General features: G+C 44.3%; 9 protein-coding genes and 1 long non-coding RNA gene across 25 annotated transcripts; 4 read left to right on the top strand and 6 right to left on the bottom strand.

Annotated features, from left to right (window-relative positions):
- Positions 1 to 12230: 12230 nt before the first annotated feature.
- LOC115934652 (uncharacterized) lies at positions 12231 to 19942 on the bottom strand. Of its 2 annotated transcripts, XR_010133949.1 has the most exons (4): positions 19722 to 19942; positions 16149 to 16226; positions 13798 to 13861; positions 12231 to 12876 (listed from the first exon to the last, which is right to left on the bottom strand). It is a non-coding gene; the product is annotated as an uncharacterized lncRNA (long non-coding RNA). The 2 variants fall into 2 exon arrangements; XR_008680319.2 differs by lacking the exons at positions 16149 to 16226; positions 19722 to 19942 and adding an exon at positions 18209 to 18321 and having other exon boundaries at positions 12235 to 12876.
- A 12021-nt stretch (positions 19943 to 31963) lies between these two features.
- Positions 31964 to 38527, bottom strand: ZMAT2 (zinc finger matrin-type 2). Its single transcript, XM_004042656.5, has 6 exons — positions 38146 to 38527; positions 37712 to 37805; positions 36494 to 36617; positions 34647 to 34720; positions 34055 to 34200; positions 31964 to 33013 (listed from the first exon to the last, which is right to left on the bottom strand). The coding sequence occupies exons 1-6, from the start codon at positions 38161 to 38163 to the stop codon at positions 32870 to 32872; spliced, it is 600 nt and encodes a 199-aa protein (XP_004042704.1). The 5' UTR covers positions 38164 to 38527; the 3' UTR covers positions 31964 to 32869.
- LOC101146509 (histidine--tRNA ligase, mitochondrial) lies at positions 37711 to 47141 on the bottom strand. Of its 9 annotated transcripts, XR_008680318.2 has the most exons (15): positions 46778 to 46885; positions 45128 to 45145; positions 44971 to 45045; positions 44582 to 44701; positions 44356 to 44451; positions 42988 to 43113; positions 42776 to 42883; positions 42420 to 42518; positions 42007 to 42100; positions 41549 to 41676; positions 41213 to 41455; positions 40934 to 41050; positions 40541 to 40687; positions 39787 to 40126; positions 37711 to 37805 (listed from the first exon to the last, which is right to left on the bottom strand). XR_008680318.2 is itself a non-coding variant. In XM_055389208.2 (14 exons), exons 1-14 carry the CDS (start codon positions 46883 to 46885, stop codon positions 40067 to 40069), a joined length of 1539 nt encoding a protein of 512 aa, XP_055245183.1. In that variant the 3' UTR covers positions 39313 to 40066. The 9 variants fall into 9 exon arrangements, 8 of the variants coding, with proteins under 8 accessions (XP_055245183.1, XP_004042692.1, XP_055245181.1 ...); XM_055389208.2 differs by lacking the exon at positions 37711 to 37805 and having other exon boundaries at positions 39313 to 40126; XM_004042644.3 differs by lacking the exons at positions 37711 to 37805; positions 45128 to 45145 and having other exon boundaries at positions 39313 to 40126; positions 46778 to 47141.
- Positions 47142 to 47169: 28 nt separating this feature from the next.
- Positions 47170 to 64629, top strand: HARS1 (histidyl-tRNA synthetase 1). 2 transcript variants are annotated; one of them, XM_004042640.5, is made up of 13 exons: positions 47170 to 47319; positions 47590 to 47679; positions 55302 to 55421; positions 58641 to 58736; positions 59397 to 59522; positions 60509 to 60616; positions 60771 to 60869; positions 61104 to 61197; positions 61408 to 61535; positions 61628 to 61870; positions 63405 to 63521; positions 63713 to 63859; positions 64210 to 64629. In XM_004042640.5, the coding sequence occupies exons 1-13, from the start codon at positions 47230 to 47232 to the stop codon at positions 64279 to 64281; spliced, it is 1530 nt and encodes a 509-aa protein (XP_004042688.1). In that variant the 5' UTR covers positions 47170 to 47229; the 3' UTR covers positions 64282 to 64629. The 2 variants fall into 2 exon arrangements, with proteins under 2 accessions (XP_004042688.1, XP_055245187.1); XM_055389212.1 differs by lacking the exons at positions 58641 to 58736; positions 59397 to 59522 and having other exon boundaries at positions 47176 to 47319.
- Positions 64630 to 64777: 148 nt separating this feature from the next.
- Positions 64778 to 67741, top strand: DND1 (DND microRNA-mediated repression inhibitor 1). Its single transcript, XM_004042651.5, has 4 exons — positions 64778 to 65015; positions 65146 to 65263; positions 65628 to 66089; positions 66786 to 67741. Exons 1-4 carry the CDS (start codon positions 64992 to 64994, stop codon positions 67241 to 67243), a joined length of 1062 nt encoding a protein of 353 aa, XP_004042699.1. The 5' UTR covers positions 64778 to 64991; the 3' UTR covers positions 67244 to 67741.
- Positions 67577 to 74135, bottom strand: WDR55 (WD repeat domain 55). The gene is made up of 7 exons (XM_019026790.4): positions 73478 to 74135; positions 70213 to 70313; positions 70045 to 70132; positions 69756 to 69935; positions 69556 to 69655; positions 69298 to 69467; positions 67577 to 69213 (listed from the first exon to the last, which is right to left on the bottom strand). Exons 1-7 carry the CDS (start codon positions 73666 to 73668, stop codon positions 68892 to 68894), a joined length of 1152 nt encoding a protein of 383 aa, XP_018882335.1. The 5' UTR covers positions 73669 to 74135; the 3' UTR covers positions 67577 to 68891.
- A 1993-nt stretch (positions 74136 to 76128) lies between these two features.
- IK (IK cytokine) lies at positions 76129 to 90830 on the bottom strand. The gene is made up of 20 exons (XM_004042650.5): positions 90719 to 90830; positions 90130 to 90196; positions 86832 to 86924; positions 86491 to 86550; positions 85495 to 85662; positions 84573 to 84687; positions 84035 to 84105; positions 83894 to 83940; positions 82631 to 82794; positions 80956 to 81064; positions 79820 to 79859; positions 79432 to 79657; positions 79263 to 79281; positions 78762 to 78840; positions 78403 to 78483; positions 77794 to 77851; positions 76901 to 76989; positions 76602 to 76710; positions 76396 to 76430; positions 76129 to 76307 (listed from the first exon to the last, which is right to left on the bottom strand). Exons 1-20 carry the CDS (start codon positions 90732 to 90734, stop codon positions 76280 to 76282), a joined length of 1674 nt encoding a protein of 557 aa, XP_004042698.1. The 5' UTR covers positions 90735 to 90830; the 3' UTR covers positions 76129 to 76279.
- A 190-nt stretch (positions 90831 to 91020) lies between these two features.
- Positions 91021 to 93169, top strand: NDUFA2 (NADH:ubiquinone oxidoreductase subunit A2). Of its 2 annotated transcripts, none has more exons than XM_019026119.4 (3): positions 91021 to 91160; positions 91281 to 91387; positions 92918 to 93169. In XM_019026119.4, exons 1-3 carry the CDS (start codon positions 91060 to 91062, stop codon positions 92938 to 92940), a joined length of 231 nt encoding a protein of 76 aa, XP_018881664.2. In that variant the 5' UTR covers positions 91021 to 91059; the 3' UTR covers positions 92941 to 93169.
- Positions 93170 to 93238: 69 nt separating this feature from the next.
- TMCO6 (transmembrane and coiled-coil domains 6) lies at positions 93239 to 139628 on the bottom strand. Of its 5 annotated transcripts, none has more exons than XM_031011548.3 (12): positions 139494 to 139628; positions 98777 to 98902; positions 96852 to 96967; positions 96583 to 96766; positions 96218 to 96322; positions 95966 to 96051; positions 95596 to 95730; positions 94965 to 95076; positions 94674 to 94860; positions 94446 to 94540; positions 93900 to 94067; positions 93239 to 93655 (listed from the first exon to the last, which is right to left on the bottom strand). In XM_031011548.3, exons 4-12 carry the CDS (start codon positions 96751 to 96753, stop codon positions 93542 to 93544), a joined length of 1173 nt encoding a protein of 390 aa, XP_030867408.1. In that variant the 5' UTR covers positions 96754 to 96766; positions 96852 to 96967; positions 98777 to 98902; positions 139494 to 139628; the 3' UTR covers positions 93239 to 93541. The 5 variants fall into 5 exon arrangements, with proteins under 5 accessions (XP_030867408.1, XP_030867406.1, XP_030867404.1 ...); XM_031011546.3 differs by lacking the exon at positions 139494 to 139628 and adding an exon at positions 99029 to 99236 and having other exon boundaries at positions 95596 to 95712; positions 98790 to 98902; XM_031011544.3 differs by lacking the exon at positions 139494 to 139628 and adding an exon at positions 99029 to 99209 and having other exon boundaries at positions 98790 to 98902.
- On the top strand, positions 104956 to 106894 carry CD14 (CD14 molecule). The gene is made up of 2 exons (XM_004042646.4): positions 104956 to 105557; positions 105646 to 106894. The coding sequence occupies exons 1-2, from the start codon at positions 105555 to 105557 to the stop codon at positions 106768 to 106770; spliced, it is 1128 nt and encodes a 375-aa protein (XP_004042694.1). The 5' UTR covers positions 104956 to 105554; the 3' UTR covers positions 106771 to 106894.
- Positions 139629 to 139898: the final 270 nt, after the last annotated feature.

The raw sequence follows: 139898 nt of genomic DNA, 5'->3' as shown, positions 1-139898 counted from the left end.
AATTGATATATTCCTGGATATATACACCCTCCCAAGAATGAACCAGGAAGAAACTGAATCCCTGAACAGACTAATAATGAGCTCTGAAATTGAATCAGTAATAAGTACCCTATCCAAAAACAATCCCAAGACCAGATGGATTCACAGCTGAACTCTACCAGAAGTACAAACAAGAGCTGGTACTATTCCTACTGAAACTATTCCAAAAAATTGAGGAGGAGGGATTTCTCCCTAATTCATTCTATGAGGCCAGCATCATTCTGATACCAAAACCTGGCAGAGACACACACACATACAAAGAAAACTTCAGCACAATATCTGTGATGAGCATCAGTGCAAAACTCCTCAACAAAATACTGGCAAACTGAATCCAGTAGCATATCAGAAAGTTTATCCACCATGACCAAATAGGCTTTACTCCTAGGGTGCAAGGTTGGTTCAACACATGCAAATCAATAAATGTGATTCATCACATAAACAGAACTAAAGACAAAAACCACATGATTATTTCAATAGATGCAAAAAAGGTGATAAATTTCAACTCAACTTTATGCTAAAAGTTCTCAGTAAACTAGGTAGTGAAGAAACATATCTCAAATAATAAGAGCCATCTATGACAAACCCACAGCCAACATCATACTGAATGGGCAAAATCTGGAAGCATTCCTCTTGAGAACTGGCACAAGACAAGGATGTCCTCTCTCCCCACTTCTTTTCAAAATAGTATTGGAAGTCCTGGCCAGGGCAATCAGGCAAGAGAAAGAAATAAAAGGCATCCAAATAGGAGGAGAAGAAGTCAAAACTGTCCCTGTTGCACATGACATGATTCAGTATCTAGAAAACCCCATAGTCTAGGCACAAAAGCTCCTTCAGCTGATAACTTCAGCAAAGTTTCAGGATACAAAATCAATGTACAAGAATCACTAGCATTCCTATACACCAACAACAGCCAAGCAAAGAGCCAAATCAGGAATGCAGTCCCATTCACAATTGCCACAAAAAGAATAAGATACCTAGAAATGCAGCTAACCAGTGAGGTGAAAGATCTCTACAAGGAGAACTATAAAACACTGCTCAAAGAAATCAGAGATGACACAAACAAATGGAAAAACATTCCATGGTCATGCTCATGGATAGGAAGAATCAATATCATTAAAATGGCCACACTGCCCAAAGCAATTTATAGACTGAATGCTATTTCTATCAACTACCAATGACATTGTTCACAGAACTAGAAAAAAACTATTTTAAAATTCATATGGAACCAAAAAAGAGGCTGAATAGCCAAGGCAATCCCAAGCAAAAAGAACAAAGCAGGAAGCATCACACTTCTTGACTTCAGACTATACTACAGGGCTATAGTAACCAAAACAGCATGGAACTGGTACAAAAACAGACACATAGACCGATGGAACATAACAGAGAGCACAGAAATAAGGCCACACACCTACAACCATCTGATATTCGACAAAGCTGACAAAAGCAAGCAATGGGAAAAGCTGACAAAAACAAGCAATTCAACAAATGATGCTGGGATAACTGGCTAGCCATATGCAAAAGATTGAAACTGGACCCCTTCCTTACATCATATACAAAAATCAACTCAAGATGGATTAAAGACTTAAATGTAAAACCCAAAACTATAAACTAGAAGATAACCTAGGAAAAATTATTCTGGATGGAGGAACTGGCAAAGATTTCATGACAAAGATGCCAAAAACATTCACAAAAAAAGCAAAACTTGGCCAATGGGATCTAATTAAAGAACCTCTGCACAGCAAAAGAAACTATTAACAGAGTAAACAGACAACATACAGGATGGCAGAAAATTTTTGCAAACTATACATCTGATAAAGGTCTAATATCCATCATCTATAAGGAACTTAAATTTACAAGAGAAAAAAACACCACCATTAAAAAGTGGACAAAGGACATGAATGGACACCTTTTAAAGGAAGATATACATATGGCCAGCAAGCATATGAAAAAAAGCTCAACATCACTGATCATTAGAGAAATGCAAATTAAAGCCACAATGAGATACCATCTCACACAAGTCAGAATGGTTATTACTAAAAAGTCAAACAATAGGCCAGGCGCAGTGGCTCATGCCTGTAATCCCAGCACTTTGGGAGGCCCCAAGGAGGGAGGATCACTTGAGCCCAGGAGTTTGAGACCAGCCTGGACAACATGGCAAGACCCCATCTGTATAAAAAAATACAAAAATTAGCCAGTGTGGTGGCACCTGCCTACAGTCCCAGCTACTCAGAAGGCTGAGGCAGGAGGATCACTTGAGCCTGGGAGGTCAAGGCTGCAGTGAGCTGTGATCATGCCACTGCACTCCAGCCTGGAAACAGAATGAGACCCTGTCTTAAAAAAAAAAAAAGTCAAAAAATAACAAATGCTGGTGAGATTGCAGAGAAGACAGAACACTTACACACTGTTGGTAGAAGTGTAAATTAGTTCAATCATTGTGGAAAACAGTGTAGTAATTCCTCAAAGAGCTAAAAACAAAACTACCATTTGACCCAGCAATCCCTTTACTGGGTATATACCCAAAGGAATATAAATTGTTCTATCATAAAGACACATGCATATTTACTGCAGAACTACTCACAATAGCAAAGACATGGAATCAACCTAAATGCTCATCAATGGTAGACTGGATAAAGAAAATGTAGTACATATACACACTATGGAATACTATGCAGCCATAAAAACAATGAAATCATATTTTTGCAGGAACATGGATGGAGCTGGAGCCCATTATCCTTAGCAAACTTATGCAGAAATGGAGAATCAAATACTGCATGTTCCTACTTCTAAGTGGGAGCTAAATGATGAGAACATATGGGCACACAGAGGTGAACAAAAGACACCGGGATTTACAGGAGGAGGGAGAGGATCAGGAAAATTAACTAATGAGTTCTAGGCTTAATATCTGGGTGATGAAATAGTCTGTACAATAAACCCCTGTGACAGAAGTTTGCCTACATAACAAACCTGCATTGTATCCCTGGACTTAAAATATAAGCTAAAAAAAGATGTTGTAAATTTATAGTATTGATAAATACAGTACAGTACTGTAAATGTATAAAACAAAAACAAAAAAGAGCTTTAAACATATTATAACTTGCTTAATTTCATCCATAACAAGAATACAAATTAAAACCACATTGAGACATCATTTTTCATCAATCCGATGAACAAACATTCAGAAAAACTGACAATAGGCTCTATTAATAAGGTTGTGGAAAAATAGGCATTCTCATATATTGTTTGTAGGAGTGAAAAACATGGTAGAACCACAATGGAGGGAATTTGGCAATATCTTCAAAGAACGATGAATGCATTTGTCTTTTGAACTAGCAATTCCATCTTTAAAAATTTAAATATACACCTTCACAAATATTAAACATTATATACACCAAGTTATTTATTGTGACATCATTTATAATAAAATAACTAGAAAACAACCCAATGGTAATCAGCTGAGACTGAATGAAATATGATGAATCTACTGAACAGTGTCAATGGTGTACAATATAATTGTTAAAAAAAAATGAGAGGCCAGGCGCGGTGGCTCACTCCTGTAAACCCAGCACTTTGGGAGGCCGAGGCAGGCAATCACGAGGTCAGGAGTTCAAGACCACACCAGCCTGACCAAGATGGTGAAACCCCGTCTCTACTAAAAATACAAAAATTAGCCGGGCATGGCGGTACGCATCTGTAGTCCCAGCTACTTGGGAGGCTGAGGCAGAAGAATCGCTTGAACCCGCGAGGCAGAGGTTGCAGTGAGCCGAGATCACACCACTGCACTCCAGCCAGGGTGACAGAGGGAAACTCCCTCTCAACAACCACAACAAAAAAAAGTCTTAGCCGGGCGCGGTGGCTCACACCAGTAATCCCAGCACTTTGGGAGGCCGAGGCAGGTGGATCACAACGTCAGGAGCTCGAGACAAGCCTGACCAACATGGTGATACCCCGTCTCTACTAAAAATACAAAAATTAGCCAGGCATGGTGGCGGGCGCCTGTAATCCCAGCTACTCAGGACGCTGAGGCAGGAGAATTGCTTGAACCCAGGAGGCGGAGGTTGCAGTGAGCCGAGATGGTGCCACTGCACTCCAGCCTGGGCGACAGAGCGAGACTCCCTCTAAAAAAAAAAAAAAAAAAAAAAAATACTTAGGCCAGGCACGGTGGCTCATGCCTATAATCCCAGCACTTTGGGAGGCCGAGGCAGGCAGATCACGAGGTCAGGAGTTCAAGACCAGCCTGGCCAACGTGGTGAAACCTTGTCTCTACTAAAGATACAAAAAATTAGCCAGGCATGGTGACGTGCACCTGTAATCCCAGCTACTCAGGAGGCTGAGGCAGGAGAGTTGCTTGATCCCGGGAGGTGGAGGTTGCAATGAGCCAAGGTCGCACCATTCCACTCCAGCGTGGGTGACAGGGCGAGATTCCATCTCAAAAAAAAAAAAAAAAAAGTCATCTGAGATTCTTTATGGAACAGAGTTCCATCAAAACCAATTAAAAGAAGCCTATGTGGCAAATAATTATTCTTGCTGCACTTTATACAAATAATCAGGCCAAGTATATTAAAGCAAATTGGTCTTACCATGATTTGTCTTTAGTAAAAATGCGAGACTGGAGAGAGAAAAAATATGTTTCAGGAACTATGGTACACCTTTTGTCAGATTTTAGTCTCCTCAGTTGTTTTTGAGTTTTTTGTCTGCAATTTAGACTGCTTATTCCTGTAAACCAACCAGTGGTGTCTGGCTGATACTCAGAAGAAACAAGAAGGATAGGTGATATAAAAATGTGGATCAATATTCTAATTCTGGGCATGTATTGAAATCAGCTAGTGACTCCATATTAGCTCAGTTCCAACAGTTGCCTAGCTCATGGAAAGCCTTCTTATTTAGTTTACTTGAGATAACTTTACTTATTTTGCTTTACTTTTGTGGAATATATTGGTGTTGTGCTCTTTGTGTAGGAATGCAGAATAAGCTTACTCAATGTTTTCCCAAATTAAACACTTATTAATCTTCCAGATGTCACCTTTTATCAGTACTCAGGGTTATGAATGGTGCTTGACATACTGATGCTTTCTGATTGAGCTACTCTCTACACTGAATACAAGAGACCCTAATAATTAGGCAGGAATATCATTGCCCCTATTCAGCCTGAAGAAGTTACAAAACATGGATCTTCATCCTGCTACAACCCTTAGGATTAAGAGTTTTCTTATAAAAGGGAGGGGGGGCCAGGTGCAGTGGCTCACACCTATAATCCCAACACTTTGGGAGGCCGAGGTAGGAGGATGGCTTGAGCCCAGGAGTTCGAGATCATCCCATGCAACACAGTGAGACCTCATCTCGACTAAAAATAAAAAATTAGCTGGGCGTGTGGTATGTGCCTGTGGTCCCAGATACTTGAGAGATTGAGGCAGGAGGATCGCTTGAGCCCAGGAGGTGGAAGTTGCAGTGAGCCATGATCGCACCACTGCATTCCAGCCTGGGTGACAGAGCAAGAGCCTGTCTCAATAAAAGAAAAAGAAAGAAAAGAAAAATTAAGTCATTTCAATCATATACAAACTATCCTAATTAATAAGAAGGAACACTTCCTAAATGATTTTCTAATGCTAAAATAACCTGATAGTGAATCCTATTTTAAAAAATACACACAAAAAAGGAAAAGCCCAGTCTAATGTCATTAATGTAAATAAATGAAAAAAAACCCATACTAATTATTAGAAAATTAAATCCAGTAGTACATAAAAAAGAATAATACAGCATAAGTAGAATTTCCCCAAGATATGAGGTTGACTTAACATTATAAAAGTAATTAGTATATATGCAAAGTTAATGAACTAAAGGGAAAATCATGATTATCTATGTACATGCAGAAAAATTACTTAATAAAATTCAACATCCTTTCATGATTTTAAAATAATCTTAATTAATCTTAAGATTTTTAGCAGATATTAGTTGTATCCCTAGGCATATAAGAGAATATTTTTAACTTGGTAAGGGTGTCCAGGGGGAAAAAAAAAAGCTAAAGCAAACATCATACTTAATGGTGAAATGATGAAAGCTTTCCCTTTGAAATCCAGAACAAGACAGGGATGTCTGCTATCATCACTTTAATCATCACTGTCATCATTGTTCCAAAGGGCCTAACCAGTGAATACAACAAGAGAAAAATATAAAGGTCTGAGGTGTTCATATGGCATTCTCCATGGTTAGAAAAAGAAGGGGAAAAGTATAAGGAGGTTATTCTGTAGGATTTTGGGGAACAGGTGGTATTTGGTTACGTGAGTAAGTTCTTTAGTGGTGATTTGTGAGATATTGGTGTACCCATCACCAGAGCAGTATACATTGAACTCAATTTGTAGTCTTTTATCCCTCACCCACTTCCCACCCTACACCCCTGAGTCCCCAAAGTGCACTGTATCATTCTTATGCCTTTGCAGCCTCATAGCTTAGCTCCCACTTATGAGTGAGAACATACACCTTCTTATATGAAACTTTTCTTATTTAGAGTTAAAACTCTCTATGTTTAGAGTTAATACGATTATAAAACTCTCCTTATTTAGAGTTAATATGATTATAAACATTATAATATCCAGAAAATTTACACAAAAACTAGTAGGTAATAAGAATAGCAAATTTTCTGAACATGGAAGTAAATATTCATGAAAGGTCATTTATAAGAAAAACAAACCTGGCGCTTCATTATAAAAACAAATATTAATTACATCTCATGGGTCAGAAGTAAAATTTTTAAAAATAAAATAGGTTTTAAAATTTAAAAATATTAAATTGGCAGTGAGGGAGCAACTCACAAATTATTTTATAACGACAAATGTTATCATAAAGGCCCATGCGTAAGAATCAGGCTGAAAGTTGCTTGTTCTGGGCCAGGGGTGGTGGCTCACACCTGTAATCCCAGCACTTTGGGAGGCCTAGGTGGGTGGATCACTTGAGGTCAGGCGTTCCAGACCAGCCTGGCCAACATGGTGAAACCCGTTTCTACTAAAAATATAAAAATTAGCCAGGCGTGGTGGCCCACACCTGTAAGCCCAGCTACTAGGGAGGCTGAGGCAGGAGAATTGCTTGAACCCTCCAGGCAGAGGTTTCAGTGAACCAAGATCACACCACTGCACTCCAGCCTGGGCAACAGAGTAAGACTTTGTCTCAAAAAAGAAAAAAAAAAGTTAATTATTTTGCAGAACTTGGAGGTGATCCCAGTGGTACCTCTGAGAAGCCACCCTGTCATTCTAAAAAGGTTGAATATGATTAAGAAACATGTTCACCAGCCTGGACAATATGGTGAAACTTTGTCTCTACTGATACAAAAATTAGCCGGGAGTGGTGGTGTGCACCTGTAATCCCACAAAACTGAGGCATGAGAATCGCTTGAACCTGGGAGACAGAGGTTGCAGTGAGCTGAGATCGCACCACTGTACTCCAGCCTGGGCAGCAGAGTGAGACTCTGTCTCAAAAAAAAGAAAAAAAAAGAGAGAGAGAGAGAAAGAAAGAAATATATTCAGAGGAATCCTATGAAGAAATAGAAAGTAAAACATCTAGTATTTCATCATTAATAGGTAATCATAGAGAAGAATAAAAAGAAGAATAAGGAAGGATATGAGGAGAATTGTTACTAAAGGAAATCTATGTTGTATTTTACTAACTGTTCATTTTGGGGCTTTTTTATTTTTATTTTTTTGTAGAGACGAGGTCTCACTATGTCACCCAAGATGGTCTCAAACTTCTAGCCTCAAGTGATCCTCCTACCTCGGCCTCCCAAAATGCTGGGATTATAGGTATGAGCCACTGCACCTGGCCTCCTGTTCATTTGGATTTTCACTTCTCTGTTTCATTCTTCGTGCCTTCATCTTACTTTAATATTTTCTAAAATTCTATTTTGAGTTAATACTATGTTTTTTAGTGCATCTCTTTGTATAACATGTTAGTGGTTGCTCTGTACATAACTTATCAAAGTCTATTCATTTTTTTCCATCTAATTTCTCTCTGTTGTTTAGGTTGGATAATTTTTATTATTCTATCTTCTAGTTCACTTGTTATTTTTTCTGCCCCCTCCATTATGCTGCTGAACCCACCCACCCCATCCACTGAGGTTTTTATTTCAGTTATTATATTTTTCAGTTCTAAAATTTCCATTTAGTTCTTCTTTTATCATCTATTTCTTTGCTTATGCATTCCATTTTTCATTCATTCCAAGAATGTTTATAATTGCTTGTTGAAGCATTTTTACAATGGCTAATTTAAAATTTCTGTCAGATAATTCTAATATCTCTGTCATCACAATGTTGGCATCTGTTGATTGTCATTTTTTCATTCTGTTTGAGATCTTCTGGTATGATAAGTAACTTTTCATTAAAACCTGGATATGTTCATATTATATTCTGCTACTCTGGATCCTATTTAAACCTTCTGTTTTAGTTGGATTTCTCTGATACCATTTAGGCAGAAGGAGGAACAGAGAAAGAAGGAGATGTCGCCTAATTACTGCCAGGTGCAGGCAGAAGTCCAGGTTCCCTACAGAGCCTCCATTGCCACCTGAAGAAGGGAGCTCATTGTTACTGCTGGGTAAGCATGGAAGTTCTGGCTCCCCTGACACCACAGTGAGGATGGCCACATTACCACTGGGTAGAGGTCTAAGTCCAGTCTTCTCATATAATCCCCCCTGCTGGGAAGGGAAGTATTAACAAAAGATCATGAGATTTGAGGAAGAAGAAAAAAGAGAGTTTTATTTCCTATAAAAGGTTACAATCTGCAGGTTGGGAAATGAAACATCCAGCCAAAACGAAAAGCATCTGCTTCAGAGACAAAAGGGAGAAGCTGGGATTTATGCCCAACAAGATGAGCTATATGTACATATTCAGTAGCTTATAGGAGAATCTATGAATATTTGAGAAAACCCTAATGCATGCAAAGAGAATAAACATATACGTTACATATGTTCCATGTTCATTTTGGGGTGGGGATTTAATAGTAAAGTGAAGTGGCACGTGGCTGTTTATATATAACAAGGTGAAACAGAACACAAAGGCATCTTGTGCACAGCCTCTGTGGACTAGGTGCAATCAGTCTGTGGTCGGTGGTAGTATAACAATGGAGTGTTTAATAAGGCTGGTCAGTAGTCATGGTGAAACCACGATAAAAGAGGGGAGGTCAGCCATGACATCAAGAGGTCTCTTGACGTTGAGGGAGAAATCTTCCAGACAGTTTTTTAGGAACTCGTTTCTGTTTAATTGTAGGAAAGAAAGTTTTGAGGCAGTTAACAAGGTAGGGGAGTGTTGAGGTGTGACTGACCTCTTGCCTTGCCAAAGCCATAGAATGCAGTTTTCAAAGTTTCTGGGGTCTCTTTTGCAACAAGAAGTCCATTCTGTTTCACCTAGGGGCTTAGGGACTTTAGTTTTATTTCACACTTTCCAGCTTTAGGCTGAAATCTACCATAGGCAGCATTGATGGCTAAATTTTCTAACATGTCCCATGTCGTTCCCAGGATGGTGTGGATACCTGCCCCAGGTCTATCTAGTCTGTCAGTGGAACTCATGTGGCTAGGAGACTTACAACCAATTGAATATTTTAGGCCAGGAAAGAAGGAGGCAGACAGCTGTTAAGACCCTTTGAACCTTTGAGACTAGAAAAACAGTAACAACAGAAAAGTTGAGAAGGTAAGTTTATGTTTGTTGTCTGTCATTTCTATGCATTATGCTACCATAACTTTGGTTTTAGTGACAGACTTGAAGTAGTTGGTTATAGATCTTATAAGTACTTTGATTATAAAAAATAGGAACAAGATAGTGATATGATAATGACAAGGGTTTGTAAGATGGATTGGAAGTAATTTCTAATACTGCAATGAGTCAGCTAAAAACGTCATTAAGGGGATCTGTGGTTTGTACCTCCTGTAACCAGGCAGCCTGTTGGGTGATCTTACCCACATGGGTTGTTAAATCTCCTATAATATTGATATAAGTGCAACAAGTGGTGTGGGCTATCATGCAAATTCCCCCTTGTTTAGCAATGAGAAAACCTGGTGCAATTTGATTGTCTAAAACCACTTGAGCGAGAGAATTTAAGGACTTCTACTGTGTCATAATACTTATTGCAGCATTTTCAACAATTTGTCCTATGGTGGCCGGCATTTTTTTTTATCATATCTCTGTTAGTGTATACTCCGTAGCTGAGAAGAATTATACCCCAAAGACTATGCTACCACATATCCTGATATCCGCTTGGTAGCTCTCTTTTAGCTTACTGGAAAGCAAGATTTTCTTTATGATTGAGATGGATGGAAAAGAGGGCAACATAATGACCTAGAAGTCAAAGTCCTTCAACTTGCCAGCTGTTTATGCATCTGTGTGCCTCTTCTTGAACTGGGGGATCTGACTCAATTCTATATAGGAAAGTGTATCCTCAAGGGGCACAAGTTATACCTCCAAGGGTATGCCCATTTATATGTTCATTTATGAACAAGATATCTATTATGTGAGTGAACCACGAACTGGTTTTGTTGCAAGCCTTCTAGAAGCCTGCAGAGCCATGATATCTAACAAACAGGAGCTGTTGTCAGTGTTTGATGTTTTTTCTTTGGGCATTCAGTGGTTATGTACAGTAGCAAGGGTGGGAGTCCCAGAATCTAAGGAGAAAGCTACATAGACATAAAAATCTTAATCTTTTTAAAACTCAGTTTTCGGGTTTGGTGCAGTGGCTCATACCTGTAATTCCAGCACTTTGGGAGGCTGAGGTGGGAGAATTGCTTGAGCCCAAGAGTTTGAGACCAGACTGGGCAATATACTGAGACCTAATCTCTACAAAAAACTTTTTAAAAAAATAGTAAAATTACCTTTTACTCAAAAGGGTAAGGGTTAAGGTGTGGGTTTGGTAACAGAAGTGGTCAATAAAACTAAAATTGTGAGGAGTGAAACAGAGGTGGCCATTTTAGTTATAAAAAAATTAAACCAAGGGAGAAATCATAAATTCCATACAAATTGCTGAGGGTCACTATCTAGAGTCTGGGGGTATTCTTTAAGGTAATGGAGTATTTGATTAACAAGGAGCATGGTAACTATGTTTTCTAAAGTGAGGATTATAGGCTCTGGGAAAGGGATTTTGGACTTGGAGGTGGATGAGAAATTTTAGAAGTATCTAAAAATGGAATACAAGGGTAAGCATTGTAGCGCAACATAGGATCTCCAGAATACATAATATTCCCAACGTCAGGGTAATCAGTCAATAACGCAGGTACCTGAGGCAATGGCAATGGTAATTTGTCTTAAGTCAAAAGTGGGCGAGTTAAAATACAGCCCTGGTCCAGCATCTTGGACAGGCAGTCCACCTCAGCTGTCATCTTCTTCTCAGCCATGAGGTGGAACCCTAGTCTAAGTCTGGTGTCAGATACTGGTGTTGAGGTCCAGTCTTCCGTGGAGGGAAGAACTTCGTTATTCCAAGTGAGAAATTGGTATTCAAATATGTTAAAGTCTTTTCGATAGAAAGCAATTTGGATTATAGCTTATTGCAAATGTTTTTAGAGAAGAATTAAAAACAGTAACTGTAGATGACAAAAACTTAGAATGGCTATGGTTAAAATCTAATGAAAGTTCTCAATTGACAAGAACATTTAGTTATTTACATTATATGTAGTATTTTAAGATAACAACCAAAATTATGACTGATAACACATTAGATCTTTCTGAATTTATATAAATTTTGAAACATTTATATCAACAACATATCATAGTGTAATTAAAAGAAGATCTAGTATTGCTTATTATTTGACAATGTTTTTATATAATTTACCAAATAAGCCTAATCATTTAAAATATCTCTATAAAATGAGAGATATATCTGTTGAAGCTTTTTAGGGGCCCAATTAGAAAATCTCAAAGTTAATTCTACGTAAAAAGACTTAATTTAGGATTGATTTTGAGGATGTTTGTCAAAGATGTTAAAAGGCCCAAAATATTTGATCAAAACAGGATCACGGGTCATTGTAAAATAATATTCATTTAACCGAAGTGACAATCAAAAGACTTTAAAAGTAATACAGAAAGCTACATAAACATAAAAATATTAATCTTCTTAAAACTCAGTTTTCTTACTTGGTGCAGTGGCTCACGCCTGTAATTCCAGCACTCTGGGAGGCCGAGATGGGAGAATTGCTTGAGCCCAAGAGTTTGAGACCAGCCTGGGCAATATACTGAGATCTCATCTCTACAAAAACCTTTAAAAAAAAATTAGCCTAGGATGGTGGCACACAACTGTAGTCCCAGGCGTTTAACTGTAGGAAAGAAAGTCTTGAAGCAGTTAATGAGGTAGGGGAGTTTTGAGGTGTGACCGAACTCTTACCTTGCCAAAGCCATAGAATCCAGCTTTTAAAGTTTTCTGGGGTCTCTTTTGCAACAAGGAGTCCATTTCATCTTGCCTGGGGACCTATGGGCTTTATTTTTATTTCACAGGGGGAAAAAGGGAACCTCATAACTGGTCAGTGTGGAAAAAAATCTTGTCCCCTATTTGGCCTTCTTTAACACCACGTTGGTGGGGTCTTGGGGTAACTTCTTACAGCCGCTCAGTGGTGGAAGTCTAGGCTCCTACTCAGCCTTTGCTGAAGTGGGTGGGGCCATAGTTGTTGGAGTGTGTGTGTGTATGTGTGTGTGTGTGTGTGTGTGTGTGTGTTTGGTGTTTGGCTGGGGTAGAACAGTTATTGTCTAAGAATTTTATGTCTTGCTAAGCTGTCCTCTTCCTGATCCTGGTCCTATGAATAGAGAAAGCAGACTTTTGCTGGGGCTTTTAAAATCTGCATCCATTGGCATTTCCAGATTGCCAGCTTCTTCAGTTCCAAGTCTGGAATACAAAAGGAAAAAAAAACTTACGACTGTGTTGTACCTTGAGTCTTGAGATCCCTAGCTGGTCTGCCTTTTGTCTGCCTTTCATTGTATTACATTTGTTTTATGTACAATGCTTTGGGGTTTTAGCGGGATGAATAGGGAATATTACATTTACTCCACCTTCCTGGAAGCAGAAGTATGTGTAATATTTTGAATAAATACCATAAACTATTCCATGCATTCATGAAATATGCAATTTCTCATTCACCAATGTAAATGGATTGATTCACCATTATAGAACCATACATAAGTACAACAAGGAAGTTTTATTTAAGGAAACTCAAGCAAAAATAAAAAGGCAATTTGTCAAATGTAAAAAGGTATTTGCCTGCAAATATAAGAAGTATAGACCAAGCGCAGTGGCTCACGCCTGTAATCCCTGCATTTTGGGAGGCCAAGGTGGATGGATCACCTGAGGTCAGAGTTCGAGACCAGCCTGGCTAACATGATGAAATCCCGTCTCTACTAAAAATACAAAAAATTAGCTGAGCGTGGTGGCACGCACCTGTAATCCCAGCTACTCAGGAGGCTGAGGCAGGAGAATCACTTGAACCTGGGAGGCAGAGGTTGCAGTGAGCCGAGATCCCGCCACTGCACTCCAGCCTGGGCAACAACAGCAAAACTCCGTCTCAAAAAAAAAAAAAAAAAAAAAAGAAGTATAATAAACACTTTCTATGTTCCAAACCTCTTGCTAAGCACTGTTGTAGCTCTCATAACCTATACTATATTGAGGAGCCCAAATTGCTTTCGAAAGTATTTCTACTTTCAAAAGTATTAAGTCTTTTGATTTAATTTCCATACAGCAATGCAAATAAGCAACTGCTACGCACAACAAAATAGATGAATCTAGAAACATAATGAGGGTCTTTGGCCATACCATCCTGAACGTGCCCGGTCTCCTCTGATCTCGGAAGCTAAGTAGGGTCAGGCCTGGTTAGTACCTGGATGGGAACATAAGGAGGAATGAGAAAATCAGTCACATATTATTCCATTAATACAAAGTTGAAAAAACAAAACAATCGTAGTATTAGAAATCACCTCAAGGCTTTCTTCTGAGGACAAGTGTGAGAGAAGTGACTACAGGAGGCTCTAGAAGGGCTTTATGGAACAGTCCTATTTATAGACATGTGGTGATTTCATGGTTTTCTTTACTTTGTATTAATTCATAGAGCTGTAAATTTATGATTTGGGTACTTTTTTGAAAATATACTATTTTATCTAAAGATGTATTTTTAAAAAAAGATGCACACTATTCAGCATTCAAGGTTAAATAAGAAAATACATTATGTGGGCCGGGTGCAGTGGCTCACGCCTTTAATCCCAGCACTTTGGGAGGCCGAGGTGGGCAGATCACGAGGTCAGGAGATCAAGCCCGTCCTGGCTAACACGGTGAAACCCCGTCTCTACTAAAAATACAAAAATTAGCCGGGCGTGGCGGTGTGCACCTGTAGTCCCAGCTGCTGGGGAGGCTGAGGCAGGAGAATGGCTTGAACCCGGGAGGCAGAGCTTGAAGTGAGCCGAGATCGCGCCACTGCACTCCAGCCTGGGCGACAGAGCAAGACTCCGTCTCAAAAAAAAAAAAAAAAGAAAAAGAAAAAGAAAATACATTATGTGAATTTATTCTATATACTTAAAATGAATATTTTGTCTTTTTTCATGAAAACACAATGAGGTACCAAATTACAGCCATAAAATTGACAAAAATTTTTAAAGTTGTACAATGCCAAATATTGGGGACATGATACACTGCTGGTAGATGTGTAAGCTGGTAGAAATACTTTGGAAAACCACTGGGCAAAACTATAAAACTGAAGACATGAATCCACTAAATACTTAGCAGTTTGACTCCTAGGTATGTACCCTGGAGAAATATATGCTGAAGTGCCGCAGGACATATGTATAAGATGGGAATATCTGTTTTTTCTGGGTTTCAGTTATTATGAACAATGAACCAAAACTAGAAATGCTACAAATATCCATCAATATTAAAATGAATAAATAAATCATCTTATATTCATTAAATGGAATAGTAAGCCACAACATAAACAAAATGGATAAATGTTACAAATGTATTATTGAACAAAAGAAGCAAAACAAAACAAACACTTCAATATAACTATATTTATGAAAGTAATCAAAATAGGAAAACTAAATTATAGCACCCAGGCATTCATATATAAGTGGTAAAGATATAAAGAAGAGTGAGAAAATTATTATTATAAAAATCAGGTAAATGGAGGGGGCGGGCACAGTGGCTCACGCCTGTAATTCCAGCACTTTGGGAAGCCGAGGTGGGCGGATCACTTGAGGTCAGGAGTTCGAGACAAGCCTGGCCAAAATATTGAAACCCTGTCTCTACTAAAAACACAAAAATTAGCTGGGCATGGTGGCACATGCCTGTAATCCCAGCTACTCAGGAGGCTGAGAGAGGAGAATCACTTGAGCCCAGGAGGCAGAGCTTGCAGTGAGCTGAGATACCCCCATTGCACTCTTGCCTGGGTGAAAGAGCAAGACTCTGTCTCAAAAATAATAATAATAGTAATAGAAATATTAATAAATAAATAAAAATCAGGTAAACAGACTGGGCACAATGGTGCATGCCTACAGTCTCAGCACTGGAGAGGTTGAGGCAAAAGGATCACTTGAGCCCAGGAATTCAAGGCTGTTGCCACTATGATTATACCTGTGAATGGCTACTGTACTGCAGCCTGGGCAACATAGCAAGACCCTCTTCTCTAAATACAATAAAAATAAATAAGATAAACAATCAGGTGAATGGTTAATTCCAAAAGAAAGTGAAGGGATTGTAAAAATCAAAAGAGAGAGAGGGTTTCTGGGATGTTGGCAATGTTTTCTTACCTTAGTAGTGATTATATGGATTCATTTTATAAGCATTTATTTAAATCTATGTATTTACCTCACGAATTTTCTGCATGTATGTTATATCTCACAGTTTAAAAATGTTTAATTAGTGAACAGTAGAAAATTGATACAGTCATCATAAGCATACATGCATCTACAATACAGTCTTGAACTACATCAAATAGGAAAAAATACATAAATCACCAATTGTAGTTGGAAATGTTTTAATATGCATCTCTAAGGACTGTAGATCACATAGACCTGAAAATAGTATGGATATGAATGAGCTGAAAAGAAAAACAATTTTAAAAATATGTAGATACAAAATAAATAGGCATTATTTTTGAATATATATATAACACTTACAACAACAGACCACGTGTTAGGCCATAAATTCCACAGATCTGATCCCATTCAGACAATATTCTCCTGTTACAATGCATCCTGGAATTAACATTTGTAAAAACAATAGCTAAAATAAAATCCCATGTGTTTGGAAACTAAATAACATATTACTAAATAAGATTCTGCTTAAAAAATACTTAGAAGTGAATGAAACACTACATGAAGAATTTGTGTACTACAACTAAAGCAGTACTTAAAGGCAAACTTGCAGTTTTAAATACACTAATGATTATGAAAGATTAAAATCAAATGAGCTGCCACAGGAGATACAACCTCACACCCTTCAGGATAGCTGCTATCAATCACACACACACACACACACACACACACACACACACACAGAGAGAATAAGTGTTAGTGAAGACGTGGAGAAATTGAAGCATTTCTGCACTATTGGTGGGAATGTAAAGTGATACAGCTGCTATGGAAAACAGTACAGCAGTCACTTAAATAATTAAAAGTACAATTACCATATAACCCAGCAATTCCACTTCTGGGTATATACCCAAAGGAATTGAAAGCAGAAACACAAACAGATATTTGTACACTCATGTTCATAGCAGCATTGTTCATAATAGGCAAGAGGTCAAAACAACCCAAATGTCCATCGATGGATAATGACTAAACAAAACATTCCATTTTAATAGTATTCCATTGTAGTATTCACATACAATAAAATAGTATTTATCCTTTTTCAAAAGGAATGAAATTGTAGTACATGATACAACATGGATGAACCTTAAGAACATTGTGCTGGCTGGGTGCGGTGGCTCATGCCTGTAATCCCAGGAGAATCATGGGGTCAGGAGATCGACACCATCCTGGCTAACACAGTGAAACCTAGTCTCTACTAAAACTACAAAAAATTAGCAGGACATGGTGGCAGGAGGCTGAAGTCCCAGCTACTTGGGAGGCTCAGGCAGGAGAATCGCTTGAACCCAGGAGGTGGAGGTTGCAGTAAGCCGAGATTGTGCCACTGCACTCCAGCCTGGGAGACTGAACCAGACTCCATCTCAAAACAAAACAAAATAAAACATTGTGCTAAGTGAAATAAACGAGTCACAAAAAGACAACTACTGTATGATTCCACTTCTATGAGATACCTAGAGTAGTCAAATTTATAGAGACGGAAAGAAGAATGGCAGTTGCCAGGGATTAGGGATAGAGGGAGGTGGAGAGTTATTAGTTAATGGGTATAGAGTTTCAGTTTTGAAAGATGAAGAGTTCTGGAGATGGATAGTGGTGATGGTTGCAAAACAGTGTGAATGTACCTACCACCACTGAGCTGAACATTTTAAAATGGTTCATATGCCAAATTTTATATTCTGTGTATTTTACTACAATTAAAATTTTTTATGGAAAACAAAAACAAATGTTCTGGCTTCCAGATTCCTATAGAACAACGCCAGTTACCTAAATTTGAATCTCTCCACACATCCTATAAACAAACAAAACTAAGGAGAACGAATAAAACCATCCATGGCTACAATATAATTTACAGACAGAGAAAATTATAAACCCCATTTTATATAAAAGCAGGTATATACATCCAAAACCAGCAGATCCAGTTACAGAGCCATGCTCTAGAAGAGAAGCCAAGATGGCACAGAAAGGCTAAACCACCACTAGAAAAAGAGAGTCCCATCTTGAGTGGAGAAATACTGACAATATGTCTGAGATCTGGTAGATGAAAGAACTGAGACGTATTTTAAAAGGGGGTGAAATTGTTTGAGACTGGCAATGGCAATGTTGCAAAGGCAGGAGGAAAGAGGCGACTTGAAGGGGAGGTACCCCTTCAGGGCTTGATGGTGAAGAAAAAGGAAGCAAGCAATGAGTAAGAGTCCCAGGCTGGGTGCGGTGGCTTACTCCTGTAAACCCAACATTATGGGATGCTGAGGAGGGCGGATATCTTAAGGTCAGGAACTCGAGACCAGCCTGGGCAACATGGCAAGATGCCTGTCTCTACAAAAATAATAAAATAAAATAAAATACAAAATTTAGCCAGGCGAGGTAGCGCGCACCTGTGGTCCCAGCTACTCAGGAGGAAGCTGAGGCAGGAGGATTGCTTGAGGCAGAGGTTCCAGTGAGCTGAGACGGCGCCACTGCACTCCAGTCTCGGAGAGAGAGATAGACCCTGTCTCAAAAAGAAAAAGAAAAAGAAAAGAAAATTAAGAGTCCCACAGAAATGAAAGAGAATCACAAAATCACAAGGCATCAGTCGGTGCTCCACTCTAAAAAAGGGCTATTTCAGGGGAAAATGCATTTTGTTCTACCAACAAAAGAGGGCACTCTTGAACTAAGAAAGCTGGTAAGGCACCCAAACTTCTGCCTCATTTGCAGTTGCTGTAACTGGAAAATAAAATATTACAAAATGCACAGAAAATTGCAGACATATTATATAGAAAATTTTTAAGTGAAAATCCATACTTTTTTTTTTTTTTTTTTTGAGACGGAGTCTCGCTCTGTCGCCCAGGCTGGAGTGCAGTGGCGCAGCCTCGGCTCACTGCAAGCTCCACCTCCCGGGTTCACGCCATTCTCCTGCCTCAGCCTCTCCGAGTAGCTGGGACTACAGGCGCCCGCCACCACGCCCGGCTAATTTTTTGTATTTTTAGTAGAGACGGGGTCGCACCGTAGTCTCGATCTCCTCCTGACCTCGTGATCCGCCCGCCTCGGCCTCCCAAAGTGCTGGGATTACAAGCGTGAGCCACCGAGCCCAGCCAAAAATCCATATTTTTTTTAAACTCACCATGAAACCGGAAAACTGAAACACAGTACTCCAACCTAAATTAGATAACCTTAAACAATCATTTGGTAACATGAAAAAAATGCCATGAATCAGAAAAATAACTCAGAAGAGAAATAGACAAAGAACAAAATAACCAAGAAAACAGTTTGTAAAAAAGCAGGAGAAATAGAAGGAAAAAAATCAGAAAAAAACTAAATTATAAGATGTCCAAAGGGAAGAGCTTTTACTGAAGATATAATAACTGGTATTGAGAAAAGGTATTAACACAGCCAATAAAAAAAAAAAGATATCTCTTAGAACATCCATTAGATTTGAAAGAAAAACTCCTCTGAGCCTCAGGCAAAAAGGATGAGAAGATACAAGTATACAAGTAACTTACAACAAACACATGAACATTACTGAACATTGAAAAATATTTTTAAAGTTCAGAGTTTGGTTGTTTTTGGTTTTCTTTTTCTTTTTTTTTTTTTTTTGTGATACGGAGTCTTGCTCTGTCGCCCAGGCTGGAGTGCAGTGGCGCGATCTCGGCTCACAGCAAGCTCCACCTCCCGAATGGCTCACGCCATTCTCCTGCCTCAGCCTCCCAAGTAGCTGGGGCTACAGGCGCCCGCCACCACACCCGGCTAATTTTTTTGTATTTTTAGTAGAGACGGGGTTTCACCAGGTTAGCGAGGATGTTCTCGATTTCCTGACCTCGTGATCCGCCCGCCTCGGCCTCCCAAAGTGCTGGGATTACAGGCATGAGCCACCGCGCCCGGCCTGTTTTTGGTTTTCAAGCACTTCCTTACTTTCTAGCACTGTGAGATGCACCCTGTCCATCTCTATATTTCCTGCCCAGTGCTAAAATCAGCCATTTCTCCATGGTTCCCCATGGAAAAGGAGCTGAACTTCAGCAGTAAAAGAGCTGGAAAGCACCCGCGGGTCTCGAACCACCCAGAGAGGTGGTTACAATGTACTCGAAGTAACCGCTGAGCTAAAGCCAGCCCGGAGGTTATCTTCGGATTATATTTTCTTGACTGGTGAGAAAGACCTACGTCACAAAGTGAGTCAAAACAACAGTGTTTTAGTATGACTCAGCAACCAGGACTGTCCAACACGCCACCGCCTCCAGACAATTGGAGTGTACAGCCGGGGACACACAGCAGTGACAAGGACACAGCCTTCCCCTAACCCTGGAGAGCTCTTCCGCAGTTGTGTACCTGGCTTATTTTCTGCTTCTCAGCAGTCACCTGGTCCGCAAGTCTCGACACACCCCCACCTCCTTCGCCTTCAGCCACCGCGCTCCCAAAACAACCAGGCAGGGTCACTTTGTGATCAAATCGACTTTTACAACTAGTGCTTGGGCCAGGGGAGTGGCGTCTTTACAAGGTGTAAATTGTATTTCAGACCTTATCTTAGAACTTCGCTGCTAAACTAGATAAACCTTCCAACCCCGGCCCAGGTGAAACTTCCTGTTATGCTTTTTAAATTTTTTTTGTTAGAGACAGACTCTCCCTCTGTCATCCAGTCTGGAGTGCAATGGCCCCATCTAGGTTTAACCCATACGCCCCTCTTAGCCTCTCGAGTGGCTAGGACTACAGGCATAGGCCACCATGCCTAACTAATTTTTTTTCTTTTCTTTTTATTTATTTATTTATTTAATTTATTTATTTGAGGTGGAGTCTCCACTCTGTTGCCCAAGCTGGATTGCAGTGGTACCACCTCAGCTCACTGCAGCCTCCGCCTCCCGGGTTGAAGTGATTCTCATGCCTCTCCCTCCCAAGTAGCTGAGACTACAGGCACGCGCCACCACACCTGTCTAATTTCTGTATTTTTTAATAGAGGCGAAGTTTCACCCTGTTGGACAGGCTGGTCTCGAACTCCTGACCTCAAGTGATCCACTTGACTTGGCCTTCCAAATGGCTGGGATTACAGGCTTCAGCCATTGGGCCCGGCCTTTTTTGTTGTTGTCGGAGACAGAGTCTTCCTATGTGGCCAAGGTTGACCTGGAACTGGCCTCAAAAGATCCTTCCACCTCAGCCACCCAAAGTGCTAGGATTACCCGTGTGAGCCTCCATGCCTGGCCTAAAAATTATTTCCATTTTTAATACCACAGGAACATCTATTCTTTTTATGTACACTGTAAACAGCTAATGTTTCTTCCCCAAATTCCTACTTTTCTCCAATTAACCACTGTTTATATTTCAATGTGTAGCCTTCCAGTCCTTTTCCTCAATCTGTATATTTAACTGTACACAGAACATAAGGTTTTTCTTGGCTTGCTGGGAATCTTGGTTGTTGGATATTGTTTACTTAACAGCATGTCTTGGCGATCCTTCCAGTCACTGCATATAAACCTAAATCACTTGTATTGTAACAGCTGCATTATATTCAAGTATAAATGTACTAGTTTTAAGTTTCACTATAATAAAGCTGCAGTAATACACATCCTGGTACATATATGTACACATACACAAGTATGTTGTTAGAATATATGCTGGATTAAAGAATCTGCACACATATTTGGAGAAAGTTATGGGAGAAATACAAGAGGCCTTGAGGGTGCCTGAAGCCACAGGTTCATCTTTAATAATAAGGATCATCTTTTGTTCCCCAGGTACTCTGAAGGGCAATTCCACCAGAATGTACATTCCATGACATCTGGGACTTTGATGCATTGCCCCAGACGATAATACCAGTACCTACAGCATGTTCACCTAAGCACTGGTCAAGTGGATATTCCTCAACCAGAATGCAAACATTTCCATTGGTTTTAGAAAGGGTTTTAGAAACCCCTGAAAGAAGCCTCTCTTTGAGATTTCTGAGTTATCTGGGATTGCTGTGGGCTCTTGAATTTCCATTCCATTTCCTTTCCCAAGACGCCAACTTGAGCACCTCCAAACACCCCATGACTTAGGTTCCTTTGAGACTCAAACCACTTACCAGTCCCAAGAGAGTTTAAAGATTCTGAAATTCAGAATTGCTTTTTTGAACTGACCAGAGGTAAAATCCCACTGTACCAAAAAGGGAAAAACATCCTTTGAAGCTAAATTGAAGCTAAATTGAACTAGATGTTTTCCTGAAGAATGAGACTGGGCGCAGTGGCTCACACCTATAATCCCAGCACTTTGGGAGGCCAAGGTGGGCAGATGATTTCAGGTCAGGAGTTCAAGACCAGCCTGGCCAACATGGTGAAACCCCATCTGTACTAAAAATACAAAAAAAATTAGCCGGGCTTAGTGGCGGGCAACTGTAATCCCAGCTACTCAGGAGGCTAAGGCAGGAGAATCACTTGAACCCAGGAGGCGGAGGTTGCAGTGAGCTGAGATACCTCCACTGCACTCCTGCCTGGGTGAAAGAGCAAGACTCTGTCTCAAAAATAATACCAGTAATAATAATAAATCAATAAAAATCAGGTAAATGGAGCTGGGCAGAATGGTGCATGCCTAAAGTCCCAGCAACTTGAGAGTCTGAGGCAGAAGGATCACTCGAGCCCAGGAGTTCAAGGCTGTTGCCCACTATGATTACACCTGTGAATGGCTACTGTACTGCAGCCTGGGCAACATAGCAAGACCCTCTTCTCTAAATAAAATAAAATAAATAAAATAAAAATCAGGTGAATGGTTAATTGCAAAAGTGAAGGGGTTGTGAAAATCAAAAGAGAGATACAGGGTTTCTGGAATGTTGGCAAAGTTTTTTTGTTTTGTTTTGTTTGTTTGTTTGTTTGTTTGTTTTTTAGACTGAATTTCTCTCTTGTTGCCCAGGCTGGAGTGCAATGGCGCGATCTCGGCTCACCGCAACCTCTGCCTCCCGGGTTCAAGTGATTCTCCTGCCTCAGCCTCCCGAGTGGGATTACTGGCATGCGCCACCACCGCAGCTAATTTTGTATTTTTACTAGAGACAGTGTTTTTCCATGTTGGTCAGGCTGGTCTTGAACTCCTGACCTCAGGTGATCCGCCCACCTCAGCCTCCCAAAGTGCTGGGATTACAGGTGTGAGCCACCGCGCCCGGTCGGCAACGTTTTCTTATCCTTAGTGGTGATTATATGGATTATATAGTAGTGAATATATGGATTCATTTTATAAGTATTTATTTAAATCTACATATATATCTTATAAACTTTCTGCATGTATGTTATGCCTCACAGTTTTAAAATGTTTAATTAGTAAACAGTAGAAAATTGATATAATCATCATAAGCGTACATGCATCCACAATACAATCTCCAACTATGTCAAATAAATAGGAAAAAATACATAAATCAACAATTGTAGTTGGAAATGTTTTAACATGCATCTCTAAGAACTGTAGATCACATAGACCTGAAAATAGTATGGATATGAATGAGCTAAGAAACAATTTTAAAAATATGTAGATCCAAAATAATCAGGCATTCTTTTTGAATATACATGTAACACTTACAACAATAGACCATGCATTAGGCCATAAAGGAAGCATCAATAAATTCCAAATATCCAATCCCATTCAGACAATGTTCTCCTACTACAATGCATCCTGGAATTAACATTTGTAAAAATGATAGCTAAAATAAAATCCCACTTGTTTGGAAACTAAATCACATATTACTAGATCAGACTCTGCTTAAAAAATACTTAGAAGTGAATGAAACACTACATGATAGAATTTGTGTACTACAACTAAGCAGTACGTAAAGGAAAATTTAGAGTTTTAAATACACTAACGATTAAGAAAGATTAAAATCAAATAAGCTGCCACAGGAGATACAACCTCACACTCTTCAGGATAGCTACTATCAATGACACACACACACCCAGAGAAAGAGAGAGGCAGAATAAATGTTAGTGAAGATGTGGAGAAATTGAAGCCCTTCTGAACTATTGGTAGAAATGTAAAATGATATAGCTGCTATGGGAAACCATATGGCAGTTACTTAAATAACTAAAAATAGAATTACCATATAACCCAGCAATTCCATTTCTGGTATATATCCAAAAGAATTGAAAGCAGAAACTAGGCCGGGCACAATGGCTCATGCCTGTAATTCCAGCATTTTGGGAAGCTGAGGTGGGTGGATCATGAGGTCAGAAGTTCGAGACCAGCCTGGCCAACACGGTGAAACCCCGTCTCTACTAAAAATACAAAAATTGACTGGGCTTGGTGTCACATGCCTGTAATCCCAGCTACTCAGGAGGCTGAGGCAGGAGAATCGCTTGAACCCAGAAGGTGGAGGTTGCAGTGAGCCTAGATCACACCAGTGTACTCCAGCCTGGGGGAGAGAGCAAGATTCCGTTTCAAAAAAAAAAAAAAAAGAAAACAGAAACTCAAACAGATATTTGTACACTTATGTTCTTAGCAGCATTGCTCATAATAGCCAAAATGTCAAAACAACCCAAATGTCCACTGACGGACAATGGCTAAACAAAATATTCCATTTTCATAATATTCCATTGTAGTATTCACATACAATAGAATATTATTTATCCTTTCTAAAAAGGAACAAAATTGTGGTACATGATACAATATGGATGAACCTTAATAACATTGTGCTGGCTGGGCGTGATGGCTCACACCTGCAATCCCAACACTTTGGGAGGTCGAGGCGAGCAGATCACCTGAGGTCAGGAGTTCGAAACCAGCCTGGTCAGCATGGTGAAACCCCATCTCTACTAAAAATACAAAAATTAGCCAGGCGTTGTGGTGGGTGCCTGTAATCCCAGCTACTTGGGAGGCTGAGGCAGGAGAATCACTTGAATCTGGGAGGTGGAGGTTGCAGTGAGCCGAGATCATGCCACTACACTCCAGCCTGGGTGACAGAATGAGACTCCCTCTAACAAAAAAAAAAAAAAAAAAAAAAAAGAACATTGTGCTAAGTGAAATAAATGAGTCACAAAAAGACAAATACTGTATGATTCCACTTCTATGAGATACCTAGAGTAGTCAAATTTATAGAGACTGAGGGCAGAATGGCAGTTGCCAGGGATTAGGGATGAAGGGAGATGGAGAGTTAGTGGGTATAGAGTTTCAATTTTGAAAGATGAAGAGTTCTGGAGATGGATAGTGGTGACGGTTGCATAATAGTGTGAATGTACCTACCACCACTGAACTGAACACTTCAAAATGGTTCATATGGGCTGGGGATGGTGGCTAACACCTGTAATCCCAGCTCTTAGGGAGGCAGAGGTGGGAGGATAGTTTGAGCCCAGGAGTTCGGGATCTGCCTGGGCAATATAGTGAGACCCCATTCTCCATAAAAAGGAAAAAAAAAGACCAAAAAAGGTGTAAAATGGTTCATATGCCAAATTTTATGTTCTGTGTATTTTACCGCAATTAAAAATTTTTATGGAAAACAAAAACAAATGTTCTGGCTCCCAGATTCCTATAGAATAACGCCAGTTACCTAAATTTGAATCTCTTCACACATCCTATAAACAAAAAAAACTAAGGAGAAAAAATAAAACCATCTATGGCTACAACATAATTTACAGACAGAGAAAATTATAAACCCCATTTTATATAAAAGCAGATATATACATCCAAAACCAGCAGATCCAGTTACAGAGCCATGCTCTAGAAGAGAAGCCAAGATGGCACAGAAAGGCTAAACCACCACCAGAAAAAGAGAGTCCCATCTTGAGTGGAGAAATGCTGACAGTATGTCTGATATCTGGTAGATGCAAGAACTGAGACGTATTTTAAAAGGGGGTGAAATTGTTTGAGACTGGAAATGGCAATGTTGCAAAGGCAGGAGGAAAGAGGTGACTTGAAGGGGAGGTACCCCTTCAGGGCTTCACGGTGAAGAGAAAGGAAGCAAGCAGTGAATAACAGTACCAGGCTAGGTGCGGTGGCTTACTCCTCTAAACCCAACATTATGTGAGGCCGAGGTGGGCGGATCTTGATCTCAGGAATTTGAGACCAGCCTGGGCAACATGTCGAGACCCCCATCTCTACAAAAATAAAATAAAATAAAAATAAAATAAAATACAAAGCTGGGTGAGGTAGTGCACACCTGTGGTCCCAGCTACTCTGGAGGAGGCTGAGGCAGGAGGATTGCTTGAGCCCAGGAGGAAGAGGTTGCAAAGCTAAGATGGTGCCACTGCACCCCAGCCTGGGAGACAGAGACAGACCCTGTCTCAAAAAGAAAAAGAAAATTAAGAGTCTCACAGATATAAAAGAAAATCACAAAATCACAAGATATCAGCCTGTGCTCCACTCTCCAAAAAAGGGCTTCCTATTTGGGGGAAAAATGCATTTTGTTCTACCAACAAAAGAGGGCACTCCAGCCAGGCGCAGTGGCTCATGTCTGTAATCCCAGCACTTTGGGAGGCCGACGTGGGTGGATCACCTGAGGTCAAGAGATCGAAACCAGCCTGGCCAACATGGTGAAACCCCGCCTCTACTAAAAATACAGAATTAGCCGGGCATGGTGGCGCATGCCTGTAGTCCCAGCTATTTGGGAAGCTGAGGCAGGAGAATCACTTGAACCGGGGATGCGGAGGTTGCATTGAGCCGAGATCGCGCCATTGCACTCCAGCCTGGGCAACAAGAGCGAAACTCTGTCTCAAAAAAAAAAAAAAAAAAAAAAAAAATGAAAACAAAAATAAGAGGGCACTCTTCAAATAAGAAAGCTGGTAAGGCACCCAAACTACTGCCTCATTTGTAATTGCTGAAACTGGAAAATAAAATATTTCAAAATGCACAGAAAATTGCAGACATGGTATATAGAAAAATGTTAAGTGAAAATCAATATTTTTTTGAAAACTAACCATGAAACCAGAAAACTGAAACACAGTACTTCAACCTAAATTAGATAACCTTAAGCAATCATTTGGTAACATGAAAAAAATGCCATGAATCAGAAAAATAACTCAGAACAGAAATGGACAAAGAACAAAATAAGCAGTTTGTAAAAAAGCAGGAGATATGGAAGAAAAAAAAATCTCTGAAAAGAAAACTAAATCATAAGGAAAGCTTTTCCAAAGAGGAAAAACTTTTACTTAAAATATAATAACTGGTATTGAGGAAAGGCATTAAAACAGCCAATAAAATAAAAATAAAATCAAGAAAGCAATTCAAAGGATCAGAGAGAAAGTGGTATAGAGGCAAAGATCCAACATACATTGCAGTCCCTGAAGAAGAATAAAATAATGGAACCGATGTAATCTTCAAAACTATAATAAAAGAAAATTTGGGTCTGCATATCGAAAGGAAACCTAGGAAAACTTATATGGAATGATCAAGTCTAAGGTATATCTTAGAACATCCATTAGATTTGAAAGAAAAAAATCCTGTGGGCATCAGTAAAAAAGGGCGAGAAGATACAAGTATACAGGCAACTGTTAGAACAAACACATGAACATACTAAACACTGAAAAACTTTAAAAGTTGAGTTTGGTTGTTCTTGGTTTTTAAGCATTTCCTTACTTTCTAGCTCTACGAGATGCTCCACGTCCATTTCTATATTTCCTGCCCAGTACTAAAATCAGCCATTTCTCCGAGGAGCCCTGGTTCCTTTTACCATGGAAAGGGAGCTGAACTTCAGCAGTGAAAAGGACTGGAGAGCTCCCGCGGGTCTCGAACCGCCCAGAGAGGTAAAAGGACTGGAGAGCGCCCGCGGGTCTCGAACAACCCAGACAGGTTGCTTGTTTCAATTGAAGAATTGTCGAAGTAACCGCTGAGCTAAAGCCAGCCCGGAGATTGCTTTCGGATTATATTTTCTTGACTGGTGAGAAAGACCTACGTCACAAAGAGTGAGTCAGAAAGAGAGTGCTTCAGCATGACTCAGCGACCAGGACTGTCCAACACGCCCCCGACCTCCAGACAATTGAGGAGTTGTCCACCTGGGGACACACAGCAGTGACAAGGACGTAGCCTTTCCTAATCCCTGAAGAGCTCTTCCGCAGGTGTGTCCCCGGTTTACTGTCTCCTTCTCAGCAGTCACCTGGTCCACAACTCTCGAAACGCCCCCACCTCCTTCGCTTCCAGACTCTGCGCTCCCAAAACAACCACGCAGGGTCACTTTGTGATCAAATCGACTTTTACAACTAGTGCTTGGGCCAGGGGAGTGGAGTCTTTACAAGGTGTAAATTGTATTTCAGACCTTATCTTAGAACTTCGCTGCTAAACTAGATAAACATTCCAACCCCCGCCCAGGTGAAACTTCCTGTTACTCTTTTTAATTTTTTTATAAACAGAATCTCCCTCTGTCACCCAGGCTGCAGTGCACTGGCTCCATCTAGGCTCAACCCATACGCCCCTCTTAGCCTCGCGAGTAGCCAGGACTACAGGCACAGGCCACTATGCCCAACTAATTTTTTTTTTTTTTTTTTTTTTGAGACGGAGTCGCTCTGTTGCCCAGGCTGGAGTGCAGTGGCACGATCTCGGCTCACTGCAACCTCCGCCTCCCGGGTTCAAGCGATTTTCCTGCTTCAGCCTCCCGAGTAGCTGGGACTACAGGCGCACGCCACCACGCCCAGCTAATTTTTGTATGTTTAGTAGAGATGGGGTTTCACCATGTTGGCCAGGATACTCTCGGTCTCTTGACCTCATGACCCACCTGCCTCAGTCTCGCAAAGTATTGGGATTACAGGCGTGAGGCACCGCACCTGGCCACATTTTTTTTCCTTTTTCTTTTTCTGGGTCGGAGTCTCCACTCTGTCGCCCAGGCTGGATTGCAGTGGCACTACCTCCGCTCACTGCAGCCTCCGCCTCCCGGGTTCAGGCGATTCTCGTGTCTCAGCCTCCCAAGTAGCTGGGACTACAGGCATGCGCCACCACACCCGGCTAATTTTTATATTTTTTAGTAGAGAAGAGGTTTCACCAAGTTGGCCAGGCTGGTCGCAAACTCCTGACTTCAAGTGATCCACTGCCCTCAGCCTCTCAAGGGGCGGGGATTACAGGTGTGAGCCACCGAGCCGGGCCTTTTTTATTTTTTATTTTCTGTAGAGACAGGATCTTGCTATGCCGCCCAGTTGACCTGGAACTGCCCTCAAGAGATCCTTCCACCTTGGCCACCCAAAGTGCTAGGATTACCCGTGTGAGCCTCCATGCCTGGCCTAAAAATTATTTCCATTTTTAATACTGCAGGAACATCTATTCCTTTTATGTACACTGTAAACAGCTAAACTTTCTTCCCTAAATTCCTACTTTTCTCCAATTAACCACTGTTTAATTTCAATGTGTATCCTTCCAGTCCTTTTCCTCAATCTGTATATTTAACTGTACACAAAATGTAATTTTCCTTGGCTTGCTGGGAATCCGGTTGTTGGATATTGTTTACCTAACAGCATGTCTTGGAGATCCTTCTGATCACTGCGTATAAATCTAATTCACTTGTATTGTAACAGCTGCATTATATTCAAGTATAAATGTACTAGTTTTAAGTTTCACTAAGATAAAGCTGCAGTAATACACATCTTGGTACATATATGTACACATACACAAGCATGTTGTTAGAATATATGCTGGATTAAAGAATCTGCACACATATTTGGAGAAAGTTATGGGGGAAATGCAAGAGGCCTTGAGGGTGCCTGAAGCCACAGGATCATCTTTAATAATAAGGATCATCTTTTGTTCCCCAGGTACTCTGAAGGGCAATTCCACCAGAATGTACATTCCATGACATCTGGGACTTTGATGCATTGCCCCAGAAGATAATACCAGTACTTACAGCATGTTCACCTAAGCACTGGTCAAGTGGATATTACTCAACCAGAATGCAAACATTTCTATTGGTTTTAGAAAGACCTGAAAGAGGCTGGGCACAGTGGCTCACGCCTGTAATCCCAGCAGTTTGGGAGGCTGAGGTGGGCGGATCATGAGGTCAGGAGATCAAGACCATCCTGGCTAACATGTGAAACCCCCTCTCTACTAAAAATACAATAAAAAAAAAAAAATAGCCGGGCGTGGTGGCGGGCGCCTGTAATCCCAGCTACTCGGGAGGCTGAGGCAGAATGGCATGAACCAGGAAGGTGGAGCTTGCAGTGAGCCGAGATAGCGCCACTGCACTTCAGCCTGGGCAACAGAGCGACTGTCTCAAAAAAGACCTGAAAGCAGCTTCTCTTTTGAGATTTCTGAGTTATCTGGGATTGCTGTGGGCTCTTGAATTTCCATTCCATTTACTTTTCCAAGACGCCACCCTGAGCACCTCCAGACACTCCATGACTTAGGTCCCTTTGAGACTCAAACCACTTAACCAGTCCCAAGAGTTTAAAGATTCTTAAATTCAGAATTGCTTTTTAGATGCGACCAGAGGTAAGATCCCACCGTACCAAAAAGGGAAAGACATTCTTTGAAGCTAAATTGAACTAGATGGTTTCCTGAAGAATGAGGCCAGGGGTGGTGGCTCATGCCTGTAATCCTAGCACTTGGGGAGGCCGAGGCGGGCTATCACTTGAGGTCAGGAGTTCAAGACCAGCTGGCCAACACGGTGAAACGCCATCTCTTCTAAAAATACAAAAAAAGTAGCTGGGGATAGTGGCGGCCACCTGTAATCCCAGCTATTCAGGACGCTGAGGCAGGAGAATCACTTGAACCTGGGAGGTGGAGGTTGCAGTGAGCTGAGATCTTGCCACCATACTCTAACCTGAGTGACAGTGACACTCAAAAAAAAAAAAAAAAAAAACTGAACCATGGAAGGAACTCACAAGCCTCCAGCCTGCCTTGAAAGGGGTAACAAAATACCTAGTCAACAAGAAGACTGTCACCCAAGGGACCTGAAGTGCACGTAATCCTGCCAAGGAAAGCACGCACCAATCTGCCCCCAGTTGCCCAATACTTACTGTATCTAAAACTGAGCCAGGCCTTCAGCCCATAGGTGAAGATACATTCAGTGTTCCCAGTGGCAAGATTCAGCATCAGAAATTAATTAGACAAAGGGCATGTCTTACAGTAAGGGAATTTTGTACAAAAGTCCAAAGGGAGGTGTATGGTGCTTTGTGGTTCAGATAATACAGAAAGGTGAGGAGCTTGATGGGGCAGAGAATGAAAACCAGCGATATGGTGGCAGCCTTGTTAACCCAAACAGATCCATTTACAGGTCCATTTTTTCAGGGTATAGAACCAGCAAGTCACAGGTTTCATCGGCTTGAAGTTAATGTGACTGTAGTTCTTCGTGTATGTATGGCTATTTTTTTCCTCTGCATCCCCTTGACTTGGCATAGTACTTGATCCAGTGGATATCAAAGTTTTGTGAGTTTCTGTTTTGAGTTTACCAGTCTGTGCCATCTAATTCTCAAATCAGACCAAGGTAGGGAAGACAGCTAGCTTCTTCTTAGTGGTTTTCAATGTGGGTAGGGAGGGATTTTGCCTTTCTCAGGGGCATAGACATTTTTAGTTGTCACAATTGTGGAAGAGGGTGCTACTGGCATCTAGCAGGTAGAGGCCAGGGATGAAGTTAATCCTAAATCAAAATCAAAATAATAAACATCCTACAATGCCAGCATTGGTTTCTACAACAAATGATAATCTGGCCCAAAATCTCAACAGTGCCAAAATTAAGTAATCCTGTGTCTAGCAGACAGTAAGAAAAACACTAAGGGCCGGGTGCAGTGGCTCACGCCTGTAATCCCAGCACTTTGGGAGGCTGAGGCAGGTGGATCACCTGAGGTCAGGAGTTTGAGACCAGCCTAGCCAACATGGTGAAACCCCATCTCTACTAAAAATACAATATTAGCCACTTGAAGCCAGGAGGCGGAGGTTGCAGTGAGCCAAGATTACGCCACTGCACTCCAGACTGGGAGATAGAGCAAGACTGTCTCAAAAAAAAGAAAAAAAAAAAGAAAAAAGAAAAACATTATGTTCAATCCTGAGCTCTGCTGTTCCAAAAACAAGATCAAAGGCGTCTGAAATGATAGGAATTGTTCAAAGGCGTCTGAAATGATAGGAATTGTTTTGGTTCAGACTTCTCTGGACATAGATCCCTTATCAGAAGAAAACATAACTCATGCTAAAAAAAACCTAGGCAAAAATAAGATTTAAAATGGAAGAATAAAATACTCTATATGGAAATCCTCAGCATGAGAAGGAAAAACAAATATTCACAGGCAAGATTATGGAATGTTCTCACCAAATGTAAAACAGGCCCAGTCAATGCCATTTATTATACATGTCGAACAGCTTCTAAGACCGAAGGGCTCCCATAATGTTTTGGGGATTTTTTGTTTTGTTTTTCATTTTCTTTTTTGCATCAAACAGGTTCTTCCAAAAGCCTGCTCACAAGGAAGACAAAAACACAAATCTTCAGGAAAATGAAACAAGAGAAGCTGAAACAATCTACACCTGAATGTTAAAAAACTCATCAGACACAAACCACACCAAACACTCATCCCATTTAATTTCCTGTTACATGCTCTGAGGAAGCCAAGAACATCAGGCCCCAGAGCAGCAATGCTCTAGGATTCCAGCTCGGACCCCCTCTATATGAGATTCATGCACACACATCCACACACCATAGAACCAGGCAGAAATACACATGCATGCACAGGTGGCTAGAGAACCATAGGGCGGGATGGGAAAAAGGGCTGATCAAGGATATGCAATCAACTGGAAACTGGGACCTAGAGAATGCTTCTGTTGCAGGATGAACATGAGTTAAAATTAAAACAAAGGCAGAACACAGGATAAAGGTGGGATGTTCAGACAAGAGGTTGGATAGATGAAGAGATAAAGATGCAGGGGGAGTTTTGGGAAAGCAGCCTCAGAAGGGGAGGTTTTTCTTCATTGGGAACTCAGGTGGGCAGGGGTCCTGTGACTCCAGTGATATACTGAGGCAGAAGCAATATGCCACAGCATTACCTCTGCAATCTGTGCCCTCTCCCAAAGTAGAGGGAAACCATGAGCCCCCCACCCTCTATCCCTCCCCATTGACACTCTTAAGAACTTTCCCATTACCCAAAAAGAAATGACCCCCCACTACACACACACACACGCAAAGTTAGGTCCAGCATAGGCCAAAGTCAGGCCAAGCATAGAAAGCCTCAGTAACTCTTCTTGGTGGAACCAAAGCCAGAGAAGCCCATCACAGCTGCCATCTCATCGTCCTCCTCAAATGTCAAGTCCTCCTCAGCCCTCCTTTTCTTCTCCTTCTGTTTCTCTTTCTTGTATGCTTTGGCCTTTTCCTCCTGGAGGGAAAAATCACTCAGAATCAGTTTAGACTCCTCAGCCAAATGTTGTTTGTAACAACAACTAACATTCTGGGGCACGCAGTACATGCCAGAAATTGCTCTGAGTACTTCATGTATATTAATATTAAGATCTCTAATATGGGGATACTGAGGCACAAAGAGGTTATATAACTTGCCCAAGATTCACAGCCAGTAAGTGGAAGAAACAGAATTTTGACCCAGTCAGCCTGATTTCATGGGTCTCTTTAGGACTAGGTACATTTAGTTAATTCCTCTTGTAGTTAAAAAAAAAAAAATTATGGGGGAGGCTATGCATGTTGTGGGGGACAGTGGGTATATGGGAAATCTTTATAACTCCCTCTCAATTTTGTTGCAAACCTAAACTCCTCTAAAAAAAGTTTTGTCTTTTAAAAAATTAAATCAAAGAATACAGATGAGACAGTCCTCAACTTAAGATGTTGACAAGATTTTTCAATTTTACAATGGTGAAAAACTGACATGCATTTGAAACTGTACTTCAAGTATCCATACAACCATTGTTTTTCACATTCAGTACAGTATTCAATAAATTAATGAGATGAATACTTTATTATAGAATAGGCTTTGTGTTAGATAATTTGGGTCAATTGTAGGCTAATGTGTTCTGAGCACATTAAGGTAGGCTAGGCTAAACTACAGTAGGTTAGGTGTATTATGCATTTTTGACTTATGATATTTTTAACTTGATGATAGGTTTATCAGTAGGTAACCCCATCAGAAGTTGAGAAATATCTGTATCACCAAAAAAAAAAAATTAAAAAAAAAATTACAAAAAAAAAATAAGGCCCAGAGAGTCTAGGAGGAAAAAGTAGTTTCGGAGCCATTTCCTTCAGATCACGAGAATCCTAAACAAAGGCAACAAATGTTTCCGCTAATATACAGAACTCAGGAGATACAACTCTGGGGGTGGGAGTAGGAGTGGGATGAGGACAGGGTCTCCCATGATTCATAACATAAAACTCAAATCTGGGGGAGAGGGGAAGGATAGGAGACCCTTACCTCTTCTCTGAGCTCCTTCATCCTTTCCTCAAAATCATAATCCTTCTGCTTCTCTTCCATCTTCTTCTTGTTGACCTCAAAACGTTTCTTCACCTGATCCAGGGTGGAACGTTCCACACGCATAGACATGCCCAGGTTTCTCTGATCTGGATGGGGTCAACAGTAAAGAAGGCAAGTTCATTACAACATCCTCAGCCCCTCAAAAATTATTTTCCTGACTTCTCTGACATCTCATATGACATCTCATAAAACACACAGCAAAAATAATTATGGCTAAAAGAAACTCCCTTGGCCAGCTGGGTCCAGGAGCAGCACATGGTTTGGGTGCTGTTGAAAGCCTCATGGCCTCCAGAATGAGGCCTCTTACCTCATGGCCTCCAGAAATATTACATAATGAAGTAAAAGATGGCCTGTGCTGAAACAACTGGAGAGTTCTAATAGGGGCATCAAAAAAGAGCCCAGTAGAAACTACCCTTCTTACTCCAGCCATCTTTTGATGAGTAAAAAGAAGAAAAAAAAAGCTACCCTTCCATTCCACCCCACCTCCAAAACCCAATTCCAGCCCTAGTCACAAGCTACCTCCAAGCCTTACGTTTCTTTCCATTAATGTGATCCAGAAAGTTGATGGAGTCCTTCACCACACAGTCACAGACATTGCAGTAATATCTAACAGGAAGAAACAGCACCTGAGTCAAATATGGTTTTAAGGATCTTATCATTTTCAACCAAGAAACTCAAATTTTTAGGTAAACTTCTTTTTAGAAGTGTTAAGCCTTCATTTCTATAAAGCCTTAGCTTTCGAGAGAGTATAGCAGTCATCTTCCAAGACAGCCCCAGGATAAGCCCCACCCTCCTGGTATTCCTACTCTGTGTAGTCTCTTCCCAATGTGTACCAGAGTTGGTCTGTTTGGCCAATAGAATATGTCAAAAGTAGTATCTTCCAAAATTAGGTTATTTTAAAAACCATGCCTTTTGTCTTTGTTTGGGTTACTTGCTCTGGGGAAGCCAGTTGCTTTATTGTGAGCAGTCTTATAGAGAGGTCTATGGGGTGGCCGGGCATGGTGGCTCACGCCTGTAATCCCAGCACTTTGGGAGGCCGAGGCGGGCGGATCACCTGAGGTCGGGAGTTCGAGACTAGCCTGACCAACACGGAGAAACCCTGTCTCTACTAAAAATACAAAAAATCAGGTGGTGCATGCCTGTAATCCCAGCTACTTGGGAGGCTGAGGCAGGAGAATCGCTTGAACCCAGGAGGCGAGGCTGTGGTGAGCCGAGATCATACCATTGCACTCCATCCTGGGCAAGAAGAGTGAAACTCTGTCTCAGAAAAAAAAAAAGAAAAAAGAAAGGTCTATGGGGCAAAGAACTTAGGCTTCCAAACCACAGACATGTGAGAGAGCTTGGAAGCAGATCCTCCAGCCCCACTTAAGATTCATATGAATGCAGACCTACCTTGCCAGCTCCTTGATTGCAGCTTCATGAAGACCCTGAGCCAGAACCACCTAGGTAAGCCACTCCCAGATTTCTTACCCAAAGAAACTGTGAGTGGTGTAGTTTATGCTGCTAAGCTTTAGGTTAATTTGTTAATTTACATAACAATAGATAACTAATACAGACAGGAATGGACAACAGTGGGTTTACTAAGCAGCTCAGAGAAGTGTCACTCATTGCTATCTGTGTTGCTCTCCTGCCAGAAAACCTAACTGGACAGAGAAGCAGTGGGGGGCAAAAGGGTGACAAGCTCTTGTGGGACCCTTCTTCCTATAGGTTATAGTCTTGGAAGAAGGTGTACAATCAGGCATCCATAACAACTACATACAGCCTTTGCAGCTAGTCAGGAACCTCAAACCCCTCTTCTTCACCATTAACAACTCCTAGGCTCTATTCTAGCTCCACCTAATTTCTCTCCTAGAAATCTCCTCAGTAGTCCTTTCCTTCATTTCTTCCTCTGACAGATCAAATAATCCCTTTTAAAATATTAATAGTAAATCAGAATTGATAACAAGTACAATGGCAATAAAAAATTTAAAAACTATATTGAGTAGTAGCTGTAGTGCTCATAGTATGATTTTTGTTTGTTTGTTTTGGTTTTTTTAATTGAGACAGGGTCTCACTGTGTTACCCAGGCTGGTCTTGAATTCCTGGGCTCAAGCAATCCTCCTGCCTTGGCCTCCCAAAGTGCTGGGAATACAGGCGTGAGCTACCGTGCCCAGCCAATGCTAATAACATGAAGAAACCCACTGAGTGACCACTCCTAGAGACACTATCATGTCAACTTGAGACCTTGGGAGACACAGAAAAACAAATATAAAGATAGAATTACAGGCAAGAAGGATGTAATCCTGGGGCCAAGGACCTTCCTCAACACTTCCTAAAACCAAAATAGGTGGCTTATTAGATGCATTCTTGGCTGCAGAGGAAAAATGATAAGCAACTCACCCTCCCATCTCAGATTGAGGGGTTGTCTTGGTAATGACAATTGTCTTCCCAAGCTTGGATTCCAAGTCCACCTTGTAGTCCCTATGCCGTAAAAGCTCTCGCTTGACAGGCTGCACTGGTTTTCCTGAAACATAATGGGGAAGGAAGTCCCTTCAATATTATAGTTCCTCAACCAGAAAGAAAAAAAAATGCATGAAATCCAAAATTCAGGTCTACTCATTTCAAAATCATTCCTGAAAGGACACAACAGACACTTAAAGTAGCAGCTGGGGAGAATCTCAACACAGGAAAAAATCATAAGCAATCCTCAACTCTCTACAGCTTTTCTCCACTTTAAAGCCAGCAAATCTAAAAACAGTATGTTTTATATTCATTGATTAACTGAATTGTGGGGGAGAATTTCTGAAGAATTACTAGAAGCAACTTTTTCAAAACAGGAGCAAGGACATTCAAGAATGCTTTCAGGCAGATACCCTAGGCATAACGGAAAGGAACCTTCTGAGAGCTGGGCAAATTTATAAAAGGGGACCAACATCTAGGAAATGCCTGTTACATGTCAAGCACTATTTATTTTACATGTTACATAAAAATTGAAAGAGTTAGTGAGTGCAAGGTGGCCTGGAGGTAAAGGGAAAGAAGAATGTACACGTTTGAAACAGATGACAAAATAAAACATTTCTTTATGCAATCTCTTCAACAGGAGAGAAGCACCAACTCCCTGATGTACAAGGCACAGAGAAACAGCACTACTAAGCTCTAGCTGAAACAATCACAGATCCTGCAAAGTTCCCCGGCTTTTCTCAGACTATATGGGAGGGTCTTGATTGGGCCAGGAACGTTCTCTCCCTTAAGAAATTTCAAGGGAAAGAGGGGGGTCACTGATAGCGGTAATGCACAGCAGCAAAATACTCTACTTAACTTCTCTGTCACTGCTAAGGATGCCGTTATCTTCTCTGTACTTCAGGAAAGCATTAAACGAGCCAAGCAAAGGGTGGGCAAGGAAGCAGAGTGAAACAGACCTGAAGAGCATCTCAAAACTACTTACTTCATCCCACCTCCTCGCTCTCATTTTGTAAATGCAGAAACCTAGGCCCAGGGAACCAGCACTCTGCCAGAGCTTACACCGCGTGGGAAGGCAGCGCACTTCAACTCCCACCCGCTCTCCATCATCGCATCGCCTCTGTGATACCCTTAGCCCTTGATGTAGTTAGCACCCACCATCTTTCTTTTCTCTCTCTTCCGTGAGCCTCTTCTCGGCGAGTTTCTCATATTCATCTTTGTCCCACTTTCGGCGAAAGTCCAAGTTTTTTGTCTGTGGGGGGGAAAAAGCGTCAAGATCCGTCGCCGTGTCTGGACACCTAGAGAAGCAGGGAACCGCGCCCTCGCGGTCCAGGCGTCTACAGGACGTTTTGAAAGCGAAGCCTCTTTGGACTGTACGAGAAGGCTGAGGTAGCCTCAAGACCCCAACCCGAGAAACCTCCGCGATTCTACTGACCCTCTGCCAAGGCCTATTACTGGGGAGTTCTTGAACCTGAACCCTGGGATCTCGAGGAGATATCGGGAAGCCAGTCGGGTGCAGGAGCTTGTCTCTATTCAGGTCTGAAAAACCATTCCCCACCCCGCAAAACCTCCTCCTCAGACACAACACCTACCCCGCTGCCCGACGCCATCTTCACAGCGAAGTGAATGGCGAGCTGAAAAACGCCGTAAAAAGCGGCTTGGAGCCGTAAGGCAAGATAGCCCTCCAATAAGCTTGGAGTCTTGTGTTCTAAACGAGCTAAGGACTGGAGGGTTTCTAAAACAGGCTTGTTGGCCCCGCCTCTGCTCCAAGGAGACAGCGCAGGCGCAAGAGGAGTATGAAGCAACACGGAAGTAAGGGCGCCTGCAATTGTTTTTTGCCTTGGATTTCAAAACAAGCATTAAAGGGTCAAGATTTAGTTCAGCTATTTTACAAACAAGGAAACTGAGGTTCGCAAAACAGTGGTCTCTGATCTAGTCTAGCAACTTTGCGTCCACTGCCAAGAATTTCTAAACCTTTTTTAAGGCCGAAGCGCCATTAGGGGGTCTAGATGCCTCTCATTCACCTGCATGCACTAGGGATATGACCCTAAACTACACTGAAACGTTTGCAACAGAGGCACCCTTCCCGACGCACATATAAAAAGCATGTTTTGCACTTGGGCTCTTTTCCTTGAAGCAATGCTACCACCCTTTGGTTCACTCATTTTTCCATCATCTGGGGAACTTTACAGTAGAACATAATCCAACATAATTGGATTTGGAAAGGCCAGTCATCAACAACACTCTAGAGTGAAGCACTGTGGCATACCGGCTCACTATATGTTGATTTTTAGCAACAAAATTACCTCTTGGCCCGGCGCAGTGGCTCATGCCTGTAATCCCAGCACTGTGGGAGGCTGAGGTGGGTGGATTATGAGGTCAGGAGTTTGAGACCAGCCTGGCCAAGATGGTGAAACCCTGTCTCTATTAAAAATACAAAAATTAGCTGGCTACTCCGGAGGCTGAAGCAGGAGAATCTCTTGAACCCGAGAGGCAGAGGTTGCAGTGAGCCGAGATCACGCCACTGCACTCTAGCCTGGGTGACAGAGCAAGACTCCGTCTAAAAACAAACGAACAAAAAAACTACCTCTTGAGGAGAGGGGGAAAGAGGGAGAAACTGTGGCTGCTCATCACTGAATACAGAAGCATCATCCCAGGGAGGTTACTTCTACCTCAGAATTCTCCAGTGTACACTCAAGCATTTTCTATGGTCTATGCAAACCAAGCCCTTGATAACAATAACAAATTACCCAAACTACTACACTTAATATTTTATTTAACGTGTTATCCAACCACTTCTAAAACAGCCTCCATGGCACGGCATGGAATAGAGCAGTGATTCTGGCACAGGAAATGGTCTCCAAAACCTCAAAATATCAGATCTCTACCTTGTCAAGTCATCTATTAAGTTCAATGTTCAAGATTATCAAGCATACAGCCCCACTCTTCTACTGTTAGCAATGGATGGGCTAGAGAGATGTCAAATCAACATGGGTACTGCCATGCCCTTAGGATAGCATCTGTCCTCAAAGCTGAAAGCAGCCATTGCCCCTCTTTGCTGTCTTCCAAAAACTCCCCAGACAGGCCAATGGCTGATTGTGGACAAATTCACCAGAATCTGGTTCCGTAGCTACAGTAGAAGGCTAAGTATCTGGTTTCTGATCTCAATGGTTCAGAATCCTCAGCCTGAGGTGACTCTCCCAGAGCCTTGCTCACAGCAACAATCTCAGTACCTCTTGACAACATTCCGTGGCACTTCAAATTTGCCTCTGCAGCTAGAGCATGTCTCTTTCACATACCAGCCATCTGCACCCATGCAGAATAGCTGCTCACACTAGCCCAGGAGTCCTCAGGGTCTTCTACAGTTCTGCACCCAGGAAGAATGGAGGAGGCAGAAGGTACTTGTCACCCTTCCTGGCTAGTTGTTGTGAAGTCCATCACTCAATTCCAGAGGAATTCAGTTCTAGAGGAAACCTTTTCTACAAAGAGCAGCAGATGGGAATCAGGCAAGGATCAAGACTCAGACAGTCGCTTCTGAATTTCAGCCACAAAATTTTCCCGTTTAATGGCCACCTGAAACATAAGAGAATCCTCATGTGATAAACTAGAAAGTGATACTAACTCCTTAGCCACTGTTTTTCCAGATTTGTTTTACTCTGCATCTGCTCCCATTACTTTTACAACCAGAAGGGAGTAGTGTGGGTTGACCTGAAGAATGTATACCCTCAAGATGAAAGGGATTCAAACACCTGATCTACGTCTATTATGTTGATTAGTCTCAAAATACCCATTCGGATTTCATTTGTCTTTCTTCTGGCCACCCAGTCAATACTCACAGGCAGCAATGGTCATCTGGAATGGGTGTTTGTTCATCTCTACCACTATTAACCATGAAGATAATTTCTCAGCCAGAAGATGCATATTTCTTACAGAATCTGGGAAAGGCAGAAACACTTCGTCCCTTCTATTTCTGCCGCCGCCACTCACCTCCTCTCTGCTGGCCACTGAACGGATCTTGATGACCCCTTCTTTCAGTTCTTGCTCACCAATAATGACCACCAGTGGAATGCCCGTGCTCTCACAATAGTGCAGCTGGGTTAATAGTTTGGGGTTGTTCTTGTATAGCATCTCTGCCTGAAAAGGATCAAGACAGAGTAAGGGACTTCGAAGTGAACACAGCAACAAACCTCAGGAACATGGATATCCAAGAAAGCCAGAGATAAGTGGCTAGTCCTCCTACCCTAAAAAGCCAATCTAGTAGCCAGTAGTAGCTAGCAGACTAAAAAGGTTTTGAGTTCCACCCTAGACATAAGGTAGATATAGCCCTGGGTCCTAAATTCCACACATACCCAGATGGCTCAGGTATCAGCTCCACCATACCTTGATTCCAGAATCCCAAAGCTCTGCAATAAGCTTCAACCGTTCTTGGAGAAAGTTCTTCTGTGGTGTGGCCACAAACACTTGAGTCTCTGTAGTCCGCACCTTCTCACCTTTGGTCTAATAAGAGAGAAGAAAGTAAAACTAATAAAAACCTCCTTTCCACCAGCAATTCCAAAAATCAAGACAAAAAGAATCATCAGAAAACCACTCCAACTACACCTCCAGAAACAGGAGGGTTTTTAGGCCTCCAGCCCCACCTCACACCTATCTAGGACCTACCTTCATCCTCTGCTCCACAATGTAGAAGATTCGCTCAACCCCAATGCTGAGTCCCACACATGGCACCTTGTGGCCCTTGGGGTCAAACATGCCCACCAGCCCATCATAGCGCCCACCAGCAGCCACACTGCCCACATTCAGGGGCTCCTCCCCAGCCTGAGTTGGGGTCTGCAGCAGCATTGCTTCATAGATCACTCCTGTATAGTAGTCTAGGCCCCGAGCCAGGCTGAGGTCAAAGGAGATCTGTGGGGACAAGATTACAGTCAGTCCCAAACTAGACTCGGGACCCTGAGAGCCCTAGAGCTCAGCAGGAGGTCCATTTGCAATTCAGCTTACCTTATCAGCAATTCCAAATAAAGTCAGGTATTCAAATAGCAGCTTTAGGTCTCCCAGGCCCTCCAGGGCCTGCTTGTTCTGGGATAGTCTGGGATCCTGAAACATTTGCTCTACTAGGGATACCCCACCTGGAGAGAAATAAAGTCTCTGCTGTTCACTCACATGTGTTTCATTCAAAATTATCCCTGATGTGCTCTAGCTAGTCTTCCTCATTTTCTTTAAAAAAAAAAAAAAAAAAAAAAAAAATCCCAGTCTCACATGACAAGACCCTCCTCCTTTGCCTCTAGCTTTGCCATCTGAAGACACAAAGTCGTTACAATAAGTAAAACAGAAATTAAATTCAGGACAGGCCCTGGAGCTTAGCATATCTACAGAAAAGAGTTGTTTCAGAGGTAGAATTTGAGCACATGTCACCTTCAGCCTGGTTCTATCACAGCTCTGAAAACCCTGGTTCTTACCATGACACTGGACATAGTCCCCAATTCGATCAGCCACCTCAGGAGCCAGGCCTTTCTTCACCACCATCTCATGTCTCACATCTTTCCAAGCCATCTGCATAAACACCCAAACATTAGCCCAGCCCCAAGATCTTTCTTTCTTAAACTGAAAAAGGACAACTCAACTTCCATTCAGTATATACATCACAAGTAGCTAACTGTATACTCAGCAAAGTCAGAGACAGCTTAAGAAATCCAGTCACAATCCCCACTGTATAGCATGACTCAGATCTTCCTTCAGAGTATGCCTCCTTACCTTCCACCCCAAAATAGCCCACTTCCAGCCACAATCTCCTTATTTTTCACTAGTGGTATGGATTTGAGGGCAGGGCAGAAGCTAGATAGGGTCTACTGAAGTATGTCTTCTTTGTTACCTTGTCTAGTTTATCTATGGAGGAGCAGATGGCACGGAACTTGCTTTCAGGAACACCACAGACAGCAAACATCCCATCCACAATCCGCCGGTCATTTACCTGAGAACTCAATGTTAGTGACCCAAGTGCTTGTCAATGCCCTTCCACTCAAAACAATGGCAGTACCTACTTTCCTGACATACAAAAAGGATGGAAATTTCACAGGAAGAGTACAGACATATAGGAAATACAACAGCTTTACTAGGAAAGTCCTAGAGTTGCAGGCTTAAGGGTTGGAGTCACCCAAGTTTGGGACTTGCATAAACAGTATTAGGCCAAATCCAGACTTCTCCCACAGTTCTCAGCCCTGGCCTCACCTTAATGAGAAAGTCTCCCAACTGCAATCCACTTAGGATTTCACACATGATCTTCAAACACTCTGCATCAGGGATCATAGGGTCAAACTGACCAGCAATGTCAAAATCCTACAGCAAAGAAAAAGATGGGAAAAAACATCCATTATCCAGCCAGTTTCAAGGTTGTGGCCCCTAGAACTATCAAACTGTGCTGCTCCCATCAGGTCACTTACACACTGGCAGAACTCCCTATAACGGCCTTGGACTATGGTTGGGCTCTCTCGCCGCCACACCTTTCCAACATGATAACGTTTCATCTTCTTCACCTTATTCATGGCCAGATAACGAGCAAAGGGAACCTCACATAAATGGGTTAAGGAAGAGGGATACTGCATCCAAAGATTAGGCCCAGTATACAGACATTAGGGAGGACTGGGCCTATATCAACTGGATCTCATCCACTAGGGTAAGAACAAGGACCTTCCCTTTTTTCCACTATCCCCAAGGCCTATCAGTGCTTGGAATTCAATATATATTGAATAGTGTCAAATGAAGGAATCTCACCTAGCAAAACTAAAAGTTCAGCAGAAAGCAAGGGAAGTAGAGATAGAAGTGACCCAAGAACTAACTTCAGGTCTGGGCCATTTCTGCCCATTCAGATCAATTCCGAACCATCTCAAAATAGTCAAGCTTCAGAACTTGGATTTGCCTAACAACTTCTAAGCTACTGGTTCTGAAAGTGCAGGAAAAGGACTACATGCATCTTAATTACCCACGATGCTTGTTTAAAATGCAGATTGTAGGCCAGATGCAGTGGCTCACACCCATAACCCCAGCACTTTAGGAGGCCAAGATGTGAGGATCACTCGAAACGATGAGTTTACGACCAGCCTGGGCAACAAAGACACCCATCTCCACAAAAATTTTTTTTTTTTTGAGGCAGAGTTTTGCTCTTGTCACCCAGGCTGGAGTGCAATGGCGCAATCTCAGCTCACTGCAACCTCTGCCTCCTGGGTTCAAGTGATTCTCCTGCCTCAGCCTCCCTAGTAGCTGGGATTACAGGTGCCTGCCACCACGGCCAGCTAACTTTTTAGGTCAAAAGAGTTCTGTGGGGACAAGGTGACAGTCAGTCCCAAACTAGACTCAGAACCTGAGAGCCCCAGAGCTCAGCAGGAGCTGAGTAGAGATGGGGTTTCACTATATTGGCCAGGGTGGTCTTGAACTCCTGACCTCAGGTGATCCACCTGCCTCAGCCTCCCAAAGGGCGGGGATTACAGGCGTGAGCCACGTGCCTGGCCAAAAAGAACAATTTTTTAATACAAATTATTGAGCCCCATTCCAGCTACAGAATTAGCTAAGAATTTCTGGGACTGCAGCCAATGTCTGTGCTTCTGCAAGCTCCCCCAAAGGATTATGATACACACTAGAGTTAAATGACAGGGCTCCAGGCCAGGCTCCCGTAGCAGAACTGCCTTCTGGGAGAAACTAGAAGTATAGGCAATGGACCTCTAAGATCCCAAAGTCACGTTCTCCACTTTTGTCAGAGAAAGCCCTCTGGATTTGGAAAGAGACAGGTCAGGCTCCAGTACTCAAAAGGATACAGTAAGGTCATAGCGGAGGGACAACAGCTCTCCACCTTGATCCTTCAGATCATACATGAGCCCAGAGTCCTCTCCATACTTCTCAGTCAGCGTTTCCTATAGAGGTCAAACAGAATGAGCCACAGTTGAAAGCATGACTCCAAAACACAGATGAGAAGCCCTTTGGGACACTGAACGCCAGTGAAGAAGTGAGTGAGGTTGCACATACTCTTTCTTCTCCCCTTACCTTCAGCTCAAATGCTGGGGTGTCCATCCCCTTTGCTCCATGACGTTTAAAGCAGCTGATAACCAAATCAAGAATTTTCTCCCTCACAACCATATGCTGAGGACTAAGATCCCTGGTACCCTGGAAACCAAAAGCAGCCATAGTGAAAACAAAAACAAAAAATAAGTCCATTTCAGACAAGGAGTTAAACTACACTTATTATGTAATCTCAGGTCTGGAGCTGAAATCTACTGAGTTCAAATGACTCTGAGCCCCACCTAGTATCTCAAGAATAGTATATATTTTTAAAATTTACTGTAAAGGACATTAAAAGGGGTCAGAGAGACATGCAAGGCAGAGGTCAGTCCTCCAAGGCACTCTAATGGGATAGGGTAGGCAAAAAGTATTACCTTTGGGGTCTTGATAATAAAATTTGGTTTCTCTTGATGTGCTTTCAGTTGGGATGTTAACACTGCCTCTGCAACCTGGCAGAAGAATGAATGTGAAATGTGGCTCCTCTGGACACTGGCCAGACCTGTGGCATCTCTGACCCTGTTGACCACCAACCTGCAAAGACTCTTCACCCTGAGCAACAGGAAGCCAAAGCACCATTTCATCTATCCCAAGCTCAGTCCCACCCCAAAGAATCCATGTTGTATTTACAATTACACGTGTAATATATATGAGGTCAGGTCTTCACCACACAAGCTTCCTCACTGTATATGGATTTTTTTTTTTTTTTTTTTGAGACAGAGTCTCGGTCTGTTGCCCAGGCTGGAGTACAGTGGCACAATCTCGGCTCACTGCAACCTCTGCCTCCTGGTTCAAGCAATTCTCCTGCCTTAGCCTCCCGAGTAGCTGGGACTACAGGCGCGCCACCACCACGCCCAGCTAATTTTTGTATTTTTAGTAGAGATGGGGTTTCACCATGTTGGCCAGGCTGGTCTTGAACTCCTGACCTCGTGATCCAACTGCCTCAGCCTCCCAAAGTGCTGGGATTACAGACATGAGCCACCGAGCTCAGCCGCATTTTTAATATTCTCAAATACTTTAAGAATCTGAGAATAATGAAGGCACTGAACAACCCACCACTACCAACACCAACCATTCAGGGGTAGGGATTATGGTGATCTTGCTCCTGCAACCTCCGCCTCCCGGGTTCAAGTGATTCTCCTGTCTCAGCCTCCCGAGTAGCTGGGATTACAGGCACATGCCACCACGCCCGGCTAATTTTTGTACTTTTAGTAGATACGGGGTTTCGCCATATAGGTCAGGCTGGTCTCAAACGCCTGACCTCAGGTGATCCACCCCCCTTGGCCTCCCAAAGTGATGGGATTACAGGCATGAGCCACTGTGCCCGGACAAAAAAATAATAATTTTTAATAAGGTAGCACTGGTTATCAGGTTTAGAGAGAGGAAAACTGTAACTTGAAGACAAGGGAACCAGCTCAAGGACACAGAACAAGCCTGTGGAATGATAAGATATGGATTTCTTGAATGAACTAAAAAACTCAGACTGGTAAGATGCTGTGATTGAATATCAATAAAAGATCTGTGCCCTATTGTTCACGATAGCACAAAGCATCTGCTAAGAGAGCATTAGAATCTTTCCGAAGTAAGGCAAAACTTAATCAGTGACATTACCAGCACGCTGTATGCCCTTCCAAAAATAGAGGATGTGGTAGTTCCATACTATGGCGATTATCTGCCCTAAGAGAAGTCCAAGTTCAAGTCCACAATCCCTTATCTGCAATTCCAAAATCCAAAACTCTCTGACATCTGAAAATGTTTTTCTGAGATTCATTTTGAGGTAAATTCTAAGATGAACTCAGTCTACTTCTGATCTTTAGTCATCTCATTTACTAGGAATATTCATACATTTCGCTTAAAAATGTTACTGTTTGAGTCCAAGAGTTTCAGGAAAAAGTGTGGATATGAATTAAAATACTCCCTTACTACATATCCATGTATAAGTCATTCATTTAATCTTGCAGCCTCCGTTTCCTCAACTGCAGAATGGAAATAAAAACTCCAACCTCTCAAGATTGCTCCAAGGATTAAATGACCAGGCATCCAAATCGCTTAGTTCAGTGTCAGTACATAGTGGGCACTCGATAAAAACCGACTGTAACACTACCGGAATACAGGCCGCGAGGCTATGCTTTCAGATCTGGAGACCCTGCTGGGACAGACCAGAGATAATTATGTCTCGCTCACCTGGCTTTGGCAACGGACCGCCCCGGTGCACGAAGCGCAGGGCGGTCGCAGGAGCTGGCTGAGCAGCGAAGCCCAGGCCCTCCTGGGAAGAAGTCCGAGCAGGGGCATCGCGCGGCAGGACGCCGGCTTTCCGGGACAGGAACAAAAGGCCCGGGAAGGAGGCGGGTCAGACACCAGGAAGGGTGGAGGGCACTGCAAAGGCGGAACCCGCGCACCAGGGAAAACTCTGGCGTTTGCGCACCTCACTAGTCACGAAGGCTGAGGTGGGATCCTCCCAAGTTCCCTTAGTAGCCAGCTTCGGCACTTCCGGGAGGAGCCGGAAATAATTTTTGTGCTCGGCGGAGGCTCTCTAGGCGTGCGACCCAGGGACTCGATAGCCGGAAGTCATCCTTGCTGAGGCTGGGGCAACCACCGCAGGTCGAGACAGCAGGCGGCTCAAGTGGACAGCCGGGATGGCAGAGCGTGCGGCGCTGGAGGAGCTGGTGAAACTTCAGGGAGAGCGCGTGCGAGGCCTCAAGCAGCAGAAGGCCAGCGCCGAGCTGGTGAGATTTAGGCAGTAGGGGAGAGGGCCAAGGCAAAGCCTAGGAGGACGTAAAGCCAGGGAGTTCGGGACATAGGGTAGAGATGTGAGGGAAGCGACCAGTCTTGTAGGGAGGAGAGTGGGCTGCGTGGGGAGACATCCGGGGTGGGTCCCGAGAGAAACAAAGCTAGGCCTGAGCAGAGAGATGTGATGAGGGAGGAATATTGAATGAATGGCGGGGGAGGGAGGAGAGTGACAGATGGATAGCTCAGCGCCTTCTTTCCCTTCACAGATCGAGGAGGAGGTGGCAAAACTCCTGAAACTGAAGGCACAGCTGGGTCCTGATGAAAGCAAACAGAAATTTGTGCTCAAAACCCCCAAGGTAATATCATTCCTGTAGGGAGCCACTGAGAAAGTCTCTAACTCTACTCACGGGGCGCTTATGTCTGCCTCCCTAAACCAGGTCATTGAGGAGGATCTGAAATGCTGCAGAGGAGAGGACAGTCGCTCTGGGCGCTGGGCTGGACTGGACTCTACCTGAGTCATTCTGGGATGGCAAAGTGATGGCAGAAACTAGGCCAGCTGGGTGATCAGGGGAGTCAGCCTGCTGCTGCTACTCCTTCGTTCATTCAATAAATGTGTATTTAGCGCTATGTCTCTAGCACTATACAAAGCACTGAATATATACCATGGTGGACAATATAGCCTACCCTCATGGAGCTTACATTCTACTGAAGGAGAGAGACTTAGAACAAATAATCCCACACAGGTTTTTTTTTGTTTTTTTTGAAACGGAGTATCCTCTATTGCACAGGCTGGAGTGCAGTGGCACATCTTGGCTCACTGCAGCCGCTGCCTCCTGGGTTCAAGCGATTCTCCTGCTTCAGCCTCCTGAGTAGCTGGGACTACAGGTGCCCACCACCATGCCCAGCTAATTTTTGTATTTTTAGTAGAGACGGGGTTTCACTATATTGGCCAGGATGGTCTTGAACTTCTGACCTCAAGTGATCTGCCCGCCTCAGTCTCCCAAAGTGCTGGGATTACAGACGTGTGCCACCGCACCCGGCCACCACACATGGTTATGTAATTACATATTGTGAAAAATGATATAAAGAAATTAAGGTTGCTCTGAGAAAAATAAGGGAGAACTGGGGAGTCTGAGAAAGGCTAACTGCGGAAGTGATATACTAACTGATCTAATGAATGAGTAGGAGATAGCCAGAGGACAAGTGTGACAAAGATAGGTCCAGGTAGAGTATGGAAACCCTAAAGTGGGAAAGAACTTTGGTAGTTTTGAGGAACTAGAGGATGATCTACATGGCTAGAACTAAGTTAAGGAGAGTAGAGTGGAATGAGGTTGGAGATTCTGAGCTCATCCTCCAGTTCAGTTCCACTTTCTGTAAGTTCTATAAACAGAACTGTTTACCCCTTCATCTAGGTGCTCTTGGCACTTCATACATATTTGTTATTACACCAACTTTAAGTAGTTATTTATGTCGTTTATTTACCTTGAGACTGAGACTAGATGCCTAAATAGGTATAGTCAGCCCTCCATATCCCAAGGTCCCACATTCACAGATTCAACCAACTGTGGATCAAAACCATTCAGGGGAAAAGAAACAATTAAGAAAAAAAATCTGGCTGAGTGTGGTGGCTTACACCTGTAATCCCAGCACTTTGGGAGGCCACAAGGGAAGGATCATTTGAGCCCAGGAGCTTGAGACCAGCCTGAGCAACATAGTGAGTCCCTATCTCTAAAAACAAACAAACAAAAACCTTTTGAAATCTAACAATAAAAATTTCAAATAAAAAATATAGCAACTATTTACATAGGCTTTACGTTGTCTAAAGCATTATAAACACTCTAGAGACTATTTAAAGTATATAGGAGGATGTGCATATAATTTTATGTCAAGGGCTTGAGCATCCATGGATTTTTGGTATCCACATGGGGCCCAGAACAAATCTCCTGTGGATACTGAGGGATGATTCTATTTAATACATGTATTTGAAATTGAATTCCAAAGGAGAGGGGAGATGGTCTGTTTTCCTTGTGTTAAGGTTAATTCTTTGGGCTCCAAAATTCATTGAGCTGTTTCTTTCTACATGTAACTAATTTTTGAAGGTTAAAGAGACAGTGTAAAATCCCAAAGTGGTGATCATCAGTGATTTTTCAAACTATTAGATGAAAAGCTTACCGTGGAATTTATGATGGATCAGTCTGTCCTTACCAGTGATCAGTTTTAACATCACTAAAAGTAGGACAACTAGACATTATGTTCCTGCTGATGTGATGCAATAAGAAGTACACAGCACCACCTGTGAAGTATTCTTGCCAAGTAAATTGAACTTGAATCTAATCAGATCTTTGGACTAACTATCAGTTTACAGGAAATACTAGAGATGGAGGAACATGTTAGATGGCACATCAAGCATATTGTTCACCAAATCTAGAATGTGAAAATTTTTTTTTAGGACAAATGGCCCAATTTCCTCAGTTAATAAATGACCTTTTTAAAATAAAAAAAAAAAAAGTTGGGGAGGGAAGGAAACTATTGTAGATTAAATAGATATATCAGCTGATTACAATGCATAGACTTCATTCTGAAGCTGATTCAAATACATCAACCATAAAAAGATATTATTGAGGCAACTGGGGAAAACTGACCATGGCTTAGCATTAGATAATATTAAGGAGTTGCTGTTAGTTTTGTTAGTTATAATAAAGATAGAGTCTTTGGGGTTTTTTAAATGTCCGTATGAGTTAGAGATTCATACTGAAGTATTTATGGATGAAATGGTATGACGTCTGGGATTTATTTAAAAATATGTAAGAAAAACATGTCAGGGCTTAAATGAAATAAGAATAGCAGATGTTAATGGTTGTTGAAGCTGGGTAATGGATAAATGGTGACCTGTAATACTATTCTCTATATTGTGTCTTTGAAAATTTCCATACTATAGTGTTAAGATTATGCTAGAGAGTTAATATCCATTTTAGTATTAACAATAGAAAACTCAGTATTGTGGGGACAAGACTCTTTCAAGGGATCTTCATGGTCAAAACTATTTCTATAATAATTCTTTTGTTTTGTTTTGTTTGAGACGGAGTCTTGCTCTGTCGCCCAGGCTGGAGTGCAGTGGCGTGATCTCAGCTCACTGCAACCTCCGCCTCCCGGGTTCAAGCGATTGTCCTGCCTCAGCCTTCCGAGTAGCTGGGACTACAGGGGTGTGCCACTGCACCCGGCTAATTTTTTGTATTTTTAGTACAGATGGGGTTTCACTGTGTTGGCTGCGCTGGTCTTGAATTCCTGGCCTCAAGTGATCCTCCCACCTCGGCCTCCTAAAGTGCTGGGATTACAGGCGTGAGCCACTGCGCCCGGCCCTTCTATAATAATTCTAAGACATTATCTGCCTTTTTCGTTGTGTTAACATTTGCACTGAAGGCACAAAAGCGCTGGTGAGTAGAACTGATGGTGCCTTAGCATACATTAAGACAGTGACACTAAACCGTACTAATAGCCAGTATGTTCTTCACTGCCATGCACTCACAGTAAGTAAGTAAATAAATAAATAAATTAATTAATTAATTTAAAAAATTCAGTTTTACTTAAAAATGTCATTGATAAAATGGTAAAACTTTGTTTGTTTGTTTTGGGGTTTCTTTGGAGACAGAATCTCACTCTGTTGCCCAGGCTGGAGTTCAGTGTCACAATCTTGGCTCACTGCAGCCTCCACTTCCCAGGTTCAAGCAATTATTGTGCCTCAGCCTCCTGAGTATCTGGGATTACAGGCGGGTACCACCACACACAGCTAATTTTTTGTATTTTTACAGAAATACAAAAAACATACAAGAAACCTACAACATGTTTCACCATGTTGCCCAGGCTGGTTTGGAACTCTTGAGCTCAGGCAATCTGCCCACCTTGGCCTCCCAAAGTGCTAGGCTGAGCCACCATGCCTGGCCAAAAACTTACTAATTTTATTGAATCTTGACCCTTGAGGACCCTATTTTTAAATATTTGCTATGACAAAATGGGAAGTACATATAAAGCACTTCTGCACTCCAAGGTAGGGAAAATGCTTATGCCATTGTTCAAGTTGCAAGCTGATCTAGCTACTTTTTTCATATAACATCTTGTTTTATTTGAATTAAAAACTGAAAGATAAATTATGGTTTTTCAAACTTAAATATTTGGCAGACATTTTTACAACAATAAACGAAGTGAGCCTTGTCACCTCAAGGAAGACATCTGACAATACTTGTAGGCAGTGAAAAAATTCAAGTATTCAGGTGAAAGTTAGAATTTTAGAAAACTTAGTCAGGGCATGGTGGCTCAAGCCTATAATCCCAGCACTTTGGGAGGCCAAGGCGGGCGGATCACCTGAGGTCGGGAGTTTGAGACCAACCTGACCAACATAGAGAAACCCCATCTCTACTAAAAATTAGCTGGGCGTGGTGGCGCATGCTTGTAATGCCAGCTACTAGGGAGGCTAAGGCACAAGAATCTCTTGAACCTGGGAAGCAGAGGTTGTGGTGAGCCGAGATCACGTCATTGCACTCCAGCCTAGGCAACAAGAGTGAAACATCTCAAAAAAAAAAAAAAAAAGAATTTTAGAAAACTTGCATCTTCCATCATAAGCTTGACAGCTTCCCAATAATTAAAGAGTTTTCTACTGGGTGTGGTGGCTTATGCCTGTAATCCCAGCACTTTGAGAGACCAAGGTGGGCGGATCACCTGAGGTCAGGAGTTTGAGACCAGCCTAGCCAACATGGTGAAACGCTGTCTCTACTAAAAATACAAAAATTAGCCAGGTATGGTAGCGCATGTCTGTAATCCCAGCTCCTCGGGAGGCTGAGGCAGGAGAATCGTTTGAACCTGGGAGGTGGAGGTTGCAATGAGCCGAGAACACGCCACTGTACTCCAGCCTGGGTGACAGAGTGAGACTCCATCTCAGAAACAAACACACAAATAAAAACAGGCCAGGCAAGGTGGCTCACGCCTGTAATCCAAGCACTTTGGGAAGCAGAGGCAAGCGGATCATGAGGTCAGGAGATCAAGACCATCCTGGCTAACATGGTGGAACCCCGTCTCTACTAAAAATACAAAAAATTTGCCGGGCGTGGTGGCATGCGCCTGTATGTAGTCCCAGCTACTCAGGAGGCTGAGGCAGGAGAATTATTTGAACCCGGGAGGTGGAGGTTGCAGTGAGCCGAGATCACACCACTGCACTTCAGCCTGGGTGAGAGAGCGAGACTCCATCTCAAAAAAAAAAGACTTTCTTGATGAGATCTGAAGTGATGTAAATAAATAAGGCTTCCTGATATTGTATAATGAAGTGTATCAACATTTGAAAGACCTGTTATGAAATCATGCACAGGCAAAGGATCCATTCATTCAAAGTACAAAATACAGTAGTGGATTTTTTTTTTTTGTAGGAAAATATACGTAACATAAAATTTACCATTTTAATGATTTTTTTTTTTTTTTTTTTTTGAGACAGAGTCTCACTCTGTCACCAGGCTGGAGTGCAGTGGCATGACCTTGGCTCACTGCAGCCTCCACCTCCTGGGTTCAAGCAATTCTCCTGCCTCAGCCTCCCAGGTAGCTGGGACTACAGGTGCGTGCCACTACGCCCAGCTAATTTTTGTATTTTTTAGTAGAGACAGGGTTTCACCATGTTGGCCAGGATAGTCTCGATCTCTTGACCCCGTGATCCACCTGCCTTGGCCTCTCAAAGTGCTGGGATTACAGGTGTGAGCCACCACGCCCAGCCCATTTTAATGATTTTTAAGTGTACAGTTCAGTAACATGAAGTACATTCATACTCATAACCATCACCATTATCCACCTCCAGAATTTTTTCATCATCCCCAACTGAAACTCTGTACCCATTAAACAATAACTCCCCACTTCACCCTCCCTCCAGCCCCTGGTAACTGCTGTCCTACTTTCTACTTTCTGTCTCTATGAATTTGACTATTCTAGGTACTAGATAAGTGAGAGACTAATTGTTCTTTTTATTTTTTTTTAAGTTCATTGATCTAGCTTTCAAATTCCACATTGCAACCAATCTTTAAGAAACAACCACTTGTTGGATTCTGATGTAGTACCAAAGAAAAATATCCACAGTTAGCTGAAAAGTTTGTTAAAATACTCTTCCTTTTACAACTACATATCTGTGTAAGGTTAGATTTTCTTTATATACTTCAACCAGCACGACATATCACGACAGATTGAATGCAAAAATCACATATGAGAATCCTGCTGTCTTCTATTCAGTCAGACATTAAAGATTTGCAAAGATGTAAATCAGTGCCACTCTTCTCACTAAATTGTTTTGGAAAACAGTTACCTTTTTCTAAAATATTATTTGCGTTAACATATAATAGATATATTATTTGTGTTAACATATATTATTTGTTAAATGAATAAATATTTTAAAATTTTTGCAGTTCTAATTCTAATACAGTAAATATTGATAGGTATAATCCACTTTGGGGTCTTGAATACATAGTAAGAGTGTAAAGAGGTCCTGAAACCAAAGACTGTGGAGTAGGGTATAAAAGCCCGATTGGAAGCTCTGACCTGGAAGAGAACACAGTTCTAGTCCTGACTGCCACAAACATGCTGAATGGCCTTAAGAAATGACTTCACTTCTCAACATCCTGTACTTCATCTGTAAAATTTATCTGCCTAGCCTATGTCATAGAGTTGTTACCAGAAACAAATTAGAGAACAAACAGTTGTAACTAAGATTTAAAAGAAAAGTTATATTGGGAGAGAAACGTTGCTTATAAAATTTGGAATTCAATTAGTTGAGCCAGTTTGAGTTGGTTATATTGCCTATAATCATGTAGGTTTTTTTTGTTGTTATTATTTTTGTTTGGTTGGTTGGTTTTGTTTTGTTTTGTTTTTGACAGAGTCTTGCTCTGTCTCCCAGGCTGGAGCACAGTGGCGCGATCTCAGCTCACTGCAAGCTCCGCCTGCCGGGTTCACGCCATTCTCCTGCCTCAGCCTCCCAAGTAGCTGGGACTACAGGCACCTGCCACCACACCCGGCTAATTTTTTTTGTATTTTTAGTAGAGACGGGGTTTCACAGTGTTCACCAGGATGGTCTTGATCTCCTGACTTCGTGATCCGCCCGCCTCGGCCTCCCCAAGTGCTGGGATTACAGGTGTGAGCCACCGCGCCTGGCTGGTTGGTTTGTTTTGTTTTATTTTGTTTTGTTTTTGAGACAGAGTCTCGCTCTGTCTCTCAGTCTGGAGTGCAGTGGCGCAATCTTGGCTCACTGCAACCTCCGCCTCCCAGGTTCAAGTGATTCTCCCTGCCTTGAGCCTCCTGAGTAGCTGGGATTACAGGCACCTGCCACCACCATTTGTTTGTTTTATTGAGACAGTCTCACTCTGTTGCCCAGGCTGGAGTGCAGTGGCACAATCTCGGCTCACTGCAACCTCCACCTCCCAGGTTCAAGGATCCTCATGCATCAGCCTCCCAAGTAGCTGGGACTACAAGGGGCATGCCGTCGCACCCGGCTAATTTCTGTATTTTTAGTAGAGACGAGGTTTCACCATGTTGGCCAGGCTGGTCTCGAACCCCTGACCTCAGGCAATCCATCTGCCTCGGCCTCCCGAAGTGCTGGGATTACAGGCGTGAGCCACTGTGCCTGGCCTCAGGTAGGTGTTTGTTATTAGGCCAGGAAATGTTCTGTTATCCGAGAGAGAGTGTTTAGAAAAATGGCTTAAAGAAAAGAGTTCTAAGAATTTTAGAAAATAGACCCAAACTTAAAAGGGAATGGAGTTTGGAAGGCAGATAGCAAATGGGTGTGGGAATTAATAGGGAATTATTTGTACTTGTTTTAAAACTCAGTGGCCTGTAGGAAAATCTGTTTAGAGCAGGATTTGCGTTTTCATTATTGAGGTCATCCTTTTATATTTCCAAAACATATTGTTCTTGGTTTTCAAACCTCATTTCTGGTTCTCTGGCTGATTTCAACTCCAAGGGCACAAGAGACTATAGTCCCCGGCAGATGGCAGTTCGCGAGAAGGTGTTTGACGTAATCATCCGTTGCTTCAAGCGCCACGGTGCAGAAGTCATTGATACACCTGTATTTGAACTAAAGGTGAGGAATGGGCAAGAAGAAACTACATGGTAGATGAGTGGGCATTTGAATAACAAAGAAGATGACAACAAGAGAGTGAGGGTCCAAAGGGCCCACTCCTGTTGTGGACACAGACCAGTCTTTGCTCCAATAAGAAGAGGGACAAGAATGGCTTGGAGGGAGAGGCCCTGTCTTTTATTATCTTGGTTGTGGCCAGCAGATTCCAAAAGAGAGCCATTCTTTGGAGTGGTAATTGTTCTGGGTCCTCTCTACATTGTATTGTGTGGCATCTGTACTTGGAATGTTTTCTAGATTCATGCAAACCATACGTACATAAATATGCAACCACTCTCCTATTAATGGACTCTGAAGTTGTTAGTAGTTCTTTGCTATTAAAAACTAGATTGCAACTGGGCACATCTGTAGTTCCTGCTTCTCAGGAGGCTGAAGCAGAAAGATCACTGGATCTGAGGAGTTCAAGGCTGTAGTGTGCTACGATGGTGCCTGTGAATAGCCACCATACTCCAGTCTGGGCAATGTAGCAAGCCCCTGTCTCTAAAACAAACCAGCCAACCCAGATTGCATTACTATCTGCTTCAAACCCAGTGATTCCCACTGCACTTATAGTACAACCCAAACTCTTTACTCAGGTTTACAGAGCCCTAGGTGATCTGGCCACTGCCTCACCTACCTCATCTCATGCTATTTTTCCTCTTGCCCACTATGCTACTCTGGTCTTCCTACTCTTGGAACATAGTCAGTGTGTTTGTACCTCCACACCTTTGTTCTTGCTCTTCCCCTTTCCTGAACTCCCTTTCCTTAGCTCTTTGCATGATTTATTTCAGATTATACTAGAGACTGCAGATTTTAATTCCTTTTTTCAAAAAAAAAAAATACAAATAGAGACAGAGGTCTTGCTATGTTGCCCAGGCTGCTTGCGAACGAACCCCTGGCCTCAAGTGGTCCTCCTTCCTCAGCCTCCCAAAGTGCTGACATTACAGGCATGAACCACCACGTCCAGCCAGCCAGATTTTAATTTCAGAGCTCAGCTAAAATGCCACTCCTCAAGTAATCTTCTCCAACTACCTTCTTTAAAGTAGCTGTTCTCTCTCTTATCACAATGAGCTAGTTTATTGCCTTTAGGCTATAAAACTGTCTGAAATTATCTGTTGTTTCCTTCATCAATGTCTCTTTTTATTGATATTTAATTGTACATATTTATGAGACTGTTTTTACCTACTGTATTAGTTTGCTAGGGCTACCATAACAAAGTACCATAGACTGGGTAGCCTAAACAACAGAAATTTATTTTCTCACAGTTCCAGAGGCTGGAAGTTGGCATAACATGTTGGCAGGCCTAGTTCTTTCTGAAGGCCATAAGGAAGGATCTGTTCCAGGCCTCTCTCCATGGCTTGTAGATGGCCATCATCTCCCTTTGTTTTTTTTTTAATTGAGACAGAGTCTCACTCTGTTGCCTGGGCTGGAGTGCAGTGGCACCATCTCATCTCACTGCAACCTCCACCTCCCAGGTTCAAGCGATTCTCCTGCCTCAGTCTCCTAAGTAGCTGGGATTACACACGTGTGCCACCACACCTGGCTAATTTTTCTATTTTTAGTAGAGACGAGGTTTCACCATGTTGACCAGGTTGGTGGTCTTGAATTCCTGGCCTCCAGTGATTCGCCCACCCCAGCCTCCCAAAGTGCTGGAATTACAGGCATGAGCCACCGCGCCCAGCCTCCCTTTGTCTTTACATCGTCTTCCCTCTGTCCCTATCTAAATTTTCTCTTCTTACAACAACATATTGGATTAGAGCCCAACTTGGAGACCTCATGTTAGCTTAATCATCTCTTTAAAGACCCTATCACCAAATATAGACATGTTCAGAGGTTACTGGGAGTTAGGACTTAAACAAATGAATTGGGGAGGGTGGGGCCAGGGGGACACAGTTCAGCCTGTAACACTAGTGTGTGACTGTTTCTGATACTGCATACTGGGAAGTTTCAGGCTTTTTAATCTTTGCCAACCTGGTAAGTGAAATATGCTATTACCGATGATAGACATCACAGGGCAAGGACTGCTGTAATGCCCTTAAGACATTCCCCAGTTTTTACTTTTGACATTATTCGAATCTCAGGCATCAAAAAACATTTATGTTTGTTGGTCTAATAACCTATTCCTAGTAGTTTATCATCAAGAGAAATACTTTTTTTTAAAAAAAAAGAGCTATATACCTAAATATTAGATATTGAAATGTTATGGGGAATTTTTTTTTTTTTTTTTGAGACAGAGTTTCACTCTTGTCACCCAGGCTGGAGTGCAATGGTGCGTTCTCTGCTCACTGCACCCTCTGCCTCCCGGGTTCAAGCGATTCTCCTGCCTAAGCCTCCGAATAGCTGGGATTAGATGCCTACCAGCTCCCCCAGCTAATTTTTGTATTTTTAGTAGAGACAGGGTTTCACCATGTTGGCCAGGCTGGTCACGAACTCCTGACCTCAGGTGATCCATCCGCCTTGGCCTCCCAAAGTGCTGGGATTACAGGCGTGAGCCGCTATGCCTGGCCTAAAAAAAATTTTTTTTTAATTAGAATAACCTAAACACCTAACAGTATAACATGAGGGAGGAAGTAAGTACAGAGTTTCTTCTCACTGGAATTTATGCATCTTTTAAAAACACTTCAGGCCGGGCGCTGTGGCTCGCGCCTGTAATCCCAGTACTTTAGGAGGCTGAAGCGGGCAGATCACAAGGTCAAGAGATTGAGACCATCCTGGCCAACATGGTGAAACCCTGTCTCTACTAAAAATACAAAACTTAGCCGGGCATGGTGGCACCCGCCTGTAGTCCCAGCCACTCTGGAGGCTGAGGCAGGAGAATCTCTTGAACCCCGGAGTCAGAGGTTGCAGTGAGCCGAGATCACGCCACTGCACTCCAGCCTGGTGACAGAGCGAGACTCCATTTCAAAAAAAAAAAAAAAAAACTTCATGCTGAGAAGTCTGAAGAAAAAAAAGATTTTTAAGAGGAAAATGTGTAAGAAAAATACTTCAGCTCTGTTACAAAATCAAAATAGAAAAAACACAAAATTGGTGTTTCCTTTTAATGATAACTACATCAGACACCTAAGAATTGGGATAAAGAGCAGAGGGAAATGTAGACAAGTTGGAATCAGTCATGTTTGTTTTCAAAACTTCCTTTTAAATTGTTATGTTTATTATTATGACCACATTTATTTATGTTTTCTCCAGGAAACACTGATGGGAAAGTATGGGGAAGACTCCAAGCTTATCTATGACCTGAAGGACCAGGGCGGGGAGCTCCTGTCCCTTCGCTATGACCTCACTGTATCTTTCTAAACTTGGGCTCTTGAGACTTTGGATGAATTGGCACTCACTTGGCTCAGGTTTAAGAATGGTAGAGTAGGTAGGATCAAATATGAGGCCTTTGGCGATTAGGGGAATTATTTCTCTAAACCAGGAGTGGAACTTTGGCTAAACAGAGCATACACATCCTTAGAAATCTTCTGAATCCTGAGTGAGACCTCAGCTTGATGTCAGGGCCCAGTTCCAACTCTACAGTCATCCCCTGGCTCCAGAATATCTCTCCCCTGCCTTGTCCAGTGAACAAAATTCTTCTTAATGGACTAGCAACACATTTCCCTTGTCTTCAAGCTACACAGAGAATCATCTGCTTAGAAATCCCATATGGGGGCCTTTTTCTGGTCGCCTTTTTCTGGTCTGTGGCCAACCTGCCCAGCCCCTTGCCATGCTCAAAAAAGTCCAGTCAACACTACAAAAGGGAAAGGTGCCTTAATCTTTTTTGAGCCTTCAGCTACCTCATGTGGTAGCACAGCTGATGCTTTCTGATGTTTGTAAGTGCTATTAATCTTATGGGTGGCAGTTTTACCCACATAGGGAGGGGTTAGACCCCAGCTTCTGCTGGTGATGATAATCAACTTGCAGACAGTGATAGGAGGGGCTTTCTCCTTAACTCTTTGTCATCAGGTTCCTTTTGCTCGGTATTTGGCAATGAATAAACTGACCAACATTAAACGCTACCACATAGCAAAGGTATATCGGCGGGATAACCCAGCCATGACCCGTGGCCGATACCGGGAATTCTACCAGTGTGTGAGTGTTGGGAAACCGTGGGGCAGGATGAGTTACTTGGGGCTTTCTCAAGCCAGCAGAATCTATTGAGTACTCACGGTGTCCTGAGCAAATTGGATGACCCAGATAATGCTCTTAGGGTTTCTATGGTGGTTTTTTTGTTTGTTTTTTGTTTTTTTGAGACGGAGTCTCGCTCTGTTGCCCAAGCTGGAGTGCAGTGGTGCAGTCTTGGCTCACTGCAACCTCTGCCTCCTGGGTTCAAACGATTCTTCTGCCTCAGCCACCTGAGTAGCTGGGATTACAGGCGCCTGCCACTATGCCTGGCTAATTTTTTGTATTTTTAGTAGAGACGGGGTTTCACCATGTTGGCCAGGCTGGTCTCGAACTCCTGGTCTCGTGATCCGCCTGCCTCGGCCTCCCAAAGTGCTGGGATTACAGGCGTGAGCCACCGCACCCAGCCTCTTCTATGGTGTTTTCATGCAGATTTCACAAAATCCCTGTGGTGGGGGAGGAGAATAAAGTCTCTCCATTTTACATATGAGTAAACTTGATACCCAGCAGATGAAGAGATCATAGGGATAAGAAAGGCAAAGTCAGAACTAGAACTCTTGGTCCAGTGCTCTTTATTTTAAACCACAGTGATAGGATCACAGCAGAGAATAAGGAAATTAGCTTTGATACATCAAATCATCCAGACTGATGCCAGGGCTTCTGGATGATTAGGGAAAATGGCTAAGCACTAAAGCCATATAATCACCCCACCCAGTAGGAGGAGTTAAGAAGATGATGAAGTAGAAAATGAAGGAATAGCCCAGTACATGGAAAGGAAACCAAAACTGGTGAGAAGCCCAAAGATGCCGGGGTTTTCCTCTGGGCTGATGATCAGAAAATGAAAGAGAAATTCTAAGCTTGAGTGCAACCAGGCCTTCCTAGAGGACAGAGCTCCCAGAGTCCCCCCTTCAGAAAGGTGAATCCCTGAAAACCGCTGGCTAACCCTCTCCCTGCAGGATTTTGACATTGCTGGGAACTTTGATCCCATGATCCCTGATGCAGAGTGCCTGAAGATCATGTGCGAGATCCTGAGTTCACTTCAGATAGGCGACTTCCTGGTCAAGGTCAGAGCTGACAAGGCTGGGAGGGCAAAGTTGGGCCTGGCCTCTCACAAGAGAAGATCCTTGTGCAGAGGGACCAGTAGCCCAAGTGACCATGACTATTGCAGGTCATGTAAGAAAAGAGATTCCCCCCTCACTATGCATTGGTTCCTTGCAGGTAAACGATCGACGCATTCTAGATGGGATGTTTGCTATCTGTGGTGTTTCTGACAGCAAGTTCCGTACCATCTGCTCCTCAGTAGACAAGCTGGACAAGGTAACAACTCAAGTACTTGACTTCTTTTCCCAGATCCCACCCTGCCTTGGGAAATGGAAAAAAAGATTGAGAGAGAGAGAGGTGCATGCCTCTATACCCACCAGAGGAAGGTTAGCCCCAGGATGTAGGCTCATGGGCAGCTACTGCTCCAAAACAGTTCACTGAGGACAGTACACACTTGCTCTGTGGTGCAGAAGCTGCCCAGGGGTCCCTGACTGGTGTCTGTCTGCCTAGGTGTCCTGGGAAGAGGTGAAGAATGAGATGGTGGGAGAGAAGGGCCTTGCACCCGAGGTGGCTGACCGCATTGGGGACTACGTCCAGCAACATGGTGAGGAACAGAACCAAGCCTCCCCAGCAGCCGTCCCACTGCCCTCAGTCCTAAAGTTGAAACTGTTCTGTGTTATGTATGTAGGGGAGTGAGTGTGTCTATGCATATGTACACACACATGCATGGGCTACTAGAGTCCAGGCAAGAAGGTCAACCCCCCTTACCTTTTTTGTTTCCTTGTCAGCCTCACTCACAAGTCTGTCTCCCCAGGTGGGGTATCCCTGGTGGAACAGCTGCTCCAGGATCCTAAACTATCCCAAAACAAGCAGGCCTTGGAGGGCCTGGGAGACCTGAAGTTGCTCTTTGAGTACCTGACCCTATTTGGCATTGATGACAAAGTGAGTCAAGTTGGGGACGGGATCCCTTCTGAGCTCTGGGGCTTCAGGTCCCTGATCTTAATCTGGCACTGACCATCTTCTTATCTCCACAGATCTCCTTTGACCTGAGCCTTGCTCGAGGGCTGGATTACTACACTGGGGTGATCTATGAGGCCGTGCTGCTACAGACCCCAGCCCAGGCAGGGGAAGAGCCCCTGGGTGTGGGCAGTGTGGCTGCTGGAGGACGCTATGATGGGCTAGTGGGCATGTTCGACCCCAAAGGGCGCAAGGTGCCATGTGTGGGGCTCAGCATTGGGGTGGAGCGGATTTTCTCCATCGTGGAACAGAGACTAGAGGTAGGTCCTAGGAGGTGGGTAGAAGATAGTCTGAGCAGGTGGTGGCACCTAAGCTATCTGATCTCCAAGGGAGCAAGTGGTGCTGCTTTGGGCAGGGAGCATCTCACAGAAATGGAGAAAAGATTATTGCTCTTTTTCACAGATTTCTACCCCATTATATGTAAGTTTCATGGATCTTTAATCCATAATCTTTCTGCACTCAATCCTCTGCTCTGGGTCTCTACTTCCTTCAGGGCTGTCACAAACCTGGGCTGGTGTATCCAAGACTTAGATCTTCCTCATGATACAGAATACTTAACATTTTACTGCCTTGTGCCAGGCACTGTGCTTGGTGCTTTTCATGCATTATCAAAATATAATTGTTACTACAGCCCTGTGAGAGTAGCTAATTTTATTAATTGCATTTTCCAGATGAGAACACTGAAGCATTATAGATCAAATAATTTGCTTAAGGCCATGAAACTTGTAAGTGGTAGAGTCAGAATTTGAATCCAGGCAGTCTGACTCCAAAGTCTTGCCACTAACCACACTGCAATACTGTCTCTAAATGGGAAGCATGTGTCTGAGGCCCTGGGATCCCTCAGATGGCTACCGTGACTCTCTAGCACCTAGAGTAACACCAAGGAAGCCTCTTGTAGCCTCAAGCCCTCCTTTGTTGCTGCTGGTCTTAAGTGGCTGGTTGCATTTCATCTTCTGGGAAATGCTCTGGCAACCTCCCCACGGTCCTATGCCTTTTCTCTAGGGTGGAAACCACCCATTTCCCAGTTGAGATCATTTTTCCAGTAGGCATCTTACATTCTAAGAACTATGAAAATAGTTTGCCTGAAAAAGACAAGGGAAGCAGCAGCAGCATTCTCCTTTCCCCACACCCATATACACGCCTGTGCCCTGTAACTGAAGTGTGAGAGGCACAGTGTCATAAATGGGTAGATAGTAAGTGGGGACTAAAACTGCCAAGGGTGATCTAATTGGGGTGGGCTCATAGTAGTACTTCTGTGTGAATGCTTTGGTGGACCCTTAAGGTACTACATGGACCAGCCTAGGCAACATGATGAGACCCTGTCTCTACAGATTAAAAAAAAAAAAAAATTTTTTTTTTTTTTTTTTTTTAATTAGCTGAGTATGGTGGTGTGTGCCTGTAGTCAGGAGGCTGAGGTGGGAAGATCACTTGAGCTTGGGAGGTCGAAGCTGCAGTGATCACACCACGGCACTTCAGCCTGGATGACAGAGACCCTGTCTCAAAAAAAAAAAAAAAGGTATTACATGGAGATAAGCTTGAAGTTACTGTAAAAAAGCTACCTTTACTCTTGCCCTAAGTTATTTATTCTGATACGTTCTATGTACAAGTCAGTCAGTTCAGTCCTCATATCTACTAAAAGCTACCTTTATGCCCAAGGTGCTAGATGAGAAGACAGGGCCCCTGCCCTGGTAGAGCTGAGTTGGGCCTGGTCTCAAAATCCCGACTAGAGCCTGCTTTGTTTGCTCCTTGAAGGTGTTAGCCCAGCTCTCTGACTTTTATCTGCCCCTTCCCCAGGCTTTGGAGGAGAAGGTACGGACCACGGAGACACAGGTGCTTGTGGCATCTGCACAGAAGAAGCTGCTAGAGGAAAGACTAAAGCTTGTCTCAGAACTGTGGGATGCTGGGATCAAGGTACGGGAGGCAAGCCCCAGGGTGGCAGCAAACTTAGGTGTGCTGGACACAAAGTGAATAAAAGCTCGCCCATAATGGATCCTGCCATTACTTCTCAAAAGTAGAGCTAAGAACAGGGTGCCAGCTTGGACACCCTCTGTCCCTGAGGACAGCAGAAGCCAGCCTTCATCTTCTGCTCTTGTCCCCTGCAGGCTGAGCTGCTGTACAAGAAGAACCCAAAGCTACTGAACCAGTTGCAGTACTGTGAGGAGGCAGGCATCCCACTGGTGGCTATCATCGGCGAGCAGGAACTCAAGGATGGGGTCATCAAGCTCCGTTCAGTGACTAGCAGGGAAGAGGTGAGGGAGGTGGGCAGGAAGGCTAAGGGACAGAGAATGTATGCCATTTTGGCAGGCCCATGCCCATTCAAGACCTGAGAAAAAGCCTGGCACTGATATTAGTACAACTCATAAAAGCCTTGAGGGCTTAACCTATTATTGTGGTCTTAGTAGGGTGAGATCTCCATCCCTGCATATACCTTATGGTTTGTTGGCTCCCCCAAGAGGCACACTCTAGCCTGAGGTGTTTAATTAGGTTCCTGCTCCCAGCTGAGACAAGCCTGATGCCTAGAGGGCTAGAGGAAACTAGGCACTCGGGGAGCAGTGGAATGGAAGATGCTTATACCACCTTCTTCTCCCATCCTGGCCAGGTGGATGTCCGAAGAGAAGACCTTGTGGAGGAAATCAAAAGGAGAACAGGCCAGCCCCTCTGCATCTGCTGAACTGAACAAACTATCAGAGGAAAGGAAGTGGGACTGGCACTATTTGAGGTTAAGACAAACTGCATATGTACTTCAACTGCTTTGCACTTTTCCGTTTCAGCGGAAGACCTGAAGAGTGGTCAGAACAGAGACTTTAATTTTTATTATGGTTATTTTATTATTACTGGCAAAAACGGCCAGGTACAACACCTTTTTCATACAAGGCCCAGGAGGCTTAGTCCAGTCTGTGCTCCTGGGCTACAAGGACCCAGCCTGAGATGGTCCCATCTGCAGGGCCCCGCACCAGTTGGAGCAGATGCCTCCCCACCACCAATTGCCAAAGGTCCAATAAAATGCCTCAACCATGGAGTCTGCGTGTGTCAGTGATGCCTAGCCCCGCCTTCCCCAGCAGACCAATGTAGGGATGGAAAAGGGAGAAAAACAGTAAACTTGTGACCCTGAGGTTCTTGTCTCCAGCGTCCACCCTGCGGCTTGGGAGCTCCTCCTCGGGAGGCAGTCCCCGTACATACGCACCCGCGACTTTGCAGCTTTCACCTGAAGGTCTGAGCGAAGCCCGGGCGGCGCACGTGCAGTGGATACCTCCACCCCCCTGGGAGGCGGGGTCGCGCTCAGAGCCAATGAGAGCTTGCGGGGTGGAGGGGTAGGGAAGCTTCCAGAGGCCGGTGGGGAGGAAGTTATAAAGAGGGTACGAGGGGGCCAGCTGGAGAGCCATGCAGTCCAAGCGGGATTGTGAGGTAAGCGGCTGGCGACTTGGGGGCCGGCGAGCCCCGCCGGAGCGGGTGTCGGCTTTAGGGACCCCAGTACCACAGGAGAGGTGGGGGCGCGCTTGGCGATCCGCCATTCCAAGCTTCCTTTCCCTCTCAGCTGTGGTGTGAGAGGGTGAATCCAGAGAACAAGGCGGCGCTGGAGGCGTGGGTCAGGGAGACAGGCATCCGCCTGGTGCAGGTGAACGGGCAGAGGAAGTATGGCGGGCCACCCCCAGGTACGGTAGTCCCAGCCCCTCCGCCTGTCCGGCTACACCAGCCCCCTTTGGGGGAGGGGCTGCTCCGAGCCTTCACTGTCAGAAACTGCGAACTACCCGGATTTATACCCCCCAGCAAAGGAGGAACTGTGGCTCCACGTCCACCCGCCCCGTCGAGGGAGGGGGCCAATCTCAAGGTGTACCTACTCTGTGCCAGCCCCCTCGTTAGCGCAGTCACCTAATTATGCCAACCACCCAGGGTACGGGTGTAAACCCATTTCACAGACCTTTGTTCACATCGCCTCCCACCCCCGCGCGCTGGGTCCGTGGGCTCAGTATTCGAAAGCGTCGCCTGACGGTGGCCTTGCATACCCCCTTCCCACAGGCTGGGTGGGCAGCCCGCCGCCAGCTGGGTCAGAGGTGTTCATCGGGCGGCTGCCTCAGGACGTGTACGAGCACCAGCTTATCCCGCTGTTCCAGCGCGTGGGCCGCCTCTACGAGTTCCGCCTGATGATGACCTTCAGCGGCCTGAACCGCGGCTTCGCCTATGCCCGCTACAGCTCGCGGCGCGGCGCGCAGGCCGCCATCGCCACGCTGCACAACCACCCGCTGCGGCCGTCCTGCCCGCTGCTCGTGTGCCGCAGCACCGAGAAGTGTGAGCTGAGCGTTGACGGCCTGCCGCCGAATCTGACCCGCAGCGCGCTGCTGCTCGCGCTGCAGCCGCTGGGTCCCGGCTTGCAGGAGGCGCGGCTGCTGCCCAGCCCCGGACCGGCGCCCGGGCAGATCGCTCTGCTCAAATTCAGCTCGCACCGGGCCGCTGCCATGGCCAAAAAGGCCCTGGTGGAAGGTAGGCTGGGGCGGGGGTGCTGGCTGGGGCCAAACGCGTTCTGCCCGGCACTTTATATTGAGCATAGCTGTTAAAGTTACAAGATCTTAGAGTCAAACATGCCAGAATTTGCAACCTTTTACTACTTGATCTCAGATTTTTAAAACTTCCAATGGTGCTACCACCACCGCTTACCTGAATTTGTGACACTTCCCGAGCATTACCTCCTGACTTAATTCTCAACCTTCCCCCACCCCCACACCGCAAAATAGGCACAGGACCCTCAAGCTATGAGGAAACTGTTAGAGAAATTGATTTGCTCAAGGGAATCCAACTGAGCTTTTTACTACTATAGAATCTGTTTCCTCAGACTGTTATGAGAATTAAGTAACATAATGGGTGTACGGTACTTAGCACACTGACTGACTTACAGCAAGTTTTCCCAGTAAAGATTAGCCATTATGATGGTTATGAGGCAGACAAAGCCTGCAATTAACCAGTACTTCTCCAAGGAAACTTGTAAGGTAGCAGTGTGTTATATACTCCCTTTGCAAATAATGGAGGCTGAAGGCTTCATTGTCTTTTCTTACCCATGGTCACACTACCAGGAAATGGGAAGGCTACAAATTACAGGACTGTGTAGCTCCAAAGGGCTCACAACCTGGAGGCTTGGGCCCAGGGTTTAGACCTGCCCTTGTCTTTGCATTTTTCCTACAGGGCAGTCACACCTCTGTGGAGAGCAGGTGGCTGTGGAGTGGCTCAAGCCAGACCTGAAGCAGCGACTTCGCCAGCAGCTTGTGGGTCCCTTCTTGCGGTCCCCACAGCCAGAGGGCAGCCAGTTGGCTTTGGCAAGGGACAAGTTAGGGTTCCAAGGGGCTCGGGCTACCCTGCAGTTGCTGTGCCAACGAATGAAGCTGGGCAGCCCTGTGTTCCTCACCAAGTGTTTGGGCATAGGACCTGCTGGCTGGCACCGCTTCTGGTACCAGGTGGTGATTCCTGGGCATCCGGTGCCCTTCAGCGGCCTCATCTGGGTTGTGCTGACCCTAGATGGCCGGGATGGGCATGAGGTGGCCAAGGATGCTGTGTCTGTACGGCTGCTGCAGACACTCAGTGAGTCTGGGGCCAACCTCCTGTGGTCTGCTGGGGCTGAGGCAGGTACCATGGTTAAACAGTGACTCCATTCTCTCTCCACAGGCACCCTGAATGGGCATGCAGAGCCTGTGTCAGGCCCCAACCCAGCAGGCCTGGGTGGCCACTTTCTGACCCCCAAAGGTGGGGAGGGGCATGGGCCCAGGCCCATCAGCCTCCCTGCTGGGACAGGGACCTATGGCACCTGGGGGCAGCTTAGGTTTGGGTTAAGTTGTGGTGAGGGGCCTTGCCCTCCCCCTCCCAGCCCAGGGTCCAACCTGACCCAGTGATCTTCCATGGCCGTTCCTTGTCCCACCCCCACCCGATCATACCTTCCCCCCTCTGCCACAGCTTAGCATGAATCTTCTTTATTGTCCTGATTTGTTCTCTTTGTTGGTTTTTATTTGTGGGGAAGGGCAGCTGAGCCAAAGGGGTCAGAAATTCTGCCCTTTGCCTCCACCACATGGCATTCTGGTTTTGGTTTCTGTATAGTTTTGGGTCTTTCTATGCTGGTTGTATTTATATTAAACCCCTGGTTAGTATATACTTGTGTCTGTGCTGTCTTGCCCTAGCTTAGAGTTTGTTTACACTGGTAGAGTGAATAGCTGCTACGGGGCAAGTACTTCCTCACATCAGTGCTTTGAGTGCATCTTCTTGTGCTGCACTGTAGGGTATTATGAATTCATATCCAGGCCGGGTGTGTTGGCTTTTGCCTGTAATCCCAGCACTTTGGGAGGCTGAGGTGGGTGGATCACCTGAGGTCAGGAGTTCGAGACCAGCCTGGCCAGCATGGAGAAACCCCGTCTCTACTGAAAATATAAAAATTAGCCTGGCATGGTGGCAGACACCTGTAATCCCAGCTACTTGGGAGGCTGAGGCAGGAGAATTGCTTGAACCCGGGAGGCGGAGGTTGCAGTGAGCCAAGATCACGCCATTGCACTCCAGCCCTGGCAACAAGAGCGAAACCCCGTCTCAAAAAAAAAAAAAAAAAAATTTCATATCCAGCCAGGCACAGTGGCTCATGCCTGTAATCCCAGCATTTTGGGAGGCCAAGGCAGGAGGATCACTTGAGCCCAGGAGTTCAAGACCAGCTTGGTCAACATAGTGAAACCCCTGGTCTCTACCAAAAAAAAAAAATAATAATCACAAAAATTAGTCAAGCATGGTGGCAGATGCCTGTTAAGTCTCAGCTACCAGGCAGGAGGTGGATCACTTGAGCCCAGGAAGTCAAGGATGCAGTGAGCCATGATCGACCCACTGTACTCCAGCCTGGGTGACAGAGTGAGACCTTGTCTCAAAAAATATAAATTTTTTTGGCCAGGTGTGGTGGCTCGTGCCTGTAATCCCAGCACTTTGGGAAGCAGAGGCAGGTGGATCATTTGAGTCCAGGAGTTGAAGACCAGCCTGGGCAACACAGACCCCTGTTTCTACCAAAAAAAAAAAAAAAAAAAATTGGCCTGGTGTGGTAGTGCACACCTGTAGTCCCAGCTACTCCAGAGGCTAAGGTGGAAGGACAACCTGAGCCTGGGGACACTGAGGCTGCAGTGAGGCAAGATCAAGCCAGCGCACTCCAGCCTGGACGACGGCAAAACCCTGTCTTTTCAAAAAATAATAATTCATATCCTCTCTGGGATGCAGCCCAATAAGCAAGACTCTTGCCTGGTGAGGACCCGTCTCAAGATTCAATTCATTCCTTCAGTCACTGTCATCCCCAGTCTCCTCCTTTTCTTCCTGAGCCATGGAGTCTTCTCCCTCTTCCCTCAGTCCTGCGAAGAAGTCATCGGTGCTCCAAGTCTTGCTGCTCAAAGCCCGCAGTGGTCCTCCCTTTTTTTTGCGCCGACGGTAGTCATCCACCACCACAGCTCGCAGCTGGGCCATGTCCCAAAACTTGAGGTGCTGGTCATGGCCACTACTGGCCAGGAAGCGGCCACAGTGGGAGAGGGCCAGCTCCTCCACAGGCTCCCCAGTGTGCTGGCCCACACTGCCCACCACTCGGTTCGGTAGGATGTTCACAGCCCTGGGCAGGGAAAGAACAGTGTTGAGTACTGGCTAGCTGGGTCTGCCCTTCCTGTGACCTAAGGGCTGTCCAGGCTTCCCTCACCTGATGACTCCATCAGTGGAGCCAGTACACAGCAGACTCTCGGTGACTGGAACCATGCAGTCGATAGATTCAGCTCTCAGGGCAAAGCGGTCACTTGTGGCCCCAAAGCCATTCCAATTGAAGAGGTAGATGGTACCTTCACTGGAGCCACAGGCCACCTTCTTCCCCCACTGCAGGGAAATAGGGAAAACAATGTGGAAGCTGCCTTAGACTAAGCCCCCAGCACACACCCCTCCATCCCACCATAACCAGCTGTACTTTCATGAGAGTGACAGAGGTCAGGTCCCCAGACTGAGGTTCTGAGAGCAGCTCAAACCGACGCCTCTTAATGTTGAAGACGCCAAGGCAGCCATCCCCGCTGTAGAGAGTAGAGCAGTAGGCTCAGACACAAGGTCCATTTGAGGAAGACATTTCACACAGGGACGTGGGGGGGAGGCAAGGCAGCTTTGAAGTTGTACCTGGCTGTCAGCAGCAGCTTTTTGGCTGGATCCAGAGCCATGTCTGCGATGTACTCTTCATGTTGCCTCATATCCATTAAGGGGCCCTCCTTCCGCTGGTCCCAGAGACGGATACCACCTGTGTCATCCCCAGTGGCCAGAACATTCTCATCCACCAGCAGAAGACTGTTGATGGGGGCACTAGAGACACAGATGTAGAACTTCTTGGAGCATCTCTGTCCCAGTGGGGACCTCCTGGTCCTTACCCTTCACCTCCATGCACATACACAGAATTGGCTGCTCTCCTTACCCATGAGCCTTGGAAACACGTCTTTCCAGTCGGCCCTGCTCCACATCTAGAACGTGGATGGCTTTGTCCTTGGAGACAGTAATGAGCTCTGGGGAAAAGGTGCCCAGGTCATGGTGCTGCTCACTGCTCCCTTCCACCACATTGCTGGTTGTCTTCCCCAGTACTCACTCTGCCCATCTTCAGAGAAGGCCACAGCTCGGCAGGCCTTGAGATGGTGACCCGATGACCAGAGCTCCTTGGTTTCTCCCTCTTGGCAAGAGTAGGAAAAGCTGGGGAGAGGGGAAGGAGGGTAAATGACTCCAGACCCAGCCTGGGTTGCATTGAGTGCAGACACCAAATAGACAGAGCAGCCTTCCCACCTACCTAAGAGTTCCTGCTTCTATACCTCTAAGCCCAAAAAGTTTACCATCTCATTTCTCCATTTTCAGTGAGTTTGAAATGTTAGGTCTTGCTTTTTTCAATATATATTAGTTCAAGGTATATTTGCGCAAGATTTCTTTGTGATCCCACCCAACCCCTCTTTATCATCTTTGAAAGCCCCAGCCTGGACAAAGATTGGGTCTGGACCACTGTGGAGGAGATATTTGTTACATCAATGACAAAAGACCAGCCCCAGAAGTTAGAAATCTAAAAATCAGTAAGGTAGAGCAGGCTCTTGCACTTCAGGTCTGCAGGAGCTAGAGAAAGCCACAATTAATTACAGTACATTGAGAGTACGTGCTGAAAAAGAGGCAAGATCAAAATGGAGGTGGGGGAGAGGCACCAGCCTGTAAACAACTTTGAGGTGAGTACTGTTTACGGAATACCCCCAAGTGCCTGCCTCAGAGCAGATCCTCAAAAAGGGCAGAATGAATAATGCTTAATTGCCAGTGAGTTCCAGGTAGGCAGAACTGAGCCTGCTCATTTTCTCTGTCCCAGTGCTGAACATGAAAAAGTAGCTTAATAAACATTCACAAATTGAATGAATACTTGGGAAGGGAGAAGAGAGCCCTGGAAAGCTAAGGTGGTGACATGTGGGTTGGATCATACAAGAGTAGAATTTGCCTGGCGGAGAGCAAGGGCCAGATACTGGAGGCAGCAGAGATAAGGAATGAGGAGGGTTCCTTGTAGCAGGAGAGTAGCATGACTGAATCTAGAAAGATGGGCTGGGGTGGGCATGAGACCACATGAGCCAAGCAGAAGTTTGAATTTAATCCTCGGAAAAGGAACCTTTTCACAATAGTCATGGCTGAGGGTGGGGAAGGGGAGAACCAAGAATTTTCCTCCAGAACCTTTTTTAAGACAAGGGAAGCAACAAAGTTGTGTGGAATGTGAAGAAAGGTGGATGTCTGGGGCAACTCCCAAGTGCCTGGCACCATAAATATGGATAGTAGTAGAAGGGAACCTACATTTGTTGAAGAGCTGCTTAGGCGCTGTACTGCAAACCTGTCCCCTCTGCAAGGGTAGGTATAATTCCCCCTTTCAAAGATGAAAATACAGAAGTTAACACGCTCAAGGCCATTACAGCTAATGAGGGGTTGAGGTTTAAATTCATTAAGTAAATCTGATAAGCATAACATCTTCAACTTTTCCACTGCCTCTAACCTGTATCTTTTGTTCAAAATCAAACATGTATTGAGCATCTACCCTAGACTAGAGGTTGGAGATAAAATAGAGAACAAAACCGATGACAGATTACACTCCAGAACAGTGTTTTTTCACATTCTAGTCATATAACGGACTAGTAAGCTACAATCAGCATTTTGTGTACATGTACACAATAATAGAATAAAATCAGAAATTGTATCACAGAGCATCATATATAATGTAAAAGGTATTTCCCTGTGAGGCAAGGTCAAAGACGTTTGAAAAACATTAGTGAAGGAGACAGCATTCAAATAATTACACAAATGGACATATGGTTACCAACCATTCATTAGTAAGGGAAAGGTACCATGGCACCTGGTGCCATGGCAGCATCTAACAGGTAACCAATTTTAGTCTGGGGAGAGAGGAAGAGGGAAGAGATCCTGGAAACTCAGAGATAGTAGGTAAAAGTGAGGGGAAAGGAGTTTTCCGGGCAGAATAGCACATGCAAATGGGCTGAGGTTTCGAGATTTTTTTTTTTTTTTTTTGAGATGGAGTTTTGCTCTTGTTGCCCAGGCTGGAGTGCAATGGCACGATCTCGGCTCACTGCCACCTCCGCCTCCCAGGTTCAAGCGATTCTCCTGCCTCAGCCTCCCGAGAAGCTGGGATTACAGGTGCCCGCCACCACACCCAGCTAATTTTTCTATTTTTAGTAGAGACAGGATTTCACCATGTTGGCCAGGCTGGTCTCCAACTCCTGACCTCAGGTGATACCCCACCTTGGTCTCCCAAAGTGCTGGGATTACAGGCATGAGCCACCACGCCCGGCCCAAGATGTATTTTTAAAAGGTATGGATGAATGAGCACAGATGGTCAGGGCGTTGAAGGCGGGATTGAGAAATGTGTACTAAATCCTAGAAGGCGGGATTGAGAAATTTGTACTAAACCCTAAAAGCAGACCATTGAAGGGTTTTAATAACGGAGTGTCTCACTCTATTGTCCAAGCTGGAGTGCAGTGGCACGATCTTGGCTCACTGCAACCTCCACCGCCCGAGTCCAAGTGATTCTTCTGCCTCATCCTCCCGTGTAGCTGGGATTACAGGCCCGCGCCACCACACCAGGCTAATTTTTGTATTTTTAGTAGAGACGGGGTTTCACCATGTTGAACAGGCTGGTCTCGAGCTCCAACCTCAGGTGACCCGCCCACCTCGGCCTCCCAAAGTGCGGGTATTACAGGCGTGAGCCAAGATTTGTGGTTTGAAAAATCACTTAAAGGGGCCTGCTGAGCCTGTCTCGGGCACAATATAATAATCCGGTAGGAGTCCGGGCGCGGTGGTTTACGCCTGTAATCCCAGCACTCTGGGAGGAAGGCAGGTGGATCACGAGGTCAGGAGTTCAAGACCAGCCTGGCCAAGATGGTGAAACCCCGTCTCTACTACAAATACAAAAAAAATTAGCCGGGCGTGGTGGCGGGCGCTTATAATCCCAGCTACTCGGGAGGCTGAGGAAGAGAACTGCTTGAACCCGGAAGGGGGAGGTTGCAGTGAGCCCAGATCGCGCCACTGCACTCCAGCCTCGGCGACAGAGCGAGACTCCGTCTCAAATAGGTAAGTAAATAAATAATAATCGGTGGGAAATAACAAGGCCTTAACGGGCTTTTTGTCCTACTACGGTATCTGGGCTGTCACGACATTCCAGTTCTTTCAACAGATTGGTGTGATAGAAGAGCCGAATGTTATTGAATGAATTGGACCCAAAGAATCTTGCAAAATTTGTCTCCCTGCAACTTTCTCTCCTCTCTCCTGTTCCCAGGTCCACCCCCGGGAAGCTTCCAGACCCGGCGCCCCCGGCCCTGCCCCGCTCTCACACGAACACGTCCCCGTCCACGTCCCCTGCAGCCAGTAGGTCACGGGCCGGATGGAACGCCAGCCCACTAGCCGGAGCTTCCAGCACGATGTCTTCCGGAGTGTCCCGGATCCGGGTTGGGGCTTCCATGGAGTCTGGGTCCTCCTCGTCGCTCCCATCCTCAGCGGGCCTCTCCTCACAAGTGCGGTCCATGCCAAGAAGGACTGCGAGCCGCGCCGCCGCAGGGTAGTCAGCCTCGAAACCACCCACACTGCGGGAGGAGTAGCCTGGCACTCCGCTTCCGCCTCGGGGGGCGGGGCCGGAAGTGTCTCCGGGACGTTCTTCCTCTTACAGGAGAGGTGGGTGGGCCGCTGCTGGTGCGGGTGGAGCGGAGCGGAGCGAAGAGACCGCATCTGGGAGATCTGCTACTTCCTTGTCCGGCTGTGACCCCGTTTGGGCTAGGTAGACGGTGCGACCGTCAATTCCCTCCCTAGTCACGTCACGTAAAGTTGGGAACTGCGTGTAAATCTTTCCTCTCCTACTTCATCCAGACAGGCTTAATGCCCTTGGGATAGGAGAGAGGGACGCTAGTCCTTCGTGGCTTGGTGAAACCCAAGATCAAGTCAAGCGACAGCCTGGGCTGTCAGGAAGCCGCAAAATCCCACGCTGCGCGATGACATACGGGAGTCTTGGACAGCAGGCAGCTCAAGCAGCTGCTGTCCACGCCCCTAACGTCTTTGTGGCCAGTTTGCTGTGCCAGTTCCTACAGTTTGTCTACAGAAACTCAATGGGCTGGACAAGCAGTGCTCAGTTACCAAGAATTTTTTTTTCTTTTTTGTTTTGCTTTGTTTTGAGACAGGGTCTTGCGCTGTCGCGCAGGCTGGAGTGCAGTGGCACGATCACCGCTCGGCTCAAGCGATCCTCCCGAGTAGCTGGAACTACAGGCACGCGGCACCACGCCTGGCTAATTTTTATTTATTTGTTTGTTTATTTATTTATTGAGACGGAGTCTCGCCCTGGCTGGAGTGCAATGGTGCGATCTCGGCTCACTGCAACCTCCGTCTCCCGGGTTCAAGAGATTTTCCTGCCTCAGTCTACTGAGTAGATGGGACTACAGGCGCATGCCACCACGCCCAGCTAATTTTTTGTATCTTTAGTAGAAACAGAGTTTCACCATGTTGGCCAGGCTGGTCTCAAACTCCTGACCTCGTGATCCGCCCGCCTTGGCCTCCCAAAGTGCTGGGACTACAGGCGTGAGCCACCGCACCTGGCCAATTTTTGTATTTATTTTGTAGAAACGAGGACTCAGTATGTTGCCCAGGCTGGCCTTGAACTCTTGACCTGTCTTCCCACCTCAGCCTCCCAAAGTGCTAGGATTATAGGTGTGAGCCACGGCGCCCGGCCCCTGAATTTCTTTTTTTAAATCAAGGTCTTGCTCTGTCACCCAGGCTCAGAATGCAGTGGTGTGATCATAGCTCACTACAGCCTTGAACTCTTCGGTTCGATCCTCCTGCATAGCTATAGGCTCACGAACTCCTGGCCTCAAGAGACTCTCCTGCTTTGGCCTCCCAAAGCACTGAGACTGTGGGCATGAGCCATCGAGCCTGGCCTCAGAAACTGAATTTCAAACCAACAATCTCCAGGTCTTGCTTTTAGTGACTCTCCAGATGTCTTCACCTGTGCCATGTCTCTGTGACCATTTTTAATAATTGGGACTGCTGCCTACCTACATCCATAGAACCATGGTGTCATTTGTCTGAAATTAGCCATTCTAGGTGCTATTGCAGCAAGGCCCAATTTCAGCCTCTTACATGCCATGCACAATACTGGCTTCCTCACAAAAACCTGTCCTACCAAGGTGAATATAATCAAAGACAAGGTAATGGCTAAGGTGACTTTCTAGCTTTCTTGGATCTGGTGAGGCCACAAATCTTGGGCTCAGGGTAGACAGTGGCAGCGTGGCATCCAGCCAGGAAGCAGTAGTGACACCTAATGATGAGCACCACACCAAAGTGCTGGTAATGAGCAGAAGGGAAGAAAAGGGAAGGGAATGGTGTGATTCAAAGGTCAACAGACCTATTCTGGGCCTTGGCAAATGTTTCAGGGTGATGAAGGGCACCAAACCCTTCTGGTCTAGGATAGGAATTCCTGTACCTGCAGGGCCACACTATATCAGCTCTAAACCCGAAGCACTTCCCTAAGGTTACACCTTTAGCCAAGGAGACAGTGATTTGTACTCAACATTAATAAAGCTCATAGGACATAAACTCATAAAAGGTTTTGGTTCCCACCCATAAGTGATTTTCATTAGATGCCTTCATCCAGAGCCCAGTCCTTCATAGCCTGGAGATCAGATTAGCAGCCCATCAGGTTGACAGCAATCCCCAGGAAATCTTTCCCCAGGGACTAGGCCTGAAGATGGGCCTGAATGAGTCTGACATTTGAGACCAATCATCCTTACATTCCTCTATCCACCTCTTGCCCATCAGTGAGGATCATTATTCTTCTTCTCTACTGGGCACACTGGCTAGAGAGCATCCTTACTGTCTAGGAATCTAGAACCACAGCTCAGGAAAGGACTGATGACTTTCTGCATGTGATTTTACACAACCAGTGGAATTAGTGTTCTTGGTGCTTCAAGGGCACTGGAGGGGACATGCTCAACAAAGAAAATAACAAGTTAACCAATTTTAATGGAACCAAGTAATTACACAATAAAATTTTATATTCATCCACAAAAAAACATCTTGCAACCTTTGGAAATTGTAGAAAGAAAACAGTGGGGAGCATATCCTTGTGGAGCATCTCTGGTTGTAAGTAGTGATTAGTATTTTGGTCTTTTGACTTCAACCCTGCAATGGAAGGAGAAATGGGTCAGTATAAGATCAATACACTAAGCAATTCCCACCAGTCCCACAGAGGAAGAATAATGCCGCTCACCCATCAGCTTCCATCTTCTTCCTCTTCTCAATGATCTGCAAAAACAACAGGATAGTCTATCACCAAGCTGCCCATCTAAGCTCACCTGAGGCCCAAGGCTGACCTCTCATTTCCATGGCTCTCCAGCCCCTTGCCTGTTCCTGAATCTGCAGGCTAATGTCTTCTCCCAGCTGAAACCCTCCCACCCAAGGGGCCATCCTACTTACTGCACTAATCTTCTTCCACTGGCGATCAAGCTCTGCTTTGTCATTGGTTTCCTTGAAGCGCCTGGTTTTCCGCCCTTCAGACATTTTGATACCATACTGGAATGCAGCCCTGAAAAAAGCAGTTGGGAAAGAATGCATCAGAGATTGCATAGCAGTGGCGAGGTTTTCCCGGAGTCCTGTGGGCAAAGAACTTAGTTGGGAATATCTCAGCCAGACCACACCCTCTAACCTTATATGCACTATTCCACCAAATCCCCACACCCCTCCTCACACCCTGCCCATATTCAGTACCGACTCACTTGGGCAAAGCCTCTTTGTTGTTCATATACTCGCTGTATTCTTCCTGGGTATCAAAGTCCCAACGGCCTAAGGGCCCCTTCTTGTTACCCTGTTGCAGGACAGAATGGGGGGATGGGGAAGGAAGAGATGTCAGTGGAAATGGAATTTCAGCCCTTGATTGAAGCCAGACTCTCCCATAATCCCAGGTTCCACAATTCATAAATCATACCCTGATAAGTAATAATAAATGCTTATTACATACTTACTATGTGACAGGCATTATTCTGTACACTAAATGCATATCTCATTTAATTCTCATAAAATCTATGAAGAGGGAACTATATTTCTCTCCATTTTCCTGATGAGGAAACTGAGGCATAAACAGTGAAAGAACTTGGCAAGTTCACAAAACTATTAAACAGTAGAGGCAGGATTAAACAAGGCTCCAAGATTAAACCACGCTATTTCAATACAGTGAACTCAGGGGAAGAACAGAGACTTCTTCACTATTAGTGGCATTAGTGGTTTTTTTCTTTTTAATTTTGCTTAAGACTTAGAGGAAAACTTCAATCCTGGCTAGAATAAAATTTAGTTATTTTCCAAAGACTGCAATTTTTTCTGCCCTTTCTACTTATGCATTGATGCTTGCTTACTGCCTACCATGGGAATCAAAGCCTGGCACTTTGCTATAGGAAATAAAAAATAGATTTTTGACCCTATGTCATTTGATCTTGTGCAAAGACTCTGAAATAGTTAAGCTGCTCATGACCCTCAATGCTGCTGTTTCTACTGCTGCAGCTAAAGGAGGGTGGGGCCCAGTAAATGAGATAGATTTTTTAGGAGTGGGGAAGGAGATACATGTAAAACAAATAATAACTGCCCAAAGGCGCCCACCATCCTTCTAACTACATACCTGGTCCATTTTGCTATAATCCACCTCCTCATCACTATCCACAGCCATGTCATCCATCCTAAGGAGAAGCAAGAGTTAAACAGATGTTGCATACCCTGACCCTATGCTTCATCTGGAAACCTACCCGACTAAGAGGTTATCTGCATAGGAATGACCACCCCCTAGACCTCCCACTTAGAGCCTAATGAAATAGTTCATCCAAGTAAGAAGTAGCCTTGGGCCAGGCGCAGTGGCTCACTCCTGTAATCCCCGCACTTTTGGAGGCTGAGGTGGGCAGATTACCTGAGGTCAGGAGTTCAAGACCAGCCTCACCAACATGGTGAAACCTCATCTCTACTAAAAATACAAAAACTAGCCAGGTGTGGTGATGCATGCCTATAATCCCAGCTACTTGGGAGGGTGAGGCAGGAGAATCGCTTGAACCCGGGAGATGGAGATTGCAGCGAGCAGAGATTATACCATTGCATTCCAGCCTGGGTGACAGAGTGAGACTCTGTCTCAAAAAAAAAAAAGAAGTAGCCCTGGGACTTAGCAAATCAAATTTCCATTTCACCCCCAACTTGTTTCCCAATCATCCCAGCCTCCCTTCCTTAACCAGGTTTCACATACGTGGCTGGGTAGCACTCTGCATAACTGTTGGACATGCCAAAGAAATCTCCCAGCTGCTTTTTGTCTTCTGGCTTCTTCAGCATATGCTATGTTAAAGAAAACACTAGACAGGATTCTACCTATTGCTGTAAAGCTTCAGCCAGGAGGGGGCCAAGGGCTAGAAGCCCCAACATGAAAATTCTGAGAGGGCTGTGAGCTGTTATGGGTGCTCTGGGAAGGAACAAGGGATGGTTTCATTCTGTCAAAATTCAGCATAAAAGGGAAGGAGTGGGGCAGGGTAGGAGGGAGCGGGGAGGCAGGTGGGGGTGGAATAGAGACCAGTTCTCTGGAACCCAGGAATGTATTAAAATAAAGGATATGATTCTGTGCCTTCCCAGCCAGCAGACCCAGCAAACTTTTCATTGATGGACTTGATCAACTCCTTGGTAGACCCAGGTCCTAGGAGAAAAGAGAACTCTGCCCAGACCTTGAACTGAGGCTCTCACAACCTCCTCCCCACAACACACTTAAAAAACATTTTTAAGGCATAGAACCCTTTTGTCTAACAAAGTTTTAAACAAACTCCGATTAATGAGTTACTCTGGTTGAGATGAGGGTAGGGTATCCAGAACATTCTATACTCGACCTCTACCTCACCTCCTCAGAACCCCAGGGCCACAGGAATTATATCTAAGAGCAAATATGCCCTGCCATGGCCCAGGAAGGTGGAGGGAACTCCACCTATTCAATAAAGCAAGACACAGTTCTTACAAGAACCCAGAACCAGGAGGTCCCCCAATCCCACCGTTGCCAGCTCTGAGCCCTACCAGGGGAAAGCAGGACTGCTAGAGCAACTGTGAGATGCTGTGTGTACAACTCACCTTTGTCAACGTCCATGGGCTGGAAAGAACGCAAAATGTGAAGTTAGTGTTACCATGAGAGATTCCTACTCATCCCTCCCCCAAGTTTGAAACAATTCCTTACCCAACCTTGCTCACATTTCCAGAGAGGGGCAACTCCATTACCTGGTACTAAGGGCCCACATCTCACCTCATCATCTACTTTTGGCTTCTCAAAGTAGCTGTGTCTCTTCTTTTCCTCTTCTCTCTCTCGGTCCCGCTCTCGCTCTCGTTCCCGATCTCGTTCTCGCTCTCGCTCTCGGTCACGGTCTCTGTCTCTCTCCCGATCACGCTCCCGTTCCCGATATCTCTCCCGCTCCTTGTCCCGAGGTGTCTTGGTTGTGGAGGGTACGTAATCCCCAATGTCTTCAAAAATACTGGGAAAATGGAGATCACTAGGTAGCCAAATTCACACTTACACCTTCACTCCCCCTGACCATTTCTCCAGATTCTCATGTCAGCACCTCCCCAAAATGCCAGACACAAGAAATGTACAGACCCCCTCCCTCTGATCAGATGCCAGGGGCTAGGATACATACTTCATGTCAGCCTCAGGAGGTTTCTTCTCTTCCAGCTTCCCTGAAATTTAAAGAGGGGAGTCAGGAACATACTCCTCAGTTAATTTCCACTGAACTTCACCATCCTCTCCAGCTCTTAATGCCCTTTTAAACATCTTCTGTTTAAAATGTGGGTCAAGGCTGGGTGCAGTGGCTCACGCCTGTAATCCCAGCACTTCGGGAGGCCAAGGCGGGCGGATCACTTGAGGTCAGGAGTTTTGAGACCAGCCTGGCTAACATGGTGAAACCCCATCTCTACTAAAAGTACAAAAAAATTAGCTGGGTGTGATGGCAGGTGCCTGTAATCCCAGCTACTCAGGAGGCTGAGGCAAGAGAATTGCTTAAACCCAGGAGGCAGAGGTTGCAGTGAGCCGAGATGGCATCACTGCACTCCAGCCTGGGCGACAAAACGAGACTCGTCTCAAAATAAATAAATAAATAAAAATAATAAAATAAGGCCAGGAACAGTGGCTCATGCCTGTAATCCCAGCACTTTGGGAGGCCGAGGTGGGCACATCATAAGGTCAGGAGTTCGAGGCCAGCCAGGCCAATACAGTGAAACCCCGTCTCTACTGAAAATACAAAAATTAGCCAGGCGTGGTGATGCATGCCTATAGTCCCATAGTGCCCTATAGTGCCTATAGTGCCTACTTGGGAGGCTGAGGCAGAAGAATCGCTTGACCCCGGGAGGCAGAGTTTGCAGTGAGCAGACATCGCACCACTGTACTCCAGCCTGGGTGACAGAGCGAGACTCCGTCTCAAAAAATAAATAAATAAAATAAAATAAAATAAAATGTCGGTCAAGTGTTAGAGCCTTTTTAGAATCTGTCTAGGTTTTCTGGTTTTCACCAAAAAATCTCTTTTAAAAAAAATAAATAAATGGGACATAAGCTACCCACTCTCCATCCCTCATGCTTCAGACCTGACCACTGCTTCTTAGGTAGGTTAAGGAGACAGAATCTGGCTGTAACTGTCTCCTTGCCAATGCTCCAGTACTCCCATTTTTCTCTGCTTCTCAGGAGCCTCTCAATATTCTGGAAAGAAAGCTCCAGGAGACCTTGGTTTTATCCCCAAACGTCCTCTGTGGGTAAGGTTTCTCTCTCTAACCCTCCAGGTACCTTTATCCTTCTTCTTAAGCTTCTTGTTACGGGTTCCCTGCCTCAGGTATGAAAGGATCTGGGTCAGCTTGCTAATGACAATGTCATTTGTGGTCAGTGTGGTCTGGGCCTGAAAATACCAAGAAACAAGAATGTTAAACCACTGAGCAGGAATCTCTTCATTTATTCATTCATTCACTTAACAAACTAAAGACTGAATTACAATACAGTAGGTGAAGGGAGGGAAAGGAAGTGCTGTGAAAGGATATTCCAGAGATAAAACAGCCTGCACAAAAGCCCTGCGTCAAAATCAATCAAGACCATTCAAGAAAGTCAGGAGTCTAGAACATTCTAGAAAGGCCAGATGTTGCAGAGGCTCAAAGTCATGGTAAAGATTTTGCTCTTTATCCTAAGAATGAGATACTACTAAAAGCTTCTAAACTGTAGTGAGACAAAAATTTACATTTTATTTATTTATTTGGAGACAGAGTCTCATTCTGTCGCCCAGGCTAGAATGCAGTGGCATGATCTTGGCTCACTGCAACCTCCACCTTCTGGGTTCAAGCAATTCTCATGCCTCAGCCTTCCGAGTAACTGGGATTACGGGCACATGCCGCCACGCCTGGCTAATTTTTAGTAGAGATCGGGTTTTACAATGTTGGCCCACCTGGTATTGAACTCCTAACCTCAAGTGATCCTCACACCTCAGCCTCCCAAAGTGCTGGGATTACAGGCGTGAGCCACTGCACCCAGCCAAACTGTATATTTTAGAAGGGTAGGTAGGGGTGGTTAATAGGTACCAAAAAAAATAGAAAGAATGAATAAGGCCTACTACATGATAGCACAACAGGGTGACTATAGGCAGTAATAATTTATACATTCTAAAACAACTAAAGGAGTATAAATGGATTGTTTGTAACACAAAAGATAAATGTTTAACGGGATGGATACCCCATTTTCCATGATGTGATTATTATGCATTATATGCCTGTATCAAAACATCTCATGTACCTCATAAATATATATACCTACTATATATCCACAAAAATTTTAAAAAAATTCTTTTTAAAGGATGAATTATATGGCATGTGAATAACACCTCAATAAAAAGATATAATAACAAATCAGAGTGGAAGTGCGGAAACCAATTAGAGTGGAAGTGGAAGTGCGGAAACCAATTAGAAGCCTTTTTAATAGTTCCAGAGGCCTGGCGCAGTGGCTCATGCCTGTAATCCCAGTACTTTGGAAGGCCAAGGCGGATGGATCACTTGAGGTCAGGAATAGCCTAGCCAACATGGTAAAACCCAATCTCTACTAAAAATAAAAAAATTAACCAGGTGTGGTGATGAATGCCTGTAGTCCCAGCTACTTGGAAGGCTGCGGCAGGAGAATCGTTTGAACCTGGGAGGCGGAGTTTGCAGTGAGCCAAGATAGCACCACTGCACTCCATCCTGAATGACAGAGTGAGACTTGGTCTCTAAAAAAATAGTAAGTTAATAGTTCCAGCAAATGATTATAGCTTAGACTGGAATGTTATTGGTGAACAAGTGGAAAAGTGAATGGATTCAGTTGAGATTTAGGAGGTAAAAGTGAACAGGACTTGGTGACATGGTGGATAAGGGACACGGGGCAGAGGCCAGGCTGATTCCCAGGCTTGAGGCTCACATGATAGGCTCTCAGGATTCCATTCACTCACCTCCATGGTGGGGCAATCAGCCTTGCTGCGGATAAGAGTGGTGGGGATATCTGTGTCAGCATACTCATCATCCAGGTCTACCACATAGGCCATGCGGCCCGGCAGGAACAACTCATTCCGCTCATATGCTTTGCTCTTAAAAAGCATTCGGTAAACATTGCGGCCTACAATAAGGAGAAGAGCAGCAAGTAGCCAGGATCTACAAGAACAGCTGTCACTTATGTGCTTACTCTGTGCTAGCCACCATGCCAAGTGCTATGCAAGCTTTGCGTCATTTAATCTTTGCAACAGCCCTATGAAGTGGATATTATTATCCTTTTTACTGATAAGAATACCATGGCTGAGATTTAAGTAATTTACCTAAAGTCATGTATCTACTAAGTAATGGAGCAAAGAATGGAACCAGGCCATGTAACTCCAAGGCCTGGGCTCCTGTCCACTCTTCTACATTGCCTCTTCAAGGGCACTATGCACCTGTATTGTATTAAGTCCTGTGAGGAAGAAGGATGAAGTTTAAGGTAATATTGATGATGATGGAAAAAACAGCTATACTACCTGCTCAATATGATAGGCATGTTATAGATTTCATTTTTCTTCATCCCTACAATAAAGTCATGTGGTAAATAGTAACCCAATTTTTACAGATGAACAAACAGCAAAGTCAGTTGCCTAAAATCACACACTTTGTGCTGTTTCATCATCAAGGTTTAAACTCAGGTCTCTCTGACTCCAAATTTTGAACTTTTAATCACTAACCATGTTACTTCTTTTAACTCATAAGCCCCAAACTGAAAAATCTTTCAATCTACCTGAGGAGACATAAATGACATATGAAATAATTAAATCTATGTGTGAGTCTTATTAGAGTATTTTATGGGAGTTAGTTGTTTTGGGGGCAAGAAAGAATCCCAGCTCTTTGGGAGGTCAAGGCAGGAGGATCACTTGAGCCCAGGAGTTTGAGACCGGCCTGGGCAATACACAGAGAACCCCATCTCTGCAAAAAATAAAAAAAAATTAGCTAGGTATGGTGGCACATGCCTGTGGTGCCAGCTACACAAGAGGCTGAGTCCAGGAGGTCAAGATTGCACTGAGCCATGATCACACCACTGCACTCCAGCCTGGGCGATTAAGTGAGACACTGTCTCAAAAAGAAAGAAAGAAGAAAGGAGGTTGGGGGAAAGGAGAAGCATATCCTTCCCAGAGCATTAAATTCCCTACAATTCATCCAGAATGCATAGTCACTAGTATAGAAACTGTACTCACCCAGACGTGTTTTAAATTCAATTTTATTTTCAGGATCCTCATCTTTCCTGAAAAGACAAAAAAGTTTTATTTTTGCTAAATGTGCTCTAACTTTAGGTCCCACCTTTCTAAATTCTCAACCTTTCCATAATATTTACTTACTTGGTTTCTTTCTGGGGCTTTTCCATCAGTTCCTCTTCCTCTTTCTCTTTGCTGGCAATCTCAGCTCGTACCTAACAGGAAAGCAAGCAGGGTTAGGACACTCATTTTATATATTTATTGAACATCCACTACACCACACTGTACCAGGAACTAAGAATATAATATTAAACATGACAGATATTGTTCTTACTCTAATGGAGCTTATAGCAGATGAGACAGACAAATTAAACAATTTCAACAAAGTACAATAACTGCTGTGGTAAATGAAACAGAAGGGCTACCTATGCAAAGGTACAGGAAGCAGGAGGTGAAGGGAAGTGCTTAACCACACCTGGGTGATCAGGGAAGGTTTCTCCAAGGAAATAAAATTTGGCCTGATACTTGAAGGATGAGTAGCAATCAGCTTTTCAGAGGGGCCATCTTTAGCCCTTCTTCTACTCAGTCTGAACTCTCAGGAATCTCCCTCCTCATCTTGCCAGACCAATACAAGAGCATTCAGCACGACAGTATTACTCCCCACCTGACCACCAGGACTCACCTTTTGAAGCAGAGCAAAATCCAAGCCTTTCACCAAATGGGTGTGTTCCATGTCACCACCCAAGAATTTGGACTCCTGGATCAACTGTCTTCTCTTCTCTGCAGCTGATTTGTCCCTGTATAATGAAAGAGGCCACATAAGAACAGTACTGCCCAGGCGTGGTGGCTCACGCCTGTAATCCCAGTACTCTGGGAGGTCAAGGCGGGCAGATCACAAGGTCAGGAGTTTGAGACCAGCCTGGTGGATATGGTGAAACCCCATCTCTACTAAAAATACAAAAATTAGCTGGGCATGGTGGTGGGCGCCTGTAGTCCCAGCTACTCGGGAGGCTGAGGCAAGAGAATCGCCTGAACATGGGAGGCGGAGGCTGCAGTGAGCTGAGATCGCGCTACTGCACTCCAGCCTGGGCAACAAGAGCAAGACTCTGTCTCCAAAAAAAAAAAAAAAAGGCGGGGAGGGGGGGAAGGGGGTTGGGGGGCCAGGTGCCGTGGCTCACGCCTGTAATCCCAGCACTTCAGCAGGCCGAGGCGGGTGGATCATGAGGTCAGGAGATCGAGACCAGCCCGGCTAACATGGTGAAACCCTGTCTCTACTAAAAATACAAAAAATTAGCCGGGCGTGGTGGCGGGCGCCTATAGTCCCAGCTACTCGGGAGGCTGAGGCAGAAGAATGGCATGAACCCGGGAGGCGGAGCTTGCTGTGAGCCAAGATCGCGCCACTGCACTCCAGCCTGGGTGACAGAGCGAGACTCCATCTCAAAAAAAAAAAAAAAAAAAAAAAGAACAGCCCTTTGTGGGTGGCAAATGCCTCTGAAATCGCTTATTGTAGGCTCCAGGGCAGGAAAGTAAGAGGAAGAGTTCACATTGTAGTTGCATGACTCTCGGATGCTGAGGGAACCATGCCCTGTTCCCTCAATACTCACGCCTCAGCAGTGGGGCCAACAGCCCTATAGTTAGCTGTGGTGCTGATAAGCTCGGTTTCTTCATAATCTTTGTTCACTCCATCTCTCCGTTCCTTGGCACGATCCCGGTACTTCTCTGCTAGCTCTCTCTCTCTCTCAATTTCTTGTTGGCGTAGCTTGGCATAATAACTGTGACCAGAGAAAGGCAAATGTGTAAGGCTCATCAGCTGCTACCTCAAGGTCAACAGAACTGTTCCTGCTTGCTTCCCTACATCTCCAACCTACTCTCTATGGGGAAAAGCTCATGTCTGTCCTGATAGAACTGCTGGCCACCTCTTCGTAGTTACTCAAAATCAGAACTACAACTTCTTCCAGCTTATAGATATACTTTTCCAGTGCCAACTTGGGACACTCCATCTGTCACTTCAGAACTTTTTAATACCACCCAACTCTACCAATTCTCTATAGATATAAGACTTTTCCACACAAAAATCAGAAAATCTTCTGAATTTTTACCACCTTCTAAATTTCAGCTGAAAAGAACGTATTATTTGCTGGTCCACTCTCAGAATAAAGGAAAAGCCAAGTACTAGGTCCTGAAACTTTTGTATCATATAAATAACGGTGATGATATAATAATGATGATGGCCGTCAAGATTTATTGGGTGGTTACCATATGCCAGGCATTGGTGCTAAATGCCTACATGTACTTTCACAGCTGATCCTCATGACATCCTGATAAAAGTTATTATTGCTACTGTATCTCCATTCTATCTGTGGATTAGAGAGGCTAAGCAAATGTCTAGGTTATCCACCAAAAAACTAGTGAAGATGAGATTAAAATATAGATAGCCTATTCCAAAGCCCTCTACTGCCACTCTAAGTATCACTCTGTTTCATTAAGAAAGTAGAGAGCCTCAAGACAAAATCTTAGTTTCTAGCTTCATAATTAGCCCCTACTTCTTTCCCCTAAACACTATCCACCTTAAAATCTAAAACCCTTCACCCTTCCTTCACCTTTTCTTTTTCCTCCTTCGTGCAGCTGGGTCTTCATCCTCATTGTACTCCCTTGGCATCCTAGAAGAGACGAGAAATTCACTGATAGCAAAATATTGCCACAGCCCCAGAAACCCCAAGAAGTCTCCTTGAGGATTTTTAGAAAGACCTAGAATACTGACCAAAGTAACACGTTCAATCAAGCAGAAATCCACATCAATATTTGTAGGTGGGCAGTTCTCAAACTTTAGAGAGCATCATAAATACCTGAGGGACTATTAAAAGTCATTCTACTTAGTAGAAAGAAATAGGAAGGAGCAAGAAACAAGTTGGGAAACAGGTTGGATCACCCAAAGACTTACTCATGGTGACGTGACTTAGAAGGTGGTGCAGAGGTAGGTGCAGCCCTGGGGGTCATGAGAAGTTTCCTGAAGTCTTCATTGGTGAGTTTTGATCTAGAAGAAAAGGCAAAGATTTTAAATATTAGGACTCAATAAGAAATGAAAAAGGAACAAGCAAAAATCATGATTAAATTAACAGAAATCAGGGAAATACAAATTAAAACAAAGATATGACTTTTTTTTTTTTTTTTTTGAGACGGAGTCTCACTGTCACCCACATTGGCCAGGCTGGTCTTGAACTCCTGACCTTGTGATCCACCCACCTCGGCCTCCCAAAGTGCTGGGATTATAGGGATGAGCCACCGCACCCGGCTTTTTTTTTTTTTTTTTTAAGACAGTCTCCCTCTGTTGCCCCGGCTGGAGTGCAGTGGCATGATCTCAGCCCACTGCAACCTCTGCCTCCTGGGTTCAAGTAATTCTCCTGCCTCAGCCTCACAAGTAGCTGGGAATACAGGTGCCCGCCAACACACCCGGCTAATTTTTGTATTTTTATTAGAGGTGTTGGCCAGGCTGGTCTCAAACTTCTGACCTCAGGTGATCTGCCCACCTCAGCCTCCCAAAGTGCTGGGATTATAGGTGTGAGCCACCACGCCCGACCAGATATGCCATGCCACTTTTAATGCATCAGAGTGTTAACTACCAAAAAGTTTGATAAATCAAGTGTGAGTGAGAATTTGGGAAGGGGACTCTCTCATATAATGCTGATGAGAATGTAAACCAGTATAACCAATTTGAAGGGCAATTTTGCAGTATTTGTTAAAATTTAAGTATATATATCCTATGAGCCAGCAACTCCATTTATTTATATTTAGCCTGGCCCATTACTGACATATGTATATAAGAAGGCCTGTAAATGAAATTCAGTTATAGCCTTGAAAATAATCAGTCTGGCCGGGTGCAGTGGCTCACACCTATAATCACCGCACTTTGGGAGGCTGAGGCAGGCAGATCACCCGAGGTCAGGAGTTCAAGACCAGCATGGCCAACATGGTGATATCCCATCTCTACTAAAAATACAAAAAAATTAGCTGGGCGTTGTGGTGGGCGCCTGTAATCCTAGCTACTCAGGAGGCTGAGGCAGGAAAATCGCTTGAACCTGGGAGGCGGAGATTGCAGTGAGCCGAGATCTAGGTATTACACTCCAGCCTGGGCAAAAAGAGCAAGACTCTGTCTCAAAAAAATAAAAAAAAGAAAAGAATCAGTCTGAAACAGACTAAGCGTTTATTAGCTGGAGACTGACTAAACTATGATGGTGTTTCCCAAAGAGGGAAAGACAGCACTAATGGTACAAGAGATTATTTTAATTGGTACACTAACAAAGACTCCTCTCTTGATCAAATTAAAGTCAGACTCCTTTAAAGCTCTCTTCTGACTAGGGCTCTTCCTTGGCCTGCTGACCTCAGTTTTAAAAAGGAATCCTAAGTCAGTTCACAGAAAGTTTTCCCACTCTTGATATCCAATCCAGCTCCTCTTCTCCCACCCTTGATAGCTAATCAAGTTCCTCTTCTCCCCAAGGAAGACTTTATTGAAGACTACTGTAACAGGAGTCAAGACCATTGTAACAGAGTAGAGAGACTGAACTTAATTCCAAATACAACAGGGACAAGTGAGAATTTATAGAAAATTACTAAAAGCAACTTGGTTAGGTATGGGGGTGGAGCGGCGGTTGATTTCTTTGTTAAAACTGTGCTCAGCAGGCCACGGATGAGTCCTGCTAAAAAATGGGACTCTTTGGGGAACCTGACTAAAGTTTAGCCAAGGAGGGAATGCTTGTCACTGCTCTGAAAGATAATCTCAGAAACACTGAGCAGGGTTTAAAAAGAAGCAAGTTGCAAAAATGATATATACAGCATAATATCATTTAACTCAAATTTAAATCACAAAGCAATGTTGTGTTTTCCTCAGATATGCATGTATGTGTATAAATGCATTTAAAAAAGAGTAGGAGGGCCAGGAGCAGTGGCTCACGCCTGTAATCCCAGCACTTTGGGCCGCCGAGACGGGCAGATCATTTGAGGTCAGGAGTTCAAGACCAGCCTGGCCAACATGGCGAAACCCTGTCTCTGCTAATACAAAAATTAGCCAAGCATGGTGGGGCATGCCTGTAATCCCAGCTACTGGGGAAACTGAGGCAGAAGAATTGCTTGAGCCCAGGAAGCAAAGGTTGCAGTGAGCAGAAATAATGCCATTGAACTCCAGCCTGGGCAACAGGAGGAAAAGATACGCCAAAAAAGGTAACTGTGGTTACTTCTAAGAAAAGGACTGAGCCTGGGCACGGTGGTTCACGCCTGTAATGCCAGCACTTTAGGAGGCTGAGGCGGGTGGATCACTTCAGGCCAGGAGTTCAAGACTAGCCTGACGAACACAGTGAAACCCTGTCTTTACTAAAAATACAAAAAAAAAAAAAATCAGTCGTGCATGGTGGCACATGCCTGTAGTCCCAGCTACTTGGGAGGCTGAGGCAGGAGAACCGCTTGAACTCAGGAGGCAGAGGTTGCAGTGAGCCAAGATTGCATCACTGCACTCCAGCCTGGGTAACAGTGAGACTCCGTCTCAAAAAAAAAAAAAAAAAAAAAAAAAAAAAGAAAGAAAAGAAAAGAAAAGAAAAAAAAAGAAATGGACTGGAATTGGGGATGTTATCAAAGATGATTTTACCGGGGGCCGGGCACGGTGGCTCACGCCTGTACTCCCACCACTTTGGGAGGCAGAGGCGGGTGGATCACCTGAAGTCGGGATTTCAAGACCAGCCTGATCAACATGGAGAAACCCCATCTCTACTAAAAATACAAAATTGGCCGGGCGTAGTGGAACATGCCTGTAATCCCAGCTACTCGGGAGGCTGAGGCAGGAGAATTGCTTGAACCCGGGAGGCGGAGGTTGTGGTGAGCCGAAATCGCACCACTGCATTCCAGCCTGAGCAACAAGAGCGAAACTCAGTCTCAAAAAAAAATAAAAAGATGATTTTACCCTTATTTCCTATGGTTTAATTTGCTATTGGAAGAAGTAATTCCTATATAATGTGTAATTACACAACACGTATTAAAAAAAAAACAAACTTAACACCTTTCCTGCAGGAATTTCCCTTCTAATACCCTTATGCACTTGGCCTGATCCAGTTAAGGCTCACAGAGATAAAGGGCCAGCGGGTATAATTTTTTACCATCCTTGATGACAAGACATTCAGAATTCTTTCACCATCACCACCACTTTTCTATTCATTGCCCAACTCATTTCCATGGTCCTAGCACAAAATACTCACTGGTGGAAGGAGTGAGGATCATCCACATCGTGGCCATCGGGGGCCAAAGGGTTGGAGAACGGCTCACCTGACAAAAAAAATTGACGTTAATTTAATCAGTCTCTTACGTGTCAGATCCTATGCAAAAATTTGAGATACAGTAGTGAACAATACAGAACAAAAGTTAGAACAGCGGCAGTGTCAACACAATGTAATAAGTGCTGAAATAGGAAACTACAAGAAGCTGTGGGAGCACAAAGCAGAGGACCCTCATCCTGCGCTGGAGGATCAGAGAAGACTTCCGGAAGATCACGTCTAAAATACTACGTAAAAGATGAATACGCGCAACCCAGGATTAAGTATGGTGACAGGACTGGGGGAAAGCGATCCACGCACAAAAGCCGCCCATCATCACTTGGAGTAGGAGTAAGGATTGGGGACGGAGTTTGGAGCTGTCGGCCTCACTTAGGACCCTATGGCTTCTCCGGGCTCAAGCGTCACACATACACACACACACACACACACACCCGGCTTAAGCTCAGAAGCTACAATAATGCGCCAAGTGCCCCAAGTGCCATGGGGAAGAAATAACGGATGGCCTGAGCCTTACTATCTCGCTCCGGCATTTTGTTATCGTTCTTCCGCTGTCACCAACAATCGAGTCTCCAACAGCAACACCGCAGCGACAAGCTCTTTCCCACAGTGCACCTCAGAATCAACCCACACTGCTTTGCGTTCGCAGCCTTTCCGCTTCCTGTTTTTCCCTCCGACCAACCCCGAGCGCAAAGAAATTGACCTCGCAGCGGTCCTACAATACTTTTATATCATTGGCCAAGCTTTACCCCGCCCCTGCCTCATGCAGCCTATGGCCTAGGCTTTAGGGTCCGTGGTTGGTCAGACCGGAGCACTTGGTCTGAAGACCTGGAATTGGCGACTTCGATATTAGCAAGGATGGCGGCGGCCGCAGCAAGTCGAGGAATCGGGGCAAAGCTGGGCCTGCGTGAGATTCGCATCCACTTATGTCAGCGCTCGCCCGGCAGCCAGGGCGTCAGGTGAGGCGCGGCGTGGTGAGGCGGGCGGGCTTCGGGACGCCGGGGTCACGACCTCGACCTCCCTGAAGTTGAGGGAAGCCCACGCCCACAGCACGCGCGGCGCTCTCTCCGGCCCCGCAGGGACTTCATTGAGAAACGCTATGTGGAGCTGAAGAAGGCGAATTCCGACCTACCCATCCTAATCCGCGAATGCTCCGATGTGCAGCCCAAGCTCTGGGCCCGCTACGGTGAGTGCGGGACGCCAGGGGTCTGGGGCTCCGGTAGGGGAACAAGGGTTTGAGAAGAGAAGGGACCGCCCAAGGTCGTGCAGAAACCCGTGGAGAAACTAGAACTCAGACTTTAGCCTTGCTGTTGATCTTGTTTCCATGAAGAAATTTATATTCGCAGGGTTATATGATGCGTTGTATTCCGGGCAACATAAGTATGGAGGCTGACCGAATCCTGCGTAGGGACCAGGAGCTGACGTTTTTGTAGTTAAGAATGGGCTTCAGACAGGAGAGAAGTTAGTCAATATAGTTTCTCCAAATAACGTGTAGCCAGTGTCAGTCCAGGTAGTGTGTGAGAATCTCAGTAATTTTGAGCACATAGAGCTGGGCCCTGTGCTGAGTGCTTCCCTGCCTAACTCATTTAATCTTCATTAGTTAGGAAGCGTGTTCTTCTTTTCTCATTGTAGAGATTAGAAAACGGAATCAAAACTTTGTTTTGCACTATTGTTAAACTCTAGCTGCATCTAAAGTAATGCAGCTAGAGTTTAACAGGATTGAGCCTTTACATTTATTCCCCTTTCCTAGAATGCACTTACCCCTCTGAGACTGGCATGGCAATGTATTGCAAAATGAAATTTTCCTATCATGTTGCCTAACACATTGTAGGTATGCAATAAATGTTTATACATACTGAATAACAGGATTTTAATCACAGCTTTTAACTATATGGTGCCCTGGGAATGACGGGAGGAGGTGGAGGAGAGTGACCACCTTAAGCAGATTGGTTCTCAGAGTAGATATCTGTGAGACACAGTAGACATTAGACATGCACTAATAATTGGAGAAGGAAAAAAGCTTCTCCTTCCAAAAGCCAGTAGACTACAGGAGGAGACAGACACGAGTAACTTTAGTGTATTGTGCTGGGTATTATGTTAGATAGCCTATGGGAGCCTAGAGAATGGGTACCCAGCCGGGTGCGGTGGTTCACGCCTGTAATCCCAGCACTTTGGGAGGCTGAAGCAGGTGGATCACCTGTCAGGAGTTCAAGACCAGCCTGGCCAACATGGTAAAACCCCGTCTCTACTAAACATACAAAAAGTAGCCGGGTGTGGTGGCGGGCGCCTGTAATCCCAGCTACTCAGGAGGCTGAGGCAGGAGAATTGCTTGAACCCAGGAGGTGGAGGTTGCAGTGAGTGGAGATCGTGCCACCACACTCCAGCCTGGGTGACAGAGCGAGACTCCATCTCAAAAAAAAAAAAAAAAAAAAAAGAGAGATTGGGCACCCAGCTGAGGCTGGACCCATGCAATACATTGCTCACCGTAGTTAATAATAAATGCCTACAGTGCCCCCGAAAGCTTCCCTGAAACAACCCATTGTGGCCATCCAGAATCAGCCAAAATTCTATTTGGACTTGGGCTTCCTAGATGTGTTTGAGACCTATTGTATTAATTCTAGGCATACCAAATGTATTTTGATCATATCTCTTTAATACTCTTCCCGTCTTAACAAGACTAAGATAAAGACAAAGATCTTTTATTTTACTTTGGTAGCCTCCACGGTGCAGAATAGTTAAAGACACCTCCCTCTCTCTCTTCAGCATTTGGCCAAGAGACGAATGTCCCTTTGAACAACTTCAGTGCTGATCAGGTAACCAGAGCCCTGGAGAACGTGCTAAGTGGTAAAGCCTGAAGCCTCCACTGAGGATTAAGAGCAACAGCCCCAGAGCCTGGGCTCTGCTGGACTTAGTATAATGTGAAAAAAATGTGTTCTCCTATTCCTCATAAAGCTTGTGCTGTAAAATACTTTCTCAGGGTGTTCTTGTCCTCATCTACCCTCTACCCCTTACTGTGCAACCACTGAGGCAAAGTAGCTTAATATAAAAATAAAACTTTATTCTGTCTCATCAAAAGCTACCAGCTGCTGAAGCAAAAATGAAGGGTGGCGGGGGGCAGGGATTCTAGGGCCCCAGAGTAAGTAGACCACACTGAGTCCCTTTTGGTCCTCCTGCCTAGATAGTGCTGAGTGGAAGAGGAGGAGCTGGGACCCAAAGGTCTTGGCTTACGTGTGGGAGCAGAGAACATGAGACCTCATTATGGTCCTAAATCTCCAAAGGCTCTACTGGACAAACAAGCTTGATGTTAAGAGAGGGGAATGAGTGACACTGAGAAACAAGATCACCCTTGAAGAGCTGTCTGCTGGAGAGCATACACACGATCCTGGAGCTGGGCCTCTTCCTGATGCCTTTCCAGGGCCTGCAGCCCTGACTGCTGCAGGAAGACCTGAACAGCCTAGGGGCAGGGAAGAAAATTCAACACACCTGGTCTCTGTGTCCTAAGACTCAATTCCCACAGCCTCATGGGTCAGCCCACTTTAGAGGGTGCATTCCCCCACAAGAGGATGAAGTTTCTGACATGGAACCTATATAGGTTAGCCAGGCCCAGAGAAACAACTATAGTTAGGACTGGATGGGAAGGGAGCCACTGTGTGGCTTCAGAACAGGGGTGACTGAGGATGTGGGCCAGAAACCTATACCTCTGGCTGATACAGGAACAGCAGATGCAGCAGCTCCAAACTCTGGCCTACTACTTCAGTGTCAGAAAAGGCTAGTGTGTGCAGCAAGGCGGGAAGCAAGGGCCCTGGCCACAGCCGCTGGCAGTAAGCAGGACCCTTTTCTGCAACATTGCACAGAACTGTGAGCACCTGGAGATAGACACATATATAGTCTACAAAGAATGAAACACAAAGATCATAACAATAGCTAAAATATATGACATGGTGACCACATGCCCAGGCACCATGCCAAGCTCTTCTACATGCATGTTCTCATACTCCTACAACTACCCTGTGATGCAAGATTATCCCCAGTTATAAGTGAGGAGACTGAAGCTTAAGGTGGTTAGTTGATTTGTCCAAGGATAAATAATCCAGTTTAAGGGACACACACCTAGATTGGTTGGGCTCTGAGGCCACACACCACCACCTGCTGGCTCTCAACTAAGGGTACATCTGAGGGCTCAGGACTGCTGTCCCATATAATCCGACTACCAGATCTTGGATTCAAGTAACCCCAATACATACCATTACGCTCACCACGTTAGATACTGGCAACAGCTGTAAGAGAGGCTCAATCAGATCCAGGGAGAGCAAGGAGGTACAGAAACTAGGACTGTTTGCTGGAAGAGAAGTACCAGGGTGAAAAACTGCTTTCCCCCACCACCCCTGTCAATACTACCCACCTCAGCCTAGGCCATGAGGAAATATCCCCATTATCCAAATGTCCAGGCCTGGGCAGATTATGGTGTGTACCAGTGAGGTTGTTGAGGAGCCAAAGGCCCTCAGGGAGCAGACTGGGCTGTTTCTGGAAAAAGAACTGCAGAAGGATAAATAAGGCTGCCACAACACGCTCATCTCTGAGCTGCATTTGCCCTCCCACAGTCTCCACTGCTGCCTCAGTTAGCAGGTTGCTTAGACATCGAAGCACGGGGCATGCCAGCTGCAAAGACAAATTGGGGGGTCAGGTTTAAGAAGGAAGAGGTTACCTGCATTCCAGAGTATCAGGAAACATCTCCCAGAATTTCACCTGACATCTTCACCTACCAGCTCCAGTCCTGCGTCCTCGGTTTTCTGGACAGCCCCAGCCAAGTCCAACAGCAGCAACCCCAGAGTAGACAGAGCCCCATGGCCAATGAGCAGAGGATTGCTGACCTGGCTAGGCAACAGGAAGCAAGCAGTCCCTATGTATATAGTCAATTCCACCTTTAAGAAGAGAAGCAATTGGCTAGGCATGGTGGCTTATGCCTGTAATCCCAGCACTTTGGGAGGCTGAGGCGGGTGGATCACCTGAGGTCAGGAGTTTGAGACCAGCCTGGCCAACATGGCGAAACTCCGTCTCTATTAGAAATACAATAATTAGCCGGGCATAGTGGCACGCATCTGTAGTCTCAGCTACTCAGGAGGCTGAGGCAGGAGAATCGCTTGAACCCGGGAGGCAGAGGTTGCAGTGAGCTGAGATCACACCACTGTACTCCATCCAGCCTGGGTGACAGAGCGAGACTGTCTCAAAAAAAAGAAACAGCTAAGGTCTGTGGGTCTCCTGGGCTCCAAAAAGATAAGACAGTGGAGGGAGGAAAACTCACTATAGCAATTCCAGACACAAGTTCAAAGAGTTGAATGTCATGGAAGGGAGCCCCAGGGAAGATCTGTGGTACTTTCCCAATTGCCCTGTTACCTGCAGATGATGTAATGAAGGCACCAGGCAAACTCCACAGCGACCCCAGGGTTGAGCTTTGGGCCAGGTTGCAACATTTGTAGCATGTGCTGAGGGAGAGTGGAGGCCAAGATGGAGCTGCTGGCAGAAGCAGGGCTGTAAGTAGGAACCACGAAGATGCCGGTGGTTCTTACCAAACCCTGATAGCAGGTGGGAGAGTGTCCAAACCCAAAGCCCTGCCCAGATGGGAAAGTGTCCAAACCCAAAGCCCTTCCTAGCCAGACACATGAATTTAAAATGTGCAACAGCTTTGGAAATCATTCAGACATCCGGGAGCTATACTACTGAGTGGGTCACCTCTGGCTGCACATCTAAAGACAGTTTTACTCACGGAATGATCTTCTCTGGAGCTTCCTCAGCCTGTAGAAGCTGGGACAAGGCATATCCGAGAGCTTCCAGCACAGCTACGTGGGGGGACTGGAAGTAGACAGGGTAAGGATCTGACTGGAAGCTGGGTCATCAGGTCTTCAGAGACTTTCAGCCCCTTGGCACAGGGCAGAGGCTGGAGCTACCTAACCAAAGTAGATGGAGCATGTGGGGAGGAGCAAAGGAAGGGTTGCCCAGGGAGGAAGAAAGGAGTCACCTGGATGCAGGCAGCCAAGGCTGGAACAATGCCCTGTGGCAGGAGCTGCCTTCTCACAGCCTCACTCTCCACGATCAGGTTACCCAGTGTATACAGACACAGCTCCTGAGAACAGGCAACAAAAGCACTGGGCTTGGCCTGTTTCATGCCAGGCTGGGTGTGGGGAGATGGGGAGGGGAGGTGATGGGGACGCTGGAGCAGCTATCCTTGCGGCTCACAAGAGGGTGGGGAGATGATGGGTGTAGCCATGGCTGTAGGCATAAGGGCAAACATGTTTTCTTCCTCCTACCTGCCAGCTCAAACGGTCCCAAAAGCACAATTTTAAAATCTAAACCAAGAACAAGATAGGAAGGGACAGGGCTTACTATGAAGTCTGAGCTGTGACCGGAGAGGTAGGTGAGGAGGTAGGAAGTGGCTGGCAGGCAGGCCTCAGCAACAGTGGACTGCTCGGAGTGAGAGAGCTCATGCAGGCACCGAGCTGCCTCAAGCTGCAGCAGGGCCTGGTTGCTGGTCAGGAGCCCGACCAGGGTCCGCATGCTGCCCTCCAGCCTATGTGAGTACCAGAGCCCTGCTTAGCTTGTGGTCCATCCCTCAGAGCCCCAACTCCTCCCTCCCCCACACCATCCACACTGACCGGATGAAGGTTTGCTGTGTTTCAGGGTGCTGCAAGCCTCGACGAAGGCTGACCAGAGCCCCCTCTCTCTCCTTTTCCTCTGTCCCCCGCTGGGCCTGCCGCAGGAACTGCTGCACCTGGAGTTCAGGGCAGGGAAAGGAGAACACACGGTTCACAGAAAGCAAGTCCTAAGTCTCTCTCTGCCCACTTCACCTGTGAGCCTTCCAATATCACACCTTCAGAACTTGTCATTCACACTAATGCAACTAATAAGCATCTACCTTGCAGTGGAGTGGACAGAGAATCAGAACTGAGTTCTAATACCATACCTGCCACTTACTCCACATGGGACCTGAACCTGTTTCCTCACCTGAAAATGAGAATAACAATATCTATCCTGCCTTCATACAGGGTTCTTTCAAGGATATTTAAACCTCTCAGCCTGGCAAAACCTACTCCTCTAGCCATTCTCCCCATGCAACCTACACTCTAACAACAACTAGCCTAACATGAGCTTTTTTTTTCTTCTTTTTTTTACATTTCCGAGCTTTTGCACATGCTATTCCTTCTGCCTGGATACCCTCTCCAGCTTCCCACTCTCTTTAGATTTCTGCTCCTCATTTCCTCTGGGAAGTTAGCTCTTTTTGAGAGACTTAGGAGTTTCTCTTGTTCCTCATGTTTCCTTCCCTTGTGACATCTGTCTTCTTCACCGGGCTGTGAGCACCTCAAAGAAAGGGACTCTATCCTTTCATCTTTGTGTACCTCAGTGAGCAGCACAGTGTCCTGGCATAAAGTAAGCATACAATGGAATAGTATGACCTAGGAATAAGTTGATAATATATATGTCAACATGGTATGTACGGTAAACTATGTACGTAAACATAATACAAATACAGGGGATACTCAATGCTTGCTGAATAAATCCTTTCATTCACTCATTCAATAAACACTGAGTACTTAACTATATGCCAGATAATGTGCAGGCAACCGGGTTTTCAATGACAAATAACACAGGATCTAGGTTTTCCTGCAATTAAAGTCTAGTTGGAGAAATAACAATAAACAAACCATTAGATAATGATTAATATTCTACAAGAAACAAGTAGGTGGCCGGGCACTGTGGCTCACGCCTGTAATCCCAGCACTTTGGGAGGCCAAGGCGGGTGGATCATGAGGTCAGGTGTTCCAGACCAGCCTGACAAACATGATGAAACCCTGCCTCTACTAAAAATACAAAAATTAGTGGTGGCGCGCGCCTGTCATCCCAGCTACTCGGGAGGCTGAGGCAGGAGAATCGCTTGAACCCGGGAGGCGGATGTTGCAGTGAGCCGAGATCATGCCACTGCACTCCAGCCTGGCGACAGAGCGAGAGTCTCAAAAAAAAAAAAAAAAAAAGAAAACAAAAGAAAAGAAATAGGCCCTCAAGACAGAATACCAAAAGAAACGAACGTTAGACGTAGCGAATGCCAAGGGCTTGAGACACGAATCCGATATATCGTTGCAGGAACTAAAAAGAGGACGGTGGGTAGGATGAAAAAACTGATAAAATTTGAGTTAGGAAGAGGCTAGACCATGCTATGCTTTGCAAGGCACAGGAAAGATTTTGGTCTCCACGTGTTTTTAAAGGACGTATTGACGGTGACAAGCATAGATGCAGGGTGACCTTTTAGGAGACTGCAGTAGTATCCAGAGAGGAGGTGGTGGTGGCAGCTTCGATGGTGAGGCATGTAAAGACTCCAAAGCTCTTCAGGAGGTAAACAACTAGGACTTGATGATGGATCGATATGGGGTTGTGGGTCAAAGAGTCGTGCAGGACGATTCCCCTGTTTCTGGCTTGACCCACTGGATGCGTGGAAGTGTAGAGTGGATTGCGTTCAGGTTTGGGGCAGACCTCGAGTACTCCCGGGAGTCTGGCGCCAGCGGGCGTGGACTCCAGCGCACCCTACCTTGCCCCCTCACCTCGGTTTCCCCGAGGATCGCAGCCACACATCCCTCTCCAGCTTCCTCTGGGGCGTCGTCTCTCAGCAGCCTCTTGCTGACCAGCTGCTGCTCCCTCCGCGCCTTCCGCAGTGCTGGGGGCAGAGGAGCCGGCTGAGCGTGGGAAGGACGACCACAACCCAGAACCCGCGGTTCCGAGCCTGGGGTCTCAACTTATCTCCGACCGCCATATACCCCCGCGCTCCCTCGGCCGCCCACACCTGCCTCCCGCTCCCGCCGGCGGCGCCGTAGCTCCTCCACCCCGCAGACCGTGGGCCTGAGGCGGCCCTGCCGTCGGCTCCACATGGTGGAGCAGGAGGAGGAAAGCCGAAGAAAACAGCAGCCACAACGCTCCCAGGGGCGTAGAAGATGGCACCGACTGCGCAGCCTCAGCACAGGGCGGGAACAGGCGGGGAGGGCGCGAGGAGCGGGGTGGGTGCTGGGAGAGGGCGGGGCTCGGCGAGTGGACGCCTCGCCGGGACGGTGGGCGGGGCGAGGGCTAGAGACGCTGCACCACTAGACCAGAGCCAGAGGCGCCGCTCTGTCTCTGATTGATTTCCTGTCTTACCAATTCTAGGAAAAAAAGTCTCTCATCCCTGACCTCGAGTGACCCAAGCCAGCAGTGTCACAATCTACTCAGCAAACAACTTCCCCACCCACAATACGCTCTAGATGAACGTTCAAAACAATCCCGAACTCCGGGAAGCGCCATGATGCCGTTTCACCATTAATGCGGATCCCACTGATGAGAGCTGCCAAAAACGCTTGAAGCGTCATTGAATTGTCAACGAAAAGAGTCCAACTCTGTAAAATATTTGAAGAGACTTATTCTGAGCCAAATATGAGTGACCATGGCCCTTGACACAGCCCTCAGGAGGTCCTGAGAACATGTGCCCAAGGTGGTCCGGTACAGCTTGGTTTTACATATTTTAGGGAGATATGAGACTTCAGTTCATTCAAGAAATACACTGGTTGGGCCGGGCCTGGTGGCTCATGCCTGTAATCCCAGCACTTTGGGAGGCCTGGGCGGGTGGATCAACTGAGGTCAGGAATTTGAGACCAGCCTGGCCAACATGGTGAAACCCCATCTTTACTAAAAATACAAAAATTAGCCGGGAGTAGTGGTGGGTGCCTATAATCCCAGCTACTCGGGAGCCTGAGGCAGGAGAATCGTTTGAACCCGGGAGGCGGAGATTGCAGTGGGCCGAGATCGCGCCCCATTGCCTGGGGTACAAGAGCGAAACTCACTCTCAAAAAAAAAAAAAAGAAAGAAAGAAAGAAATCTGGGATATGATGAGGTTTCTCTTCAAATAATTAGATCAATCTTTTATTCTTTAATTCATAGTACTCCCCCACACACACACTTTTGTTTTCCTTTTTCTCCTTTTTGCCTTCGTTAGATGCCGAGGCACGCCACAGTACAAGACGTTATCAGTACCAGACGTTATCAGTACCAGCTCACATTCCTTTCCTTATTTGGAAAGAGGACTAACTTTCTAGTTCATTACAGGCACCCCTTCCCCTTTCCTCTCCACTTTCTTTTACGTGCCCACATTACCTAAAAATATCAAATGTTTAGCCAACCGGGATTAGTTCAGATTGTATGACCCGACCCCGGCCAATGGGGAAAGGGTACACGGGCAGGACTTGCGTCAGGAATAAAGGCTCTCGTGCCCCTTTGTTCAGGTGTGCTCTCATGGCGACTGGCCAAGCAGACACCCCTCTGAGCAGAAGTAAAATTGCTTTGCTAATAATCCTTTGTTCGAGTGTTCAATTTCCCTTAGGATTTTGAGCGTTATTCCTAAGAGAAAGAAAAGAAAGAAAGGAAGAAAGAAAGGAAGAAAGAAAGAAAGAAAGGGAGAAAAGAAAGAAAGAAAAGAAAAGAGGAAAGGAGGAAGGGAAGAGAGGGGAGGGGGAAAAAGAGAGAAAGACATTGGTTTGTGGGACAACAGAAAGGCGGGACAACTCGAAGTGGGGCGTGGGGGGCTTCCAGCTTATAGGTAGATTTTAAATTTTTCTGGTTGACAATTGGTTGAGTTTCTCTAAAGACCTGAAATCAATAGAAAGGAATGTCTGGGTTAAGATAAAGGGTTGTGGAGACCCAAGTTCTTATTTGCAGAGGAAACCTTCAAATCCTAGGCTTCAGAGAGAATGGGTTGTAAAATGTTTCTTATCAAACTTAAAGTCTGTGTTGATGTTAACGGTGGAGAGGTATAATGAGGCACGTTCAACCCCTACTTCCCATCATGGCCTGAAACGGTCACTCGGGTTTAATTTTGAAAGAGCCCTGGCTGAGGAGGAAGTCCATTCAGATGGTTGTGGGGGGCGGCCTTAGAATTTTATTTTTGCTTTACAGAATGTTCACCACGATGACCATTATTCTCATTTTATATGTGATGAAAATGAGAAAGATATCATTATTTCACTTCTCTGCATAAAACTGAATTCCCATAATTTTTAGGATAAAATCTTTCACCAAATGTGGAGTGCCACTAGTCTACTAGGCACTGAGGAAACACTAGTGAATAAAAAACCGTGTTCCTCACATTCAAAATTGGAATTGTGGCCGACTTAGCCCTACATGGTCTAACCCCTGCATACCTCTCCAATCTGGACTCACCTCTTCTGGGACCTTCTCTTTGTCAACAAGCCCTGCTCTTTTTCTCCTCCACCCTACTCCCACTCTTGGGGGAGGCTCTTGCACAAGCTGTTTTCTCTGCCTGCATCCTTCCCTTTTCTTTCTACCAGCATCCTTCCCTCAACACCATTCTCAACATGTCAAGTCCAGTGTCACCTACTCAGAACCATTGTACCAATGACCCAGCTTCTTCACAACCCTTTTCACAGCTATCATTAAGTTATAGTGTAACTATTTGATGTTGTCTCCTCCCAGACCCCCTTGGCAGCTCCAGAAGATTAGGGTCCCGGTGGCACCTAAGAATTTTTACAGGAAACCTCTAATTTTTAAAAAGCCACATAACTTAGGCAAAGGTTCAATTAAGTACAAATCTAGGAAAAAGGTTATTCTTAAAACCAATTTCTTTCCCTTGAACTTAATTCTACCCCTTGGAGTTAATCAATGAAGTCTGCAATCTCTTCCACAAAACAGCATGTTAAAATATCTACAGGCCATCATTCCATCCACCATATCTTCTCTCCCAGTATCCATCCAGCCCCTGGAGAGCCATTTACTGAGTACCTGCTGTGCACCATGCTCTGGCCAGGGATAGGGCCTGGATCTTGAGCCCTTCCTCATGCAACTGTCTGGCTTCTTTTTTTAATTTTTTAATTAAAAATATTTTATTTTCTTATTTCCCCAAGAAAAACTTTTTTTTTTTTTTTGAGCCAGGGTCTTGCTCTGTTGCCCAGGCTGCAGTGCAGTAGTGCAATCATGGCTTATCACAGCCTGGAACTCAGCCTTAAATGATCCTTTCAGCTTGGCCTCCCAAAGTGCTAGAATTACAGGCATGAGCCACTGCACCTAACCCAGGATAGCTTCTAAGACCCACACTTGGCCCAGCAAGGTGGCTCATGCCTATAATCCCACCACTTTGGGAGATGGAGGTGGGTGGATCACCTGAGGTCAGGAGTTCGAGACCAGCCTGACCAACATGGTGAAACCCCGTCTCTACTAAAAATGCAAAATTAACCAGGCGTGGTGGCACATGCTTGTAATCCCAGCTACTCAGGAGACTGAGGCAGGAGACTCGCTTGAACCCAGGAGGTGGAGGTTGCGGTGAGCCAAGATTGCATCATTGCACTCCAGCCTGGGCAACAAGAGTGAAACTCCATCTAAAACAACAACAATAACAACAACAACAAAACCCACACGTGCTCCAGGTGGGGAAGATGAAACAAGTTCCCAGCCAAAAGCTATATTCTGCCCAGTGTCTGCTCAGACAGCTACAGCTGCCCAAATTGCCTTTCTGTATCTACCTGTCTAGCAACACTGTTAACCCTGTAAGAACCAGCTCCATGTCCCGTCTTGTACAGGGCTGGCTGTTCCTTTCTCCAGACCATGTTCCTCCCCTCCGCCCCTCTCCCCCAACAACACAAGCCTTTGGTTTCTCTTCTTTTAAGAGCCCTCTGCACTATGGACGGAAGTTCTGGGTTCATGTTTGCTCTACCCACCTCCTGGAGCACTTCAGGGACTTGTCTTTATCATGTCTGTGTCCCAGGGCTTTCTACCAACCCTAGTACTCGGTAGACAAATGACAGATATTTGTTGAATCAAGCTGTGAGTTGGAGATCTTTGCAGAACCATCACTGCCCCTCTTAACTTGGAACTCCCCACCCAGAGTGCCTCCCCTAAGATGATGAGGTGTCAGACTTCAGTGGCCTGAGTTCTCTGAAAGCAGAGACTCTGAGAAAGAAGACTAGTCATCAAGACTACACTGAAAAGATGTGTTTCTGTGCCAAAGACTTTACTCACAAACAGGTAATACTATCATCTCCATTTTACAGAAGGGAGGCCCAAGTCTCATAACCTCAGTCGTAAAGCTGGGATTCCAAGACTGGCTATCTGACTTCGAGTCAGATATACTCATATCTTGGTCCTCAGGGATATCACAGAGGCCTGGCATGGCACCAGGGCATGGCCCAGTGCATTGGGGTATGCCCAACAGGACCCGCAGGGGGCAGTGATGAGCCTTCTTGTTTGGATTGGGGACAAATCTGCAGCTACTTCTTTCTCAATTAAAGAGGAAGTGGGAATTTAAAAAAGACTTTCTGCCGGGCGCGGTGGCTCACACCTGTAATCCCAGCACTTTGGGAGGCCGAGGCGGGTGAATCACCTGAGGTCGGGAGTTCGAGACCAGCCTGACCAACATGGAGAAACCCCATCTCTACTAAAAATACAAAATTAGCCGGGTGTAGTGGCACATGCCTGTAATCCCAGCCGCTCGGGAAGCTGAGGCAGGAGAATTGCTGGAACCTGGGAGGTGGAGATTGCAGTGAGCTGAGATCGCGCCCAGCCTGGGCAACAAGAGCAAAATTCCGTCTCAGATAAATAAATAAAAATAAAAAAGACTTTCAGGCCGGGTGTGGTGGCTCTCGCCTGTAATCCCAGCACTTTGAGAGGCCAAGGCAGGCGGATCACCTGAGGTCAGGAGTGCCTGGTCAACATAGTGAAACTCTGTCTCTACTAAAACTACAAAAATTAGCTGGGCGTGGTGGTGGGCTCCTGTAATCCCAGCTACTCAGGAATCTGAGGCAAGAGAATTGCTTGAACCTGGGAGGCGGAGGTTGCAGTGAGACAAGATCACGCCACTGCACTCCAGCCTGGGCAACAGAGCAAAACTCAGTCTCAAAAAAAAAAAAAAAAAAAAAAGACTTTCATATAGTTCTTTCCCCAGAGGTCTAGGGATGTGGACCTGTGAGGGCTGTTGTAAATGCATAGCTCCTTATTCTCTGGGACATTTGTTGTTTTTTTGTTTTGTTTTGTTTTGTTTGCTGTTTTTTTCGTTTCGTTTTGTTTTCTGTTTTTGTTTGTTTTTTGCAAAACTGGTGAGTTACTAATTAATCCTCATTCAACATAGTCCCATCCCTTCCTTCCTAGGGCACAGAGATTGTACTGAGGGGAGGGCAGGAGAGAGCAACGTGCAAGTGGGAAAACTGATTCAAAATACCTTGCTTCACAATTTCAGGACAGAAAATGGATAGCGTAAGTGACCCAGAGACTTGGCCAATGTGTCTCTGTTAAATACCTCCACTTTTAAGAAAGTTAGTACTGCCAGGCACAGTGGCTCACGCCTGTAATCCCAGCACTTTGGGAGGCCGAGGCGGGTGGATCACAAGGTCAGGAGTTCAAGACCAGCCTGGCCAAGATGATGAAACCCCGTCTCTACTAAAAAATACAAAAATTAGCTGGGTGTGGTGGTGGGCACTTGTAATCCCAGCTACTCGGGAGGCTGAGGCAGAGAATTGCTTCAACCCAGGAGGCGGAGGTTGCAGTGAGCCGAGATCATGCCACTCTACTCCAGCCTGAGCAACAGAGCGAGACTCTATCTCAAAAAAAAAAAAAAAAAAGAAAGAAAGTTATTACTTAATCAAAGGAGCAAGGAAAAAAAAAGGAAGGGGGAATTTTTCTTTAGACCAACTTCCTTTTCTTGAACCTAATTCTACCCCCCTTGGTGCCAACAGATGAGGTTCACAATCTCTTCCACAAAACATGCAGTTAAATATCTGAGGATATTCAGGGACTTGGATTTGGGTGGCAGGAGATCAACATAAACCAAGACAAGGAAGAAGTCAAAGAAATGAATCAAGTAGATTCTCTGGGATATAAGGTAGGGGGATTGGGGGGGTTGGATAGTGCAGAGTATGGTACTGGCCTAAGGCACTGAGGATCATCCTTTTCCCATACCCACCAGAGAAGCCTTAGGCTCCCGAGTCATCAGGGCATTCACCGCCTGGGGCGCCTGAGTCATCAGGACACTGCCAGGAGACACAGAACCCTAGATGCCCTGCAGAATCCTTCCTGTTACGGCCCCCCTCCCTGAAACATCCTTCATTGCAATATTTCCAGGAAAGGAAGGGGGCTGGCTCGGAAGAAGAGAGGTGGGGAGGTGATCAGGGTTCACAGAGGAGGGAACTGAATGACATCCCAGGATTACATAAACTGTCAGAGGCAGCCGAAGAGTTCACAAGTGTGAAGCCTGGAAGCCGGCGAGTGCCGCTGTGTAGGAAAGAAGCTAAAGCACTTCCAGAGCCTGTCCGGAGCTCAGAGGTTCGAAAGACTTATCGACCATGGTGAGTGTAGGGTCTTGGGGTCGAACGCGTGCCACTCGGGAGCCACAGGGGTCGGATGGGGCCTCCTAGACCTCTGCTCTCTCCCCAGGGGCGCGCGTCCTGCTTGTTGCTGCTGCTGCTGCCGCTGGTGCACGTCTCTGCGACCACGCCAGAACCTTGTGAGCTGGACGATGAAGATTTCCGCTGCGTCTGCAACTTCTCCGAACCTCAGCCCGACTGGTCCGAAGCCTTCCAGTGTGTGTCTGCAGTAGAGGTGGAGATCCGTGCCGGCGGTCTCAACCTAGAGCCGTTTCTAAAGCGCGTCGATGCGGACGCCGACCCGCGGCAGTATGCTGACACGGTCAAGGCTCTCCGCGTGCGGCGGCTCACAGTGGGAGCCGCACAGGTTCCTGCTCAGCTACTGGTAGGCGCCCTGCGTGTGCTAGCGTACTCCCGCCTCAAGGAACTGACGCTCGAGGACCTAAAGATAACCGGCACGATGCCTCCGCTGCCTCTGGAAGCCACAGGACTTGCACTCTCCAGCTTGCGCCTACGCAACGTGTCGTGGGCGACAGGGCGTTCTTGGCTCGCCGAGCTGCAGCAGTGGCTCAAGCCAGGCCTCAAGGTACTGAGCATTGCCCAAGCACACTCGCCTGCCTTTTCCTGCGAACAGGTTCGCGCCTTCCCGGCCCTTACCAGCCTAGACCTGTCTGACAATCCTGGACTGGGCGAACGCGGACTGATCGCGGCTCTCTGTCCCCACAAGTTCCCGGCCATCCAGAATCTAGCGCTGCGCAACACAGGAATGGAGACGCCCACAGGCGTGTGCGCCGCACTGGCGGCGGCAGGTGTGCAGCCCCACAGCCTAGACCTCAGCCACAACTCGCTGCGCGCCACCGTAAACCCTAGCGCTCCGAGATGCATGTGGTCCAGCGCCCTGAACTCCCTCAATCTGTCGTTCGCTGGGCTGGAACAGGTGCCTAAAGGACTGCCAGCCAAGCTCAGAGTGCTCGATCTCAGCTGCAACAGACTGAACAGGGCGCCGCAGCCTGACGAGCTGCCCGAGGTGGATAACCTGACACTGGACGGGAATCCCTTCCTGGTCCCTGGAACTGCCCTCCCCCACGAGGGCTCAATGAACTCCGGCGTGGTCCCAGCCTGTGCACGTTCGACCCTGTCGGTGGGGGTGTCGGGAACCCTGGTGCTGCTCCAAGGGGCCCGGGGCTTTGCCTAAGATCCAAGACAGAATAATGAATGGACTCAAACTGCCTTGGCTTCAGGGGAGTCCCGTCAGGACGTTGAGGACTTTTCGACCAATTCAACCCTTTGCCCCACCTTTATTAAAATCTTAAACAACGGGTCCGTGTCATTCATTTAACAGACCTTTATTGGATGTCTGCTATGTGCTGGGCACAGTGCTGGATGGGGAATTCATCATACTTAGGCTTTCTTCATCCTAACTCCCTAAGAAACCCTATCTGTCCTCCTCAAGAAAAGAACTGCGGGGATAGAAGGAGCCAGGAAAGGACTCCTGGCTAGGGCTACATGGGAGAAACAATGAGTGTGCAGTCAGGGCTTTCTGAGCAGATTATTGGCATCTGGATTAAAAGGTATTTGCATGATATTTGGAAGATACAAAATATTTCCTCTCCTATGCACTTCCCAAGAGCCAGCTGCTCCCTTTCAAAGGTAATAAAACCCACAGCCATTTGCTTATTTCCTTATTCTCTCTCTCTCACACACACACACACACTCACACACCCTCCCTCTCCCTCTCTGTCTGTCTCCCTTACCACTCAAGGAAGAGGGACAGCCTCCTATCCTGCACAAGCTCTGAGTTTCATAATATTAGGGTTCCTCTCTTGTAAAACCTCTCTACACCCGGAGGCTTTCACTGTGTCACTCCCCGACATAATGGGAAATTTGGGCCTAGGGAACTGACGCAAGATACAGTCGGTCTCTGAATTAGAGATCCTGTGTTCTGTTAGTACATATGCAGATAACCTTTTCAGGCTGACTGATTGGCAAATAGGAAAGCATCTCAGACTCTTCAAAACTTCAGAATAAACAGGATTTGTCCTCTAGTCCACATTAGCTCAGAGACCTACAGCATCAGCCATCAAGAGGTGCTGTTTCTTCTGAGCCCCTTCTTCATTTCAATGAGGAGGCAGCCACATCTATCAGAGAGCTAGATGCCTGCCTCACAGGGAGCATGGGAGAGAGGTGGGAGGAGGCATATAGGCCCAGCACCTGCCTCTGGCCAATGTCCAGAGCCACACAGATAGGAATAGGGAATGGAAATTAACATTGATAAGAGAGTTACAGACATTACCAGAACCAGACTCAAAATATGTCAGAAAACAGTTAAATTAGCTAGACACTCACTGGAATGTCCCCAAGGGGCCTTCAACCAGCCAGTTGAGAGATTTCTAGTATCAGAGAATTAATCATCTCAAGGCAGTTTTTTTCTTCCCTTGAATAGCTCTGATCACACTTCATCAGATGGTTACAGAACCACATTTCACCTCAGGCCTTGTGCTAAAGCCTGAAATACAAAGATGAATCAGAAACATCCATGCCCTTAGGGAATTCCAATCCAGTGGGGGTCGGGGGAACACATAAAAGATAGTTTTTTATGTGTGAGAAATAGCTGTGAGAATATATATAAATTTCTGTTGGTTAAGCCACCAGTCTATGGTATTTTATTACGGTAGCCTGAGCTGACTAAGGCAGTAGTGGTGATGTAACATATCTGATTGCAAAAAAAAAATTTTTTTTAAAGAGTAATATATCTGGGCCAGGTGTAGTGGCTCATGCCTATAATCCCAGCACTTTGGGAGGCTGAGGTGGGCGGATCACGAGGTCAAGAGATCGAGTCCATCCTGGCCAACATGAAGAAACCCTGTCTCTACTAAAAATACAAAAATTAGCCGGGTGTGGTGGCATGTGTCTGTAATCCCAGCTACTCAGGAGGCTGAGGCAGGAGAATTGCTCACTAGAACCTGGGAGGCAGAGGTTGCAGTGAGCCAAGATCACGCCACTGCACTCCAGCCTGAGCGAAAGAGTGAGACTCTGTCTCAAAAAAAAAAAGGGAGCAGATATTGTTGAGGATTGATATGTTATACAGGTTGACTATCCTTTTTTTTTTTTTTTTTTTTTGAGGCAGAGTTTCACTCTTGTTGCCCAGGCTGGAGTGCAATGGCGCAATCTCAGCTCACTGCAACCTCCACCTCCCAGGTTCAAGCGAATCTCCTGCCTCAGCCTCCCAAGTAGCTGGGATTATAGGCATGCACCACCACACCTGGCTAATTTTGTATTTTTAGTAGAGACGGGGTTTCTCCATGTTGGTCAGGCTGGTCTTGAACACCCAACCTCAGGTGATCTGCCTGCCTCGGGCTCCCAAAGTGCTGGGATTGCAGGCATGAGCCACCACACCCAGCCAGGTTGACTATCCTTTATCCAAAATGCTCCAGACCAGAAGTTTTGGATTTTTTTCAGATTTTGGAATATTTGCATATATATAATGAGATAGATTTGGATGAGACCCAAGTCCGAATACAAAATTCATTTATGTTTCATATACACTTTAGATAATAGCCTGAAGATAACTTTATACAATATTTTTGTCATGATTCCCTAAACAATATAGTATAACAACTATTTACATAGCATTTACATTGTATTAGGAATTATAAGTAATCTAGAGATGATTTAAAGCATGTGGGAGATGTATGTAGGTTATGTGCAAATACTGCAACATTTTATTTATTATTTTTATTTTTTTTAGTTTTTTGGGTTTTGTTTGTTTTGTTTTGTTTTGTTTTTTGAGACAGAGTCTCTCTCTGTCACCTAGGCTGGAGTGCAGTGGTTTGATCTCAGCTCACTGCAACTTCTGCATCCAGGGTTCAAGTGATGCCCCTGCCTCAGCCTTCTGAGTAGCTGGGATTACAGGCATGCACTACCACACCCTGCTAATTTTTGTATTTTTAGTAGAGACAGGGTTTCACCATGTTGGCCAGGCTAGTTGTGAACTCCTGACCTCAGGTAATCCACCTGCCTCTGCCTCCCAAAGTGCTGGGATTACAGGCATAAGCCACTGCACCCAACCTAAAGTTTTAACTGTTTGGATTGTAACCCATCACATATCCAGGATATGAATCATCCCTTTGTACAGTGTATCTACACTGTAGGCACTACTAGCTCGTTAGTAACTTAGGAGCTGTCTGGGTTGTCAGATCAACAGTTACCATATAGCAGTGCTTGTGTTCGGTAACCCTTATTTTACTTAATAATGGACCCCCAGTGCAAGAATAGTGATGCCCACAATTCAGATATGCCAAGAAAAGCCATAAAATGGCTGGGCATGGTGGCTCATGCCTGTAATCTCAGCACTTTGGAAGGCCGAGGTGGGTGGCTCACTGGAGGTCTCCAGACTTCAAGACCAGCCTGGCCAACATGGTGAAACCTGTCTCTACTGCAAATACAAAAATTAGCCAGATGTGGTGGTGTGCTCCTGTAATCCCAGCTATTTGGGAGGCTGAGGCAGGAGAATCACTTGAACCTGGGAGGTAGAGGTTGCAGTGAGCTGAGATCTCACCACTACACTCTAGCCTGGGTGACAGAGTGAGACTCTGTCTCAAAAAAAAAAAAAAAAGAAAAAGAAAAGCCGTAAAGTGCATCTATCAGAGGCATTCAAATCAGAGCAACTCCATCTTGAACAGGGGCTGGATAAAATGAGACTGAGACCTGCTGGGCCGCAATTTCAGGAGGTTAGGTATCTTAGTCACAAGTTTACATTTCAGGGAACAGAAACAGACCTAAGAAAGAGGGAAATATAGGACAAGTCAGAATATCCAAGCATGTCAATAGATGGTCTGTGTAAGTTGTGATAGGGTTCATAAAGTGGGAAAAAAAATATATATATAGCCGGGTGTGGTGGCGCATGCCTCTAATCCCAGCTACTCCAGAGGCTGAGGCAGGAGAATCACTTGAATCTGGGAGGCAGAGGTTGTGGTGAGCCGAGATTGCGCCACTGCACTCCAGCGTGGGCAACAAGAGTGAAACTCTGTCTCAAAAAAAAAAAAAAGATAGTTAACCTGTATACATATCAATCCTCAACAACAATATCTGCTCCCTTTCTCTGTTTTACTTGTCTTCACAGCATATTGCAATCAGATATGTTACTTGTTTTTTTTATTTTTTGAGATGGAGCCTCACTCTGTCACCCAGGCTGGAGTGCAGTGGCGCAGTCTTGACTCACTGCAACCTCTGCCTCCCAGGTTGAAGCGATTCTCCTGCCTCAGCCTCCTGAGTAGCTGGGACTACATGCGCCCGCCACCACACCTGGCTAATCTCAAAAAAAAAGAAAAGAAAAGAAAAGAAAAATGTAAAAACTGGCAAATGAAAAAGCTTACAACAACTGGATCTTCTTCTGTCTGTCTATTTACATATGTTGTGTGTGTGTAATGTTTATATAAAAGAGCTCTAATTAATTGGCTTAAAGAAAAAGCACTTAAATATTTTGTCAGAAAAATTAAAACTTTAATGCCTTTTAGTTCATATGACTTTAGTAATCCTTGGGAAATAAAGACAGTTTTAAAGATTATTGGTAAAATAAAAATGTCTTCAAAATTTAGACATTTGGTCTAAATTAGGCAGGTCAGACACTGAGTTTACTAAACTACATAAACTGCTTCCTTGATATGATCATTGTTCAACTTACCTGCTTTGGAACCATTAGATTCTAGATAATGCCTAGAGACATGTGGAGTTAGCCATGCCCTCTAGCTATGCTGGAAAGGTCAGACCTTATCTGCACTTCTGTCTGGTGTCCTAGGCTCCACACCTGGTACATAATTAAAATTGCTTACTTACCAGGTTTTTCACCAAAAAAAAAAAATGTTGCTGAGACGTAACATTGTAACATATGCAATTGAGACTAGTAGAGAAACAGTTTTACATGGAAAGTGTGTAAGGAAAGTGAATGTGTTTTTGGCAAAAGATTATAAGAAGGCACAGGAATGTGGATTTTTTTTTTTTTTTTTTTTGCCTAGTTTAGGGGGTTAAAGTATTACTTTAAGTTGGATAGGGAAAAGTAGAAGCTTTGAGCAAGTTGTGGCAGGTTTATGAAATATAAATTCTGTCTGTGGACATACTGGCTAAAGTTAAAGGGGTATTCAATTTTTCCATAAATTGAACATTGGAATAAAAGCACAATAGAGTTTTCTTAGAGCACTGATCTGCTCTTTAACAGAAAAATATAGGCTGGGCACTTTGGCTCATGCCTGTAATCCTAGCACTTTGGGAGGCCAAGGCAGGAGGATTGCCTGAGCTCAGGAGTTCAAGACCAGCCTGGGCAACATGGCAAAACCCCATCTCTACTAAACATACAAAAAATTAGCATGACATGGTGGCATGGTGGCAGAGGTGCAGCAAGCCAAGATCACAGGGTGAGACTCTGTTTCAAAAATAAAAATAAAAAAAGAAATGATAATAGATAGAGACACAAAGATTTGTGGCTGCTTAGAAGTGGGGTGGTCAAGGGGAATGACCTCTAATGGGATACAGTGCCAGTAATCCCAGACACTTGGGAGGCTGAGCCAGGAGAATCACTTGAACCCAGGAGGCAGAAGTTACAGTAAGCTGAAAGCATGCCACTGCACTCCAGCCAGGGTGACAAAGTGAGATTCTGTCTTAAAAAATAAAGAAAAAATATATAAAGGGTTATAAAAGGTTTATGAGACTCTTACCTTATGGTCAAATTGATTAAAATTGGATATCTTTGTCTATTAAGAATTGGGTTTGACATTAATAGTACACCATTGCATTCCAGCCTGGGTGATAGAGCAAGACTCCATCTCAAAAAAAAAAGAATACTGGGCATAGGTTGCTTAGAGCCACTCGCAGGTGGACAGTCCAGTAGGCAGTTAGCCATAGGGGCTAGAGCTTAGGGGACAGGTTTGGCCTGGCTATAAGAATTTGGGAGCCATCAGTGTAGAAATGCCTGTGGAAACTGTAGCCATGAATAGCCATGAGTAAGTTCACCCAGGCCAGGAGGGGAGAAAGAAGAGACCGTGCTAAAGAAGGAAACTGGGAACCATCAGTCAACATTTCAGGATGGAGAAAGCAGGGTCTTCAAAGGAGACAGAGAAATAGGAAGAGAACTTAGAACTTGAGACAGAGAACATAGGGAGACATGGTCAGCAACTCCCTATGCCTCCTCTCCTGTCATCTCCACCTTGTACACCAACATCACCCCCAACATATTCTAGCCATTCTTTCCTTTGCCTCTTGTTCTTCCCTCTGCCTGGAATGTTCTGGTCATTAATTTATTCATCCATTTAACAATTATTTATTGAGCTCCCACTACCTGACAAGCACTTTGGAAGTGCTGAGGACAAAGCACTTACAGTGAGCAAAGCGACAAAAGTTCCTGCTCTTAAAGTGTTCATACTGCAGTGGGGAGAAGAAAGTATAGAGTGCTAGATGATGGTAAGTGCTATGGGGAAAATAGAGCAGAGCCAAAACAGTCAGGATTGCTGGGCATAAGGGTGAAGGATTGCAAGTTTATAGTTGTTAGAATAGACCTCACATGAGGTGACTTCTGAGCAAAGATTTAAGGGAGGTGAGAGAGTGAGCCTTGTAGTTATCTGCTGGAAGAGCAGTCCAGGAAGAGGAAACATCCAGTACAAAGGCCCTGGAAGATATTGGCAATGATATCAGAGAGATAGCAAGTGGCCTCAATTGTTGTTTAAGGCTCACAGGCCACTGTGAAGCTTGGTTTTCACTCAGGTGAAATAGAGAGCCACCTGAGGATACTGACAAAGGGTAACATAAACTGGTTTCCATTTTTAAAGGATCACATTAGCTGCTATGTTGAAAGTAAACTATAGAGAGTAAGTTAGAAGACTCGTTGGGAATTTATACCAGTAACTCAGTCAAGAAATGATGGAGGCCGGGTGCAGTGACTCACGCCTGTAATCCTGGCACTTTGGGAGGCCAAGGCAGATGTATTATGAGGTCAGGAGTTTGAGATCAGCCTGGCCAAGACGGTGAAACCCTGTTTCTACTAAAAATACGAAAATTAGCCAGGCGCGGTGCCAAGCGCCTGTAATCCCAGCTACTCAGGAGGCTGAGGCAGAAGAATCACTTGTACCTGGAAGGCAGAGTTTGCAGTGAGCCGAGATCCTGCCACTGTACTCTAGCCTGGGCGCAGAGCAGGACTCCATCTCAAAAAAAAAGAAAGAAAGAAAGAAAGAAATGATAGTGAGGTTGGGTGCAGTGACTCATGCCTGTAATCCCAGCATTTTGGGAGGCCAAAGTGGGTGGATCACTTGAGGTCAGGAGTTCGAGACCAGCCTGGCCAATATGGCAAAACCCTGTCTCTACTGAAAATACAAAAAAAAATTAGCCCCAGCTACTCGGGAGGCTGAGGTGCAAGAATCACTTGAACCTGGGAGGCAGAGGTGCAGCGAGCCAAGATCACAGAGTGAGACTCCGTTTCAAAAATAAAAATAAAAAAAGAAATGATGATAGATAGAGACACAAAGATTTGTGGTTGCTTAGAAGTGGGGTGGTCAAGGGGAATGACCTCTAATGGGATACAGAATTTCTTTTTGGGGTGATAAAAATGTTCTAAAATTAAAGAGTGGTTATAGTTACACAACTCTGGTAATATAATAAACACCACTAAATTGAATACTTTTATTTATTTATTTATTTATTCATTTATTCATTTATTTTGAGATGGAGTCTCACTCTGTTACCCAGGCTGGAGTGCAAAGGTGTGATCTCGGCTCCTGCAACCTCCGCCTCCCAGGTTCAAGTGATTCACCTGCTTCAGCCTCCTGAGTAGCTGGGATTACAGGCAGGCACCACCAGGCCTGGCTAATTTTTGTATTTTTAGTAGAGACAGGGTTTCACCATTTTGGTCAGGCTGGTCTCAAACTCCTGACCTCGTGATCTGCCCACCTCAGCCTCCCACAGTGTTGGGATTACAGGCATGAGTCACCATGCCAAGCCTAAATTGAATACTTTAAAAGGGTGAATTTTATTTGTTGTGAATCACAACTCAATATAAAGCTGTTTAAGAAAACCCACACAAAAACATGGTGACAGTTGGATCAGGATAGTAGAGGTGGGGGGAAATAGTCAAATTATGCGCATTTTTTGAAGACAGAGCTCACAGGATTTTTACGTATAAAGGGTGGAACATGAGAAAGGGATGGCTGGGCAAGGTGGCTTATGCCTATAATCCCAGCACTTTGGGAGGCCAAGGCAGGAGGATCACTTGAGGCCAGGAGTTTGAGACTAGCCTGGGCAACATAGTGAGACCCTCCATCTCTATTTTTTTAAAATGTTTTAAGTATAAAAATTCAACTAAATTTTTAAAAAAGAGAAAAAAGGTGGGCTCAGGGATGACTCTATGGTTTGAGGCCTAAGTTATAAGACTTGATGAAATCACTAAAGATGTGCGCATAGATACATTTCGCCCTGTGGCTTAAACTTAATTATTTGTCTTAAAACATGTTATTTTGTAACTTGAACTGTTGTGGGATTTTTAAGGAATCAGAGAGACCGATGGGGTTCAGGATGATATTTATTAATTATTTAGGTGCACTGGCCCAGTCAGATTAACATCCAAAGGACTGAGCCCTGAACAAAGAGTTAAGTTACCTTTTAAGCATTTTGTGGGGTGGGGGAGATCTGTACAGGGGGAAGCATGCTACAGAAGTGAGAAACAAAGACAGTTATTTAATTAATTGAGACATGCATTACATCATTTCTTACTTTTCAAGGAAAAACATGTTTTGCAACTTGAGTTTATCTGTCTAGTGACTTTGCAGCTGCACAGCTAGGGAAACAGGGTCTTCACAATGCCTGGGAAAGGAGGAGAGATAAGGCTCACCAGCCATAGAAAAACAGGCAGTTAGTTTTTAAAGGACTCCAGCTCTTTCTCTTTCTCAAGGGGAATTGGGTTTTCTTACATACAACTTAGTTTCTGCTTACACACTCCTTAATTTCTTTTAATTCCTGTTCCAGAACATCTGTGTTATACCTTGAGAATTCAAAGCAGAAAGCAAAATCAAAGCCAGACATGGTGGCTCATGCTTGTTATCCCAGCACTTTGAGAGACCAAGCTGGGAGAATCACTTGAACCCAGGGGTTCGAGACCAGCCTGGGCAACACAGCAAGACCCAGTCTCTTTTAAAAAATAAAATATAAATACATAAAAAGAAAGTAAAATCATACAGAAAGCCAGAAATTTCTTCAGTCCCTCTAGTCAGATGCTTGCTTGTAGTTTTTGGTGTCCAAAAACGTTTCCCCATGCATTGCTCAGAAGCCTTTTTCTTTTTTTTCTTTTTTTTTTTTTTTGTAGCTAAAGCCCTGGCAGTAAGGAGAACCCAGCTGGTGTACAAGCTTCTAGCACATTTCTTATTTTCGTTGTTCCCTTCCACCACTTTCTGTAACATTCTTCACACAGTCTTTCCATGTATCTGCAATAACAGTTCTGAACTTCTTTTCACTGTTCTTGTATAACATCCTTTTGCAGATGGCTCTCTTAGCAGCAGAAGCAACAGCAGCTTGAAAACGTCAACACTACAGCCAGTGACAGAGTCTACTTCCAGCCCCTAACACCTCCACTCTTGTGTATCCTGACCCTGGAAAGCAGCTGGAGGAATAAACTTGAGCAGATAGGAGGGGCTACTTCATTTTCTAGATTTTTTTGTTAATGTCTGAGGACTGAGCCCAGGACACTGCAACATTAAGAAGTCACAAAAATGGGGAGGTATCGGGGAATCTGCCCCGATATTCACGTTGATTCTTTTCTATTTTCCTTAAGCATCGCCCAGCTTGAGAAACAAAGGGACAGTACAAAACAGAGAAATTTTAAAGCTGGGCGTCCGGGGGAGACATCACATGTCGGTAGGTTCCGTGATGCCCCACAAGCTGCAAAAACCAGCAAGTTTTTATTAGGGATTTTCAAAAGGAGAGGGAGTGTGCGAATAGGTGTGGGTCACAGACATCAAGTACTTTACAAGGTAATAGAAAATCACAAGGCAAGTGGAGGCAGGGCGAGATCACAGGACCACAGGACCGAGACAAAATTAAAATAGTTAATGAAGTTTCGGGCACCATTGTCATTGATAACATCTTATCAGGAGACAGGGTTTTGAGATCAACCAGTCTGACCAAAATTTATTAGGCGGAAATTTCCTCTTCCTAATAAGCCTGGGAGCGCTATGGGAGACTGGGGTCTATTTCACTCCTACAGCCTCAACCATAAGAGATGGCCACGCCCAGGGGGTCCAGTTCAGAGACCCACCCCCAGGTGTGCATTCTCTTTCTCAGGGATGTTCCTTGCTGAGAAAAGGAATTCAGCAATATTTCTCCCATTTGCTTTTAAAAGAAGAGAAATATGGCTCTGTTCCACCCGACTCACCGGCGGTCAGAGTTTAAGGTTATCTCTCTTATTCCCTGAACAATTGCTGTTATCCTGTTCTTTTTTCAAGGTGCCCGGATTTCATATTGCTCAAACACACATGCTGTACAATTTGTGCAGTTAATGCAATTATCACATAGTCCTGAGGCAACATACATCCTCCTCAGCTGACAGGATTGAGATTAAAGTAAAGACAGGCGTAGGAAATCACAAGGGTATTGATTGGGGAAGTGATAAGCGTCCATGAAATCTTTACAATTTATGTTTAGAGACTGCAGTAAAGACAGGCATAAGAAATTATAAAAGTATTAATTTGGGGAACTAATAAATGTCCACGAAATCTTCACAATCCACGTTCTTCTGTCACGGTTTCAGCCGGTCCCTCCATTTGGGGTCCCTGACTTCCTGCAACAGGGAGGAATCAGCAAAGGATACTAAGAAGGAATGGTCTTTGAAGGAAGTAGAACAGAAGAGAGAAATGTCCTGGAAGCCAAGTGAAGAAATTGATTCCAAGAGAGGCAGTGGGTCCAATAGTGGGTTAAATGCTGATGATAGGTCTTTTGGGCATATATTCCGAGTGAAATTGCTGGATCATATGGTGATTCTATTTTTAGGTTTTTTTTCATTAAAGACTTTTTTTTTTGAGATGGGTTCTCACTCTGTCACCCAGGTTGGAGTGTAGTGGCACAATCTCAGCTGACTGTAGACTCGACCTCCTGGGCTCAAGCAATACTCTCACTTCAGCCTTCCAAGTAGCTGGGACTACAGGTGCACATCACCACGCCTGGCTAATTAAAGACATTTTTTTGTAGAGGCAAGGTCTCACTATGTTGCCCAGGCTGGGCTCGAACTCCTGGGCTCAAGTGATCCTCCTGCCTTGGCCTCCCAAAGTGCTGGGATTACAGGTGTGAGCCACCCACCCCAACCTCCCTAGCACACATACACCCATTAAGACTTTTTAAAAAGAGCAGTTTTAGATTCACAGCAAAATTGAGAGAAAAGCACAGAGATTTTCCATATACCCCTGGGTCTGACACATGCATAGCCTCCCTCATTATCGACAACCCCCACCAGAGTAGTACATTTGTTACAATTGACAAACCTACACTGACACATCATTATCATTCAAAGTTCATAGTTTTATGTTAGGATTCACTCTTTGTATGGCATATCCTTTAGGTTTGGACAAATGTATAATGACATGTACCCACCATTATATCATCATACAGACTATTTTCACTGCCCTAAAAGGCTTCGGTGCTCTGTCTATTCATCCCTCCCTCCCCGCAACCCTTAGCAAGCACCAATTTTTAAACTGTCAATATAGTTTTGTCTTCTCCATAATGTCATATAGTTGGAATTATACAGTATGTATTATTTTAAGATTGGCTTCTTTCACTTAGTAATATGGATCTAAGTTTTTTCCATGTCTTTTGATGGCTTGATAGTTCATTTGTTTTTAGCACTGAATAATATTCCGTTGTCTGGATATACCACAGTTTATACATTCACCTACTAAAGGACATCTTAGTTGCCCCCAAGTTTTGGCAATTATGAATAAAGCTGCTATAAATATCCACGAGCAAGTTTTCAACTCCTTTGATAAATACCAAGGAATGTGGTTGCTGGATCTTAAGGTAAGAATACAGTATGATCAGTTTTGTAAGAAACTGCCAAACTGTCTTCCAAAGTGGCTATACCATTTTGCATTTCCACCAGCAATGAATGAGAGTTCCTGTTGCTCCACATTCTCACCAGCATTTGTTGTTGTCAGTACCCTGGATTTGGGCATTCTAAAAGGTGTGTAGTGATATCTCATTGTTCTTTTCATTTGCATTTTCCTGATAACTGTAATAATTAAAGAAAGAGGAAAGAAACATGAAAGATGGCTTGACAGTTAAGACAGGTTTATTTTGGAGAAAACAAACCAAGAGGTGCTTTTGGCCCAGTTAGGTTAGAGGCACACTTTTTTACAGACTAAGAGTTTTTAAGGATTTAGGGTGGGAGAGTTTATTAGAGGCATGGACTGCTTTTTTTTTCTTTGTTGTGCTTATTTGGGAGGGAGAGTTGTGTGTTTGTTTTTATACATTTTTTTGCAGCTGCAGGCATACCCCCCAAGTCTGCTTTTAGCCTCCCTATCTTATTGCACCTGAAAGGAAAAGAATATGCTTATTAAGGCCCACTGTTTTACTGGGGACCATTGTATGAGGGTAAAGTTTGGCAGTTACCCGAGAGACTTTCCCCCCACCTTCGTCTGTGCCCAAGCTGTTTTATTTGTGTTTTATTGTTTGTTTTTTTTGGCTGCTTGTAGTTAGAAGAGAAGTGATTACCTTGAAATGCATGAGGCTAGAAAGGGAGCTGGAACTTAAAGTGGCTGTGTTTGTCCAAGATGATGGTGCTCCTGCTCTGTCAATAACATCATGTAGAGCACCTTTTCATATGCTTATTTGCCATCTGTATATTTTCCTCAGTGAGGTGTCTATTAAAGTCTTTGCCCATTTTTTAATCAAATCAAGTTGCTTGTTTTTTATTGTTGAGTTTTAAAAGTTCTTTGTATATTTTGCACAGCAGTTCTTCATCAGGTAAGTATTTTGCAGACATATTCTCTTGGTCTGTGGCTTCTCTTTTCATTCTTTTGGCAATGTCTTTCATAGAGGAGACTTTTTAAATTTTTATGAAGTCTAGATTATCGATTCTTTCTTTTATGAACTCTGCCTTTGGTGTGGTATCTAAAAATTCATTGCCAAACCCTAGGTCATCTAGATTTTCTCCTGTGTTATCGTCTAAGAACTTTATAGTTTTGATTTTACCTTTAGGTCTCTTATCCATTTTGAGTTAATTTTTTTCAAAGGGTATAAAATCTGTGTCTAGATTCATGTTTTTGCATGTGGATTTCCAGTTGTTCCAGCACCATTTGTTGAAAAAAACTCTCTGGGAGCTAAATGATAAGAACTTATGAACACAAAGAAGGAAAAGATGGACACTGGGGTCTACTTGAGTGGGAAGGGTGGGAGAGGGACAGTAGCAGAAAATATAACTATTGGGTACTGGGCTTAATACCTGGGTGATGTAATAATATGTACAACAAACCCCCATGACACCTGTTTACCTATATAACAAACCTACACATATACCCCCAAACCTAAAATAAAAGTTAAAAAAAAAAGAAAAAGTAAAAAGCTCTCTCTTCTCTATTGTATTGTCTTTGCTCCTTTTTCTTTTTCTTTTTTGAGTTTCACTCTTGTTGCCCAGGCTGGAGTGGTGCAATGGTGTGATCTCAGCTCACCACAACCTCCACCTCCCAGGTTCACACAATTCTCTTGCCTCAGCCTCCCAAATAGCTGGGATTACAGGCATGCACCACCATGCCTGGCTTATTTTGTATTTTTAATAGAGATGGGGTTTTGCCATGTTGGTCAGGCTGGTTTTGAACTCCTGACCTCAGGTGATCCATCCACCTCAGCCTCCAAAGTGCTGGGATTACAGGTGTGAGCCACCACGCGCAGCCCGACCTTTGCTCCTTTTTCAAGGATCAGTTGACAATATATATGTGAGTCTGTTTCTGGCCTCTCTATTCTGTTCCATTGCTCTATTTTCTTCACCAATACCATACTGTCTTGATTACTGTAGCTTTATTGTATCTTGAAGTCAGGTAGTGTCAGTCCTCCAACTTTGTTTTTCCCGTTCAATATTATGTTGGCTATTCTGAGCCTTTTGCTCGTACCGTTTTGCATAACAGCTGCACCATTTTACATTCCCACTGTCAGTGCACAATGGTTCAAATATTGCCAATATTGAACACATGCTATTTTCTGGGGTTTTAAAAAATAGTAGCCATAATAATGAGTGTGAGGAGGTATCTCATTGTGGTTTCCATTTGCATTTCCTTAATGATTTGAGACCTTGAGGTTTTTTTTTTTTTTTTTTTTTGACAGAGACTCACTCTGTTGCCCAGGCTAGAGTGCAGTAGCATGATCTCCACTCACTGCAACCTCCGCATCCTGGGTTCAAGCGATTCTCCTGCCTTAGCCTCCCGAGTAGCTAAAACTACAGGCATGCACCACCACACCGGCTAATTTTTGTATTTGTATTTGTATTTATTTTGTTTTTTTGAGACAAAGCCTCACTCTGTTGCCCAGGCTGGAGTACAGGGTGCGATCTCAGCTAAATGCAACCTCAGCCCTCTACGTTCAAGCAATTCTGCCTCAGCTTCCCTAATAGCTGGGATTACCGGTGTGCACTACCACACCTGGCTAATTTTTAGTACAGACGGGGTTCTGCCATGTTGGCCAGGCTGGTCTTGAATTCCTGACCTCAAGTGATCCTCCCACCTCAGCCTCCCAAACTGCTGGGATTACACGTGTAAGCCACCACACCCAGCCTAATTTTTGTATTTTTAGTAGAGACGGGGTTTCACCATGTTGGCCAGGCTGGTCTTGAACTCCTAACCTAAAGTGATCCGCCCACCTTGGCCTCCCAAAGTGCTGGGACTACAGGTGTGAGCCACTGCACCCAGCCAAGACCTTGAGTATCTTTCATGTGCTTATTGGTCATTTATATATCTTCTTTGGAGAAATGTTTATTCAAGTACTTTGACTTTTTTTTTTCTTTTTTTGCCTGAGACGGTTTGGCTTCATAGCCTAGACTGGAGTGCAGTGGCATGATCTCGGCTCACAGCAACATCCACCTCCCAGGCTCAAGTGATCCTCCTGTCTCAGCCTCCTGAGTAGTTGGGACTACAGGTACGTGTCACCACACCTGCCTAACATTTATTTTTTGTAGAGATAGAGTTTCATCATGTTACCCAGGCTGGTCTCAAACTCCTGAGCTCAAATGACCTACTTGCCTTGGCCTCCCAAAGTGCTGTGATTACAGGCATCAGTCACCATGCCTGGACCTTTGCCCATTTTTTAATCATGTTGTTTTGCTGTTATTGAGTTGCAGGAGTTCTTCATATATGCTAGTTATTAACCTTTTATCAGATATATGAGTTGCAAATATTTTCTCCTATTCCATACATTGCCTTTTTACTCTGTTGATTGCATCCTTTGATGCACAGAGTCTTATTTATTTTTTAAATTTTCGATGTTTTTATTATTTAGAGACAAGGTCTCTCTGTCACTCAGGTTGGAGTGCAGTGGTGTGATCATAGCTCACTGCAACCTCAGACTCCTGGGCTCAAGCACTACTCCCACCTCAGCCTCCTAGGTAGCTAGGGCTATAGGCCGGTGTCACCATGCCCAGCTAATTTTTAAATTTTTTTTTGTAGAGATATGGTTTACTATGTTGCCCAGGCTGGTCTTGAACTGTTGAACTCAAGCAATCCTTCCGCATTGGCCTTGGCCTCTCAAAGTACTGAAATTAAAGGCATGAGCCACCATGCCTGGGCCACAAAAGTTTTAGATTTTAATGTAGTCCCTTTATCTGTTTCTACTTTTGTTGGTTGTGGTGCCATATACAAGAAATTATTGCTAAATCTCATGAAGCTTTTTTTCACTATGCTTTCTTTCTTCTTTTTTTTTCTTGAGATGGAGTCTCGCTCTGTTGCGCAGGCTGGAGTACAGTGGCATGGCCTCGGCTCACTGCAACCTCCACCTCCTGGGTTCAAGTGATTCTCCTGCGTCAGCCTCCTGAGTAGCTGGGATTATAGGTGCCTGCCACAACGCCTGGTTAATTTTTTGTATTTTCACTAGAGACAGGATTTCGCCATGTCGGCCAGGCTGGTCTCAAAATCCTGACCTCGTGATCCATCTGCCTCGGCCTCCCAAAGAGCTGGGATTGCACACATGAGCCACCGCACCTAGCCTTATGTTCTCTTCTAAGAGTTTTATACTTTTTGCTCTTATAGCAATTTGATCAATTTTTAGTTAATTTTTATATATGGTATAAAGTAAAGATCCAACTTCATTCTTTTGCAGGTGAATATCTATTTTCCCCAGTGCCGTAGTATGAAAAGACTTTCTTTTATCTATTGAATAGTCTTGGCACCTTTGTCAAAATCATTTGACCACATATGTGAGGGCTTATTTCTGAGATTTCTATTCCATTCCTTGGTCTATGTGTCTGTCTTTATGCTAGTACCACACTGTTTTGATTACTGCAACTTTGTGATAAATTTTGAAATCAGGATGTATGAGATCTCCAACTTGGTTCTTTTTTTTCCCAAGATTGTTTTGGTCATTCACGATCCCTTGAGGTTCCATATGAATTTTGAAATGAATTTTTCCATTTCTGAAAAAAAAGCCATTGAATTGTGCTAAGAAATGCATTGTATCTGTAGATCACTTTAGAGAGTGTTGATATCATAAGAATATTAAGACTACCAATGAACATGGATTAACTTTCTGTTTATTTGTATCTTTAATTTCTCTGAGAAACATTTTGTAGTTTTCATTGTAGAAGTCTTGTCTCCTTGGTGAAGTTTATTCCTAAGTATTTTATTATTCTTTTTCATGCTATTGTAAATGAAATTGTTTTCTTAATATCCTTTTCAGATTGTTCATGGTTAGTATATAGAAACAGTGATTTTTCAGTGTTGATTTTGTATCCTGCAACTTTACTAAATTTGTTTATTAGTTATAACAGGCTTTTCGGAATTTTTAGGGTTTTCTACATATAAGATCATGTCATTTACGAATGGAGATTAATTTTACTTCTTCCTTTTCAATTTGGATGCCTTCTATTTCTTTTTCCTGCCTACTTGTTCTGGCTAGGACTTACAGTGCTATGTTAAAAGAAGTATTGAAAGTACTTCCCGCTGAGCGAGGTGGCTCATGCCTGTAATCCCAGCACTTTGGGAGGCCAAGGCTGGCAGGAAATCGAGACCATCCTGGCTAACACGGTGAAACCCCGTCTCTACTAACAATACAAAAAATGAGCCGGGCGCCGTGGCGGGCGCCTATAGTCCCAGCTATTCGGGAGGCTGAGGCAGGAGAATGGCGTGAACCCGGGAGGCGGAGCTTGCAGTGAGCCGAGATAGCACCACTGCACTCCGGCCTGGGTGAAAGAGCGAGACTCCGTCTCAAAAAAAAAAAAAAAAGATTGGGCAAGTTGTGTTAATAAAGCAAGGCTGAATAATGTGCCCTAAACAGGGAAGGAAGTGAGGCAAGGAGCGGGAAATGGACTGAGAGATGCAAGGGCTCCACTTCTACATGGCACTTTGTGGTCGGATAGTTGGTGTGATGTGACAGACTTTATGCTGAAACAGTGGAATGTTGTGGTTGTAGGACTTCCTTTTCTGATCTCAAATCAGTTTCCCTGTAAACTTCCTCTTTTGCTCTTGCTCTGTCATCTGGAACCAAAATGACATTAGTGTGTTTTTGTGGTTGTTCTACACTAAGTCAAGAGTTTTGCTCTCAAAAAAAACTTGCTCTCTCCCATCCAGTCTTCTTTTCTCCAACACAAACCCCACTTCTTCTAATGCTCAGAGCTCCTCATTTACCAGATCATGGGAGGCTCTTTATAAAACATTTAAAATCACATGTAATGGAAGACATTGAACACTGACTTGAATCTTTTAGGCTATCTAAAAATTGCTTATTCTTTTTTACATATGATATTGTGTATGATAGGTCTGATCTCATGGTTAAGTTTAAGAAAGAATGGCTGCAAAGACATCACAAGGAAAGAAAACTACAGACCAATATGTCTTATGAGTATGGACACAAGAATCCTCAACAAAACACTAGCAAACCAAATCAAGCAACATATAAAAATAATTATGCACCATGACCAATCGGGATTTATGCCAGGGGTGCAATGATGGTTTTGACAGAGCAGGAGCACTGTCATCTTGGACAAACACCGCCACTTTAAGTTCCAGCTCCTTTTCTAACCTCATGCATTTCAAGGAAATCATTTCTATTCTAACAACAAGCAGCCACAAAGCGCAGACAGTAAAACACAGACAAGACAGCTCAGGCACAGAGGGAGAGGGGAAAATCTCTTGGGTAACCACCAAACTTCACACTCATACAATAGGCCCCAGTAAAACAGTGGGCCCTGATAAGCACATTCCTTTTCCTTTAGGTGCACTGAGATAGGGAAGCTAAAAGCAGACTGGGGGTGGCGGGAGTGATGGGAAGTATGCCTGTAGCTGCAGGAAGATGTATGGGAACAGACACAAAACTCTGCCTCCCAGATAAGCAAGACAAAGAGACACAGAAACATTCTGAGCCTGTGATAAGCTCTCCTGCCCTGAACCCTTAAAAACTCTTAGTCCGGAAGAGAGAGTGGCTCTGACCTAACTTGGTCAGAAGCCCCTCTCAGGTTTATGCTCCAAAATAAACCTGTCTTTGTTGAGCTGCCTTTCGTGTTTCTTTCCTCTTTAATTCTTACAGGTTTAACATCTGAAAATTAATGTAATACATCAGAAAAATAGAATTAGAAATAAAAAACCATGTGATTATTTAAATAAATGCAGAAGAAGCATTTGACAAAATTCGACACCTCTCAAGAAAAAACACTCAACAAAAGGAAGGAAGGGAACTTTCTTGCATGGTAAAGGACATCTGCCAAAAAAAATCAGTTTATATCATACTTAATAGTAAAAGACTGCTTTTGCCTTAAGATCAGCAACAAAACAAGGATGTATTTTCTCGCCACCTCTATTCAACATTGTACTAGAGGTTCTTGCCATGAAAATTAGTAAAAGAAATAAATGGCATCCAGGTTGAAAAGCAGGAAGTAAAATGATGTCAATTCACAGATTATATAATCACATATATTAAAAACTCCTAGTGATTCACTAAAATACATGAAAACTAATCAGCAAGTTCAGCAAGATTGCAAAATACAAAATCAATATACAAAAATCTATTGTATGTCAATACACTTAGAATGCACATTCTGAAAATTAAATTAAGTAAACAACTCTGGGCAGGTGTGGTAGCTCATGCCTGTAATCCCAGCACTTTGGTTGGCTGAGGCGGGAGAAGTGCTTCAGCCCTGAAGTTCATGACCAGCCTAGGCAACATAAAGAGACCATTGTTCCTACTAAAACTTCCTGTTTGTTTGTTTGAGACAGAGTCTTGTGCCGTCGCCAGGCTGGAGTGGAGTGGCACGATCTCAGCTCACTGCAACCTCCATCTCCCGGGTTCAAGCAATTCTCCTGCCTCAGCCTCCTGAGTAGCTGGGACTACAGGCACATGCTGCCACGCCTGGCTTTTTTTTTTTTTTTTTTTTTTTTTTTTAGTAGAAATGGGGTTTCACCATGTTGCCCAGGCTGGTCTCAAACTCCTGAGCTCAGGCAATCCACCCACCTCAGCCTCCCAAAGTGCTAGGATTCTGGGCGTGAGCCACTGTGCCCAGACTGTTCCTACCAAAACTTAAAAAAAAAATTAGCCAGGCATGGTGGCTTGCACCTGTAGTCCCAGTTACTTGGGAGGCTGAGGTGGGAGGCTCACTTGAGCCCTGGGACTTGAGGTTGCAGTGAGCTATGATAGTACCACTGCATTCCATCCTGGGTGACAGTGAGACTCTGTCTCAAAAAAAGAAAAAAGAAAAAAATTCCACTTGCAACAGCAGCAAAAAGAATAAAATGTTTAGGAATAAATATAACAAAAGAAGAGAAGAGCAGACTTACACTCTTAAAACTACAAAATGTTGTTGAAAGGAATTAAAGAAGATCTAAGTAAATGGAATAATATCCCATGCTCATAGATCTTACGATTGTCAAGATGACAATTCTCCCCTAATTCACCTACAGATTCAATGAAATTTTTTTTTTTTTGGTGTGTATGAGATATTTCATTATGATTAGAAATCATTTCCAGCACTTGCTTCTATGCCTGTTGCCCCATGCCCGAGGTAGGGGGCTTGGATCCAGGACAGGGTGTGGTCCTGCCCGGGGGTGGGTCCCAAACAGATGAACAGACTGGACCTCCCCTCCTTTCCAATGCCAGGGAGGCTGCTGAGGAGGACCACAAGTTCCATAATAAAACAAAGATTTTATTATGCTCACAGGGGAGGGTGGCTCATTCCTTGTGGGCAGCTGCTTTCCTCATGGCGGCCAGGATGTTGCTCAGCTCCTCCTGCTTCCTGTTGGCACAGATGTGTGTCCCCACTCTTTTCTTGATGAACTTGAGGGCCCAATTGTCCTTAGAAACCTCAAGCAACTCCATGGCATGCCGCTTGTTTGGGGCAAAGCCATATCCCTTTCAGGCCGGGTCTGCACAAACTCAGTGTGCTTGGTGAGGTGCCCATGGTGGTGGCGACTGAGCCTGGGCTTTCTCCTTACCCCATCATTACCTGGGCCCTTGCTGAGACCCCAGTCATGGGGTGGCACAGAGCCGTGGCTACTCCTTTTCAATCTCAATGAAAGTCTTATAAGAATCCTAGCTGGTTTCTTTATAGAAATTGACAAGCTAATTGTAAAGTTTATATAGAAGTTCAATGGGTGCAGAATAGAAAAAACAACCTTGTAAAAGAAGAGCAAAGTTCCTGATTTCAAAACACTATTGCAAAGCAACAGTAACTAAGACAGTGTGGTAGTAGCATAAGGATAAGCAGACAGATCAATGGAATAGAAGTGAGAGTTCAGAAATATACCCACATGTCTATGGGAAACTTATTTTGACAAGGTTGTCAAGAACATCCAATAAGGAAACACTAGTTTCAACTAATGGCAAAGGGACACCTGGATATCCATATGCAGATGCATGAAGTTGGACCCTTACCTCAAATCATATACAAAAATTAATTCCACATTAATTGATTACCTAAATGTAAGAGCCAAAACCATAAAGCTCTTAGAAGAAAACACAGAAACTAATCTTTGTGGCCTTTGACTTAGCAGTGGATTATTAGATATGACTCCAAAAGCCTGAGCAACAAAATAAATAATAATAAACTGGAATTCAAAATTAAAAGCTTTTGTGCATCAAAAGGCATTAGCAAATAAAGTGAAAAGACAACCTACAAAATGGGAGAAAATGTTGCAAATTATATACCTGGTAATGGTTTACTACCCAGAGTTTATATAGGATTCCTACAACTCGGCAACAAAAAGGCAAACAAATCAAGTAAAAATATGGGAAAAGGGCTTGAATAGCCATTTCTCCAAAGGTACACAAATGCCTGAAAGTCCATGAAAAGATGCTCAACATTATTATTCATTAGTAAAATACCAAAAACAAACAGGCAAATTAAAACCTGGGCAAAGAACTTGACTGAACATTGCCACAAAGAAATTATAATAAATGACTAACAAACATAAGAAAAGATGCTCAAAATCATTGGCCATTAAGGTAATGCAAACCAAAAACACAATGAGAGGCTGGGCGCAGTGGCTCACGCATGTAATCCCAGCACTTGGAGAGGCCGTGGCGGGCAGATCATTTCAGGTCATGATTTCGAGACCAGCCTGGCCAACATAGCGAAACCCTGTCTTTACCAAAAATACAAAAATTAGCCAGGCCTGGTGGTGAGTGCCTGTAATCCCAGCTACTTGGGAGGCTGAGGCAGGAGAATCACTTCAACCTGAGAAGCGGAGGTTGCAGTGAACCGAGATTGCGCCATTGCACTCCAGCCTGGGCAACAGAGAGAGACCCTGTCTCAAAAAAAAAAAAAAAAGAAAAAAGAAAAGCCACAATGAGATACCACTTCACACTCACTAGTATAGCACTAATCAGCAACAACAATAAAAAAAATTGGAAACAAGTGTTGGCAAGAAGGTGGAGAAGAAGGAACCCTCATAAATTTTCGGTGGGAATGTGATATGGTACAGCCACTGTGGAAAATAATTTAGCAGTTTGTCAAAAAGTTAAATATATAATTAATTTTACCATATAATCCAATAATTGTACTCCTCATTATATACCCAAAAGAATTGGAAAGGCATATCCAAACACCAAAATGTTCATATCAACACTATACACTATAGCTAAAACATGGAAATGATTCAAGTGTCCACTAGTGGATAAATGAATACATAAAATGTGGTATACACAGACAATGGAATATTATTTAGCCACAGAAAGTAATGATGTCTGATACATGTTACAACATAGATAAACCTTGACAACATTATGCTAAGTGAAATAAGCCAGACACAAAAGGGCAAATATTGTATGATTCCACTTATGCTGAGTATCTATAATAGGCAAGCTTAGTCAGATGGTAAGTAGATTAAAGGTTAATAGGTTCTAGGGGGAGAGGAGACAGGGAGTTATTGCATAATGGGTACAGAGTTTCTGTTTAGGATGATGAAAAGCATTGTAAATAGTAGCAATGGTTGCACAATATTGTGAATGCAATTAATACCACTGTATTTATTATACACTTAAAAATGGCCAAAATAGCAAATTTTATTTTAAACAGTAGTCTATAAGGTTTTTTCTATTATTATTATTATTTTTTTTTTTTTACTTTTTAAACTATTTTGTTAAAAACTAAGACACAAACACACACATTAGCCTGGGCCTACACAGAGTCAAGCTCATCAACATCGTTGTATTCCACCCCCACATCTTGTCCCACTGGAAGGTCTTCAGGGGCAATTAATAAGCATGGAGCTGTCATCTTCAGCCTCCCGAGTAGCTGGGGCTACAGGCGCATGCCACCATGCCCAGTTAATTTCTTTTGTATTTTAGTAGAGACAGGGTTTCACCGTGTTGCCCAGGCTGGTCTCGAACTCCTGAGCTTGGGCAATCTGCCTGCCTCGGCCTCCCAAAGTGCTAGGATTACAGGCGTGAGCCACCACACCCAGCTGGGCAATAGAGATTTTTCTGCTCCATTATAATCTAATGGGACCACCCTTGTTTATGCTGTTCAAGTTTGACCAAAACATTATTATGTGGTGCATGACTATGTATATATTGCCAGAATTAAAATTAAAAATTAGAGCATAGATAAACAAAATAAGGAATGGAAAAAATAGAAAATCGATAAAACCAAGAGTTGGTTCTTTTAAAAGATCAACAAAATTGACAAACCTTTAGTCTGAGAAAAAAAAGAAAGTACAAATCACTAAAATCAGAAATGAAAGTACCAGCCTGGGCAACATAGACAGACCCCGTCTCTACAATTTTTTCGTTTATTTAGCCAGGCCTGGTGGCACACATCTGTGGTCCTAACTACTTGGGAGGCTAAGGCAGGAGGAGTGCTTGAGCCCAGGAGTTCAAGGCTGCACACCACTGCACTCCAGCCTGGGTGACAGAATGAGACCCTGGAAAAAAAAAAGAGGAAAGAAAGAGAGAGGGAGGAAGGAAGGAAGGAAGGAAGGGGAAAAGGAAAAGGAAAGGGAAGGAAAAGAAGGGGGGGAAGGCGGAGGGAAGGAGGGAGGGAAGAAGGAAGGTTAATTAAAGTGGAACATTACTACTGACCTTACAGAAATTAAAACGATTGAAAGAAAATATTTTGAACATGATATGCCAACAAATTAGGTAATCTAGATGAAATGGACAAATTCCTAGGACACACTTATTGCCAAAACTGCCTAAACAACATATTTATAACAAGAGATTGAATCAGTAACCAAAAATCTCACAACAAAAAAAAGTTCAAGACCAGATAGCTTCACTGGTGAATTCTACCAAATATTAAAAAGACTTAATGCCAGTCTTACTTAAACTCTTTCAAAAAACAGAAAAGGAGGAAACATCTTCTTTCTTTGTATGTGTATGTGTGTGTGTGTGTATGTGTGTGTGTGTTTTGTTTTTTTTTGAGACAGAGTCTCGCTCTGTAACCCAGGCTGGAGTGCAATGACGAGATCTCAGCTCACCGCAACCTCTGCCTCCTGGATGCAAGCGATTCTTCTGCCTTAGCCTCCCAAGTAGCTGGGATTACAGGCACCCACCACCATGCCCAGCTAATTTTTGTATTTTTAGTAGAGATGGGATTTTGCTGTGTTGGTCAGGCTGGTCTCGAACTCCTGACCTCAGGTGATCCACCCGCCTCAGCCTCCGAAAGCACTAGGATTACAGGCGTGAACCACCGCACCTGGCCTAAAGATGCCACTTTTACCACTTATATTTACTACCATACCAGAAGTTTTAGCCAGAGAAACTAGGCAAGAAAAATAAATAAATAAAGGCATCCAATTTGGAAAGGAAGAAGTAAAATTGTATTTGCATATGATATGATTCTATAAATAGAAAGTCTCATAGAATTCACAAAAAAACTATTGGGGATAATAAACAAATTAAGCTGTTTCAGACTACAAGATCAACACACAAAAATTAGTTGTTTCTATGCAATAGCAATTTAAAATCCAGAAAGGAAATTAAGAGAATAATTTCATTTACATGTTTTCAAAAAGAATAAAATCCCTTGGAATACAATTACCAAAGAGGTTAAAACCTTATAAAATGAAAACTAGAAAACATTGCTGAAATAAATTAAAGAAGACCTAAATAAATGGAAAGACATCCCTTCAATGTTTATGCATTGGAAGACTTAATATTGACACAGAACAACTGTATAGGATTAGAGCCTGGAAATAACCCAAACATCTATAACCAACTGATTTTTGATAAGGAAGCCAAGATTATTCAATGGAAAAAAGAAATCTCTTCAAAAATAATGCTGAGAAAACTGGATAGCTAATATGCAAAAAAAAAAAAAAGAGAAATGACACTGGACCATTACCTCTCTCCATATATAAAAATTAACTCAAAATAGATTAACAACCTAAATAATAGAACTAAAGCTATGAAACTGTTAGAAGAAAACCTAGGGATTAATCTTCATGACCTCTGATTTGGCAATGAATTCTTAGATGTGACACCAAAAGCATGAGCAACAAAAAGAAGTGATAAATTGGACTTCATAAAAATTAAAAACTTTGGTGCATCAAAGGACACTATCAAGAAAGTGAAAAGACAGCCTTTGAATAGGAGAAAATTATGAAAATTATATATCTGATAAGGGTCTAGTATACAGTATATATAAAGAACTTTTACAACTCAACAACAACAAAGACAATCCAATTTTATTTTTTATTTATTTTTTTGAGACAGAATCTCACTGTGTTGCCCAGGCTGGAGTGCAGTGGGATGATCACAGCTCACTGCAGCCTGTACCTCCTGGGCTCAAGCAATTCTCCTGCCTCAGCCTCCTGAGTGCCGGTACTACAGGTGCACACTACCACACCCAGCTAATTGTTCTGATTTTTAGTAGAGACAAGGTGTAGCTACGTTGCCCAGGCTGGTCTCAATCCAGTTTTTAATAAGGCAAGCAACTTGAATGGCTATTTCTCCACATAGGCTATACAAATGGCTAACAAGCATGTGAAAAGATGTTCAACATCATTGATCATAAAGGGAACACAAATTAAAGGCACAATGAGATATCACTACACACTCACCATACTGCTATAATGATAAATTTTTTAAATAAAATAACAAGTGTTGGTGAGGATGTGGAAAAACAGGAACTCTCATACCTTGCTATTGGGAAAGTAAAATGGTGCAGCTACTCTGGAAACAGCTAGCAGTTCCTCAAAAAGTTAAACATATGATTACCATATGACCCATCAATTCTACTCCTTAGTATATACTCAAGAGAAATGAAAACATATATCTACACAGAAACTTGCACACAAATGTTTATAGCAGCAGTATTCATAATAACCAAATGGTGAAAATAACCCAAATGCTCATCAACAGATGATGGATAAATAAATTATGATATGTACATTTAATGGAATATTATACAGCCAAAAAACCCCCAAATATTGATACATGCCACAACTTGGATGAACCTTAAACTAATGCTAAGTAAAAGAAGTCAGACACTGGCCAGGCACAGTGGCTCACACTTGTGATCCCAGCAGTTTTGGAGGCCGAGGCGGGCAGATCACCTGAGGTCAGGAGTTTGAGACCAACCTGGCTAACATGGTGTAATCCTGTTTCTACTAAAAATACAAAAATTAGCTGAGTGTGGTGACGAGCACCTGTAATCCCAGCTACTTGGAAGGCTGAGGCAGGAAAAGCGCTTGAACCTGGGAGGTGGAGGTTGCAGTGAGCCAAGATCACGTCACTGCACTCTAGCCTGGGCAATGGAGTGAAACTCTGCTTCAAAAAAAATAAAAATAAAATAAAATAATAAAATAAAATAAGCCAAACACTGAAAGTCACATGTTGTTATTGTTTGCTTTCTTTTATATAATATATCCAGAATAGGCAAATTCATAAAGACAGAAAACCACTTAGTGGTCACCTGGGGAGGGGAGAGGGAGGAATGGGAAGTGATTACTTAATGGGTATGGCATGTGTTTTGGGCATGATGGAAAAGTTTTGAAACTAGAAAGAAGTGATGGTTGCACAACAGTGCGAACACACTAAATACCACTGAATCATACACTTTTTTTTTTTTTGAGACAGAATTTCACTCTTGTTTCCCAGGCTGGAGTGCAACGGCACTATCTCGGCTCACTGCAACCTCTGCCTCCCGGATTCAAGTGATTCTCCTGCCTCAGCCTCCCAAGTAACTGGGATTATAGGAATGCACCACCACACCTGGCTAATTTTTGTATTATTAGTAGAGACGGGGTTTCACCATGTGGCCAGGCTAGTCTCAAACTCCTGACCTCAGGTGATCCGCCTACCTTGGCCTCCCAAAGTGCTGGGATTACAGGCGTGAGCCACCACGCATGGCCATTTTTCTTTTCTTTTTTCCTTTCCTTTTTTTTTTGTGTGTGTGTGTTTGTGTGTGTGTGTGAGAGAGACAGAGTTTTGCTCTATGGCCAAGGCTGGAGTGCAGTGGCATGATGTTGGCTCACCGTAACCTCCACCTCCCAGGTTCAAGCGATTCTCCTGCCTCAGCCTCCCAAGTAGCTGGGATTATAGGTGTGTGCCACCACGCCTGGCTAATTTTTTGTATTTTTGTAGAGATGGGGTTTGGCTATGTTGGTTAGGCTGGTCTCAAACTCCTGACCTCAAGTGATCCACGTGCCTCAGCCTCTGAAAAGTGCTGGGATTACAGGTGTGAGCCACCACTCCCAGCCACACTTTAAAATGACTAATTATATGTAACATGAATTTCACCTCAATTAAGAAATTCAAAAAGAGGAAATGAAACTGTGAACAGTTACAAACTGCTCTAAGTACTATAAGTGGGATGTGTAGGGAGGTGTTGAGGCCTAGCAAATGCCTGGCTCCGACTGGACAGCAGTGAGGTCATCACAGAGGTGACACTGGAGCTGGGTTTTGAGGGATATGTAGGAATTCGGGAGATTGCAAGTGTAGGAAGTGAGAGAAAAGAGGTTCTTTTTTAAAAAGGAAGAGAAGGAACCATGCAGAGGGAACAGAATAGGCAAAGCCTTGGAGGTGTGAGTAAGCAATTCTCATACTGAGTACTAGAAAAGTTGGAGACCTAGTGTATATGGAGAATAGAAATAGTAGGAAAGGAAGGCAGAAGCCACATGATGAGGGGTTTGGCAGTCCATGTTGATGCCTTTGGACAAGGAATTAAGCAGGATTTATTTCTTGGGGGAACAGCATGGGCAACATCTTGTTGCCTAAATTAAACTTTCTATATGTTGATCATATTTTATTGTATTCACTTAAAAATACTCATGAATATACTGCTTAGTATGTGCCAGGCACTGTCCTAAAGCTTATTATTAACTCACTTAATCTCATCAACAGTTGTTCTCAAAGTCTAGACTCCATTGGAATCTCCTAGAAGTCTTAAAACACAGAAACCAGAGTTTCTGATTCAACAGGTATGGTGATGCCTGAAATTTGCCTTTTAATTCAATTATCAGGAGATGCTGAGACTGCTGGCACAGGGAATATACTTTGAGAAACACTGCTTTATGTCATCCTTATAAGGAAGGGAGCATTATATTACCATAGTTCTGAGATTGTGTCACTGCACCACAGCCTGGGTGACAGAACGAGACTGTGTCTCAAAAAAATAAATGGAATAAGGCTGACGTGAATGGGGTCAAAACAACGGTCTTAGAGCAGTACTCTGAGAGGTTGAGGTGGACCAAAGGGAGTCCTTGCTGTTGTCCCAACATGAAGGGTCCTGGACAGATATGATTTATCTGACCTTATTTGGAGGAATTCAAGAAACCTTACCTTGAATCACCTGGGGCAATAGTCCCATAACCAAATCAGTATAAGGATTGATGACAAATGGGTCAGCTTTTTTGGTTCACTACCACCACCACCCCATACCCCCACAGCCATTGCAGACCCAAGGCCTTATGCACATCAGTGAGAAAAACTGTCAGGGTGGAAAAGGGACATTTCTAGGACTCCTTAACATAGGAGCCACATACACTGTAGTCCCCTGCTAGTGAGCCCTCACTAAGACCACAATTAGAACAAAAGTGTATAGAAATCAAGGGTGGATGGGATTAAGGGATAAAAATAGAGTGTTTAGATGGGATTTATGTGAAGTGGTTGTAGCTCCTATACATGGATGTTTTAAGAGAATGAATATTATGTCTTAATGGGGCACACTTTCCCTATCTAGTATTTATAAAATGAAAATCTGTTGGCGAAGTCCTAGTGGAAGCTTCAGTCAGGGATGCAAGGGTTGATGAAACTAAAGTGACAAAAGTTTGGATTAAAACTCGTATGTTTGAATAGTTTTTATGTGTGAATAGCATCTCTTTTCATTGAATGTAGTATGGGGATATTGTATCTGACCGTGGAACATTTCCCCTCCCTAGTATTATAAACAGAAGGCACATAAATTCACCCTTTGGGGCCGGGTCCACTGGTTCACACCTGTAATCCCAGCACTTTTGAGAGGCTGAGGCAGGTGGATCATGAGGTCAGGAGCTTGAGACCAGGCTGGCCAAAATGACGAAACCCTGTCTCTACTAAAAATACAAAAATTATCCGGGCACAGTGGCGGGCGCCTGTAACCCTGCTACTCAGGAGGCTGAGGCAGGAGAATCACTTGAACTCGGGAGGCGAAGGTTGCAGTGAGCCGAGATCGCGCCACTGCACTCCAGCCTGAGTGACAGAGCAAGACTCTGTCTCAAAAAAAAAAAAAAAAAAAAACAAATTCACCTTATGGGCAATATTAATTGGATGTGCTAAAATGGGAACAAATAAGATGGCCCAAGTCACACTGATTGTTAATTTCAAACAGTATAAAATAGAAGCTGAAGTGCCAGTAGGGAAAAATTCTCTGTACAATAGCCCTTTGTGAAGTATAGGCTGGAGCTTATGGCAAAAGTCTGTGAGTGCCACCCAGCAATAACTGCTGGGACTTTGGACCAGAGAATTCCCATTTGCAGGGAAATTACTTATTTGTTATCAGACATTAAGTAAAACTTCCACTATAACTGAAAGATGTAAAATAATCTTAAACATAAAATACCCATAACATTTTGGATGATGTTGGAGAAACCATTCAATGGGGAGAGAAGTGCCCAGAAGAGCTCCATAATAAAATGGAAGTTGTTTCTGACGGAACATACCACTGGGGGAATGCCAGGAGATACCATATTTCCAAGCAGATAGACTTTTTCCCCTAGAATTGACTTTTGAACCACCTGAGGAGCTGCCAGATTTTATTTTATTTTATATTTTATTTGAGATGGAGCCTTGCTCTATCACCCAGGCTGGAGTGCAGTGTTGCGATCTCGGCTCACTGCTCACTGTAACCTCCGCCTCCCAGGTTCCAGCAATTCTCCTGCCTCAGCCTCCCGACTAGCTGGGATTACAGGTGCCTGCCACGACGCCCAGCTAATTTTTATATTTTTAGTAGAGATGGGGTTTCCCCATGTTGACCAGGTTGGTCTCAAACTCCTGACCTCAGGTGACCCGCCCTCTTCGGCCTCCCAAAGTGCTGGGATTATAGGTGTGAACCACAGCACCTGGCTGGAGCTGTCAGATTCTACTGCTACCTGGAGAGTGTCCTATAAACAGCAAAGAGCTTCTTGGTTTATAATCGCAGTTCCAAGGTGAATGTGCAGCATCTTGTTTGGAAGGCTAAGAAGGTAAAAACAACTTACCTTATAGGCTATTGCATTCTGTTTGCCACTACATTTGGGTTTTTACTGATTCATGGGTGGTGCATACTGACCTGATCATATGGTCAGGCTGAAGAGCAATAGAAAACTGCCCTCTTAAAGGGATCCCCTAAGAAAATCACTGTGGAAATTTGAGGGATAGATTAAAGTAGGACATATCAATGCCCAATAGAAGAATCACTTTCCTGGATTGGAAGGTGATTGGCACCAGTGAGTGAATTTCCCAGGGTGCTCACTTGAGGTGGCCACCTGAGTCCACGAAATGAGTGGACCTAAGAATACTGTGGCAATGTAGAGATCTAGACATATTCCTCTTGCACCCTTTGAAGCACAAAATGCCAACAAGAACTGTTTTGTCTGCCAGCAAGAGAGACAGAGAATGCAGGTGGCCCTGGGGCACATTCCCCAGTTGGAAGGCCTCACACATAGCTGGTAGATAGATTACATTGAACAAATGCTGGCAGCCCTGGGGGCTACAAATGGGGTCTGACAGGAATAGACACTTACTTTGGTTTTTTGTTTTTTTTGTTTTTGAGATGGAGTCTTGGTCTGTCACCCAGGCTGGAGTGCAGTGGTGCAATCTCGGCTCACTGCTACCTCCTCCTCCTGGGTTCAAGTGATTCTCCTGTCTCAGCCTCCCGAGTAGCTGGGATTACAGTCGCCTGCCACCACACCTGACTAATTCTTTTGTAGTTTTAATAGAGACTGGGTTTCACCATGTTGACCAGGCTGGTCTCAAAATTTAACCTCAGGTGATCCGTCTGCCTTGGCCTCCCAAAGTGCTGGGATTACGGGCGTAAGCCACTGCACCCGGCCAAGAATAGACACTTACTTTGGACTGGGCTTTGCACACCTAGTGGTAGATACAAATGCTGAAAATACTATTAAATTATTGGAACAAAAGATACTGTACTAATTTGGACCACCAAGTTACATTTCTTCAAAGCAAGATTCACACTTTACAGCCCATGATGTCCAACAGTGGACAAAGAGATATCACATCAAACAGACATACCACGTTGCATTGTCATCCTCAGAGTAGCAGTTTAATAGGGAATTGGAATGAGCAATTGAAACATTCATTGTCTAAAATGAGGTGAGTGAGGGTGCAGTGGCTCATGCCTATAATCCCAGCACTTTGGGAGGACGAGGCAGGAGGATCACTTTAGCGCAAGAGTTCAAAGCTGCAGTGAGATGTCATGCCACTGCACTCCAGCCTGGGCAACAAAACAAGACCCTGTCTCTAAAAAAAAAAACAAATAAAATAAGAAAATAAAATTTAAAAATCAAATAAAATGGGGGAGGGGATAAAGTTATGAAGCACTTGTTTAAATGTTTTCATGAGGGGATGCTCACATGCACCATGAGGGGGCCAAGGGAGAATCCCCATTGGAGAGATTCCTCCATTTTTCTAGGAAAATCTAGGGGAGAGGGGTTGAGGGAGGGTGTTGGTATGACTATATGATTCTTGCCCACATCACCTCAAGTTTCTTTTTTGCCATCTGATGCAGAGGTTCCAGGACTAGAGATACATCTGCAGGTGCCAGAAGCATAGATAATTCCTAGGCAAGACATTGTAACTATACCTTTAAATCTTTATTTCAGCATTTCTAAGGACCCTATAGGTTAAGTTGTGCCCTCAACCCATCTGGCAAAATTTGAGTTGACAGTAAATGCTGCTGTATTGTCCAGTGGCTAAGATAGTCCATTAGTCCTGTAGCTATATAGCCCTAATCTACATAAATTGGAGTGGACTGAAGGGGAGGCACTTGTTAAACTACTATTGTTGCCAGCAATCTGGACTAGCACAGTGGCCTCTCCTAATGTCCCTTCCAAAGGTAGAAAAGTTTGGGTATAAATGAGAGAAGGAAGAATAATAGCTGAGGGTATGGAATGAATAACCCAATTAGGGAAATCCAATATTATGCTAACACTTTGAAAGAGACCCAGAGCAAGGGATGATATGGTTATACCAGAGGTCTGAAAGGATGAAGCCATATTTTGCTGAGACCACACCTGCTTTTGGAATTTAACAAGATTGAATGGAAGCCTGCACACCTGGGTGGCCTTTCTGTGGCAGACATTTTGGTCATAGAATATGATAATGAACTGATTACTCTTATATTTCATATTACATCTACCTCAATTTGACATAATACAGCCATTATTGGCAAGATTATAATACTGTACTGAAACTGATAGCCAAATGTATTGCAAAATTGGATTTAAGACCTCCTATCCCTACCCCACACTGACTTCTCCAAATATTAGGCATATTCATGTTGGTACTATTGCTGTATCTGTTATATAAATGCTACACCTAATGTGGATGATCAGACAGGTATGATCCTTTTGCTGAAAAGGCTAGGGGGTGGCCTGTGATATAATAAAGAATATGTCTGGTCTTCAACCCCAGTTCCTGGCACAGAGCTTCAAAAATCTTTAGAATTATAGGAGCCTGTTATGCTAATGGGTTGTGCAAGGCAGGTTTACTCTGCACTGGTTACCAACTTATCTGAGGCTGGTGAGACACAACACCCTCACACAAATTACATGAAGTAGTTTTATTACTTACAGAAAGACAGCAAAGGACAGCAGAAGCCTAGGATTCATGTTGAGCTGGTCTTCCAAGGCTCAGGAAAGTTACCAAGGTAGATGAAGCTTTGTTTGTACATACTCCACTTGCGCCGCAGCTGAGGGACCCTGGATAGCAGCCCACCCTGGGCTTTATACCCCAGGGGTAACATGACATGCTGGGCTAAAGTGTTGAAGGACATCCTGTTTCTAGGGGGGACTGGAACAGAGCCCAGGCTGTTCCAGCCAGTCTGGATGTTGCATTCACAGAATATTCTAGTTATTTTTGAGAACTACAAGCAAAAAAGAGAGAACTGGGTCAGTTCAAGGCCACCAGAATAACAGTTCTGCAAGGTGATTCTTGGCAGGGCCTCTAGATGACTATGAGATGGAGAAGGGCCATCCA

This window comes from Gorilla gorilla, chromosome 4 (genome assembly GCF_029281585.2).
Source record: "Gorilla gorilla gorilla isolate KB3781 chromosome 4, NHGRI_mGorGor1-v2.1_pri, whole genome shotgun sequence".
In the NCBI taxonomy this organism is placed as follows: domain Eukaryota; kingdom Metazoa; phylum Chordata; class Mammalia; order Primates; family Hominidae; genus Gorilla; species Gorilla gorilla.
The sequence above is the reverse complement of the archived record's forward strand: the minus strand, read 5'-3'. Positions and strand labels throughout refer to the sequence as shown.

Bases quoted from the DNA above. Each gene is read 5' to 3' on its own strand.
- WDR55 (XM_019026790.4), bottom strand. From the start codon at position 73,668: ATGGACCGCACTTGTGAGGAGAGGCCCGCTGAGGATGGGAGCGACGAG. The intron at 70,133-70,212 runs GTGAGTACTGGG...CCTTTTCCCCAG, and splicing joins CTTCTCTGAAGATGGGCAGA to AGCTCATTACTGTCTCCAAG. The intron at 69,214-69,297 runs GTGAGGGAAGCC...TTCCCTGCCCAG, and splicing joins TCCACTGATGGAGTCATCAG to GGCTGTGAACATCCTACCGA.
- LOC101146509 (XM_055389206.2), bottom strand. From the start codon at position 46,885: ATGCCCCTGCTCGGACTTCTTCCCAGGAGGGCCTGGGCTTCGCTGCTC. The intron at 41,456-41,548 runs GTAAGCTGAATT...TTGTCCCCACAG, and splicing joins TATTTGGAATTGCTGATAAG to ATCTCCTTTGACCTCAGCCT. The intron at 41,051-41,212 runs GTAGGTCCTAGA...CTCTCTTATTAG, and splicing joins TTGTGGAGCAGAGGATGAAG to ACCAAAGGTGAGAAGGTGCG.
- HARS1 (XM_004042640.5), top strand. From the start codon at position 47,230: ATGGCAGAGCGTGCGGCGCTGGAGGAGCTGGTGAAACTTCAGGGAGAG. The intron at 55,422-58,640 runs GTGAGGAATGGG...TGTTTTCTCCAG, and splicing joins CACCTGTATTTGAACTAAAG to GAAACACTGATGGGAAAGTA. The intron at 61,871-63,404 runs GTAGGTCCTAGG...CCCCTTCCCCAG, and splicing joins TCGTGGAACAGAGACTAGAG to GCTTTGGAGGAGAAGGTACG.
- DND1 (XM_004042651.5), top strand. From the start codon at position 64,992: ATGCAGTCCAAGCGGGATTGTGAG. The intron at 65,264-65,627 runs GTACGGTAGTCC...CCCTTCCCACAG, and splicing joins GTATGGCGGGCCACCCCCAG to GCTGGGTGGGCAGCCCGCCG. The intron at 66,090-66,785 runs GTAGGCTGGGGC...TTTTTCCTACAG, and splicing joins CAAAAAGGCCCTGGTGGAAG to GGCAGTCACACCTCTGTGGA.
- NDUFA2 (XM_019026119.4), top strand. From the start codon at position 91,060: ATGGCGGCGGCCGCAGCAAGTCGAGGAATCGGGGCAAAGCTGGGCCTG. The intron at 91,161-91,280 runs GTGAGGCGCGGC...CCGGCCCCGCAG, and splicing joins CCCGGCAGCCAGGGCGTCAG to GGACTTCATTGAGAAACGCT. The intron at 91,388-92,917 runs GTGAGTGCGGGA...TTACTTTGGTAG, and splicing joins CAAGCTCTGGGCCCGCTACG to CCTCCACGGTGCAGAATAGT.
- TMCO6 (XM_031011544.3), bottom strand. From the start codon at position 99,113: ATGTGGAGCCGACGGCAGGGCCGCCTCAGGCCCACGGTCTGCGGGGTG. The intron at 96,968-98,789 runs GTGAGGGGGCAA...CCTGAACTCCAG, and splicing joins CGATCCTCGGGGAAACCGAG to GTGCAGCAGTTCCTGCGGCA. The intron at 94,541-94,673 runs GTACACACCATA...CTTCTCTTCCAG, and splicing joins GCTCCTCAACAACCTCACTG to CAAACAGTCCTAGTTTCTGT.
- ZMAT2 (XM_004042656.5), bottom strand. The intron at 36,618-37,711 runs GTGGGTGCTAAC...ATTATGTTTCAG, and splicing joins AGAGAGAGAAAAGAAAGATG to GAAAACCAGTGCAGCCTGTC. The intron at 34,201-34,646 runs GTAAGGCTTGGA...GACCCCATCCAG, and splicing joins TCACATTAATGGAAAGAAAC to ATCAGAGAAACCTGGGCATG.
- IK (XM_004042650.5), bottom strand. The intron at 84,688-85,494 runs GTGAGTATTGAG...TTCATTATACAG, and splicing joins GTTGGCCCCACTGCTGAGGC to GGACAAATCAGCTGCAGAGA. The intron at 76,431-76,601 runs GTAAGTAGGATG...TTGTTTTTGCAG, and splicing joins AGTGGAAGAAGATTAGTGCA to ATCATTGAGAAGAGGAAGAA.